Genomic DNA, 144,179 nt, shown 5'->3' on the forward strand with positions numbered 1-144,179 from the left:
TGTAATATCACATTTCTCCAGTTCAGTCAGATTGTAAGTCGAAGCCTTATTTGTCCAAAAAATGTCCCATTGTCCCAGAGGCCATTTATCCGACAGCTTGGTAAGTCTTGGTCGAAAGAGTAGGTAGAATCTCAGTTGACCGAGATTTTCTTTAGTTAAGTACAACCCTATCTTTCTGACTTACGTGGCTTCAGTTATGAGCTGTCAGTGGGAGGTTCCCCTATGTAGAAAGCACGGTCAAAAATGTGTTGTTTGGTAGGTACTGCTTTGACCAAATAAGTCAATTGAAAAACTAAAGATATTTTACTCAAGGGATACTCAACTTGCTTTGCTTGGGGGACACTTTTGCAAAATGACAAGAGGCCAAGGGCCAGTTGCAGCAGCCACATACGTTTCTAGGATTTTAGGACATATCTAGAATTTTTGGACGTTTCTAGGATTTTACCACATTTCTAGGATTTTGGAGCATTTTTAGGATTGTAGGATGTTTTTAGGACATTTTTACAACAGGATTTTGAGACATTTCATGTATGTTAGGACATTTCTAGGATTTTAGAACATTTCTAGGATTTCAGGATACTTCTAAGATTTTAGGATGTTTCATATATATTTAGCACATTCATTTTAGGACATTTGGAACATTTCTAGGATTTTGGATGTTTCTTGGATTTTTGGACGTTCCTAGGCTTTTAGGACATTTCTAGGATTTTAGATGTTTCTATGATTTTAGGATGTGTCTCAGATTTTACATTTCTTGGATTTTGGGACCTTTGGAACATTTTAAGGGTTTAGGACATTTCTGGGATATTAGGTCATTAAGTGCTTGGCTTGGAACTCTGTCAGGTGGCTGGGTGGGATCCTCCACTGGCACTTTCTTTGATAAGATTGATTTGCCCTTTTTTGATGCTGTTTCGTGCACTTTGGCAACTTATCTATACTAAAAGTACAAAACGATTCATGGTGTGAAACACTATTTTTATTTGGGAATTAGAAAATGTTTTGGGGGCTACTCAGCACCCCATTGGGAGCTAGATTAGGCCCACAGGCTATAAGTTGATTATCACTGCTGTACACCAACTTCCTATCAAAAATGAGTTTTAATTTCAGTTTGACTTTAGGCTCTACAGCACATCCTCAGTTGCACTTTGTAAAAAAAAAAAAAAAGAGGAAACTCAGAAATTCAAGATATGTCTGCACATACTTTCAAGGGCGAGTGTAGGATAGGATGAGCAGTTGCTTTGATCTTTATCAGAAAATGTATGCAATTTGCCATCCTGCTCGGTGCCAAACGTTGAAACATTCAGCATGCGCTGGTGCTACAGTATGTAAATAGAGGTTTATTTAATCTGGGAGCTAATGGCTGGCTGAGAGGCTGGGGAGGCTGTGGTTGTACACTTAATGGAAAACCTGCACTGCTTTGTGCTGTGGTAATGGGAGGAGATTATCTTGCAATGCAGAAGCACTGGATGAATGCTCCTCCAAAACTTGGCTGAGCCCTCTCCCTCCTTCCCACCAATCTCTCTTTCTCTCATTTTAGATGTTTATTATTTATCATATACTCATGAGCAATGTCAGTGCTTTAATCAAGTTAACACTGAGGCTGAGGGATGTATGGCAGGCCGATGGATTTTTGGTTTGATTACGCATTTTCTTTTTCTTTTAGACATACCCTTATTTGTCATTGTGGTAGGTTTTGTGATTTTTGTTTTTGCAAACATTGTAGTAAATAATACTTTGGAATCCACCTGCCTCCATCTTCATCATCAAACGTCACTCTTCTGGCATGATTCACATCCTTTTCTTTCTTTGGATGTCGCTGAGTGTTATTTATTTTTGTCAGCTCATGGGCAATGCCACTGTGTTAAATATCCATCTGACAGGCTGCCTAATGTTTACCCCTGAGAAAGATCGATACCGCAGCGCCATTGTCCAGACTTCATTCTTCAAGCACAATTGATTGCGTTTCCTCCTCAGAACCGGTCTGGACACATTTAACCAGACAGATCCATGTGGTTTGGTGTCGCTGTGATCGGAAAACGGTGTCAAATTAAAGCCTCGTGCCTGTTGGATGGACTTATTCATCCTCGCTCACAGCATCGGCTATGCGGTTATGATGTTGTCACCTTTCCTTTCAGTTAATACTGAGTGTGTGAGTCATCTGAGGAACATCATCACTGTTTGAGTCACTTTTCAACTTGATGGATGAATAAATTTGTTAAGGTTTTGTTTAGAGGAAAGAGAAGACTGTGCCTTCTCAGAGCTGTTCTTATTTGGGGAATACATTGAAAATGACTCAATACTTTGACATTGGTTCTCAGTTTTCTTAATTTTTTAAAAATCTAGGCGAAAATGTCTGGAAAAAAACAAAGAAAAAAGGCTAAGGAAAAATTATTTTTATTATTAGTATCATAATTACATTTTTGAAATGTTGCAAAATGGAAAGTTTTTGGTGGCTCAAACATTGCGTGGAAACTGAAACTAACTGAAGGAATCTGCATTTATGAAGAAAAAGGACTTTGGAGCAAAGGCTTTTATTTTAGTATAAAAGGGCTGTCGGAGAAATGGGCTTTCAGTCCTTATAGGACATTTTTTGTACTGACAGGACTGCAGAATTTCGCCCGTCAAAACAACACCATGGCATTGTAAAAAACTAATATTTTTTATAGTGCTTCAACACGTGTTAAGGTTCAGTGGATTTGCAGTAGCCTCTCTCCAAAGTGCAACTGCAAAGTACAAAGTGCAGTCAAACACATCTTCGGAATTCCAAAATCCAAAGAATTGCATTTCAAGTCATGTTAAAATGTGGTTTCGCAAAAGTCACATATTATGTCTTTTATTACGTCTTGCTGTCCAGACATTCAAAATTAATCTGGAAATGCCAAAAAGATGGATTTCAGCTGGCAGTCTGAACAAACAAACAAACAAACTAACAGAAAAAAAGAAGTAATATCTGTATGGCTATTGTAGATTTGGGGCTGTAGCCAGGATTCCTAATTTACAGAAAGCCTCTAAATATTTTTGTTATTTTGATTTTTAATTTCTCATGCCTCAGCCCCAGCGATAGCCTTGGCCAAAGGCAATGTGTTATTGGAGTTGTTTGTCCGTCACTCTGTCCAATTCTTGTGAGTGCAGTATCTTTAGAACAACTCGAGGTAATTTCTCCAAATGTGGCACAAATGTCCACTTGGGCTCAAGGATGAGCTGATTAGAATTTGGTGATCAAAGGTCAAGGTCACTGTGACCTTGCATCTGTCTCATTTTCACCAAGAAAATCTCAAGAAAGCCTTGAAAGAGGCTCCACTTGCACTGAGGGATGAACTGATTAGAATCTTGTGGTCAAAGGTCACTGTGACCTAAAAAAAAGTTGGGTTTTTTTTGGGCCAAAACGTATGACAAAATTTCACACAAATATGTAATAGGATAAAATGATGAGGTAATGACACTTTATATCCAGAAGGTCAAAGGTCAGCTTCACTGTGACATCATGTTTTCTGGCCATTATTCAACACTGTAACTCAGGACCCGAAGTGGAAATTTGGTTAGGTACCCTTGGATGCCCACCTTGAAACTGTGCTGATTGTTTAGATCTTCGTGCTGCTGGGTTGAAAATGTGTTCATCCACAGTTTGTCAGAAAATACAGTTACTACCCTCTTCTAAATTCCATGGACATAAACTGCAACTTGATTGATTGATGGAGGTACATAACTGTGAGGCGGTAATTCTAGTCAACATGTTGAAGCATCTGCGGGCAAAATACGTAACCCCAAATTACTCCTGATGGCTATTCCATAAGTCTGTGTATGAATGTAAGACTTAATAGCAGGTGGCACCTTGAAGAGTAGCCTCGGCCACCAGTGCATGACTGTGTGTGTGAATGGGTAAATGTTAGTTGTAGTGTGAGAATGGTATAAAATGACTACAAAAGTGAAGTGCAAGTCCATGTTCCATCCAGCTAAAGTCTAACTAAAATAACTGTCTTAGTTGCTGTTTTCCCTTTTGTTAGTGCCAAATGACACAAGTCTTTGCCAGTTTGTTTCCATACAAAAGATCCCAAATCTGTTTAAAAGCTCTAACCACACTGCAGGGTATAAAAATCTGGTGGAGGAATACTGATTTAGTTTGTTGGCTCAGTCTGAAAACACAGGAATCAGCCCAAAACCTCTGAATTCCCAGACAGACATGACCTAAGCGACTGACCCTGGCAAGAACCCACTAAGAGTAATTTTTTTTTTTTTAATTTTGTTTAACCAGCCCTGCAAAATACATCAGAAAACACTAATTCTGAGTAAATCGGCCATGACCTAAACGTGTTGAGACTGCAGTAAGAGCACTCGATGTGTCTCCTGGGTGCCCAGCCACATGGAGAGCGGCTAAGAGTTTTGGTGGTCAGCAGGTCAGCTGTGAGCACTCTGCAGATGTCTGATAACTGCTGCTTCTGCTGCTGCTGCTGCTGCTGCTGCTGCTGTGGATAGAGTGATTCCTCACCTATGCACTGTTGCACATGCATGCGTTTCTCGTTTCTATCAAAGGGATGAGCAGCTCTTCGGAAACCAACATCATGAAGACCATCAGAGGAGTCTGTCGTCTTCCGACAAGAGCACTTCTGCATTAATATCAAGCCACTCAAAGCGTTTAGCCCATGTCTAAAGCGCCTATTTATAGTGGAATAGTTTGGCATCGGTAGGCTGAGCTTTCATTTATTTCATTTCAACTCATTTAGCCCTCGTGTTCTTTTTGCAAATTAATGAATATACAGTGTAATGGTCTGTTAACGCAATATTGATGAGGTGATGCAGATAGTAATGAGAAGCCCAACGTAAATCAAAGTGTTTACAAATGGACGAGCACGTGCATCCATATGTACTCACCCCACTTCTTCCTCCAGCTGACCATTAATTTAATTGACCCGGCTTGTTGTTGTTCATCTGTTACTTATCAGCCGTGGAAAATCACATAGCTCTCAATTAGAGCTCTGATTGGTTTCCAACCAGCAATATGTCATTGAAATGTTATGTTGTCCTGTTTTTTTACTCTCAGGGACATGCTGTATTCAAAGAGCTTTCCTGCTGTTCTGCACAGGAAGGGGAAGGGAATGTATTTTCAATTCAATTTTTCTTTCACCTTTTTCATTTTGATGTCTATTTCTAATCCTTTGAACTCTTTTTTTCAGCTTTGTTCTCCTTTTCCTTTCAAAATTCAAATGTTATCCTGTAAACCTGTGTGTTTTTGTTTCTAGCTTTATTTCGTCATTGTTATTAATTACAAACCCAATTTTTACTTAGGGGAAAAATTATAATATTAATTGCAAAATCTGCTATTTTTCCCCTATCAGACATTATTTTATTGTTCTTTTTTAATCACCAAGAAACCCATCTGCTGAGAAAAGTTGTATTCATGTAGATGTTTCTTGACATGCAACACCCACTGTTGCAGAACAAGTACACCTCCCCATAGCAACTGCACTCCCCATTGGCACTGTCCCCCCAGGTGGACAATGCACAACGTCACACCGAAATAACTGCTCAGAAGTGGTCTTAGGAACATAACAAGGAGCTGAAGGAGTCAGTCTTTCCTTCAAATTCTCAGGATCCCAACCCAGTCGAGCATCCGTGGGACGTGCCGGTACCCCACCTAGCAACCCACAAGACTCAGAGGATCCATCGCCAACGTCCTGGTGCCAGAAACCACAAGGCACCCCCAGCGGGCCTGTGTCCGTGCTTCGACAGGTTAGAGGCGCCACTGTGGATCGAACTTGGCTCTGACCTGTCGAGGCATGGAAACAGGACCTCTGGGATTCTGGCACTTCCCTCAAATGCATGCTCAGATTGGGATCTGGGGAATTTGGAGGCCAGGTCGACTCCTTGAGCTCTTTGTCATGCTCCTTGGGCCATTCCTTCAACTGAGAAGTGTTGCTGGAGTTTCTACGCCTTTGATTCAGCTCCCTTCTCCATGCACCTCAGCAGAAGGGAAAGTTGCTCCAGAAACAGTTTTTGTGTTGTGTTGTCATGGTGCATTGTCCTGCACCATGCTGAGGAACCACTGCCATTGAGGAGGTGTATGGGAGGTGCATGTCTGGTGGTGTCCACATGCATGCCAGGACCGGAAAACATTATAACAAGATCATCATTGTTATTCACTTGTTGTGGCTGATAGGTGTGCACCAGTTGAAGATAGAAATGTTACAGCTGAGAAAAAAAAATCCAAACAGAAGTGATGCCCTTCTGTTGCAGACTGAAACCTGTTATCAGTTCATGATCAAGTTTTTAAGCAATTCTTGTCAAAAAAGGAGGAAAAGTCATGAAGTTTCAAGATCTACACTTCTCTAATTCATCCATTTCATCCACATTCTTGTGTCCACCAGTAAATTACTGCATTGTCACGCTGCAAAGGTCCTCCGTTATTTATGTATTGTTGTCTTTGATTCATTTTATTACTGTGGCAGGTGTCAGCCGTTACTGTGAGGGCAGCTACATTTGGATGCATGCAAACAAAGCGCACACGCGCATGCTCTCTCTCTCTCTCTCTCTCACACACACACACACACACACACACACACACACACACACACACACACACACACGCCTGCCTGGCTGATATTGGCCATAGTCATAGCCAACACAAAGTAATCTGACGGTGTATTTTGTTCAGCTCAGTCAACACGTTGAATTTAATTTCCTCTCTGTGTCCTTCAGCTGGTGGATTTTTTTTAAAATTTCATCCCAGGGCAACATTTCCTTTTGTGTGCTTTCAGTGTTTTCAAACTCATCTTCCTCTCCGTCTATTATACATATACTTTTTCCCGGGTTTCCTTAAATCTCCCCACTGCTGAGAAAGTGAGTGACAGCACTATAAGCACAGTCTGCAAACGACTGATGGGGATTTTAACCAGATACGTCACAACTCCAGGGGAAGGCGAAGAGGGAGGGACGGAGGAGAGGAGAGGAGGAGAGCAAACGAACAGAGACAGGGAGAGAATGAGAGAGAGAGAGAGAGAGAGAGAGAGAGAGAGTACAGAGGGATATATTGACTCAAAGCTGGTCTGCCTGCTCCTCAGTGTGTGAGAGACAGAGGACGTGAGAGCAAGCGAGATGGAGTACTGGCACAGATGAAGACTGTCCCTGGGTACGTGTTTGTGCTTTGCTATATTTGTGTCTGAGTGTGTGCACGTGTGCTCGTATGTGCGTGTGTCTCTGTGTACGGAGGTTAGGCGCAATTGACTTTGTGAGCAACATGCTGCAACTGCTCATTTGAATGTGGGCACCCAGGCAATGAATTTGGGTATTGTTACATAAGAAGCTATTGCAGTGACTGAATGAGTGGAGGTATTGAAGATGGGACAAGGCAGTTTGGGGTCTTTATATGTGTGTGTGTGTGTGTATGGTCTTACATGTGTGTGTCAGAGAGAGTCTGCTTAAGTGCTGTAACTTAGTAAAGTGAGGAGGGAGCGATGTGCTTGAGAAAATGCGAGTTTACAACTGAGTTAAGTCTTGTTCTGTGTGGATGCGGACAGTGCGTTGGCTGATTAGCAGACGCTTTAGTGTGTGAGTACATCCACACATATGTCAGTGCGTGTCAGAAGGTGAGACTATGATTTATGTCGCACTAGAGGTGCATTATCATGTCAACAAAGTGAAAGAAAAACCTCATTATTTTCACCCACACTGAGGAGGAATCACCTCAGTGCCTCTCTTGACGTCTACATACAGCTGAGGCAGTTTAAACATGGGGACAAATTTTATTCTTTTTGGCAACATGCATGCTGTAAATCTCAACAAACGAGATATGAAAAAGTGAAAGCCGACGGATTTGTCAGCATTTGTGCGCTACCAAAGAGGGCTTGATGTTAACTAGAGCTGAAATAGTGAATTCATTCATTGATTGACAGATACTCTAAATGTTTGATGAGCTATTGATATTTCAAGTCATTTTTCAACAAAATAAAAATCATTCTCTATTCCCAGCCTCTCAAATGTAAAGCCCTGGTTAACTTTTGTTCCCTGTGTATACGGACTTGCGTTGGCTATTAACAAATCAAACAATGTACAATCAGTACATCGACATATATGTGAATGTATGTCAGAAGGAGAGACACTATGTTTTATGCAGCACTAGAGGTGCATTGTAGTAATACTGATGTCAACAAAGTCAAAGAAAAGCCTCATTATTTTCACCCAAGCTGAGGAGGAATCACCTACATACACCACAAAACAGTCTCAACATAAAGGCAAATTCTAATCTTTTGGCAACATGCATGCTGTACATGTCAACATACGAGTTATGAAAAAGTGAAAGCTGACTGGTTTATCAGCATTTGTGAGCTACTAAAGAGGGCTTGACTTAACTGGAACCAAAACAGTGAATTTATTATTCGATGGGCAGAAACTCAATGTAAATTTGTGATGAGCTATTGATATTTCAAGTCATTTTTTAAGCAAAATCACTCTCTGTTCCCACATTCTCAAATATGAAGCCCTAGTTAAGGTTTGTTCCTTGTTGATATGGACTTGCATTGGCTTTCTAAAAAAAAGCTTCAGTGTGTTCAGTATATCGACACGTGAATATGTGTCAGAGGGAGACACTCTATGTTTTATGGTGCATTAGATGTGTGTTATAGTAATACTAATGTGCATTAAGTTAAACAAAAACCAACATTTTTCACCCACACTGAGAAAGAATCTCCTCAGTGCCTGTCGTGACGTTGGCATCTACATACACATGAGGCAATTTCAGTGCAAGGGCAGATTCTTATCTATTGACAGCATGCATTCGGTATATGTCATCAAACAAGATAAACACATCATTAAAAAGGTCAATGTAATTGGCATTTGTCAGCTATGGAGGAGGGCTGAAACTTAACCAGAGCTGAAAGTGAATTCGTTAGTTGTTTGGCAGTAACTGAATCTTAATATTTGATGCACTATTGATATTTCAAGTCATTTTTCAAGTAAAATGCCAATCATTTCTGTGCTCCCAGCTTCTTAAATGTAAAGCCCCATTGTCAAGTCTTGCTCCATGTGGATGTGGACTATGCACTAGCTACGCTTGAGGAGGAATCACCTCAGTACGTCTTGACTTTGGCATCTACATACAACTGAGGCAATGTAAAGGCAGATTTTAATCTATTGGTAAGTCGCGTGATGTATTTATTAACATACAGTGGGACATATTAGACAAATACATCATGAGAAAGGGAAAATTTGACTGGTTTAACAGCATTTGTGCAGCATTTGTGGACCTTAACTAGAGCAGAAACAGTGTCGATACGCAGAAAATGAATCTTAATTTTTGATGAGCTATTGATATTTCAAGTCATTTTTCAAGCAAAATGCCAATCATTCTCTGTTTGCAGCTTCTCAATTGTTTTAGTTTTTGTTCCTTGTGGTTGTGGACGGTGCTTTGGCTGATCAACAAAAGCTTTAGTGTGTTTACTATATCATGACAATGTGTCACAAGGAGAGACTATATATTTTATGATGCACTTGAGGTGCATTACAGTAATACTGATAAGTCAAAGGAATTACCTCAGTTTCTGTATTGACTCTGGCATCTGCATACAGTTTATGGTAATTCCAATATAAAGGCAGATTCCAATATATTTGCAACATGCATATGGTTTATGTCAACATACAAGAGGACATACAAGGTAAACACATAATGAAAAAGGGAAACCATACTGGCTTAACAGCATTTGTCAGCTGCAAAAGAGGGTTGGACGCTAACTAGAGCTCAAACACTGAATTAATTAGTCAATTGGCAGAAAATAAATCTTAATTTTTGATGAGCTCTTGATATTTCAAGTCTTTTTTCAAGCAAAATGCAAATTTCTGTTTGCTACCTCTCAAATGTGAAGATTTGCTGCTTGTCTCTGTTTTATATGATAATAAATGGAGTCTCTGAATTTTTGGATCATCAGTCAGATAAAACAAGCATTTGGGAAACTTGTGCCAGGCATTTTTCACTTTTTAAAATTTTTTTTTTTAACATGTTATCACAAAGAATCAGTTAATTGAAAAGAGATGAGAAATAGAGATGAATTAATTTAAATTGAAAACAGCAGGCAGCAGTTGCAGCCCCATGAGTCAACACTTTGATGTGAGAGTTTTCAAGGCAACACTAGACAAATAACAGTGAGCCAAACAGGCTGCTCATGTGCATTCACACAACAGATGCATCAGTCAGAAACCAAGAGAGCAATACCGGGGTGGGGGGGGGGGTAGACTTGAAAATCACGATAACACAGACATAAAGGGGCAGATGTCAGAAGTTGACAGTAAAAAGCAATATGATGGATGCATGCATCCTCAAATGACCTGACTCATATGTATGTTTAAAAAAAAATATGTATGGTAAAAAAAAAAAACACAGGTACATTTTTGGTACCTAGTTCTTTTAGTCTTCACTGGTCTAATCTGGGACAGCACCACTAAACAAAGGAATCAGTTTGAAGTCTGTGATCACAGAAAGTAAACCTGCTCTTGAAATAATAAAAGACGCGGTGGCTCTGTGGGAAGAGAAAACATGTCTTCTGTCTCGCTTAATCACCGTGAGGAAAATAGGAAATGATAGCGTTTTGGCTCAACGAGGTCGGAGTTTTGGCAACAGTTATTACGCTTCATTTGGTGACAAATACGTTAAGGACTGCGAAAGGCTTCAAATAGTATTATGTAAATATTGCTCAGGGGACTCACAGATGAGAGAGAGAGAGAAAGAGAGAGAGAGGAGTGAAAGAGCGAGATAAGGAAGGATTAGAGTGAAGTGCAGATACACAAGTGACATCACTTGTTCATACTTTACAGCACTACATTTGAATATTAATTCAGAGCGCAGACTCGGTGTGTTGACACAATGTGTGAATCACACTTGAGGTGCCACAGGTTCTGGCAGATTCTATTTTAGCTTTTGAAAAATCAGGTTTGCATCAATGGATGGAAAAAGAAACAGTTTTCATCAGGATTTCATAGGTGTTCTGTGGTTTTTAACATATTGACAAAGTTAAATAGATTAAGACACTTAAGCCTTACATTGCCTGTTCAAGATGGGAATACTGTGCCGTTATGCCGCTTCGCCGTTGTGTATAAAAAGTAAGAGGAATGGGAGGACAGAGTTGTCACATCTTTAAGCCGGCAACGGAGGTTTTAATAGCGCCGAAACAGTCAGTATGTTTACATGCACAGTTAAGTTGAGCTATGGTCATAGCTTGATTAGGACATTTAACTGGACTTCTGTTCTAGTCCCAGTATACAAGCACCAGGGAAAAATAGATCTATTGACAGAAGTATGTCCGACAACTCCATGGTAGGTGGAGATATGCCCCCTTTCAGCTAGTAGCTATTGGTCCTTCTTTCAGTTGACCTATGATGTCACATACCAGACAAGTTAGCAAGCTGCAAACAGGTTGCATGTCAAACGGTGACAACATGTAAAACCTTTCAGCGCTGCACATTTCATAAGTGCACTATGCTTTAATTTGGATGTTGATGTTGTCTTGTTTTCTTCCTTTCTTCTTCTTCTTTTGAAGCTTTATTCTACGAATTTATGCAGTTTGACTTCCAGGTCAAAGCACAGTGCAGAGACTATGGAGCATGTGCAGAATGCCTAGACCAGTTCAGGTTTGGTATTTCAGGCGATTTGAAAAAGCCATATTTCAGAAAACTGCAATGGAAACACTTTTGGGCTTATATAAGTCACATGATTCTATGGCTATGTGCTTGTTAGTAGGAACTGGCTCCCTCATGATGCAGCAGGAGCTACAAGAGCTGTTATTGCATCACATAACTCTTCAAAAGTTGAGCGGATCATCCAGAAGTTTTGAAGCCATGATTCCTCTGTAAAACCGTGGACTATCACTTACCAGAAATCCCTGATACATGGCCACTCCCACGTATAAGGGGCTTGCCTTTCCGTCATCGGTCCCATAACACGCCTACATCGCCTTTGATTTGAAATAATGACAGCTAGTGAGGTGGCTGCAAGAGAAATAAAGCTGCTAATGTTGACATCCATCACCATGCTTCTTGGAATGTTATCGCCAGAGGAGAAGTCGCATAACATCACTCAATGGAAACGCAGTCATCTTGCGATTGTGTTTTATCAACATTTTGAAAATATTGCTTAAGTTTTGCTTAAATCTGTAAGGAAACCCACCTTCAGTTGAAGGGGGGCGCTGTTGTGTTAAAGTCATGCCTCTTTTGCTTCTGCGATGCTGGCATGCTGTCTGTAATCACAGATTGGGAAGGCATGATGCTGTCATTGTTTGGTTCTGTGTAAAAATGCAAAGGAGGCATGAAGAAGGAACTTAGTAGCAAACTTATTGTGCGATCTCTGTGTAAAAGGGCTTTAGAGGAGGGTGTAACTGTAATTCTGTTTTCTCTCTTTCATTACTTCGTCCTCTTTGCTATGATCTCAGCTGTTCTTCTCTCCATCTTTCTCACCTCGTGACACTTCTTTCTCTCTTCATTTTCAGTCCTGTTCGACAGTCCACATGAGCGTCTCCAAACCCCCGCCGCCCCCCTCCACCTCCCACCTGGCTATCCCCCCATCCTCCACCTCCACCCCTTCCTCGTCCGCCTCCTCCCCCTCGGCGACGCCCCACTCTGCCGGCCCACCCCCTCCCTCGCCGGTCAAGATCTCTATGCAGGAGCACTTTGCCATCAATGTGTGCCCAGGCCCCATCCTCCCCATCCCACAGATCTCAGACTTCTTCCCACGTTTCCACGACTACCCCTGCACGCCACCGCCCCCGAGGGAGAAGAAGATCCTTAAAGAGGAGACTTTCAACGGGGAGACGGGCGGAGGATACAAGGATGGGGAGAGGAGGGGGGACAATGACGGAGACAGGGAGGAGGCTGTGGACTCGGATGATGATGACAGTGAGTTTAGTGGTGCAAAAGTTTCGTGCATGTGTTTATCCATGTGAAAATTACACGGCAAAAACAAACACTTCCAAGTCTCTGGAGAGGAATCTTTTCTCCAGCATTTTCTTCAGACATGTGCTCGTGGAGTAATTGTGGAGTCAAGCATTTTTCCAGGAGTGTCTGTCACTCCCACTTTGTTTGACACAGCGGCTCCAATGATTTATTAGACAATGTAGCGATAGTGGAACTCAGCCTGCAAAGTTTCGGCTCGTTCCCAAACAGTAATCAAACAAGACAGATCAATTCATATTAGGCAGCATCATGGTTTTAAGAGGCCATCTGCTACAAATATGACTCAGAGCTTTTGAGTGTGTGTGTGTGTGTGTGTGTGTGTGTGTGTGTGTGTGTGTGTGTGTGTGTGTGTGTGTGTGTGTGTGTGTGTGTGTGTGTCCGTGTCCCTTTACCAGCAGTAATTGCCATGCTTTGTGTTGTTTTCAGCCTACCTGGGAACGCTGGAGTTCACCCTGCTCTTTGATCAAGAGAACAACTGTCTTCATTGTACTATTCACAAAGCAAAGGTACGCACGATATCAGTATCTTCCTCATATAAACAGGATTCTGTCTGTCTGTCTGTGTGTGGTTGCATAATTCCCCTTGATGTCCCAATGAAAACCATTTTCCTGTAATGCTTTTTGCACAAGACTGCTCTCTCAAGCTTTTAAAAGTGTTCACCACACACCCTCAGCAGCTTGTCAATTCCACACTGTATCATCTCATGGCACTGTGAAATGTTAAGAGAATGTCGCTCTGCCATATTCCGTTTGGCCATCGTACAAGGACACATGCCTTTTATTACATATTGTGTACTGTCATGTGATGTTAATTATGTAAATCTCACTCACAACGGTTCCCTTGAGGACAACACACAGGAGTCAAGGATGGTAGGAAACAGTGGCATGGAAAGAAACAGCCAGGAGCACTGTGGAGATGTAGCTACAGTAGAGGAGGTCTGTCACATCCGCTGTCTTTTTCTGACCCTGTCAGTTGTGTGAAGTGTTGGAGGGCATGATGACGTCACCTTTGACACTACAGTATGCGTGTGTGTGTGTCTGCTTACGTCCACAGGGACTGAAAGCCATGGACTCCAATGGACTGGCTGATCCATACGTCAAGCTCCATCTTCTCCCCGGGGCTAGCAAGGTCACTGCGCCAACCTCACCTCCATGGCAATTAACACAACATGCTACCACACTGGGCAGGTCTCAGGCACTGACACCAAAGTCCCACATCACACAGAAGCTTTAGACTATGGATGTGAGATTCGCTTATTTTGTTTTCAATAGGTGGACACTCATTAATTGGTAACTAACAGGTCAATTTTTAAGGAAAACAAGATGAAATACAAAATGTCCGTTCCTTTTGTCTGGAGCTCCATTGAGAGCTTTAGCGCCACAGTTCAAAACACTATCCATTTAGAGTTGGTGAAATTTTATATATATTTATTTATATATATATATATATTTGAAGTGAAATATGTTAACTGCTAGGCAGCCCTGTGGTTGAAAGCAGGCACTTATCTGGGGACAGCTCTAGCGAGGCCAACAAATACAGGGACTGTCTCCAGAAACAGGGATATCTGGTTCCCCTACACTAGTCCCTCGGCCGCTCTGCACCCAGTCGGGTGGGAGCTAATGTTAGTGAGCAGCAGCACTCATTTGGTAGTCAGCTGATCACACCTTCCCAGTGACAGGACACATTGCTGCGGGAACATTATGGCCACCCTCCTGTCTCCCCCAGGTCGACCCGGTGAGTAAGCGGCTTCGTTATGAATGCAAAACCCCTTGAGCATCGTTAACTATGTTAGCACCACTAGTGCTGACACTGCTACTGACACTGCAGAGCTAACAGTAATAACAGTCAACAAAGCTGAAGGGGTTTTGCTCAAAATTGAGCTGCTTACTTACGGGGGTCAACTGGTGGTAGACTGGAGGGTGGCCACAATGTGGGCACTGTCCTGATCCAACACTGCTGTTAATGGCAACCAAATGGGCCACGCTGCCATTGAGCTAGCTCCTATCACACTCAGGTTGGATGCTGTGCAGTAAACTGAAGATTATCAAAATGAACCTTTAGTTTTAACTGTAACAAGTCAAAAATGGTCTTTGCTGGTAACCGCTTAACCTGCAGTTTGTTGTTATATGCGACCAAATGGTTCATGTCGCTAGCTAGCTAGCTCTTACCAGACTAGAGGTAGTGGAGTGTAATGCAGTAAACTGCAGAGCAAAAAAATTAACTAATAGACCAATATGTGCGGCTGGTCAACAATATTCCCTGAAAAAAGGCAACATTTTTACCCATTTTCCAACTAGAAAAACTAGATATGACTCAGACATGTTGATTCAGACAAAGGTAAAAACACTGAAAAGACTCTTGACAAAAAAAACAAAAAACGTGGCTGTGGGTTAAATTAATGTGTCGTCTCGAGCCGTTGAGCGGAGAGCATTTCGGTTGGTTACCGCCTAATGTGGCTCATCTGACGCTCCGCTTTATGGAGCACAAACACGTTCAGGTCTGCTGCACCGCTCTTGTCTTGTTTTCGGCTCAAGCAGCAGGGAAGATAAGGCTCGCCCCAACAGTGACAGCACATTGCAACCTGTTGTCGGCCATTTTGGCTCAAGGTTGACACAAAATGAGGTTATGATAAGTACAGGGGGGGATGGTAAGCCAAGATAGGTTGAAACGAGGAGAGCGTCTGAGGTCTAAGGTGCTAACAATAACAACGTCTGGAGGGATTTTTTGTCCTCCAGCCTGCCTGTGTGTGTCTTCTCCTGCATTGTTATCGCTCTCCTTTCCCTACTTTCCGCCCCTATCTCTGTCTCTATCTCACTATCTGCCTGTGACCCTCTTTGACCTTGAAATACCAACAGTGTGCAGAGAGAAGGGAGACAACTGAGAGGGAGAAAAGGGGGGAAGAGAGGGAGAGAGTGGAGAAAAAGGAAGGAGGGAGAGACAGATGAGGGGAGAAGAGCAGCAGGTGGTTGTCATGGAAACAGGGAGGATTGTTACACGGCTCACGTCAACAGGCGAGTGTTGATGGGGGGGCGGGTTGAGGTGGTGATGGGTGGGGGGGGGGGGGCAGCAGAGAAAGCGTCAATGAGTAGGTAAGTACCCATGAACAGCATTTGTTAAATACCCACCAGACGGGGGCCCACATCACCGGAAAAGTGGTAGCATGCACGTGCAGAAGTGACACACACCTCGTTCAGACTCAGCGTTCAGATATTGCAGTGAGTAATCCACAAGACAAAAATGTGTCTGCGAAAGAATTGAGTTGTCAAAATAGTGAGAGCAGAGGCGCACGTTTCCTCTGGCCACGCGCCTTTCCCCACCTCTCTCGCCCTCCTCCAGCTCACGCTCTCTGACCAGTCCAACACACACTGCAACACATGCGGCACATGACCTTGCAGACACATGCTAAGGCTTTAGTCACAGTCACCCAGAGAAACTGCCTTCATCCGTCCCTCCTTCTCTATCACCCCCCCTCAGTCTCACACAAACATGTATAAGGACAGTGCAGGAGACTCTGTGTTGCTCATTTAATCTTCCCATTCCTAGTTAAGGTGCATGGAAAATTCACACACAGACTTAATCCACAGCTCTGGGAAGCTGGGATTGAGAGAGAAGGAGTGAAAAAAAGCAGAAAGATCCACACAGGCAGATGGAGAGAAAGACGGGAGAGTGTGATGGACAGATGGAGGGCTAGAGATAAAACATTTAGAAACAGATGCAAAAGCGCCAGTGTAGAGGGAAAACGCAGTCAGGGAGTGACAGAGGGCAGGCACAGGGAACTGGTGTTTAAGTGTTTGTAGATGCATGCAGTCAGAAAACCAACCCGATTCAGTCAATCAGGAGCGACGATTCTTTGCGAATTTTTGTCGCTGGCACACATATAGCTGTGCAACACCGCTGCAAGACGTGACTCTGCCCGGTGAAACATCTCCTCCTGTGCATTAATGAATCAAACAAACAACATGAATTGGAAGACACTTGTTCCCTTCATGGTGCTGGCTCTGGAGGGGGTGACTCTTGGAGATAAAGCCAAAAGTTTCCAGCTGAAAATGGAGAATGAAAAGGGGGACAGTGACGGGAGGAGAGGGAGTGAGGGGAAGGCAGAACAATGGGATATGGGGACAAAAACAGAGCAGGAGAGAGAAGATGGAAGAGAGGGCTCAGCATCTGGCCCTGAGGCGTTAGCAAGAGGCTGACTGTGGCAGAAAGGAAAAAAGAGAGACGAACGAAGATGAGGTGTTTATCTGCAAAGCTTCAGACATGAGCAAAAGTGTTTGGAGAGAATAGTCTACACACTTTCTCTTCCAGCCGAGGGCACGTATAGATAATTAAATGTGCATAAACATCAGTGGTTCAAGATCTTTTACTTGAATATGAATAGCAGTACCATAATTTCAAGAAAATATACTCAGCCTATTCTCGTTTCAAAGTCATCATATACTGATGATTTAGCAGTGCTTTCGGAGCAACCCACCTTTCACATCCGCGTGATGCGCATGATCTGCTGCCGTTTGGAACCTGTCACGTCTGCTTGATATGCCCTCTGGACAGCTGAGAAGGCGGCTGGACACAATCGTCTGCAGTGTTACAATGTGCCACCGGAGGGCACCTGCCCCGGCAGCATGATACACAAACAGTCAGAGTCAGTTGAGAATGTGGCCAAATGGAACCTGTCGTGTCTGCATAATACACCGCTGGTCGGCGTTGGGTTGAAACGCTGTCTGTATCGACGTAAGAGCATGAAGGTCCCCATAGGGTGGCCAAGAGGGGTGGTGGATAGATCGAACAAATCCCTGACTTTCATGTGGGGGCCTGGTGCTTGATTTCCATCTGAATGTGATGTGTTTTTCTACATCTAAGCATTTGCTTTTTTTTCTAAACCTAAACGTCTGTGCCAGCATGTGTGTTTGTTGATGTCCCGGTGTTGGTTGCCATGTGCTTGTGTTGTCCAAATGTAGCCATTTGCACTATAATCCCACTGTGTGCATTTGTTGCCATCTCAGTGTCAACAGCTGATGCAGAAGGACATCTAGAATGTAATATGGAACTGTTAAGCAGCAGTATGTTATGACTTGGGATGAGAACCTGTTGAATACTGTGATACAGATTAAAGTTACTTTAGGAAAGGTATCACAGTATTGATACCAAAGAAGAGTCAAATGAAAAGTATTTGATATGCAAGGATGCACTATGACTCAGTCTGTGTTGGTACTGACGCATTACAATGAATACAGCATTTCATAACTTGTAGAGATGGAAATATTTCCAACTAATTTACGTACTGTTGGAATATTTTAAATATGGGGCTGTAGATGCTCCATATTTCTGTTATTGTCAACAAATCCCATAAAAAGACCAAAATCAACAATTTGTTAGTCCTTCTCTCAGTACTCTTAGACTTCTCCGTGCAGAGCTTTGGCACTCAGCCTGGAGCTAAAGTGTTCCTACTGAAGATGCAAATCTTTGAAAATGGGTCACAAATACATAATTTCAAATAAATAACTCCCTAAAAGCCTGGCACAGTCATTTAGATCAAGCGTTACTCAAGCAGGAGTGAGGCTGCAGTCACAGCTAATCTGGCATTGCGGCAGAAATGCCACTTCTTCCGTTCATAGGAATGGTTGTGGCTGCAGTGGTGGGGCAGTTTGGGAGGACTAAAACATAACAGCAGTGGGCTGAAGCAAAAAGCCAAAATAGATTGAACTTTTTGAGAAACTTTCGTTGTCCCGCTACAGTTGCCAATCACATAACCGGTGATAGGACTGGAAAGACATCTGCAGTCCACAGCAACAATTAATACTTTCACTTTCCATCATTAAATATTTAATTGAGTAAAAGAAATTAAGTGTGTTTGAACAGTTAGATGTCACTAAATCCAGTAAGACCTTTTTTTTAAAGATTAGTTTTAGGGATTTTGCTTATACTTGATAGGACAGATATCAATATGAACGGGGGAGAGAGAGGGGATGACATGCAAAAAAGGGCAGAGACTGGAATCAAACCAGCAGCCGCTGTGGCAAGGACTCTTCCTCCGCACGTGGGGTGCACACTCTACCTTACTGAAATACTGGGCGCCCCAATCCAGCCAGATAAATACGTAGTTGCTGAGATGGGGAGATGGCTTTCACCCTACACTCCCTCAAAAATGGGTCATTTAGGTGACACTCCCGCATATTCCGTCTCAGTGCGGGGTATTGGAGTATTTTTTAGTGGCGGTTTAATATACATTAAGTATTTATCAGGACAGTCTATTGACTGGAAATAAAGCAATGCCTGTGGCTCATTGATCTGTTTTTAAAGATTTAACACATGTAGGTTGGTTTAGTGGTAATGAGCCTGTGAGAATAGATGTATTATATCGTCTGTAGCTCAGAAGGGAGCTCTAAAATCTGCAAAATAAAGTTGACCCTCATGACTGTCTTTAATACACCGAGCAGCCACTATGAAGGGTGGTGCCTTTGGGTCTAACTGATGCTCCTACAGTTTCCATGCCGCAGTAAATGACGTGCAGTGGGACTTGCTGAACAAGTTAGCTTTTTGTATTTGGATGATGTTCTGACAGCAGTGCCTGCTGGAGAAACAACTGTTTGTCCAAGTAAAGAAGTGTCAGTTCTGTGTGTCTTAGGTGTCATTCCTGGGGTTCATTGTCACCGCAGGAAACATCCAGATGGACCCTTCAAGGTCAAGGCAGTCATGGCATTATTCCTTATTAGTTCGTTTAACAGAGGCCATGCATAACAGTACCATTGAACCAGAGGTGGCTATATTATCTGTGGCCCCTGGCCTGTCTCTTTCACCTATAAACAGCTGCAGTGCTTCCTAAGGTCCGCCACTTCCTGTTGCCTTCACTGTCAGGCACCACCCAAAGTCCTGGTCAGTTTGGAGGAGTATGGTCCTGCTGGCTTTTGACTTGGGACATTTTGGGGCCCTGATTTAGAAGTTTTACCTGGCTGCCTCCACCCACTTCCTCATCAGCCTACTGGCATATATACCAGCCCACAGCTTCCTGCCATTTTCTCTCTCTGCTTGAGTTTTGGCTGTTATAGCCACCCCTTTTTGGACACCTGCTCATTGGCCTGATACCCTGTTTGGCTAATCTCCCCTGTCTGCCTGGTTCTGAGTTTGCTTGTTTCAACCTTGAGAATACTTGAACTTCATATTTTACAGTACTGATCATTTGGTTTCAGACCTTTTTTTTTTTTTTTTTACAGGAAGTGCAATACTAAATCACTGGAGGCACTTTTAATAGATTTATTCACAATAATGGATCTTTATGGTGACGTTAGTGGTCAGGAAATATTGGTCATATTAAACTTATACAGCAGGCCTAATGCTGTCAATTCTTAGTTTTCCAGTCATACCCAATTTATGCAGTTTAAGACAGGACAGGGACCCCAGTATGCAGAAATATTTAAATACACTTTTTTGATAATGGCAATGCCACTAGCATGGTTGTTTAATATTATACTCATGTCTTCACTTCGAAATGGAGCCTATTTCACAATACCTGCAGAGCTGAGAATATCAGATGGTATGTTGAAATGTCTTTCAATGATTAACAATACATTTATTTAACATGTTTATGCATATAAAGTGTTGATAGTGATATAAGTCAGAAAGTAAATTGTTGTACAGGATTCCATTTAAGGGCCGACCATAGACCCTTTCATGGGCCCCCTTTAGCCCTGGGCCTGGTCATGTGTAACCTTTCACCCCCCTGACGGTGGACCTGTCTATGGCACAGAGTAATAAGCTACTTTATATTAAGCCTTTGCTGAAAAGATTATGTTATTATGATGACTTAGGTGTTGGTTTTGGTCTTTCATTGATCATTTTTCACAATTAGAAAAAAATAGTATATTACCATATTTATCTCTAGTGTATTGCATATTATACTCTCACTACAGATGTTTTAAATCTAAATCTGCAGAGTCACCATCATCTGCAGCTGTGAATTAAATTTAGTGGAGCAGAAGTAAGGTTGCATAAAATTGAAACACTCAAGTAAAACAGAAGCACCTCAATTCTACTTACAGCACTTAAGTAAATTCTTCCTACCACTGAAAGCCTCTCCTGAAGCTCAAAACAACCAATTAGTTCTGCCTTTGGCTCTATAAGGTCTTATTAACCCACATTTTTTGACAAGAATGTGTCTAAAAATTCATCATTACAGGTTTGGCTAGTGTGGATTAATGTACTTAGGGAGTCAGTAAAAATGCATTTTATTTGGATGCACTCCCAATTCCTGGAAGGCTTTATAAACATTAAAATACATACAAAAGAAAATCCAAAATAAAAACTTAAACAAGACAAACACGTCCTGAAGGCAGTGGTGGGGAATGAGGCAGCAAGTGGCTGCTAACTTTATTTATGGATGGTGAAGCTATTAAGGGCTCGTGGGCATTTCCTCTCCTGGAAAGCTTGAATTTTTCATGCCGACTGTGTTGTGCAGCTTAATTGGCTGCTGTGTTGTGTTGTGTTTCAGACAGGGTGCTTGTTTTTGGAGGTCTTATCATGTCGGGGAGGAGACAGACGGACAGGTGAGACGAGGGAAGCCTTGCGTCCTCTCGCTCTCCTCTGCAAAGTAGGCAGCAGATGTCTGCGATTTCCTGAGGGACAGAGATAAATGATGTTTCTACACTCTTTCTCTCCTTCCTTCTTGATCTTTTGGTGTCACTGGTTTTTTTTCCTTTTCATGATCTTTTATTCTCTTTTCTCTCATCCTGATCTGATTTTGCTCCCTCACCTTTAAAACATTTCTTCTTTTGATCCTTCCCTTCCCATGATTTTTATGCCTCCATGCTGGTGATAGAGGAGTGGAGGCATTATGTTTTTGGGTTATACTTATGTCCGTCTGGCCCATTCTTATGAATACGATATCTCAAGAATGTCTTTAGAAAGTTTCTTTAAATTAAGCACAAATATTCCATTGGACTCACGTATAAACGTATTAGACTTTAGTGGTCATAGGTCCATGGTCAAGGTCCCTGTAATCCCGTCTGTCTCATTCTTGTGAATGCAATATCTTAAGAAAGACTTGAGGGATTTTTTCAGATTTTGCACAAACATCCACGTGGAGACGAGTATGAATTTACTAGATTTTGGTGGTCATAGGTCAGCGGTCAAGATCTCTGTAACCTCATCTGTCTCATACTTGAACGCAGTATCTTAAGAAAACCTCTGAGGGATTTTTTTCTTTTCAAATTCAAACGTTTGAATAGACTCAGGGACGAGCTGATTAGATTTTAGTGGTCAAAGGTCAAGGTCACGTTAACCTTGCATTTGTCTCATTCTCGTGAAAGCGATATCTTAAAATATCTTGAGGGAATTTCTTTAAACTTGACACAAACATTCAATTGGATGATACAGTGGGCTGATTAGAATTTGGTGTTCAAAAGTCAAGGTCACTATGACCTTGCAGCCGTCTCATTTACGTGAAGACAATATATGAAGATGGCCTTGAGGGATTGTCCTCAAATTTTGCACAGAAGTTCACTTGGACCCCATGATAAACTAACTGATTAGAATCTGGTCAAAGGTCAAGGTCATGGTGAACTCATAAAGCATGTTTTTGGCCATAAGTCAAGAATTAAAATGCTCAAATTTTACTTAAATGTGTCATAGGATATAATAGTAAAGGTCTGACGTTTATATCCAAGAGGTCAAAGGTCAGCAGTGACATCCTAATGTTCTGCAAAAACACTTTTCTGGCCATAACTCAGCATCATATCTCAGAACCATTTGCTCGGATACTGAATTACTGACATTAATCTTGGGTGTCCACCTTTAACCCTTTGAAACCTAAACAAATTGTCTTGATTTCTTCCAAGAACATGGTAAAAGGGCCATTAGCAACTTAAGAAGAAATGACCTAAAAGTTAGTAAAATAAATAAATAATTAAAATTAAAATGTACGTAAAGTAAAATAAAAGGTACAAGAAAATTAACAAAAAATAGGTGTAATAATAATATTAATAATAGTAATAGTAAAATAAAATAAAAAGTCTAAAATAATTCTAAATATAGAATTATGATCATTACAAATGTGTTTTGCTTTTTTAAAAATGTTTTAAATAACTTCACAAATCTGATTTCTTGTAATTTGCACAACACTTCTTGACAAGTTGCTCATTGCCTTTTTTTCTTGTTTTTAAAAGGAAAGAATATAAATTTGCTCTTTTGAAGGATTAAATATTTGTTAGGGTGTCAGAAATGGTTTCAAAGGGTTAAACTGTGCTAATTGTATAGAAGATGTGTGTGAAGCACCTGTTCTTGCAGAAATGGATATAAACTGTAAGTGCAAGTAAGACTGCATGTCTAGTCTTTTCATATTTCTTCTTTGTCTTCTCAGGCAAACAAGCTACGCACAAAAACCCTGAAGAACACGCTAAACCCAGTGTGGAATGAAACGCTGGTGTATCACGGCATCACGGCCGCAGACATGACCACCAAAACGCTCAGGTAGGTGCTCCTCTCTGAATCTTCCTCTGACCGCCAATTAGCAGTTTTCCCCAGACAGAGAGCCAAATGACCAGTTTATTATGTGGAGAATGAAGATCCATGCTTTCCAATTCTCCCGTGAACTGCCAACAGCCATCTCTGCTTCCCAGTGGGCTTTTCCAGGTAATTCATTATTTCAGCCGGGCGGCGCCAGCCAACTGTTCTACTTGCTGTTGCTGCGGTAACCGCTCAGGTGTTGGCTGAGTCTCCTCCCCCTTCCTTTCCTACTGTGCGCTCCATATGGAGTGATTGAGGTCAAGCGTAGCCATCTTGGCCCAAAAAGTCTGATACACCCGTGTCACACCGCATGTGTAAGTGGATTCAGAGACGGTTTTGTTTGTTCAGTGCGTACAATCAGTGTCAGTTTGCTCAGCAGATTCATAATAGGGTCGGATGGTATTGTTTATCCTGAGGAAACACGAGCTCACACATGCACGACTCCCGTCTGCGCCACACACACAAATGCGAGCAGTCAGGTGTGTTCTCATCCTCGTGTGTGTGTATGTCAAGGGCAATCACTGGCAGGAAAGAACATGCATGGCCCCTCCCCTGTACGTAGGAAACAAATAACACACGTCCTTGAGCTTTTACAAACACACACATTCGGGAATAACATTTACTCTCCCTCCCTAAACACACACTCACAGCGAATGAGGAGTCACCCCTCAAACTAGAGGAAACCCACCTGACCTCTGTTCAAGGACATAGCCCACAGACACAAAGCAGCATGGGGGCTCTGGGATGCCAAAACGAGGAAGAGGAGGCAGAGTGTGACCAGTGTCAAGCGAGAGATGAATAGAGAGAGAGAGGTGACTGCCAAGATCAACAAAAAGAGCAGGAGGAAAAGCGTGAATGATGTCAAGTGACAGATAAGGTGGTGTGGAAGGCGAAACGAGGGAGGCCAAGACTGAGGAAGATGAAAGAATGGCGGGATGGAGAGAATCCATGGCTCTATAGAAAGCGAGAAATTGGCTCACAGAGATGGGTAGAGTGATGAATGAGAAAATTCACTTAGCTTGAGAAAAGAGGGTGAGTGATGGGGAGGAGTTTTTACTCAAAGGGGAGCCCAAAAAAACGAAAGAATGAGGACAGTAAAAAATCCGTGAGACAGCAAACGAGCAGGAGTGAATGAAACGCTGTCTGACAGCGAGGAACGCGGGGACAGCACGCGACAGACAGAGAAAGATAAAGAGAGGAAGAAAATCTGCTCAAACTCTCAGTGGATGTGTTCAGGCGCCAGCATGATACCTCAGCCAACAGACAGACTTTGTTCTCATTACTCCGCAGAAGGCAGCGAACAGTCAGAGAAAAGAGAAGCAGAGAGGGATCCCCGGAGAGATGTTTACTCACCGGGTTGTGCCCACACTGCCGGTCCCAGCAGGGCGCCAAGGCGGGGATGCTGTACTCTTTGATACCTGTGCTCTGTGCACTGCTGAGCGGCAGGACTCTGTCCAGACTCAGCCTCTCCGTAGACCTGCCTGAAGACGTGGACGGTACAAAGTTTACAGTTGAACTGAGCCACACTGCAGTCAGAGCAAACCCATTCAATTACAGCATAATGTGTTTCTAAGTGAGAACAGTGATTATTTCTAAGCTGTGTTTTAATTCAGGTTTAATTGTAATCTTTGCCTGCACTCCTGGTAGGTTTGGTAACACCTGTGGCTTTGTGACTTTTTGAGCAGCTAGTTTGTCAGAAATACAAATTCCATTTATGCAGAAAAAGACAATAATCATACTTAAATATTATTTATGCTCAACAGTAGATATGTTTACAGGGATGGAAGGAGCCTTCCCTCCTACTCTACATTTGTTCATTTGTATTTTTGCATGTTTTCTGAAAGCTTAAAGATATCGACAAATGGAGCAGTACCACCAGAGCTTGTCGGGACAGTTTAGTGTAGTTCAGGCGAGATACAACAGTAGGAGAGGACTCAGAAATTTAAAAAAGGAATAAATCAATAAATCAATAATATAGTGAAAAGAATTTTCTGTCTACATGTAGCAATTTAGCCCTGCGATAGTCTGGCGACCTGTCCAGGATGTACCCCGCCTCTCGCCCAATGACAGCTGGGATAGGCTCCAGCCCTCCCGTGACCCTTACGAGGACAAGCCGTGCCAGACAATGAATGAATGAATGAATGTAGCAATTTATTCCATGGCCTCACAGACCACCGCCGTCAACAACACTGCCGTTGAAAGGTGCATTATTTGAACCTCCTCCACCTTCACCTCCTTTGTTATTGTCTGGAAGTTTTGACACGCTCTCTAGTGCCAACAGGTGGATGCATCTATGTCAGTCAAGTAAAGACAGCATGGAAGTATGTGGCATTTTCAACCATCGATATGAAGGGATTTCATTACCATACATAAATGGAGTATGAATGAGCCTTAAGCTGTTTACATGGCTAATTACAACGAACATCCCACTAATACCCCTGCTTACATGTAGCCATGCATTACCGTGTGCTAACATGGCATTTGTCATGTCAAAATATAGAAAACTGGAGCTGGAGCAACCTTTTCCCATTTTGCTTTATTGCATCAAAATCGGATTTTGCACTTCTAGAAGTTTCCACCAGTTGCACACTTGTTTGACTGTGCAAACAAACCCTCCCTCTTTCATTCTTTCAACCACCTTCTTAAAAATGTCTGAGTTGCACAATTTTCGTATATTCAAAAGCCTGTGAACATCCAAGTCTTTCATAATGATTAAAAAGTAGATATATGTCTTCTTCCAACCAGAAATGTGGGTTTTTTGGGGGGGCACAGCCTTGCAAAGTATTTGCTAAGAAGTCTGTGTACAATGCACAGAGCTGACCATAAACAGAAAAGAGACCATGTGTAGCAAATTGTAGTAAAAACCCCAAATGTGACATATTCTGGATGTGCTATATAACTGTCTAAAGCTATAACTGTCTATATAAAAGTCTAAATACCACTAACCCTTTGAAACCTAATAATTTGATTGGTTTGATTCCTTTCAAGGAAATCAGAAGGCAAAGAGTAACTTTACAAGAAATGACCCAAAATATTGCCAAGTATCAAGAAAATAACATTAAAAGAACAAAAAAACATGAAACAAATGAAACAAGAAAATGGGCAGAAAAAGTGCCTAAAATGATTAATTTATTTTTTTTCCTTTTATAACATAATTTTAAATACATCATTAAAATAATTATATATACCCTTTTCCGTTACTTTTGAAATGGATTTATTTATTTCTCTTCTTCCTCAAGTCATTTTTCTTGTCACCTTTTGCCTTTTTTTTTCAATTTTCAGGACATTTCTTGCCAAGTTGCTCATTGCCTTTTTTTCATGTTTTCAAAATACATCAAACCAATTTGATGGTTTCAAGGGTTTAAATGCTTGTGAAAGGCATCTGAATGCAACACAAGAAAACTGATGTCAATCCAGGTTTCAAAGGGTTAAAACCTGAATAATGTCAGCATATCCCATTTCTTAATCAGAAAAGCTAAATTCTTAAAAAGACCTCATTTGGTATATCTAAATGAAACATGCTGTTAACACGATCTGTATCACAATCAGCATATGGTCATATTCACAATAATAGTGGAATATTAGTGTGCATGCAAATTCAGTCATTGTGAGGCAGCAGTACTTGAGATGCTTGGTTTGCATTGGCAGTGACTTAAAAGAGTGAACAGTGAGGCTATTGTTGTGCTAGATTTTACACATGCATTGTTCCCTGAGAATCCTTTGTACTTAGGTAGACAACCTAAATCCACCCTGGAAATGGTGGACTCCGTCACTACCAATAACAACAACGATATAGAGCAGTAAATACTGCATCAAAATACATAAACAGGCTAGTGCATAGAACTGCAGACCATAAATAGCATCAAAAAAGGGGGTTTGATGTCATCAAAGTCTTTTTATGAGTCTTTAAGCAGTTACTTACCGTTTGGTTCCTCAGCCCACATCAGAGACCATGATAAAAGCTTGAGTGTGGCCAAAAACTTTTGAGTCATTAAAAGATTCTTTGGCGTCAAGTCCATTCTACTGCACCATTCTTTGTCCTGAAGGATAAATGCTGTAAAAAGATTTATGCAGTGTGTAAAGTGGAGGGAGAGCACTGGTGTTTCTGCATTTATTTATTTATTACGCCATTCATTCACTCATTTGCAGTTACAATGATTATATAAAGCCATTATGCCGAAGTAAAATGCACTTAAATAAAAATGGATGGCTAAATAGAGGCTGGTTATGAAATGGCTTGGAGAAAGGAAAATCTCTCAAAGTTGTAACAGCATTCTTTTTGTTATATTCTGTGTTCAAGTATTCCTTAGTGTGCAGAATGTATCTCTAGGGGCCACTGGAGGTCTAGTCTGTTATTAAGAATGAATCAGCTGAGTAAACTAATAACTACTGTCCTCAATTCAGACTTCACGGTTGGCCTCATACCAGCTAATCCTTCAATTGGTGCAGGAAGGCTGCCGGAGGTGCTCCAGTCTTGAGTGAAAAATCAAGCCAAGTGGAAGTTATTTAGTCTGTTCTTGAGTCGTAAAGCACTATTGTCTCATTTGAACGAAAGTTCTCACTGATATCCAGTAAAAATATGGGCTTTTTTTAATGCTGATATTGAGAGAAATTTCTAGAGAATATCAACAACGTGAGAAAGTGAGCCGAGAACGAGCAGATTTATCGGTCAGCTTTGAAGTGTTTAGTTGAGACAGATTGAGTTGCTCTGAGGATTGTTTTTTTTGGCGAGGCCGACATGATTTTGAGATAAGGTCCAGTTTCTCTATCAGCCACTTCAGTCTGCCTCCGCCTTTGGGCAAATTTCAAATGATTTAGTACGGCAGTGACAACGATAATGTTGCGCCTCAATCCCTCCCCTCATTTAAATGACTCAACGCTTTAACAGCGCCTTTTAAAAGATGCACAGAAAAACTGAGGTGAATTGTACACTCATGACTTTGGGGAGAATCTCAGCTTTAAGACTTCTTTTGGCTTTAATCACTAAAACGATTATCTGTGTGTGTGTGTGTGTGTGTGTGTGTGTGTGTGTGCGTGTGTGCGTGTGTGCGTGTGTGTGTGTGCGTGTGCGTGTGTTAAAAGACTACCATCATGATGTCAGTGCCAGGTCTAGTCTCTCCCCCTCAATTTCTTCCCTCTATCGCTCCCTCCCTCTGTCAGGTTTCGTAATAGACTCGCACTGTCCCCGGCTGTGGCGAGATAGGGACAAATATAGGACTTGATTTGGTGTTGGATTGAGGGTGAGGCTGAGATTGGCTACTGGATGCCTCAGGTGAGACGTATAGTCGGGTACTGATATGGTCAGGAAGAAGGAAAAAAAAATCTCTGATTAGCTGTTAGATGTCTCGATAAGAATGATGGTTTTGGTTGGGGTTGCTTTCTTTTTGCAGTGCTTGTGGCAATGTCTGTCTGTCCATCAGTTCACATCATGTCCGGCCTGTCTTATCTCATCAACTATTGGATGGATTGCTGTAAAATATTTTGCATACATTCATTGTCCCAAGATAATGAATTCTGCCAGCTTTGGTGATCCTATTTTTTTTTTCTTCAGCGCTGCCGTGAGGTTTACATCTCTAATTAGGATTGGAAATATTGGATGCAGCCATAGAATGTCCGACAGACCCCCCCCCCCCCCTCTAATATTGATCTAGTGCTCATTTATCCAACATTTTGATTTATACCAAAACATACTAATGGCTTATTCGGCAAGCCGATTTAATCAGCCAATTTTATCTGCCATAATAATTGTTATTGGCAAAAAGTAGGCCGATGGACACCATTAACACTTTTATTTTTCCTAATAAAGTGCAGAGAACATGTCTCAGTTATACTTAGAAATAATGTCCCCTATTTATTCAGTGGAGGGCAGTCCGACTCCCAATGTTAGCATTTAGTGCAAGGCACTGCTGTGCGTTCTACAGCCTCGCAACGCTGCATGATGGTAGTCTCTAAAGTGCATGGTGCAAGTGCATTTAGAGTGTGTTCAGTGTTACTGTTGTTAGTTAACTGGTGAGCCTGCAGCTGACACACCGTAACTCACAAGGCAGATTCGGCAAATTGGAGAGCTAGTGGTTTCTGCTAAGAGTAATGTAGTAATCAGTAATGTCACTGCAGCAAATGTAGAGGGACATTTAAGAAGCAAAACTAAAAATAGTACTTATGAACTTGTAAGAGGAAACAGAACAAAACTTTTAACTTCATGAATCAACACAGTCTCTCTTCATGGGAAGTGGGACAGCAGCTCTGCTCTGCTCTGCTCTCTGCTACGTTCACACTTTAGAGAATGTATTATTTAATTTAGCCACTAGCCATTCGTGCGTCACTATGTGTGTCACAGGCAGAGTGTACAATTGTTGTGACCCCGTCTATGAAGGCGCATCTTTAGCCTCCTGCAGAATGTAAGATTTTTGCAATCTTAAAAGCTTAGTGCAAGATAGTCTGTGTGACATGGATCTTAATAAACTTGGGTAAGACATCAAGTTTGGTGTATGCAGACTGTGCGATGACATCACCTACTGAATCCAGATAAGACCTACGTCCAGCAGCGCCAATACACAAGAACGAAACGCCGTCAGCGTGCATCATTCATCTACGCCGCTGTAGTGGTGGCCAACTTGGCATGCCAATTTTGCAACAATAGCTCGGCTTAAGTATTAGCATCTACCAGCATTTAGCATTCACCTGCAGAGTCGTGCTGATCAGTGCATCATTTCATGCTGCATGTCTAGTGGTATGTTAGACATACCAATAGACATGCAGCATGAGGGGCAGGTGTGGGCTATTGCTGAGAACATCTGGACAAATTGACCTTGGGTCAATCCTGGTTAAGACAGAGCCAAGAAAATGCAAATAAGTTTTCACTTCCCACAACGATGACGATGACCACCCTAGAACCTCTTTCGCTGTGCGAATTTGGACCCCCATTTAAGAGACATGACCAAAGATATCGCCACGTTTCCGTCATGATGGTCATTTTTCATCTAAGACAGCCCAAAATTTCACAGTGTATATCGGGCTTAACTATCTGAATAACTCGCCCTTTAACTTGCAGGCAAATTCAGTGCCAATCTCACTGTAGATCAGATTTTTGTTGGTCAGTGACATTTTCTGATGCCTCAAAATAGCAATACACTTGCAATGCACATGACTACACCTAATTTTTAGACCTACTTGCCCATGGGCATAAGGATGGGCATTGCTACCAAACAGTGTGTGAGCTGGCCATGAAAATGACAACTGCGTCAGTCTGAAACTAGTAATGAGAGTTTCTCTGCAGTCTGTGGCGCTTTGTGCAGGTGTAACATGGGCTCCTTAATCTTGTATGAAGTAATCACATGATTGGTATTCAGCAGAAGGCTCTTTCGAGTCTTAAAAAAAATGTTATCTGATATTGACGTTGGGTTTGTGTCTCATATCTAGTATATCTAGTATATCTAGTATGCATTGCTGGGATTTCCCCCATATCAGTCTAGAGTATAATTTTAACTAGCCATGCAATATATTTTTTAAAATATTAATGTCTTAAATATTTTACTGTAACATGCAAATTGACTTGAACTGTTCAATTACTATTTAGGAACATGAGGTGATTGCCAAATGTCGGAGACAGAGTTAAGCCTTTAATCACACAAATCCTTAAAACATGGAATACGAAGCAATATGGCATAACAAAGCGGGATTATTTATTTATATTTTAAATACCAATGAGCTCCACATTACATGGCTGTGATCCTAATGAAAAAAATATTTCTACTTGTTCGAGACCATTAAGGAAATAACATTCACAAGTACAGACACCATGCAGTGTTAAAACACCCTGATAATCTAATGTAACTCATGAGGCGGATTTTGTCACCGACACCACGCTAAATTTGGCACCGCAGGTTGAACAGATTCCACGAGCATCTGTTTGGGTTTTAGAGGAGGTCTACAGGCGGAGAGTTGTGGGAGAGGGTGCGAAGAAAACGGATGGAGCGTTTGCACTGATGAAGCCAAAAAGTTTTGGGCGGAACTGGTGTCACATTTCAACAGCAACCTTGGTCTCATCACAAGACACCCTGCATGTATGACAGAGCAAAGGCATATAAATCATCTGACAGCAGTGGTCATGAGTCAGAGTTATTCTGAAGCTCCTGCTAGTGATACTCATCCGTTATGACTAAAAGGCTGGAACCAGCATGTCAAATGTCCAAATGTCAGGGGGACAGGAAGAGAACAGGAAGAGGGGGAAGGTGTGTGTGTGCGTGTGTGTAGGGAGCCAGAGAGAAAGGTTGAGAATAGAGAGTGAGGAGCGAGAAAGAAATCAAGAGCAGTGACAGTCCATCTGGGAATATGTGAGCACAGAGGGAATATTGTAGCAGGTGATGGGCTGTGAAGACTGTACTGTAGCTGATGGAATTTTCACCCTCCATCAAACAGCAGCATCAGTTTAAATAAGTGCGCTCTGTGGAGGAAATCATTTTACAGAACTATAGCTATAGACAAAATACTGATACAGTTGTCTCTTTATAAATTTAGAATGCAACCGAAGAGAGATTCATGCATGGCTGTCAACTTCTGTTTTTCTTTGGGTATTAGAGTACATCTTCAGAAAACCCTGAAACTACAATATGTATAACCAACAAAGTCTCAGAAATTTGAAAAAAAGTGACACAACCTCTTAGCAAAGCATGATGTGGTGGTGGACATGAAATGGGATAAAAATACATGCTGGCAACATAAAAACAATGCCAGTGCAAAGTTTATTACAAGTGGTCGCAGTTTGAAACACTTGGTTAACTTGGATAACATTCTGAGATGGATGCAGTCTGGTTAGGTTTGTGAAAGCCTTTTTTGCATTTGCTAAAGTTTAGAGAACAAAAAAATACATATGGTATTGCATATGTATGAAGTATTATTATGGTTATATTTAAGAAAAGACTGGTTTCGATTAAATAACTATACAGGAAGTGAGTGACATAAACATACTTTTCATCGTTATGTACCTGCATAACACCTTGCTTCCACACAGTTTTTGTTTGTGTCTGTATTTCCATATAGTACATAGTATATGGAGTACGACCCTAAAATTTAACGCCATGACATGCATCTCTTTACAGATGGATAGAAACGCCACAGCAGAAATGGCAGAAAAGTTAATTTTAGGTGTTTTCATTGCTGTTCAATCTTGTGGAATACATGTATGGAGCAGCACAGAGACAAAAACAGGACCAATGATTCATGGCAACAAATTAGCTTGGAGGTTGGCCCATCAGGTGTATAGCCAGTTTTGAAAGGTATATGAGTAGTATATGCTACTAATGTTAGGTAGCAAAACATGCAGATGAACATTTCACTCAGAAAAAAATGTATACATGAAGCTGTGTAGAGTGCCGGGATGTTTTTCTGAAGGCTGATGTTGAAGTTTGCGTGGCCCTGTTTCCCATCAATAAGCCTATGGGATTTTTCCATTGGATTTTGGATTATTGCCAAAAATAAACTTTGTGGAAAACAAATATTTATGATATTCACACGTTTTGTTCAGCTAGATCATTTCATGAATGAACATTACTTTAAGGATTTTTGAAGCCTAAATGCAGTTGCAAGAAGCACAAAGCTAATGTTAGGCTATAAACAAACTACCACCACTACGAGATAGTAAATCCATGTTCAGCACAGTACGGCTCAGCCACTTGATAGCAGCTGTCTTTTTAAAACACATAAAAGCTTCAAAGTTCTGAGTGGGGTATTTACTGATGTATCTTATGTAATGGAACAAAATGTGAAAGTCTTCTCAGCTTGTGTTAAACTCAGACCTTATTTCAGGCTTCTAACCAAAAACCCATTGACTTAGAGACAAGGGAAAGGGAGGTGCTGAAATGCAAACTCATTTCCAGGTTTTAGGATGCATTCCTGGAGTACTCTATTACATTTATCAATCTGTTAGCTAATTTGTTCTAATACCAACGTCCTGTGGCATAGTGCATATGGTCTGTCCGAAATTTGCTATAAAAGTCTACTCGAGGCAAATCACAGACTGGAAAAAAAAGTCCTTGTCCTTGACTTTCTCTTTTTTTTCACTTATTTCATGTGTCCACCATGATAAAAGATACTCTTTAACTTTGCATTTACATTGTTTTGGGGTTGCTAGCATGTAATTTTAACACGTTTTGCGCACCACCACATAATGCGCTAAGAGCTTGTGTTGAATTCATTTTCTTGTTTCCAGACCAACCAGGCTGGTATAACACAGTGTGCATGCAAATGAATTGATAGCAGTCATTTTAATTGGTTTTACCTTTAAACAAAACAAAATCAATGTCCTCTCAACTGATTACCTGCTTCAAACAATCTCTGCCCTCTTACATGCTTCAATTACAACACATTAGTGTCTGCTGGAACAACAGCAGAGATTGAAAGCCTTTGGAAACCTTCTCTCTCTCCTCAGCAGTCACACAACTTCTCATCATTCACGAGGCCGCTCACGTGAAACCACCGGGAACCCGTCTTCTGTTGCAGATGGAGGAGCTGATTGATTGTTCAGATGCACTTTGGATATATTTGGCACAGTCTACGCTCGCTTCACAATAATGAGTGGAGCTGAGCGGCAGCGGGGGTTCATCTGTAACTTTTCAGTGACTCACCTGCTTCTCTCCTCTGTATCTCTGCATTTGTATGCGCGTCTGCGTGCAAACAGGCTGTGCGTGTGTGACATGGACAGACTCGGACGAAATGAATTCATCGGCGAGGTGAGAGTGGCTCTGAAGAAGCTGAAAGAGGGCGAGAACAAGCGCTACAATATGGGCCTGGAGAGAATTGCACAGGTAGGCACATTATGTGCATGTGTGCTTGCACATACATACAAAATGGGTTTCTGTGGACATATATATCAAGATGGGTCCTATTTCTATTGAGCATGTTTGCCTGGGGGCTATCAGTCATCAATTCAAAATGCATTCTAATGTGTAATAGATATGCACCTGGAGGCTCTGTAGGCTATAACCATGATGTCTCTCTTTCTCATTTCAGAATAAAGAAGCTAACAATCAAACGGTGGAGCAGGGAGCAGTCGTGGCAGAGGAGGAGGTAAAACTATCATCAGCGTTATCATCACTGATCTTATTATTACCGCCTTCAACCAAACACGGCTCACTGTAATTTCCTATTACTCCTATATCTGATACATTTTCTTATCTTTTAAGCAATTGTAATTTATTTTCTATTTTCACCTCCTTTAAAGGAAAAAACGTTTAATTAGGCATCTTTAATCAGTATTTGTGTCTGAGGCATGAAGTCTAATAGACTTGTGTGAAGGGAAACTACTCACATGACTACATACAGCAACATGTTGTAAATTACACCAAGGCTGCCGCTCCAGTGTTTTCCTCCTCTGGTGGTCCCTATCTCATTGCTCTTCATGATTTTAGAGACAGAGGCTAATAGCTTTTGGTCTCTGATTAGACTCAGTTTATGGTTCAGGCTGGAGATTAGAAGGAGAAAGGAGCAATGTAGTTTTGCTGGCCTTAGATAAAGCCTTTAATTACAAGCTTTAATTTGAATGCTCCTGTTGCCCATACAACTAAAACACTATATCCTAGGAAGTGAAAATGTTGTAGCAGTTCACAATTATTTTAATCCAATTTTAGTTGTCTATAGCCGCTGCCAGAGGCATTATGTTTTTGGGTTGTCCGTCCGTTCATATGTATGGACGTACATTCGTCCATACATCTGTCCGTACATCCCATTGTCATGAATGCATATCCCAAGAACACCTTGAGGGAATTTCTTCAAATGTGTCATATACTATCACTTTGATTCAATGATAAGCTGATTCCATTTTGGTGGTCAAAGGTCAAAGACACTGTCACTGTAACTTTGTCTTTCTCATTCTTGTGAATGTGATATCCCAAAAATACCCTGACAACATTTTTCAGCTTTTGCAAAAACATTTACTACTCATTGGTGAACTATAGAGATTTTGGTGCTCAAAGGTCAAGGTCACTGTGACCTTGTGTCCATCTCATTCTCTTGAACCTGATCTCTCAGAAATGCCCTGAGTTATGGCATTTTACACAAATGTCTAATAGGATAAAATGATGAAGTGATGACATTTTATGGACAAAAGGTCAAAGCTCAACTTCACCATCAGAATGTTCTTCAAAAAGACTTATTGGCGTTACTCAAAGACATAACTCTAACTAGATCTGAGGAGATCTACAAGCGGAGAGTTGTGGGACAGAGTGAGAAGAAATACTGAATCAGTGACATTAATTAAGGTCTTGAGGGAATTTACCTCAAATTCAAATCCAAAATCCAATGAATTGATTGGAATTTTGTGGCGAAGGTCACTGTGAGATCACAAACATGTTTTTGCTCATAACTCCTAAGAATTCATCTGCTTATTGTGAAAATGTGTTTACACAAATCTCTAATAGAATAAAATGATTTAGTTATGTCATGACATAAGGTCAAGGGTCAACTTTACTTTGACATCATAGTGTTCTGCCCAAAACACCTTTCTGGACATTACTCAAAGTCATAACTCGGGAACAGAAGGGGAGACATTTGGTCACTGAATTGGTAACACTAATCTTCGGTGTGTCCACTTTGAAACTGTGCTGATCATACAGATCTTCTGTGCTGCCAGGGGAAGATGTGCGTAAAGCATCCATGTTCTCACAGACATGGATGTTAACTGTAAGTGTAACTTGACTAGTGCATGGAGGCATACAATTGTGAGACGGCAATTCCAGTTTATGATGCTTTGAGTGAAAAGTGTTCTGAGAAACTTTATTGACCCTGCTGCAGGATTTCCCACTGTGTGCTCACTGAAGAGGGAAATGTCAGGTTGAAAACAGGTGCTGTGTCTGACACCGTTGTTTTCTGTGTCCCCCAGCGCGGCCGCATCCTGGTGTCACTGTGCTATAACACAGAGAAGGGCTGCCTGCTGGTTGGGATCATACGCTGTGCCCATCTGGCTGCCATGGACTCCAACGGTTACTCTGACCCCTTCGTCAAAATGTAAGTCATGTCTGATATTTATGAACAAACCTGATATCCAACAAGTTCAGCTATTCTGCATTTGCAGTTTAGAGTGGTGTGCTGTTCTTGTAGTACAGTGAAAAGTCCAGGTGTGTAGGTTTATTTCTACCTTGCATTTTTCTCACAGAGTAAATGTCTCTGTGAAACTATATGCTGTGCACTCGCCACCTGATATTATATATTATAGACATTCAGGCAATAATTTTTAGATTAATTAATTGAAACGCTTCTCTCTGAACTAAAAGTACACAAAAAAGTCACCTGGAATAGCTGTATCAGCTCCCTGTATTGGGATCAAAATTGTTTTGCATGAGGACTAGTTTTTCCTGAATCTCAACAGCGCAGGCAGAGAGTGAAAAGTTGCACAACTAATAGTCACAATGGCCACATTTATGGGAAACATGCTGGTTTGAAATAAGCCAGAATTTTTATGAGAGCAGTCATTGTGGAATTTTTAGACATGATCATGAGTTTATTCGCTCAGGTGTGTGTTTTTGGGTTGAATGTGTGTGTGGGTGTCATTTTTATGCCTTCGCACTGGCAACAGCCATGGCCAGAGGCATTATGTTATGGGGTTGTTTGTCTGTCTATTCCATTTTTGTGAACACAGTATCTCAAGAATGGCTTGAGGGCATTTCTCCATATTTGGCACAAAGATCCACTTGGACTCAGTAATGAACTGATGTGATTTTAATGGTGAAGGTCAACATTAGGACACCTTTAGGACCATTAGGATGGTGAAGGTCACTGAAACCTTTTCTGTAATTTCTTTAAATTTGGCGCAAACTTCCACTTAGACTTAAGAAGAACTGCTTAGAATCAGGTGGTCAAACGTCAAAGTGATTGTGAGCTTGCATCCATCTCATTCTCATAAACACAATATCTAAAAAAAACCCGAAGGATTTTCATCAAATTTGGCATAAATATCCACTGTGGCTCAACAATGAACCGATAAGAACATTGTGGTCAAAGGTTACTGTGACGTCTTGCGCCCGTCTCATTCTCATGAACGTGAAATCTTAAGAGGGCCTTGAGGGAATTTACCTCAAATTTTCTACAAAGGTCCAATGAACTTACTAGAATTTAGTGGTCGAAGGTCAAGGTCACTCTGAGCTCACAAGAACGTTTAGGTCAAAACTTAAGAATTCATCTGCTCATTATGACAAAATTTCACACAAATGTATAATGGAATAAAATTATTTCGTTATGTTATAACATATCCGAAAAGTCAAAGGTCAACATCACTGTGGCATCATGGTGTTCTGCAAAAACACTTTTCCAGCCACTACACCATATCTCAGGGACAGAAGGGAAGTTATTTGGTCAGAGGCTGAATTAGTGACACTAATCTTGGGTGTCCACCTTGAAACAGTGCTGATTGTAGAGATCTCCTGTGCTGCCGGGGGGAAGATGTATGGAAAGCATCCACTTTACCACAGACATGGATGGAAACTATAAATTCAACTTGAGTGGTTCGTTGAGGCATTTCTAGTTCTTGATATTGTTTGATATATATTTGGAATGTGCGTACCATTATATGTGGCTATGACCACCAGAACAGCTTCAATGCTCCTTGGCATTGATTCTTCCAGCCTGTAGAACTGTTCACCCTTCTTCCAAAAGATGTTCCCTCATTCTGTGTTTTGATAATGGTGGTGGAGAGCACTGTCTAACACATCAGTCCATAATCTCCCATAGGCGTTTAATCAGGTGGAGACCTGGTGAGTTCGAAGGCCATAAGTATGATTCACATTATTCTCGTACTCATCAAACTGTTCAGTGACCTTTCTAGCCCTATTAATGAGGGAATTGTCATCCTGGAGGAGACCACTCCCATCAGGATAGAAATGTTTCATCAAAGGATAAAGGTGATCCCTTAGACCAACTTTGTATTGATTTGCAGTGACCCTTCTCTCTAAGGGGACAAGTGGAACCAAACCACGCAAGCAAATTGCCCCCCACAGCATAACAGAGACGCTTTAGTCACTGTTCCTTTTGAAGTAATTGAAGGGTTTTCCTTTTAATTTGTCACCCATCTTTTATGTCTTCACCATTAGCTGCCATCTGGGGATACTGTGCTGAGAAATGTTGGCAGTGAACATGTTGTCAATTTTGCGGCATATGACTGAGGGAGGTGTTAATCAGATTTTAAAACAGCTTCATTTTGGAAGTAATTGACAAGGTTTTACACGGCACAATAAAATGTGCTACACTTGTAGAAGTCTGTAGATTTTCACCTGTATCTTGGAAGAGCGTACCTCTTCGTAGCTGCCACTCAGCACCTAGTCTTTTTTCCAGATCCAAAACACAGAAAACACCACCAACTTCAATAATGGCTCAAACACAGAGAAAATAGAGAAGCTGCTTGCAGTTGGAAAAACTCTGACTGTAGTATGCCACTGCCAATATAATTTCACAAACAGCCAGAAAAATGTTTCTCCCAGACACATAATACCTTTTTTTGTTTGTTTTCTGGGGAGTTTCTAGAGGCGTTTTATCCCCAACCACTACTTCTTTTTATGCCTCTGTGCCAGCAATAGCTGTAACAGGAGGTATTATGTATTTGGGTTGAATGCCTGTCTTTCCCATTATTGTTGACACAATACAATATCTCAAAAACACCTTGAGAGAATTTCTTTCAGTTTGGCAAATTCAAGGTCATTTTGACCTTGTCTGGATCATTCACTGAGGGATTTCTTTCAAATTTGGCAAAAACATTCAAAGATAAACTGATTAGAACTTGTTGATCAAAAGTCAAGGTCAGTGTGACCTTGCATCTGTCTCATTCTCGTGAATGCAATATTTCTATTACACCTTAAAGGTTTATTTTTTTCAAATTGAAATTGAAAACTGACTGAGCATTCCTTTGCCAGTTTAATTTCACAAATAGCCAGAAAAATGTTTCTCCAACGAAATAATACGCTTTTGTTTGCTTTCTGATGAGCTTTATCCACAACCACATCTTTTTTTTTCAACTATGTGCAACTCCTACATTTCCTTTGTGCATTGCGATGTGAGACAGTCTTGTACATTAACAGCACACTCCTGCATAATGCCTTTTTGAGTATATGTAATTTTGACACTTGTCCTCTGTGAATACACCACATACTCCAAACCTGGGTAGAATTAGATGGTATTATGAACACAGCTGAGGTTAGAGGGCTCTGAGAGTGCTTATAGAACCAGAGTTACAGAACATAACCCGACAGGATGGAGTGGGCGAAGCCAGATGCCCTGCTGTGACACCAGCTTGGCATAAAACCCACAGACCAAATGTAAAGGCACTATAAGCCTGTCTGGCCTTAAACATTAAAACTCCATCTCAGTGAGTCGATGGAGAATATAACCATGACAATCTCTAAGACACATGATAAAGGTGTCTGATTGGCCAGCTGCCTGTAATGCCACTGAGAGCCGTAAAATGTCACATCCAGCCAGCAGAGACAGCAGTCCCAATCACACTGCAGGATAAAGGTTAGATGTGGATTACTCAAACAATGTGTCAGCTAGTCACAATTGAACTAGTCAATCGACAGAAACTTAGTCAGCAATAATTCAGATAATTGATGAATATTTTTAGTCATCTATTAGGCTTGGGCAGTATGTAATGTAACATACCTTCCTGAAATTTCACTAGAGCATTCTCACACCTATTTTTCTTAACTCTTTGAAACCTAAGCAAATTGGCTTGATTTTCTATGAAAAACATAAGGCGGCACTTAGCAACTTAAGAAATAGTCCAAAAATCAGCAAGATATGAGTAAAAAGTCAGGCCTACAAGAAATAACTTTAATAAGTGATACCTGAAAATAAACCTAGAACTGAAAATTTAAATATATACACACATAAAAAGAAAATTACTTGAAAATAGAATAAAAGGAAAGTAAAATCCAAAAACAAGACAATTTCCTGAAAGAAAAGTTAAAAATTTAATTATAAAAAATCTGTTCCATTTTCTGTAACATATTTCTAAAAATATAATCTGTACACGACTTGTCCCTAGTTTTTTGAGAATTTTCCTATTTTCGTCTTATTTCTTTTTGTGGAACACTTCTTGTCAACTTGATCATTGCCTTTTCCTCCATATTTGCTAAAAGAATCTAACCAGTTTGTTAGATGTCAAAACCATGCCATTATTCCCCGCAGTCTCTCTCTACTGTTGCTTGCTGCCAGCTGTTTACAGTCCTGTAACTACTCCCTCCACCACTTAGTGTCACTATGTATCACTACATACAATTAGTTCAATGAAAAGAGAAGCACCTATCCTGTCCTAATATTTTGTTGTTTTATCATTGTTGTATATTTAAGGTGACCTTGAGTGTCCTGAATGGTGCCCATAAATAAAATATATCATTATTTATGACTGTATTGAAAAACATACCATTGGGATTTCTAAAACCCTGGTATACCGCAATACCATAATACCCCCAAAGCCTACACCTGATATCATTTATGAAACAATCAAGCCAGGCATTTATTAGTTCCAGCTTCTTCAATGTGAGCGTTGTGCTTCTTTTCTCAAATTTTATATCATTGTAAATGAGACATCTTTAGAGTTTTGACTGTTGGTCAGTTAAAAAAAAAGCAATTTAAAGACATCACCTTCAGCTTGAGAAAAAGGTGATTTTTTCAATTTTTAGACTAAACAATTAATCAATCAATTAAAAAAAAACTTAATTTAATGGCTAATTAAAACAGTTGTTAGTTGTGGGCCTAGTCCTATTTTCCCATTCATACTCTGCTACCATCTGTCAGACTGAGTGTCTTTTAAACACAGAGGCGAGGAAAGGCAAAGCGTCCGACACTGCACACCTGAGCCAACATGCCTGTAAGGCATGGATGGTGACAGATAAAAACCCACACAGCTCCATCTCTGATCTGCCTGGTTCACTTAAATACCAACAGTGCAGGAAGTGAGAGATCTCCCACACAGAACAACCAATCCTGCAGCCAACGCCACCTCCAGTGGTGGGAGGCTTCAAGGCAGGTGGAGCTTCAGGTTACTGAATTTGTTAAATAAGTTTTAATGGCTCTAAAGTAGCATTTAGTTTCTTCAGTGAATCCAAAATAATGCGACTGTAATACAGTTAGTGAAGGTTTAACAATCGGTAAGCTATTTCTCACTTGCTTTTGACCCATTTGACCATGAGAGTGTTTGTTTATGGCCTGAGGATGGTGGTAAAAGATGCTGAAAAAGAGATGGATAGCTTAAAGTCCTCCTGATCCTTTGTGTGCTTTCTGTAGATTTAATGCTGAGACATGCTTCTGCTGGGGTCATATACAGTAAGCGAATGTGCACAGGATAGAATATATACCTGGCCTCAATGCCTGGTTTGGTGGCACAGTCCTTGTTAGACAAGCAGTGATGTCTCTTTAAAAAGGAGATGCATTTTTTGCACTACTACCGCTGAAAAAACAGTGAAGGGTTGCTAAGAAACCCACACATTGGATGGCTAAGACACTGCTGGAAACACAGCAATGACTCCCTAAATCACAACCATTTTTGTTTTCATGGGTCGCTGACAGTGGTCTGCATCTTGGCAGGTGTCTCCTTTGGTGTCGTGCCATCCGCCTTCCCTCCCCTCCACCTCCAGACGATAAAGTCAGCTCCAGTGTTGAGGTCATTACTTAAAAACATAATATGTTACACATCACTCATAACTTTGACAAAGAGTAATGAATTACTCCCTGTAGAAAGTAATTTTTTTCATTACTTATGCGTTACTGTGCAATTTTACCTGAGATTTATTGTCACATAATTGCCAGTTAACAGTATAACGTTAAACCTTACATACACCCAAACATGACAAAATACAGATCAGCAAAATTAAGACAGTACTGCAGTGGGCTGCCTCAAAATCAAACTATATAAACATATAAAAGAGTGTTGTCCTTCTCAAAGCTGAATAGTACAAATACGAAGGGCCTCAAATAATATTTTAATAGGCCTCAATAAAATAATGTAAGAGACTGACTTTCCTAATAGCGGGAATCGTTTTGTGTTGGTCAAAGTGTAGCTGCTGAATTTTGAACACTTGAAGCTGTTCTGTAGCTCTATTGTCTAGGAAGGTGAACAAGGCGTTAAAGTAATCAAAGCAGGAGGATATAAGAGCATGTGATATTTTTCTGTGTTGCTGAAGGACAGAAGTGATCTTATTTTGGAGATATTCCTGGTAAAAACAAGACTGGACTACTTTTTACATGTTGCTCCAGGCTCAAGTTACTATCCATAATGACACACAGTTTTTGGTTTTTTTTTGTAATAACTGATGTTATGTAATGAATGAGTGGGCCTAGAAGTGGCTGAAGTTGATTTGAAACGTGTTCAGGGCCACTGATTAGTAATGATAGATTGTTCAGTTACTATAATGTGATAACCGACTTAAGAAAAGTGACACGTTACTTTACTGGATTAGAGATGAATATAACATAATTACAGAAATGTCTTACACCTAGCACTAGTCAGCTCACGTATGTAACTTATTACCACGTATTCGTGGTTTGTATAAACATACAATGCCAACATTTTTTTTCTAGTGACTGGTCTGACATTTTTCTTGTCTGTTTTCAACCAACGTTCTTAGAGGAAATGTGATGAACCAGTAAGCTTGTTTGACATGCACAGTGGCACGGCTCATTGTTCAAAAGCTTGAAGATGTGCACTTCAGCTCCTCTGTGAGCCACAGCTACCTACTTACTTACTTATGTCTAACACACTTAGAGTATACGCCGTCAACAGGAGACCTCGAGAGTCCTTGCTTGTTAGCATTTGTTTCTATCTAACACCAGCTGTTTCCCAGCCTCTTGATGGAGATCCCATCACCAGGTGTTTTTTAGTCAGCCTTTTCCCCTGCAACCTACACTTACCCATAACACCCTTCTCTGTGTAAATCTCTTTACGAATTCCCATGTATTAACACAGAACTGTATGTCCAGCTTTACACAGAGAACTCACTGACATAATGCACACTCAATGTTGAGTTTGTCCACCCAAAAAAAAACCCAGAGTATGAGTCCTTTCTCTAAATGCCAAAAAACGGCATTTGTTTACTATGAAGTGACAAAGCCATTCAGCATAAGAAGTACGCCTTGTCCCTCAAGCATAGAGGCGGTAGTGTGATGTTGTCATGGAGTCACAAAGCCCACGGAGCGAGGTTGAGGTTGATTGGTCGGACAAAAAAACATCAGACAATTCACACAAGAGAACGCTGTTCATATCGACAGTTGACAATGGTTTCTTTAACCATGACTGCGATTGCTCCACAATCTTAATTATTGTGACCATGATGACAATAAGGTCCCCTAACCGAAACAGAGTAATCATTTTAACTTCAACCATGATTTTCTGAGAATTTTTCCTGTTTGTTTTTGGATTTTACTTTTCTTCTTTTGCTTGTTAATTGCTAATTGCTTGCTAATTTATGGCTGATTTTTCTTGTCTTCATGTTTTTGAAAGAAATTCAACCGATTTTCTCAGGTTTCAAAGGGTTATTTGTACCCAAATCTCTGAACCTAAACAAAGTTATATTTGTGCGTTAACATAATCAAACCTTATCCATAGCAGTGCCAGATCAGAAAACATCTTTAGGTGTTATTCTAGAGGGCCTTGATAGACAACATGTGTAGCTTGGAGGACTTGTTATAGATGGAAGACGGGAGGCAAAGGGAGACAAGTCTGATCTGAATAAAAGAGACAGCTTCAATTATTGTATTGGAAAACATTTGTATCTGGTAGTGTTTTTCAGTCGGTTGTATAAGTGGGGAATATTGAGCAAAACTTTTTTAACACCCAGTCACAGTATTGGAATTTTGAAAGTCTTTCTGTAGGGAGATGAGAGAGAAAAAAAACAGAGGAAGCTCACGTCTTGCTCAGACACACACTCACACACACACACATATACATGGGTGTTTTTCTTGTCTCTACAAGGTATCGATTTGTTCCTCTACCTTTAAAATGACGCCTTGTGCTTTATCAGTCTACTTTGATGCACAATGTTTTCCACAAAATTACGTATGCACCCAGAGTCTCTAGCTCTTCCTGTCACTCTTTTGTTCTTCCCGACTGTGTTGCGTTTTATTCCTTGTTGTTGCGTCTCCCTCACCTTGTTCTGCATCCTTCCACCGGATGTTTCTTCCCGTACGGACTCTTTTAGTTTACATGATTTGGTTAAGCCACTGCTCTGATCTGATTCCTATTTCTGGCACTAAAGTTGTTTGGATTTTCCATTTGTCTGCCTGCCAACGTTTGCTTTTGTTCTCTTTGTAACGGGGACTCTGTATCCATCACAAAGAGCTGAGTTTACCCCGGTTCAGCAGTTGGTCTGCAGTGTATATGCTACTCTTTTAATGCATCCTTTTGTGATTTCAGACCCAACCTAATTAAGGCTCTGAAGTTATAGTGAAGTTAACTTTAAACAACAACAAAAAAAATAGCAAAGAACAGGCGGTGAATGTATTGCTGGCATAGGTGAATTCCGTCTCTAGAGTACACGGAGCAATTAAGTCGACATAAGAGTAAGGAATTAATTTGCTTAGTGAGCTTTCTGGGCGTACTTCGCTGTCAGAGCGCTGATGTCCTGCAGCTGTAACACCAGCAATCCTCTTGAGGAATCTGTAAGTAAAGCTGATCTTGATGCCAGTTCTCCCCTGATCCATTCTCTACGTACACGTGCATGTGGGTGCGTGCATTTGTCCAGAGGGCTTTTCCAATGCTTCTTCTCTCTCAATCAGCCTTTAGAAGCTATTCAAGTGACACAAGGTCAGAGTTATCGCACAGCTAATTTGTCTTCCATTTAAAAGGACAAATTAGCATTTGAAGGCTAAATGAGTTTACATCCTGCAGAAGGACCGTCCTCTCTTTCTGCTCTTCACACATTACCTAAAATGTTTAAAAGAATAAATTATTCTGTCAGGGAAAAAAAGACATGTGAAGGCAGAAAAAAGTGCAAAACATGTCAGATATTTCCTGCTGACCAAGCACACTGCCAGGCTTCACAGTTCTGTTTCCTCTCACTTTTTCCCTCTGAACGCTCGTGTGAAGTGAAAATGCAGCAGGCATATATTTAGCTCCTCTTTCCAATTGTCACTCATGTTTCTATCACTTTTTTTTTTTTTTTTTTTGCATCTCAGTGTCATAACTTTGGTCCCCATTTTCAGCACCAGCTCCCTCTCCCCCATGTCTCCCTGTCACTGGCTTATTTTTGTTGTTTTCTCTCTCTCATTCACAAAGATGCTCTCGCTCTCCTGCTCGTTTCTCCCTGACAGAAACTTGCTGTCAGAATGGCTTTACGTATCAAATGCTTACTTGTCAAGCTGTCATGTAATTAAGTCATGAGGGTCCAATATCATAAAGGCCAAAGACAGACGAGAGATGAAAAATGGTACTCATTAAATACAGCCAAGTCTGCAGAAGAAAAATGTTGGCATTGTGTGTCTCTGCAAACCATGAATAGGCAACACTAGTACGTTTCATAAGTATCATATCTGAAGTCAGGTAAGTTAGTAGGAGCTAACTTGGTCATCTGAGGTGGAGGGGATGGTGGATGGCATGACACCTATGCAAGACGCCTGCCAAGCTGCTGACAACTGTTTGAGACCAATAAACAAGAAAAGCGGTTGTGTTTTAGTGATGCATCACTCGTTACATGCATTTTTTGGGTGTGTTTAGGCAACCTGTTGCTGCCTTAAAAGCTACTTTTTTCACACCAATGTGGGTGTTTTTAAGCAAGTAGCTGCTTTGTGAAAAACAGATTTATAGACACCAAATGTGGGTGTTTTCTAGTGACCCATTACTGTTTTAAAAATGTTTATTTTGGCCCCAATGCTGATTTCTTTTAGCAGCCTGTCACATTTTTACAAGTGGTTTTACAGGCACCAAAGGTGGGTGTTTTTTTAGCGACCCATAGCTGTTTTATAAGCAGCTTTTTTGGCACCAATTTGCGTGTTTTTAAGGCATCCACTGCTGTTGGGAAAGGGGCTTTGTAAGCATCAATGTAGGTGTTTTAAGTAGCCCTCTATTGTTTAAAAAGCAGATTTATAGACACCAAATGTGAGTATTTTTTAGCAACCTGCTGCTGTTGAGAAAACCAGTTCTGGCTAAAAAATAGCTTTTTTGGCATCAGTATGGATGTTTTTTAGCAACCTGTTACTAGACAGGTTTCCATTACAGATTTGTGCAAAACTTAGCTGTTATTATTTCTAATTCAAGGCAACGTAGGCTTGTTATGTAAGCGATAAGGGAAAGGCAAGCCCCTTATACTGTAAATGGGAGCGGCCACATACGAGGGATTTCTGGGAGGTGATAGTCCACGATTTCACAGAGGAATTGTGGATACAAAACTTCCTGATGATCCGCTGAACTTTTGAAGAGTTATGCAATACAATAACCTTTTGTAGTTCCTGTCATTAAGCACATAGCCATAGCATCCTGAGACCTACAGAAGCCAAAAAAGGGTTTCCATTGCAGTTTTGCCTAATATGGCTTTTTCATATTACCTGAAATACCAATCGTGAGTGGATTTTCAAAATCGGTGTGTTTCTGTTGGGTTTATTTTGTATTTGCAATTTCAATTTGTGCAATTTGAGGGTTTAAGGAAACCTGCATAGTGTTTTACAAGCTGCTTTTTAGAAACCAAACGTGTGGTTTTTTTATAGTGACCGGTCACTTTTTTACACCCAGCAGGTATTGTGCCCAAAACTGGTCATTTTTTTATCGAGATATTGCTATATTTCCTGCTAGGATTTTAAGCCAAAATATGATCTTTTCCTAACCTAAAACCTAACCACTGTGTTGCTGAAACGTAAAGAAGTCCAAAGCATAAACATATCAGCCACATAATAATGTACAAGTTAAATGTATCTGTGGTTTGCAGAATCGCTCAACATTATTTCTGGTGATTGGGTTTACCAAATTTGTCCTTTTTTGGGAGGGGGTTATTGCCTTTAATTAACAGGACAATGTGGGTGTGAAAGGGAGCAAGAGAGAGGGGGAGACATGCAGCAAAGGGCCAAGGCCGGATTCGAACCTGCGGCCGCTACGGTTAGGATGTAGCCTCTTTACATGGGGCGTCGCGCTTTCCAATTATGATGTAGATTTTTTTTAATATCACAGCTTATTTTCAACCCTGTCCTGTCACATGACTGGGTCTAATTTATTTGCACATATAACAGCACAAAAAGAAATGCAAAAATCCAGTTAAAAGAACAGGACAAAATGAGGTCAAAATGCCAATGCCCTATATAGTTGCCCCATTAGATTCAGCAAAGAAACTGAATTAAAGTATATAGTAGCATAAAATGGGGGTTTCATACTTAAAAGAAGTTTACAGGATTTTAGCATGTTTTTGGGATTTTAGCGCATTTCTAGAATTTTAGGATGGGATTGTAGAATGTATCCAGGACTCCATCACATTTCTAGAATTTAGGACATTAGTGTCATAGTTAGTACCTCTGTCAGGGGGTGTGGAGGATCCTTCACTGGCACTTTTTTTTTGGTAAATAAGCTCTGTTTTGATGCTGTTTTATGCACTCTGGAACCTTATGTATACTAAAAGTACAAAAACAATTCCCAGTGTGAAACACTTTTTGTGAATTAGAAAATGGTCCGGGAGCCACTCTGCGTCCTTTCGGGGGCCAGATTTGGCCCATTAATTGCTAGTTGAGTATCACCGGAGTATTCAAGTTTAATGAGTGAGCTAATGACTGTTGCATGAAGTGGTACCATGAAGACAGCAAAGTTACAGGAGGTGAAAACAAACTCATTAACACCTGCAGCACATATTTAACACATCTGGTATCCCCTGCAAAACACACTACAGCTGTGGCAGATTCTTTAAAGCTGCTTTTGTGCTGCTGCATGAGATTTGCTATGTCTTTATGTTTCTGTTATTTTATCCACCCTTTATATGTCCTTCTTAAGAGTTGTCCTTACTTGACACGCATACTGTTCCCCGTGAGAGGAACAAAATAGTTTTATGGAACAGTATTTAAACATGATCATCATTATAGAGAGGAGCAGCTGTCAGTCCCCATTAACCTCATCAGTCTGTGGAGTTTTATGACACATGGCTAAAAGAGAAAAAATAAAGTGCATTGCACAGAAACATATGGTGAGTCAGTTTACTGTATTTTGCTATGAACGACCTAGTTTTCAAAGAAACAGTCAACAAAAACTGAGAGGATAATCCCTCCTATCTCTATGGGCCAGCCTTCCATGTTATAAATTATTCCTCACATTGAATTTTCTACGGTAATTTGGGCATAGTTTGGGTTTTTTTTTTTTATTTCTGCTATCATTATTATGAATGTTGCTGTCAAATGATGTTTTGTTACTCTGGAAATTGGAATCCCCCGTGTGAGTGGCCTCGGAGCTGTGTGTAAAATGTGATTTGGCACAGCGACTCAGACTGAGATGTCCCCCGGGCTCTCACCTCACCCTCTCACATACTGCCGGTCAAATAGAGGCTTTGTTTGGCCGCCGCTCTCAGTGGATTTCTTTCTCTCTTCTCATTTCTCCTCTTGTGAAGGCAGTCAGAGCACTGTAGAAGCATCAGGTATTTTAATGCTGATTAGCTCGTGCAGAAAATGACCTTTTAAAATACAATAAAGGCCCAACAGAGCTTGTGACTAGTGACAAGAAGCTGTTTGGTTACATGTCATTAACTGAACAGCACTATAATTGAATGGGTATACATTCGGTTTATCAGTATGTACAAAACACTTACTGGAGTGGTCTGCTGTATCTGTCCCTCTAGAGGGAATTAAAAAACAAAAGTCACTCTTTTACCTCCAACTATAGGTGCACAGAGATGTCTTTATCTGTCTCTGAGTATCTGTATCTCTGCAACTCACAAAATGATTTGTCTCTGTATCAGTATTCAAATAGAAGACCTAAAGTGTGTGTGGTTTATACTGGAAGTCACATTAAATTGGACAAATGTTGTATGCTCTCACCTAATATTCCTTGGCAATGAAATTGATGTGCCCTCAGCCAAAAAACAGTATGTAAAGATGTGTCTCCACTTCCTCCCACTGTACAAAAATGAAGCCAAAGCATCCCGATACGGCCGCTGCCATCGTGTGCTGGTGACATCATTTGAAACCAGTCTACACAGTAACACGTTTTTATTCACAAATCTGCACTTATCTTCTTTTTCTTCAAGCCTTAACACATTTTTTAACTCTCTAAAAATCATTAAAAAGCAATCAGAATTTAATGTTATTATAGCATTACACTACTGAATCTGCCCTTATTTTATTGCATGTATTCATTTTTTTTTAATCATTTACTGGTCTTATCCCTTTTTTTCTAAGATTTGATTGTAGCTTGTATTTACGCTGTTTTACACTTTTGTTTTGATAAATAGAACAGGAAACACTTAATAATTAATAATTAAAAATGATGAATCACTCAGTAGCGACATGAAAAGGTTGGTAGTCTCACACATTCAAAAACTATGTAAAGCAGGCCTTGGACAAGAAGAATAGCAGTCAACAACATGAAAAAAGTATGCAGACTGTAGCTCCCTTATGTGCAATTTATGGACGCACACACAAGAGTACAAATTGTCACACAAGGGAGCTACATTGTTTGGACTTTTTTTTGTAATAATAATAATAACAATGATAGATAGATACGTACATACATACTATGTGCATCCCTGCCTGAAGAGAGACCTGGGCCTACCTTTGACAACTTTAAAAACTACTTTTGAGTCTTTTAAAGCTTAACTTTTCAAACACTATTACTAAATACAACTTTATATGCAGAAATTGTAATTTATTTATTTTGTTTTTAAACTGATTTCTCAAATGCACACATATGGGCAATTTAAAGTAGCCAGTTAACCTAAAAAGTATGTCTTTGGACGTGTGGGAGGAAACCGGCGCACCCATGGAAAACCCACAAGGGTATGGGGGAGAGAGATGATAGGAGGTATGGGGTAGTCAGTTTAGGGGGCTGTTGCTCTTCCACTTCTCAGGTTTTCATAGCCCTAGAAAGTGCCCTTTTTTTCATATGGAGGGCGTCTTTTTAGTCTCTGAGAGGTTCTGTTCAGTAACTCGAGCCGTCTCCAGGGGTTCAAATGTTTGTCCATTGGGGTCAGACTCTTGTTTGGACTGTTCAACCTCTGTTTGGAGCGCCTCATCAGAAACTTCAAATGTCTCCAGGGGCTCAAGAGTTGATCCATTTGGGACATAATCCTGTTCTGATGGTTCCCCCTCTGTTAGAAGCACCTCTTCAGAGACCTCAGCTGTCTCCAAGAGTTGGAGAGTAGCTCCATTGGGGAGAGGGAGAGGCTCCTCCTGATGCCATTTTTGTTGTTATGTGGGGATGTTTGCCACAAGCAATTCATTACAATATACAGTATATGTACTTGAACTTGAACCTACAACTACCATTGTGCTGTATAGCACCGGACCAATAAATGCTCCCAGTGGAAAACATTTTTAGTGAGAAATAGGTGATACAGCAACAATCTCGGTTTATATTTTGATCAGGGCTGCCTAGTGCATTGTGTAGCTCCACGAAATGTGATTGGCTCATGATGTTCGCGGGCGAGGCTTGGCAAATGGTCATCTGAGCATCAAGACTTTTAGTGTAAATCCAGTCTTAGTTATGTAGAAAACCAAAATTTGTGTAGCAGTAAATTATTATTGTTTCTTGTATTCAGATTTATTTTGCACACTCTTGGCTTTTTAAGCTCCCTGCACCAGCTGTTGGCAGTTGCTGTTGACATCTGGAGAAATTGACCTTCAGCCAATCTTGGTCAAGACAGAGCCAAGAAAATGCAACTAAGTTATGACTTACATTTAAATGTCTCTGTGCATCTTTTAGTCTTTAACATAAGGAGGCCTGAAGTCACAATTGTTACTTTAGCCAAATAATTTCATATCACGTAAAATGACATTTTCATCACTGACATTGTAAATGTCTCATCTTTGTGTCACCACTTTGCTTTTTTATCAATTCATCCTCCTCCTCCTCCTCCTCCATCACCTCCTCCTTTTCCCTTCCCACCTCCATCTCTCCATCCTTCACTCTCGCTCTGATTCCGGCTCTGCGGTGACAACCCCGAGCCCATCTCATGCATCAGCTGTCAGGCCAGGATTCGTCACTGGCAGAGTGAGAGCTGAAAGAGTGAGATATCTCACCGCCTGAACATCTTGACTTGGAATTTATGCTGATGATGACTCCCATTACCCTCCAGCGATCCTTCTGTTGCCTCTTCGCTGGAGCGTACAGTCCTTCGACGTTGGCGTGATTACGATCTTGCTGTGGTCTTCTGTCTCTCTCTGTGTCTCTTTCACTCTCTCGCTGTCCCCGCCTTTGTTCAGAAGACTTCTGGGTCACAATTATCTCAGAGAGAGATTTTGCAAACTTTCAGTCTCCCTTTGTTTCTGCCATTCAGCAAAGTTCACTGTCACAGCAGGGCCAAAGAATAAAGGGACGGATTAATTGCTTTGATCTCAGCAGTAATGGTTGTTCTGGCCTCCTCTGAGAGGTAAAATAAATTTCAGGATTTCTTCTGTAAAAACCTTTATTTACAGTTACCCCTTCATCCTACGCTGTTCAGAAATAAAAAGAAAAATATATAAGATAATAAGAATATAAAACTAAAGCCAGCAGTCGGTTATCTTAGCTTAGCAAAATGCCTAGAAAAGGAGGGAAACAGCTAGTCTGGGTGTAAACTACCAACCAACACCTCTAAATCTCACAATGACTTTTTTTTTAGTCTGTACAAAACCCAAACTATAAGTCCAGCTGTTGATGTTTCCAGTTTTTATGCTAAGCTAAGTGGCTTCTGTTTTCATTCTTACCGTATTCAGACTGTTAATCCTCAAATCAGCCAACTTCACAAAATGTCAAACTATTCCCTTAAAGGGATGCTTTTCAACCAGCTTTTTTGCCAGTAAAAATGAAAAAAAGCAACAAAAAACAAAACGCATCATCTTAAAGAATTTCACTGGCTCTGGGGCTTTTGTTTGAACTACGGATTGAACTTACTTACTTACTAGAAGGGGATTTAGAGAGAGCCACACCTTTCTTTTTTTCTCTCTCTCTTGCTCTCACAAGCTAAGACCTTTTGTCAAACAGCAGAACTAGGCATGGATTATCCAATACAAAGAAAGACCCTGTTACTGTATTGCCCCTTTTTCTCACAAAATGTCTTGCCAGTCTACAGAAACATACTTTTGTGCACTGTTAAGTTGTACTGTGAGAGTTTGTGATTGGAAAGTTGGCATCATACTGTTTCTTATGTTGTGTAAACAGAGGCTGAATAAAACAGATCAAAAGCTAAAACAGAGCTGATTCTGTTGCTGTATCACCTTTTTCTCCTGTTTTGAGACACATATTTTGGTGTACTGTTTAGCTGTACTATGAGACTGTTTTTCACCAGCTGTCCATCATGGTTTTTTCAGACAGGAAGCTTGGATTATCTTAACCCCCCACCGGGAGCATTTTTTGGTCCGGTTCTGCACAGCACAATTTGGTAGTTGTAGGTTCAGGTTCAAGTATATATATATTATAATGAAATGCTTGTGGCACACATCCCCACATAACAAAAAAAAAACATTACCCACAATACACAGTACATACAATCTAGAAGAAACAATTTGCCATGCATATGGATGCATCAACTGTTCAGCAACCTAACTGCCTGAGGAAAGAGGCTATTACTGAGACAGGTGGTGTGTGATTTGATGCTCCGGTAACTATTTTTTCTTTTGATTGTAGATGTGGGGACAGCATGAGTGTCCTTAGTAATGTTTTGTACTTACCTTTTGCAACATGTGGTCTAAGTGTCATGAAGTTGTTCAAGTTTTGTGCCATTGATTTTTTTTCTGTTTTCCAATATTATAGGGGCAAAATCGAAAGTCACAGTCTTTTCTATTTGTTTTCCCTGGTCATGTAGCACCAGTTTCAAAAATATTTGTTTCTTTTTATTGCAGAGACATCCGGATTTTATGAAAAAAACATCCTTCCAGCAGTTCAAGCTATTTGTCATGCTGAGGCTGGACATGACTTGAAGAGCGTGCAGTGTCCCCGATGTTTTTATGTCCTTTTTATCTTTTGCTCTCTTTTTTTCTTTTTTTTCCTCAGCATATTGCAGCCAGATATGGGGAAAAAGTCCAAGTATAAGACTTCAGTGAAGAAAAAGACTCTCAACCCCGAGTTCAATGAGGTACAACTTGTCTCATGCTCTGCAAATAACCACAGTACACCTGGCTGCTTCTTTCTACGCTGAACTCAAGATGATGTTCTGTAGTGTATCAGCGGTTTGGATGAGCATTGCAATTAAGCATACCTTTTTAAACATACTTCAAATCTGACATGCCTTCCTTGAATGTGTTTTCGCCATCAGTCTTCAAGTTTTTACTGAATATGCACGCAATTATGAATTCCTTTCGACTCTCGTGTTAATGACTCACTGATAGAAATATGCTTTTGTGTGTGCCACCTGCACAGGAGTTTTCATACGAAGTAACCCTGGACCAGCTGGCGAAGAAAACCCTGGAGATCTCTGTGTGGGACTACGACTTGGGAATGAGCAACGACTTCATAGGTAGGCTGAGAAAAAAAGCTGATGCGTGGAGGGGGAGGGGGGGGGGGGGGGGGGCTGCAGCAGTGAAGTAGATGACTGTACAAGAGTGTTAAAATGAAAGCGACGCAATTGCGGAAATCATAAAAACCAGGCCGAGCGTGGGTGGAGAGAAAAGTAAAAATGCGGAGATGAGGAGTAATTATGTGGCTCGAGGAGAACGATTTACGCGGGCCAAGGAGAGTTTGAGTGGAAAAGGAAATGGAGATGCTTTAGAAAATCAAAAAGGATCCCGGTCTTTCGTGGACTTGGCACATCAGATCACTTGCTCCTTCGTCAGACTGCTTAAAAGCTTTGGCATGGCCTGATGTGTATATCACGGCAATGGAACACATGGGAGCTTAGGGAGTGATGGGGAAGTAGTGGGGAGGCACAGTCAGAATGGATTACCACCCTGTGAGCTCGGAGGCCTTCAGATCAAAGCGTTTTACTCTGTCTAATGTGTGTGTGTGTGTGTGTGTGTGTGTGTGTGTGTGTGTGTGTGTATGTTTGTGCACACATGAGTGTGATGCCGTGGGTGGGTGGGGAGGTTGATGGGAGACACCCAGTGTTAAGATAAGACCAGTGAGTTATTAGCCTTGCTGGCAGTAAAGGCCATCATTCTAACACATAGCCTCAGATAACGGCCATTCCCCTGACCATTATCATTACAGGTCTAGCTATATCGCTGTGCCAGTTATGTTAATTGGGGCTGTGAGAAAAATGACACAGAGACAAAGAAGAATGGAGAAAAGGAGTTGATAAAGAGGCAGGAGAACATAATCCTGGAGCACTTGTGAAAGAGTGAGAGCAATAACAGGCAGGCTAATAGGCTTAGCAGAAGATATAGAGGATGTCACCTGGTAAAAGGTGAGATCTCACAGATACATGGAGGAAGAAATGAAACAATGAGAGAATAAATCTGAGGGCGAACGTACACAAGAAAACAGGCAATAAATCATGTGGATAACTTGTTGGAAAGATCGATACGCAAGGAGGGATGGGAAATTTCATCTTTGCTATGAATCATACAGTATATCAACCTGTGATTTTGAGTGAGCCATGTTGTGTCCATTTCACGCTGCCAAACATTACAAAAAACGTGATACAAATGTTTAAGAAACGTCAGTGGCAATAGGTAGGCTTCTATTAACCCTTGGATTGTGCAAACTGAAATTGCAAATCTAAAATATGCCTGATGGAAAAAAAACTACCATTTATTACAAAAAAGGTTTTTATGCTCGCACGAGGTGGTATTTCATGTGATTCAAAAAGGCCATATTTTGAAAAACTGCAATAGAAACACTTCTTTTCATGTTTATAGGTCACATGATGCTATGGCTATGTGCTTGTCAGTAGGAGCTGGCTCCCTTGGGCATGATGTGTTATTGCAACTCTTCAAAAGTCGAGCAGAACATCCAGAAGTTCTGAATCCATATTTCCTCTGTGAAATCGTGGACTATCATCTCCCAGAAATCCCTCATACATGGCCACTCCCATGTATAAGGGGCTTGCCTTTCCATTATTGCTCACGCAACACGCCTGCGTCGCCTTCAATTGGACATAAAGACGACTGTTGCCAGAAATAAAGAAAGAAAGAAAGAAAGAAATAAAACTGCTAATGTTTTGAACACCGAGCACCATTCTTCTTGGCGTGTTATCGCCAGAGGAGAAGTCGCATAACATCCGTTAAGGAAAATGCACTAATCTCGCAATTGTGTTTTATCAATATATATTTTGAAAATATTGCTTAAGTTTTGTACAAATCTGTACTGGAAACCTGCCTACTGTAGATGTAGATATAAAACTCAGGGTCTGTTGGCACATGTTCAAGTTCAAATCAAGTCTTAAGAATCTGTTAGTAATTGATCTGATTTCCAAATCAGTTTGTGCCAATGAGCAGATGAGGTATGGGCCATAATGTGACTGATTCACATTAAATACATTAAAAACCCACACATCCTCCATCCTTTTTTTAGCACAGAGTAGATCTAAAACATTCGATGATTCTCCTGTTAGCCATTACACTCCAAAACCCTGGACCAGCCTGCCAGAGGATCTGAGAGGAGCTGAAAATATTAATACTAAAAAAGCCTATCTTTTTATTCTGGCTTTTATGTAGTATCTTATTATCACACTTTTATTTATTAAAATCTATTTTTGCTTATTTTTGCTTCTTATGTTGCATTTGTTTCTTCAATCAAACTGTGAAACACTTTGGACTGCATTCTATTTGTTTGAAAGGTGCCATATCCATAAAATTTGATGAATTGGAAAGTGTTAATACGTGTTCAGAATGGCCACACTTGGAGGGAGAGGAGTGGATTGTAATATTTCACACCACTGTGGTTGATGATGCGCACATTCAGACAGATTCACTTCAAAGGCACTTATGGTGCTGCACGCAACTGCTGGTGTTGCACATGTAAAATGTAACAGAAGTAGTTGTTTTTGCTAAATTTTAAAAGGCGTTATACCCCTTTAGTACCAAAATTAGCACAAGCGTGTGGATTTTCCAAACGTGAAAATATAGACAATAGACTGTATTTCCACTGCCAGTGAACACACCGCTGCAGCACATGCTTTTTTTGTGCCGTGGGAATGAGGCTTTAGAGTGAAAAATGAAAATCCTACATCCTTTCTCACCTATGTACACCTGGCTTATTGTTTGGCACAGTGGGGATGCTTGTTGTACTGTTGGTTTTGGAAAGTTGCTAAAACCGTCGGACACAATTATTAATGATCGGACAAGCGTTCGGTTTGAAGCATTTGCCTTCTGGTCTACAGTTCTGCTGGATATTTAGTTCACACGCTCCTGTGTATCTGCTGGTTGGGTGGAATGAGGTAGATGTGCAGCAGAGGGCAATGTGAGGGGTAAAAATAAGCAGACAGAGAACAGGGTCGAACTGCACACCTGCTCGCTCGCCTGAGTGTCAGCCTCGCCCTCGTCTGCGCCATCTCCTCCGGCTGTGGATCCTCATCCCTCTTCTGTCCCCCAACGCATGTCAGGATGGCTGACCGTTTGTCACTCGCAGCCTGCAGGCTCAGAGAACACTCCATCGATCTCCGTTCGGAGGTGGTGGGAGTGTTGTGGGGGCGGAGGTGACCAAGTGCTGCGCGTGATCATCCTATCGAAACTCTGTCAACAGGTTTCGAACTCCTCCCCGAGTCGTGTGTGAAAGGAAAGGGAGACGCAGGATAGGAAACACTTAAAGGCTGCTCCTCTCCTCCCAGAAGCAGCGTCTCGAGGCAGCATTTAATGCCGAGCTCAGATGAGTCGCAGATCAACAATTGAGCCTTGTTTGCTCGCGGCCATCATTTTCCAAGGCGCTGTTAGAAGGCAGCATTGCCAAAATACCGTGTTTAAAACTTCACGCTCCATTAACAGTGCAATCATAGCCAAGGGAATGGCTTTGTAATAACCTCGGTGTGACAACTGCCTGCATCTCTGTGCCTCACAGTCTGCCTCTCTACTAACGCCTCCGTCACCTCTGCTCACTTTCACCTGACTCATTTCCTGCTTCTCTGCATATTTATTTCCCCCCCATCCTCTCTCAATAAATCTTTGGTTATCTAAATCTCTCTGTCTCGTAATTCCCCGCTGGAGGCCTATTTCTCTTTCTCCCCGCCTGGAGGAATTTGTCTTAAATATCTGTTTACGTCCTTCTTTTTTCTCATATCTGTCCGCCAGTTAAATAATAATATTCTTTATTGGCATGAATTTTGATGTAGGCGACATTATTGCCAAAGCTCAATTACATTATTGAATATTCGATTTTCACAAGAAAACAAAATGTGTAAGTTTGTCCCCTGATTTGTTATTTTCTAATGCCGCCACTTGTGGAAAGAAGCTACATTTACTCAAGAACTGCAAAACAATTTTGAGGTACATACTTTATCATTGACATTTTATGCCACTGTGTATTTCTTCTTGATTACATTTCTGAGGGAAATATTGTGCTTTTTATCTTGCAGCTATAATTACTAGCTGCTTTTCAGGATAAGATTTCACTTAAGAACATACGCTTATAAAATAAAATTAGAAAGAATCTTGTTGAGGCTCCTTGTCACATTTTAGATGTCTTTGAGTTGTAAACAGTTACATCAAAGAGTGATTACTCACTGAACGTCTCATACGCTGCCATTTAAAGCGTCATGATGACAGTATATCAAAAAATAATGTCATTTCTCTGGTGAACCTGCAGAGAATTATCACCTGAATCTGCAGAGGAATAAAGTACCTTTTTACTCTTTCTTTAGTTGTCTGATGGCATCTTCGCCATTTTGGCATTGGCTTTTACCACTCTCATGATGTTTTTGGTAAAAACACTCTTAAAACCTGCTGTGCACTTCGTGCTCAGCAAGCAGCAGATGGACACAGTTAGAGACTTGCTGGTTAACATAGTGGAGCATTTAGCTGCTAAAGAGATATTTTCCTCAGGAGCTGGAGGAGACCTAAACTGGAGCTAAAAGAGAGCGGTGGCCAGATTCACAACTCTGAGTGAACTTCCAATTGTGTAAACAAACTGCTGACCAGTTCAGTGTCAGAAGGCAGGTTTCCATTAACCTTCACATTGCGCAAATTGAAATTGTGATTATAAGATACGCCTGATGGAAACATGTCCATTTTTAAAAAAAAAAAAACACCCCTTTATCACAATTTTGCTAAATTTTTTTAGACCCTTGCATGTTAGGCTATTCGAAAAAGCCATATATCACAAAACTGCAATGGAAACACTTTTTTGACTTTAATCAGTCACATGATTCTATGGCTATGTGCTTGTCAGTTGGAACTGGCTCCCTCATGATGCAGCAGGAGCTACAAGAGCTGTTATTGCATCACATTACTCTTCAAAAGTTGAGCAGATCACCCAGAAGTTTTGAAGCCATAATTCCTCTGTGAAACCGTGGACTATCAGCTCCCAGAAATCCCTCATACATGGCCGCTCCCACGTCGATTGGAATTAATGGCGGCTAGTGTGGTGGCTGCAATATAACATCCATCACCATGCTTCTTGTAATGTTATCGCCAGAGGAGAAGTTGCATATCATCAATCATATCGCTTAAGTTTTGTGCAAATCTGTAATGGAAAGCCGCCTAGTGTTGTGTTCCAACCCAATCACCAAAAAAAATGTTAGTATTGTACGTTTCCACAAAACTTGGGTATGTAACATTTGCACATTATTATGTAGCAGATACACTGTAGCTTTATGTTTCTGTTCTGTATGTTTTTCAAAGGCTGTGTTTAACATGTGGTTAGATTTAGTCACAAGAAACACTTGGTTATTGTTATGAAAACACTGTGTTTTGGCTTAAAATACCCAGTTTAGGGGCACGATCTTGGCAGGAAAAGAGCAATATCTCCATAACAAAAACAACCTGCTTAACATGCCTAAAAAGCAGCTGGAAACACAGAGACGGGGCGCTAAAAAAGGACTTCTTTGGAACCTAAAAGTCATTTTTCTGTTCATTGGTTTCATACAATGCTCTGATACTTGGCAGGCATCTCACTTAGGTGTCAGATTTACAATTTCTTACTCTTTGAGGCCCAAAAGTCTACTATTTTATAGAAAAAGACTTTTAGTTGCTGAGCTTGTAAAGGAAAGCAGTTACCGGAATAGTAACTTTACCCTGCAGGATTCCCACCAAAGGGACGTGCATGCACAGCTTCATTTGCGGAGCAGTCAGTAGGAACCCCTTTTTCTCTGAAATGACCTGTGATTGGCAGAAGGTTCTCATCATGGGCTAGATTTTCTGATGCTTAAAAAAAAGAGCCAAGTGGAGGTGCGGCAGTCTTGTGTTCTCTCTGACCATTTAAATTACAATATACTTATAGTTTAAAAAATCTGCAGAAGTTTTACTTGTAATGGAATCTTTTTAAATTTTCATCTTTGTACTCTTACAAAAGCGAAGAATCTGAGCGTTTCATCCACCTCTGCTTTATCTTTTCTGATGCTCTCCTTTCCTCACCAACCAAAATGTTTCCTATTACCTCCTGATTCTTCTTCTCTGTTTCTGTGTCTGCCTCTGTGCTTTCAGGCGGGGTGGAGCTGGGCATCAATGCGAGCGGACAGAGACTCAGACACTGGTTCGACTGTCTCAAAAACAAAGGGAAGAAAGTGGAGTATTGGCATACGCTCACACAGCAAGGAGCCCCGAGCAGTGACAAACCGGACTAGATTACACCAGACATTCATGCACACACACACACACACACACACACACACACACACACACACATACACACACACTGGAAAATGGTTGATAGCAGAGACCAAGTAAAGCAGTGATAAGAGCAAAGGATAAAACATGCAATAATAATAATAATATTAAAAAAAAGATCATATAACGCCAACAATTACTGCACCAAGTATTAGTATATGATATTCATACTAATATTAGTGGTGGTAATAGGGTGTAATCTGAATACTTTTTTTTTGGAAAGGTGAACCAAATTGTGACGATGTCCTCATTAAAGTGTTGACGTAACAAAACAATACTCACAAAAATTGTGCTCTAGACCTTAATGTATTGTGGAAGTCGCTCATATTCTGTCATTCAAATTTACACCTGATGAAGAGATTTGAGATTAATGTACTCAAAATCCATTCAGTAAAAGGCGCCAAAAGTATGTGCACGCTAGTGACTCATAATGTGGTATGTAGTTAGAGGAGCGGGAATGTGACGAGAGGGTGATTCTTTACTGAGGAGTTTCTGTTTTAGTGGTTGTTGATCTGATGCAAAACAACACACCGTATTATAAAGCACAAAAACAATCCATTTGGTGGATTTGTACCTTTACCGTTTCAGTGTTCTTGTTCTTCTGTCTTTCATTGTCTTTAAGTCACAGTAGCTTTCTATACACCTTCATTCAGGAAATTAACATCTGTGTGTGTGTGTGTGTGTGTGTGTGTGTGTGTGTGTGTGTGTTTGTGTGTGTTTGTGTGTGCGTCTGCATGAGGGCTATGAGAATATGAGTGCCTACATTTTCTGTCTGTGCAGTGTGTGTGTGTGTGTGTGTGTGTGTGTGTGTGTGTGTGTGTGTGTGTGTATACACATCTGTATTCATATCACGCTTCATTCAAAATGTCTCCATCCAAGTTTAGAAGCACAGAGCGTGGTGTGAAGAAATAATAACAAAGGACAAGAAAGACACAAGAGAGAAATCCACCGAAGCTGCCGCCGCCACCTCCAGCCTCAGTGGTGTGAGCGCTCCTGGCCATAGACAAGCTGTCAATCATGTGTGCCAGACCCTTTGCCATCACTCTCTCCCATTGCCAAACAGTCACAGAGCAACTTCAAGAACGAAATTCATCTTGATGCGTAACCTCTGACCGCTCTTTTTGGCTTTTCCGATGAAAAGATGAAGGGATATCGCCTTTTGGAAGTGCAGTTTATGCCTTTGCTTCACTGCAGCATTAGATTTCAACCGGATCCGAGCAGGTTTACCTCAGCGACTCCAATTCTGCTCCAACAGAGTCACAGATGATGCAATATTTTCTCCCTGCACGGCAATATCACAGTTATAATGCATTAATTTGAAATTTGATTTGATTTGTTATCAGATTCTTGAGAATAGGGTCCCCAAAAAGCTTTGAAAATGTCCCAACTATGTACACTCTGAGACACTGTTCTCCAGAGGATCTAAGGAGTAACGTAAAAGAAAATTGGGTGAAATCCACATTAATCATTAGAGGGAGCCATTGCTGTGATCAATGCTGGATTCATCCCATTACTCCTGACCTATTAAATATCAGGTCTGTAGTGACATATATATCATCCTCTGGACTGGAGACACTGGGAATACTTTGTCATGTCTGTGACACAGGATTGCCTGCTGAGATAAACCGTGCAGTTGGAAGAAATACTCCCACCACCCATAACTTTAAAGGGATACTTCACATCTTTTGAAGTGGGGTTGTATGGGATACTAATCCATAGGCAGTGTATTACATACAGTAGATGTCAGTCAGCAGGCCCCCACAAGCAGGATAGAGTTTGACACAGAAGCTAAGAAATGTACTACTGTGGATGGGGGCCACAACAAAACCCTTTTTTACCAACCTAAAAAAACACTATATGTAGAATATTTTCACTGCTTTATCTTACCACCAGGCAGCACTTTTTGATGAGAAACAGAAGGCTCGGGTTGAGCCAAAAACTCAGATTTAAAAAATATCCAGTATGGATAATGTACTCTTTACAGGTATCATTTGAGAAAAATGTGTCAGTATCCGTAGTTGTGATTAAGGAAAATTCTCATGATGGTAGCTGTGTTCAATGTCTAACACGTGTAATCAGAAATTGTCTGAAGCTCAATTCTGAGATTGTTCTGCAAATTGTTTTCTAATCAATAGTAAGTGTGGAAACTTCTGATCAACCAAGTTTAAGCATCAATTTCCTTCCTTCCATTTCCTGCTTAAAACCCCACCCACTTCCTGTTCTGCTCATTCTGAGTATATAGACACAGATAATTTAGTTGGCTGAACAGATAACGGTTTCCTCGCTCATTCATACTGAAACTGTTATATTACCCTCTTTAAAACCAGACTCCATTGAGAAAAACAGTAATTTAACATCAGTAAAGACAGGAGCTGCTGGTCTACCGCTGCCTTGCACAGTTATTTTGTTTGTCTTATTTTGTGACTTTGGTGTTTAAAAGGGTTATTCGGATTCACCAAAGTCACAAAATAGCAAGCTAATTAACTGATTGAAGCAGCAGTAGACCAGTAGCGCCTGTGTTCAGGAAACCAAAATTACTGATTTTCTCAATGGAGTCTGGTGGCTTTGGCGAGAACATAAATGGGGAACTGAAGCTATTAACGGCTTTCCTGAAAATCTAGGCCATCTGATATAAAGGTAGAGTGGTGAAAATACTTTCAATATAGCATACACTTGACCACCACACTGGACCCCATCCACAGCAGTTCATTGCTTAGCTTTCGTGTCAGTACTCTTGCCACTTCTCCAAACTGGAGGTGTGCTGACGGATATTAGCTGTATGTAATACACTGACTATGAATAAGTGTCCATTATAAACCCAGTTTAAAATATCTGAACTATCCCTTTAACCTCAGGAGGTCAAATGGGTTATTACCCTGCATGCATAACAACACAGGACAGTAAATTATCGCATGCCAGGATCCAAAATATTTAAAATCTATGCCAAATCATTTACTGTCTAAATGTCTGCCAGGATATCAAATGTTCTCCCTGGTTCATCTCTCAGTACAGCTCTGGCCATACACCGGTTGACAAAAGCACACCCACAGTCGGTCAGTGGCCTCCGGGAGTTTCTCTAACTGTTGAATCGATCCGGCTGCTCATATTCTTGGTGTCCTTCAACAACCTTGTGAATGTCTCGTCGACTGCAAAAAAAAAAAAAAAAAGATCCTTTAGTGGTGAATTAGGTTTAGAATAAAAAGGGCTTGGGCATTATCGAAGCTTGGAACTAAACCATGTGTTGTAACAGTGAGCCTGAACACATTTTAAGTTCAAATACTTTAAGGACAGGGTTGGGCAAGGTTTATTCTATGCACATCAGAACTCCCAGCACGTCAGCAGTGAGATAATCAAACCAAAACAACAACATAATGTTATCCAGGCATCAAAGATGCATTTTCTGGGAATACTCAGTCCTTTGATTGGGGCTCGGCTGGGTGACAGTGATCTAATAGAGTTCACATTTCAGGCCGGATGGTTGCTTATTCCTCTTCTCTGGATCTGTTGGTTTTGTTTACAGTCACCGAATTTTCCGACTCTTGTCTATTGACCCGGCTTTGCTTCTGTAATCATTTTCTTTGCAATACAGCTGCATGTTTTAGCAATCACTATCAGCGTGTATAATAGAGTGCAACCATAGCTGCTCGTTCTGAATGCTGATGTGTTTACAGTCGACGCCATCAGTGTGTATTTGTTTGTGAATACGATGATTCAGGGTATTTTTTGCTCAGTTGCTGTGCTTTTACCAAGCAAGCTGTTGCTTTAATGAGACAAAACCTTTACTGTCACAGATTTTTGACACTTGGTCTTCCTTAAAAATTGATATCAGTGGTAATGATGCAGGAGGGCAGGGGCGAATGAGATGGGGAATTCACTACTGCAGTCCCTGTGTATTCACTGTCAATGTCAATCACACAGTATGGCTGCCATCCTGTGGTGGGTTTGTGTAACTACTTCGCAAAATAAATTGAAGTCGTTTCAGTGCTTGTCTGTCATCCTTTGAATGATCCAAGCTGTGCCTCATTATTCAAAAACATGACACAGAGGCATGAGGCGTAGATAGATGATATATAGATAGATAGATACAAGAGTCAATAATTATTAGAACAATTTTAATTATTAATATTGTTTTCTGGACATTTTTATCTATTACTTTTATCATGATTATGAAATTTAGCACAAAATAATTAAAAAAAGGTAAAAAAAAGGTAAAGAAAGAAAGAATGATTTATAGTTAAATTGCCAAATTTTTTAAATAATTTTAATGATGAATATTGTTTTCTGGACTTTATTCCTATTACTTTTATAATAATTATTTATTTATTTAAAATTGATTTAAAAGCATGTGAAAAGTGTGAACGCAGCACAAGAAAACTGATAGCGTTTTGCGTTTCAGAGGGCTCAAACTAGTTTATTAATCATCATCTTTGGAGACAATCCAGGCCTGGGTACATGTATCTGCTCACTTTATCACTAAAAACAAAACTGACACTGAATTGATATCATGTTATCAATGTAAGATAATTCATTGTATTTCCATTCTACCAGGCAGACTTTGTTTCTTTCTTGCCCTTTTGCCCATCTGTTCCTCCTCCACTCCCTCTCTCCCTGTCTCTCTGTCTCATGGGTCGGTCACTCGGCCAATGAAGAGTGGCACATTGGCCTGGTCGCTCCACAGCAGCATGATGAAAGGCCGCAGGGCAGAGAAGGAATTAAAGGAGCGAGAGAACGACATGGTGGTGACGGCGCCAGCCTCAACTCCATGTTCGGTCAGTGCGAGGAAGGCTCTGTGTCTGGCATCGTCCAGAACCACCCTGTCCTCAGAGTAGAGACCGCACAGGTTTGGGTGCTCGAAGAGTGACGACAGTCCTGGTATAGAGAGGCAGGGAGGAAAGCAAAATAAATGGATCAGAGAGGAAGATAAAGGAGCACAATGCTTATTTAACAAATGGGACTAACTAGTTGTTAGATAAAATAAAACGCAAGCTAAAAGCATCAGTGATATTTTAATGAGCCAAATGAGTGATGGACAATTGAACAAACCTAATTTCTTAATGAGTAGGTTCATGTCTGGCTCGACATCCAGCTTGATTTGGGGCAGAGTGACCTCGATTTGCTGAGGAGAGACTGTTTTCATTTGTTCAATCATTTGACGCACAGCTGTGTCCGTCATCCTCTCCTCCACCTGCTGCAGGTCACTCACTTTGTTGGAGCGAGGCAGCAGGATGTAAAGACTGCTGTCACCTGAGAGAGCAAACCTCGCCACCTGTTGGCAAAACAAAAGATCCAGGTGTTACTGTGTGGCAGGGATCTTCAAAGTCTAACACTGTGGGCCCTCCTTATATAACATTTAGACAAGTACAGACCCCCAACCTGTCTCCTGTTAGCTTAATGTAAAAAAAAAAAAATTAATAGTAATGTAACATAAAAAATATATAAAAAAGTATAAAAAAATATATAAAAAAGTGATCTCTCCTGTTATTATAGTTCTGTCTTGGGGGTGAGGGATGTATTAAAGAAAGTCTGGATACGGCATTGTTGGTGGGGCCTCGTTTATTTCTATGAGAGCTGCTCATTGGCGCATGAAACAAAAAAAAAAAAAAAACCCTTTTCCGGGTATAAAATACCTGGATCTACATGCCCATGATGCATGCACACAAGAGACTTACAGCAGCCATGCACGCCCAAGTGTGCCTGAGCAGATAACTTCCACCAGCAGAGCGACTGCCTTTAGGTTTAGTGCTTCGCTGTCTTGAATGGAGGTCAAAAAAATTTAATTTCTTTTTTAAACTTTCCAAATGTTATTGAACGGAATGACTTAAATCTAGATAGTGAAATGGGGGGGATGTGGGGGGGGGTGACACTCACAAAAAAACTTGGTTGGATACTGTGTAAACTAGTGAGCGATGGCTGTTCCTTACCTGTGCCATTAGCTCAACCACATACGTCATAGCCGCCCTGTATTTCTGGTGATATAGGACTGGTACCGTCACCATATCACCATCCAGTTTTGTGAAAAGTCCTTTCCGGGGTTTCATTTCATACTTGATCTTCCACTGACCTGAGGCACACACACACACACACACAGTTTATTAGTCCACAATTTCCACCTGCACTTATACAATTGTGCACACACACTTTACTGACCACTAAAGGAGACAGCGTTGAGCAGCATCATCTGAGTACTGGGGGATACAGAGTCAATCAAATGTTGGATCTTGTTGTTGGTCTTATTTGCCACCCAGCTGTTGATCATAAGTGTGTTTTCCTCGCTGGTTTCCAGCAGCCTGGTGGGCTTCGCTTCATAAAACTGGATGGACTGGTTGGTAAAGGACTCACTCAGATTCATATCTGAGGAAGAGAACAGAGAAACCATGATAAGCTGCACAGACAGAGATCCTTTTATATGCTCAGAATCTTCATGTCTATCTCTTTGACTGCTCAGGAGCTACGCTGTGAGCTCCACTCAGGGATAGTTATACTCTGTGGGTTATAGTAGATCTGAGAGGCCATCTGTAGAGAGCCAGCCAGCTTCTCTCTCAGCTTCTTCATCTGGAGGTGAACACAGTGGAAGTCATGAGGCACGTAGACGGCCGTCTCAATGGCTTTTCGGGTGTTATCCCTCGCACCTGAAAGTGACAGGATGAAGAACAGACAGTACCTATATTGATAAATATAGACCTAATGTACTTTAGAGAGCTGTCAAAAGCTGCAAGGTATGTCTGACATTTAATGTAAGTACAGAAAAACTCCTGTGACATTTCAAAGTGAAAAACATTTTTACGTAACTTTCAGTTTATATAAAAGTTCATCTTCCTACATGTTCGCAGGTAAAAGGGGGGCTGATGTTGCTTTTTAGACCAATGCATCTTTGTGGTTTTTCTATATATTTTTTATTGTTAACAAAACCCATGAAAAGGTAAAAAACTTCCATGCATTGATCTGACCCCCCAGTACTTCTCTTTGTCTTTCTGTGACTATCAGCTTTCAGCCCATTTTCCCCATTAAAGGTAGACCTATAATAACCCAATTCTGCAAACTATGGATACATTACTGTGTACTTTCCATGCATACTAATACTAAGTAGTTTACATGACTGATGAAGATAAATATTCTTTAAACTTCTACTATTTACATGCAGTTGTTCAGACTCAGATAAACATGCCCTAACATGACGTTTACGTTGTCAAAACATAGAAAGGTGCAACAGCTGGAGCAAATTAACTTTTTTCTTCTTTTTATCAAAATTGTTTTTGTGTTTTTGTTCATTTTTCAGAGTTTCTTGCTGATGATAGACTTGTTTGACCTTACAAACACAGCGCCCCCTTTCATTCCTTCGACCATGTTCTGGACAAGGTCAGCGTTACAATATTTGCACATATCCAAAAACCTTTTGATATCCAAGTCTTTCAAAATGTTTAAAAGCAGGTTTTTTCTTCTTCTGACCAGAAATTTGGGCCGCAGCGTTGCAAATTGTTTGTGAGTTGGTTAACGCATAGAGCTGACCATTAACAGGCAAGAGGCCGTGTGTTGCAAAGTGAGGCAAAACCCAGTTTGAGAACATACTGTATATTCTGAATATGCTTTATGTATACATGTCCAGGTAATGCTGTTAAAACCCGAATAATATCGGCATATCACACAAGTCTTAATTGGAAAATGTTAAATTTGGAAAAATCCTTCTTTGGAATATTAAAACGAAATATGCTGTTTACATGATGAGTATCAAATTCGGAATATTGTCATATTTGGAATAACAGTGGATATTAGCGTGCATGTAAACATAGACATTGTGGCTCATTGGTGTATTCTTAAAAGTGCTGTGCCACAGCAATAGAACGCTGTGGCACAGAGTATATTAGATTTTTTACACTCGGGCAAAATTTCAAGTTGGTGTTGGTGTTGGTCTTTTTTTCATCCAATACTAGATAAGTTTGTTTGTTTTTTTAACTTGTGCTTTTCTTATCATACCTAACAACAAATGAAACAGTGCCCCACTGATACTGATAGGGGAGAAGAGCAAGTTGCTTGAGGGTTGTAATTCTCTGAGGAAAGAATAGAGCTTCATGGAAAACTCTGTGATGGACTCCTGCAATATCAGTTCCCCTGTGCGACTGCTCTCGTCCTGGCAGGTCTCCCATGCTGTTGTGTAGCCAATGCACGAATGAGGAATGGCGGTAGGAGCAACTGAAAGAGAGTCAGACAGTAAAAAATGTCTTTAAATGTAGTACCTACTTTTTATTGAAAAATACCTTATTTTGCATAAACTGGGAGGTAATATATAGAAAAGGTTACCAAACGTACGTTCCACAATGATATTTATGGAGCTCAGTATCACCCCATCAGCAGATTCACACTGGTAAGCTCCAGTATCTTCCAACACAGTGTTTTCGATGTTAATGGTCTGATCATGGTCGTTTGGATAAATCAGCTTCACTCTGTTACTTGTTGACTCATCTTCAGTATTTAGCTGTGTCCTCGTGCCATCAGTTTTCACTTTGAACCAAAGTGCGTTGGCCGTGACTTGGCTGGACATTGGGAACTGGCACTGGAGGCGAGCGATGGAGCCTTGGATTACCTTCATAGTATAACTGATGGATGCTACAGAAAGATGCGCAAACAATTTTGTTGAATATAATTATGTATATCCATTCTACAATTCAAAATGCTCCAGATGTATCTATGATAAAACAGTAGAGAAAGTGAAAATAAACGTGCATATATGGCCCTGTTTACACCTGGTATTAACATGCATTTTAGTTGATCCGATTACAAGTAAACAGCGATAAACAACCACCAAAACGCATTATGATCCAATCAGTCAAATCACTTGTTGAGGTGTTCTTGGACACAGCTGATGAACATATTCTTTGTAGTGTAAACATTGATGTGTCCTGATGTGTCCCCGACAAGGACTACATCATCAGCGCAGGGTGCTAATTTGCGAATCCTAGGGTGGCGAAGGAATCCCCAGCCTTACTGATTGACTTACCCTGACATTCCTAACGTAACCCTAACCAGTTCCATTCATCTTGCCTAAACCTAATGAATCCAACCAACAAAGGCAATGATCCAATCAAAGGGGAAGGGGCGAGTCTCTCCTTTGTTGTCTTTTCGTGCGCAAATTTATGTGCAGGATGCAGGATCTATAACTTACCCATTTTATGTCTAGCTGAAGAAAGTGTTGCGTGACCATCCATTGTTTTCCCTATGAGGGAGACTTATTGAAATCTGCAGATAGTGACATCTCCGGCTGTACTGACACAACCGCTAACTTGCCTAACAAGCACGCTACAGAGCAGCCAGCAAAAGTGTGGACGTGATAACTGAGCATGGGACAGTAATGAAATCTGAACAAGAGTGGTCAGTTGAGGATTCCTTATAGGCACTGGAATGAACGACAATATGTCTTTACCATCCATTTTTATTCGGATCACTAAAATGTATGTTAATACAAACTGTAAACAGGCTTAATGTTGCTCACCAAGCACTTCAATGGTGTACGTCCTTGTCATCTCCATACTGTCGTCCTCTATCGTACACGTGTACTCGCCCTGGTTTGCGGCAGTAACCGAGGATATAGAGAGAAGCATGCCACCCTGTTTAATTCTTGGCAAGCCAGGCGACTGAGCACTGAGATCTTCACCTAAATTTTAAAATAAAGATTGAACTGAAATATATATAACGGTGTACCTTTATAATATAGTGAGAATAGTTAGTCCCTTCAGGATTTCGCAATGTTGCAATCGCAATTAATACAAATTTTACTCAGAATTTACTCAGTCACCATGACTTCTGCACAACCTTGCAATTTTGTCAAATCATCACAGCTTTACAGCAAATTTGACCATATGAAACAAATAAAATCTCATTTCATTATAGATCTGAGCGCAGCATAGTGATTCACTCAGCCCCTCTTTCTCTGTTTATCACAGGACTGGAGCTCTGTGCCTGGGACAGGGTCACACACACAGTGACAGGGCTAACTGTTAGCATCACACAACTGATGTTACCCAATGGTTAGTTACTTGTTTAAGATGTGTGAGATTAATGGCTCTGTGTCCAAGCAGCCAAATGTGATGAGATCACATTGTTCTGTATTAGCTTGTGATAGTTGGGCAGAGAGAGCAGGAGGAGAGCCTCTTACGAGAACGGCCGTCCAGCAATTAGTGAAATCGGTGGCGATCAGTTGTTGCTGTCCTCTACCTGCCCCTAGCATATGGATTCTAATGCTGTGCTAACACTGAAGGCTCATACTAAAAAGCTCTAAAACTGAAACAGCATCACAACTATTTTTTTTGCAATTTTTACTTGCTCTTGCAATTTCTTTGACAAAACGCTTATAACATGCAACAACATGCATTGCAATGTTATCGTAAAAACTGCTGTAAAATCAGACATTTAGAATCGCAACAAACAGAGCAAAACAGCCTGCGATCTCCTGAAGGAACCGAATAGTGGTGGTAGTAACAGAAATAAAATAAGACCATTAAATTTCCAGGTGATGGCTTCTCCGATGTAGCCATTTTGAAATGACAGACAGGGAAGCTCCAGAGTGGAACCAGATATCACCCGCACAAGTGTGCATGACGAGAGCTACACAGAAACACAGTGTTAAATTTTTGAGTGAAAACTGCAAAATTCATGAGTCAAGATAGTTAGTGTTTAAAGAGTAACTAAACCCTCCACTTTGAATGCCCCTGGAATGTGAAACAAAATGGACAGGGAGGGGAGGGGAGCTGAGACACGCCCAGTCACCCAACTGTGCCGCCTCTTGATCTGCAGCACCTCCCTGCCCCCCGCATACATACAGGGCAGCGAGGAGGTGATAATAGGGGGGCTCAATTGATGATGAAAGCAAGCTGCCAGGATCAGCCAACAGCAAATTTCAATTGCAATAGCCAGGTTTCAACCTTTAGAGGGCAGTCACTATGAATATTTATTACACAATATGTAGAATATTAATACTTTGCACTCAAATGTCAAGAGTTGGACCTAAATCAATCAACAACACTGTAATGTACTCATACATATTGCTATTCAACTGAAAAAAAGTGGTTTGGGGGTTTAGTTACTCTTTGAGCACTTTAGTCAACTAGTACAATAATGATAAATGGAAGATGTTGGTAAACATTCTGACTTGGCTATGAAGAGCTACATTTTTCATGTAAGTTTACCTCAACATTGAGCAGCAGCAAGAGGAAGAGTACGGCCTGTAGTTTCATCTGGAGCAGAGGAAACAGCAAGAGGAGTAAAATGCAGTTGGCAAGTTGATAGAGTTGTTTTGCAAGTCACGATTTCAAAATGAATGTGGCAGCAAGCCGGAAAAAAAGATCAATAATGTGGTGCAATCTGTGAACCTGAGTGATGTTGCCCACTGCTAAAACTTTAAAAAAATGTGATCATCTCGCTTCCACTTGCAACAAATACTGACTTGTTATAAATTAATCCCATAAAAGTATAAAGTGTAGTTTTATTGGTAAATAATACATAATTATCTGCATATAATATTGCTTCAGTTCAGAGATTAATCAACCAAAAAGACAGAAAAACATGAAATAACTCACACCTCTTGAATTCCAAATCAGCAGCTTTTCACAGTAATGTTCCTGCCACACCCGCTCACCTCCTGTGACTGTCTGCTCCTCCAAACTGACACCAACAAACACCAATCTGTCATTGTTGGTTTAGAGATGTTTGTTTGCATAATGCAGGTCTTCTGACTTGCTGGAAATCACATGATTTCACATGTTGGCAACAGAAACCAAGTGGGATGATTTATATTCCTGTTTTTATTTTGTCTTCATTCTGTTTAGTTTTGCATTGCAAAGACATATTATCTTACTGCTGTATGACATTAGTCCATTTTTTAAAAAAAATCATGACTAATAACTGCTGAATCTTGTGCAATGTAGTAATGAGAAGTTAAGGGTAGATAATCAGTTTCACTCTTGCTCATTTTTAATCTGCATATTTACCTGGAGTGTTTACATAATTTGATTTTGCTGAAGGTCATATTGGGTGTCACAGACAGGGATAGAAGGCGAACACAAGTTTGTGCTAATTGGCAAAAAAACAGTGTTGCTGTGGACAACAATCATAACATGTATCAGTTAAGTGCAAAAAAGATAGAGGCGGTGTTTTTAGTGGATTCATTAAGTTAATTAGTATATTATTAAATGCAGTTTTTTATTTATTACGTCAGTGAGAATCAGCCGGGTCATGATGCCCAGCTGCAGGTACTTTACCCAATTAAATTAAGTATATTTGTTAGAGTGGAAATTAAAAAAGTTTTTTCTTTAAGTTATCATTAGGAATTAAATATTTATTGCACAATTTAATAACTATAGAATAATTAGCATTTAGATTGGTTTCCTTTAAGCCTCGCTCTCACTATGCAATTCCGTCTGCCCCTGAGCATGATCTGCTGGGCGCATTTTACAGCATTAAGTTCATCAACCACTGCAAAACCAAAACAAGAAGAGGAGAATACTTTTTTCTGGTAGCTACCCCCAGTTACAGCAGTCAGTCACTTTCCTTCAACATTTTGGGCAACTTTACACATCTAAGAGGGAAATATTTGCTCTATAATTTCTATCAAAATAAAAACTGTAAATTCGGTTTTAAAAGATCTTAATAAAGCCTTTATAATACCAACCAACATAAAAGCCATCCGCATTCCCATCCCCATTCTCACCAATTTAAGGTTTAAACTCATGTTACTTTGGGCTGTTTTATGTTGATTTTACCCCTTAAGACTCCTCATACCATAAGCAAACTAATTCAAAATGTTTAAACTCTAAAATAATCCAAACTATAACAACAGCATATAAAGTGGATGAGTTTGATCCATACATTTATTTAGCTGATTCATAGTATTCACTTAATAGACAAGTACACTGCTACTGCTATATACTGCTAATATTCAGCAATAACGTCACAGCCTAACAGTTGTTTTGATGGCTATTAACACTTAACACTGAACTTAGCTGTCAATCAGAGCTGAGACAATGAGTTGATTAATCAATTAGCCAACTGATTTATAATAATAATAATAATAATAATAATAATAATAATAATAATGGCAACTATTGTGATCATTGTTGTTCATGGTTCCAGCTTGTCACATTTGTGTTTTTGTTGCACTTCCTTTTAATTAGCCTGTTTTAATCATTTTAATTAATTTAAATTGATTAACTTAATTTAAAAATAATTCTGAGGTTTGGACTATTGTCTGGACAAAATGAGAACTGTGAAAATGTCACTATTTTCTGAAATTTCCCAAACACAACCATCCGTCAAATCTCTCTCTCTCTCTCTCTCTCTCTCTCTCTCTCTCTATATATAAGTTAAAACTTAACTACACATTTATGCTTTTGTGAAGATAATGTTCCTGTTATTTTATTTTAAGTGTTTGTATTTTCTCTACTACTGAAATCGAATCGAGTGTCGATCGACAAACCGACACTCGATTAAGTTGGCTGGCTCCCGGAGAGATCTTTGGGCGTTATCAGACGTAAGCAATCGAGAGCCGGGTGCTAAACAGAAAAGGAAGACACTCGAAACTTTTACAAAACCCTTTTTCTTGCTCAAGAACCAAAGCAAGGGCGGCAGGACGGCTTCATAGAGCATTAGTGCACATTATACAAGTATGTGACCCGTGTGTTCACCGTGTGGAGTGGAGTTGAGCCTCCCCGGAGAAGAAAAGATTAACTTGAGACAGTAAGTTTTCCTCCTGGTCATCTGACCGAGTAGCGGAAAGAGCACAAACAATGGCAGCGACCAACAACAACCACAGTTAACGTTAGCCGCTAACTTTGGTTCAGTCCGCGTCGAGGCAGCACTGAAGCTAGTTTCTGACTTCATGGCGAACTGTTATTTTCGCTGTTTAACTTTGTACAAAGTGGTGAAGTTAATTACATAGGGAGATAATAAGGAGCTACGGACTATTTTTTTAATGCGTAGAGGAATGCGCACGCGTACTTTAAATGTTTAAAGAGAAATACTCAAGTTGACAGTAGCATGAAATACACCCTAAATGTAAATAAAAGTTCATAAAGTAAACTTTATAGCCGCACAGCTCTAGCACTGTTGTCCTTGCACTGGAGGCAATGAATGTTCCTGCTGAAATAAATCATAAAATATTTCTCAAAGCTTTGAGTAACGCTGATCTTTATTCTGAACCCACAGTGAGCATCAGTCTACACGACCACACGGTGTAAGAGGCAGTCACCATGGCAACGCAGTTTAGTATCGATGATGCCTTTGTGTTGGAGGGAGATGAGGAGGGAGCTGTGTCTGATGGAGAGACAGACGGATGGAAGGGCAGAGACAAGGACAGAGAAGGAGGAGAGATGACATTTGGTCCTCTTTCTTTCTCTAAACCTCAAACTCATCCCTCGCATGATGCTGCAGGCTCCCCTGATCACAGTAACCTGAAGTATCAGGTACACACACACACACACACACACACACTCTCTCCCACTGTGTGTAGAAAGTGTATAGATGTGTATATCAGGGCCCTCGAATTTGAAATAACCTGCCTGAGAAGATAAGGCTCACAGAATCAGTGACTTATTTTAAATCATTTCTTAAAACCCATTTTTTATAGACTTGCTTTTATGTGATGTTGTCTTTTTATTCGTCTTATTAAATTGTGTTTCTCTTTATTTGTTTTACCTATCTTATTCACAATTTATTTGTTGATTTAAGTTTTTGTTTTTTTGTTGCTCTTTTGCTTTTGTCGGTTTTGGTCTAGTTTTTTGAATAATTTTATACTGACGTTATGCGTCCTACATCTTGCATTATTTGTCCTTTTGTTTTCATCTTATCCTAACTCTTCCCGCGTTTCTTCTTGCTTGTGCTCACTAGGACTGTTTGCCTTTCTTTTGTTGTATGGCCTTCTATATTTCTATGTCTGCTTTTGCGAGTTATTATATTATTATAATAAGTTGTTAACTTGAGACTGAACCTTCTTTATCACATGCTGCTGTTGTTAGAATCTGGAAAATGAAGATGCCTTGGGAAGCAATGGCAACTCCTCTTTCAATAACTTCTTCAAAATCAGGTGGGTCCTACAGGGTCGAGCTCGTGATGTGACTTTGCCTGCATTGAGCTTTGAGTGGGAGATAAAGTGTGTTTGTGTTCTCTCCACAGCGACCCTGCCACTCTGTCTTACTGCAGCTCCCAGTGGTCCTTCAGCACCTTGAGCTCTGTCACACATCTTTCTGCACACTGCTGCGGGTCAGTTCAAACACACACACACACACACACACACACACACACACACAGACAGGCATCACACTCACAACAATAAACACAGTTACTTAAAAAACTGTTCAAAACAGGTGGGTGTCTCATCCGCTGGTGAAGAAAAACAGAAGAGTTGTTCTCGCTTCATTCCTTCTCCTCATCACTGGAGTTGGTAAGTTGTTTTTTTTTATGTTGTATTTTAATCATTTATATGACATAGTAATACTGGAGTTACTAAAACATAAGAAAAAAATAATGAAATAAAATTATATTTGTTAACATAAATATTAGTTAATTCGATATATACATAATTAATGCCATTTTTAACTTTCTTTTTTTTCCTTTTAAAAAAAAAACAAAACTTGATTTCAGGTCATTTTCTAGCAAAGTTTTTAGTAATTTCTCATTGCCACCTTCCCATGATTGAAAAAAATTGAAGAAAAATAAACAAGACAATTTGCTCAGATTTCAAGGGGTTAACTGCTTTTGTACATTTCATTCCAGTAAATATAATTTATTGATAACTTACAAATTTGAGTCAGACGATATATTAAAGGAGTTTATAACTCATTAAATACAAAATATCCAACCATATATATTTTTTTCTGTCTTAAAGTCTTACCTAAAATAGTATTACATTCATTTTATTTTTGTCTTCTGCTCCTGTTTTTATCATATTTTCCTTGGTTTAACCCCACGATTACCTGAGGATAAATGTATGACCATAATGGCTCTTTAAAGGGATAGTTCAGATTTTTTTTCTAGATTTGCCTGAGGTACTTACTAATACTCAGTGTACTACCTACTGTTGATGTCTGTCAGTCTGACATGGAAGCACAGCAATCTACTGCTGCAGATGGGAGTCAGCACTAAAATGTATTTTGAGAGAATTTTTACTGCGTTACCTTAATGTCAGACAGCTGTTTCCATGGGAATATGAAGCCGTTATATCACTCTCTTCAAAGCCAGACTCCATAGAGAAAAACAGTGATTTAACATCACAAGCATAGATGGGAAACTGAAGCAGCTACTTCCCTGTCCAAACACACTGTGTGAAGGATAGGTAAGGCAGTGAAAATACTCTCCGATAGTGTACACTAGAGCTCGACAGATTATAGGCCTGGTCGATTATCGGGGCCAATATTTGGCATTTTACCGATTATCTGTATCCATGTTTTATTTAAACGATTGCTGATAAAATTAATTAATGAAAAAGTGCAAAGAAATTGGCAGCATGGGAAGAACTTTTAAATTGTAAAACCTCAGGGAGCTAATTTTTTTATTTAGGTTTTTTTATTTACATTTTCACTGAACTTTATTCAAAAAGTTGTTGGGAACTCGCTGTATTTAATACTGAAAGGCTTAGTTTTTATTAAACATTTGTTTAAGACATTTAAACGAATTTTTGTGTTGGAGTTTGTTATATTCCAAATTCTAAATATTGACAGAAAGATTTTCATGTTTATTGTAAATGCATATTTGTTCCAAAAATCGGTTATCAGTCTCATTAAGTACAAATCAGTATTGATATCAGTCCTGAAAAACCAATATCGGTCGCCCCCAGTGTACATTCAACTGATAGAGTTTTTTTTTTTTGGTGGAACTATTTTTAGGTGGCTAAAACATGATTTGTTGCCGGCCCCCATTCACAGCAGCCCATTGCTTTAGTGTCTGTGTTGGACTCCAGCCTGCTTCTCCAAACTTGGTACATGCCGACTGACATCTATCTGACATCTGACATATTTAATACACTGACATGTATAATATACTGAATAATGATAAGTACCCCATATAACCCATCCTTAAAAAACCCTGAACTATCCCTTTAAGATCAGCTGCTGGAAATGAAATGTAGATAGCACAGGAATTAAATGTATCAACCTTTAGTCTTTGATAAAGTAGATAAAATGAAATTTAAATGACAAAAAATAATATTCAGCCAGCACAGAAACTTTAGCACGACAAAAGAGCGCTTCATATGAAAAGGCACACCTGCTCCATTATTTGAACATCATTTTAACGTGCTGTGAAAAGCTCAGACCAGATGGTTTGTTCAGTGTTGTGTCAGCCACTGACATGCTTGGCACACTGAACTTTGTCCCCTTGTTTATCCTCTCTCTATGGCAGATTTTTGCCAGTTATCAAAGTTGATGGGGAAAAAGGTCCTAGATACACAGAATATATATTTATGCTCTAGGTTGTCAGCCCACCTTACTGGTGTACTTTTGTATTGTTTTCTTTTAGCTCTCATTTTCACGGGTGTCGTCATACAGCTGAATCCAAATGCAGGTAAGGAAAAGAAGCCATCGAGTGAACCTTGATGGTTTTGATGTTGGTAAATGACACATTGAATCTGTTAAACCAGATGAAAGAAACCTGTAGATAGTTGTATAAAGGCAGGAGAGCAGCGATATACAAACTCCACATAAAAGAAACTGCCAACAAATGAACAGATCAGGAACACAGTGACAGCTGAAACCCAAATACAAACTCACAATACTCACAAACAAATCAAATGAAACAATTTTAAAACAAATTGAACTACCAATTACAAAATGGAACAAAGAAAAAATGTGTTTCATCTTCTTGGTGAAACTGTTGTGACTAGAGTCTTTGAATGTGTTGTCTGGCGGCCCACAAAGAAAGCTCGGCAGCTGTGTGTGTAATTTTGTCTGTACACCATCACACACACACACACACACACACACACACACACAGAGGTGAAGAAGCACCAGTCTTTCAAGGCCAAAGTCCTTTTGATGATAAAGAGCAGTGTTTCTCAATCCAGCATGGATCTGTCCTGCTCATAGCTCTGCTTTTACTACAGAGCTGGAAAACAAAAACCTGTGGGGCTGTTGGGCATGAAGTGTTCATACTGCGACAGTTTTATGTGTACTGTAACAACAAACTATACAAGTAATATTACTTTCCAGTTGCCAATGAAAACCCTAGACAGTAAAGTTGTAGTTTGTACCAAAGTTAGGAGCGCATGATTCAGCGTTTCTCCTAGATTTACTGGTGCGGGGGGGTGGGAGTGGGGGCTGGATAAGGATGATCCTGTAGCTCCTACCAACCAAAAGCGAAAACGTACATAATTCCACATTCACTTTCTGTGTATTGCATCATTATCATTATATTATTTATTAAGTCCAGTCTTGTAGAGGCAGGAGAAGGATCGAGGATCCCGTGGTGAGTCTTGTCACCACTGATGCTAGTTTCATGTTCACCTGCGTCTAAAGAATGCATATATTTTTGCCTGCTTTTCCAGCAGTTGGGGTCGACATCTCTCCATTAGTGATTTATTTGTTGAGACACTGTGATTGTTAACCTTGCAGAACTAGTAAATTCAATGTTTTGCGAGAGAGATATAAAAATGAGAAAAAAATATGTACAAAGGTACATGCCCTGTTGAAGAGCATGAGTTGAAATGCGCAGGCGTCAAGCCCATTTATCGAAGCCTTTTTTTTTTTTTTTCAAAACAGTGTGGCTTGGAGTGTTTTGGTTCTAACTTATTGACATTAACATGTCTAAACTCTCCCTCCTTTTTTGGTCATTTTTGTCCTTGAATCCAAAAGGCACCTTTTTGTGAAACCCACATATGTGAAGTTGCACTCCTCAGACAAACTGTTTTGTAGACAAAATTTAAAATATTAATTAGGGTAATTGTAAAACCTTTGCACGGAGCCAGGCTATTTCCTCGGTCTTTTTTGTGCTAAGTTAAGCTAACAGTCTCATGGCTGCCACTCGTTATTTATCACACACACGGCAGAAGTATTGATCTTCTCAGTCAGCTCCTAGGGAGAAAGCAAATAAGCACATATCCCAAAATGTTGAGCTCTCTGAATGTGTGGTTGCACTGATAAATGCTTGAACAAATGAATTTGTCCTTTCAGGTGTTTCGAGTGCTATTTTCTTTGTACCTGGGTTTCTTCTCTTCATCCCTGGAGGTAAACTGATCCTCTGTTTGCTTGCACTCTTCTTTTACTCTCACGTTTATTTGGTATTAACATCATTCCCTGTACTTCCTCCAGTGTACCATGTGATTTACATCAGCTGTGCGGTCAGCGGAAAAAGAGGCTTCAAACTGTTCTACCTACCTTATTTTGAAAAATGACATTTCATGAGACACTACATTTCCACTACATCTCTTTGTGTGCCATCGTAAAATGAATTTATATTTTGTCACTTTTAACTCAAAAAATGTATTGTCACATTTGTTGTTTTTTCTTGTCATTGTGATGACCACTACTAATTCAGCCACTCAGTGCCTCCACTGCCTTTCCACTACATGAACTGACGACGCTGTGTGTGTGCACCAGAAAGAAGGAGATTGGTCTTGCCTGTGTTTTCCATGTTGTGTGAATAATGACTGTGAAATTACAATAAAACTTTTTTTGTATATTTTAAGATTTGTCTGTTGAGGTAGTTTTTCCAAACAGTGGCAAAGTGCTATATGGCTGTAGCCTGGGGAGAGGACTCAGACTGGCTAACATTACCTACAAATTGCAGTAATGTTTTAAAGAAAGCATTTTAATGTAATGTTCAAAGAATGTTTCAAAGATGTTTATCATTTAAAATAATGTTCAATTAAGGTTTAATGCTGACTGAGACGTAACATTGTAGCTGCAACATTCAGAGGATGCTTTGGTGATGTTGAGAGGTGACAGATCATAGAATGTTCTTCTATAAAACGTTCCCACTATGTTACAAGAGAACAAAGGAAGAGCGTTTTTGTAAACAACATTCAGAAAATGTTTTTGAGGACTGAGATTACAATCCTTTTTTTAGATGAAAATGTAATGTAATGTTTATTTACATTTAATTTTTTTTATGTTTATAGAGAATGTTGAATGAACTTAAACAATCTGTGATTAGGTTTGTGTGTAACTGCTTAAAAGTACAACAAACTTAATGTCACGCTCACCTTTTGAGCTGCTAAGCTTGCTTTTACCATAATCACAACCATTTCTTATCCTGCGTATGCTCTTTTCAAACAAATTAGTGCCTTCACCAATTACTCGTTATTTGGGGTCTTTATTTGGATTGACTTTACAGAGAGTGGTTACAGGGGTTTTAATAGTAAATCAGTGGCTACTTCAAAACAGCGATTAATATAACCATTTTGCTGCACACCATCCAGGCAATCAGAAACAAACATGCACCAGACTACTGCCAAAAGCTGTTTGTTGTAGCTGCTGGTTCTCTAATCACTTACCAGTGGTGCCTCTGAGGAGATTTTCATAGTGGTGGCCAGATGTTTCCACTGAAAATCAAAAACAATAACTGATTGTCAGGAATTTGCTCATGCTATATAGGCTTGCTAAAAGCTGACAGTATGAGAGTTAAGGAATCATATACTGGTTTTTGGTAAATATTACTAATTGTCTGATGTGCAGATACAGTTAGCATTTTGAATCCCGCAGCAACCATATGGTAATGTCTTACGTATCTCCACATGTTAAAAACAATATACAAAGTATATTGACAAGACGGAAGGTAATATTCTAAGAAAAAAAACTCTATATATCTGAGATTTTTTAATGTGCAATAACAGCCACACACCACAGACTCTTTTTGTGCAATAATACTTAAACATTTACACTTATATTTATTAACGCATTTGCATTGTTAAGTTTGTACTGATTGTATTCTTGCTAATCCTAGACTATTGTTTTAGTCATCTTAGACTATTGTTTTATTTCATTGTATTTATTTGTCCTTTCAGCTGGTTTTATATTTTAGTGTCCTATTTTATTGTTGATTTAGCAGAACCTCAGTACTTAATTTCATTCCCTCTCACGAACCTCATATTTTGGAATGACAATTAACCATCTTGAATTTTAAATTAATGTCACAGATTTGCCTTGGAAAAAAAGTGGGATATTTTCTAAGTTTGTAAAGTCACAAATATTTCAGAAAATAAGTTGTACATTTTCAGAGTTTATTGAGTTGCAGATTTGTGAGAAGGCAAGTAAGAATATTTGTTTGTTTGTTTTTTTTTTGGTCAAAAAACCATATCACTTTACTTTGGATCAACTTCATCACACAGACGCTGCCTGCCGTGTATTATGCCTGCTGCGGACAAATTTATCAAATTATTATACTTTGCAGTTGGATTTAGCAATAAAGAAATACTCCTGATTATAATCCAAAATCTCCAGATTATTATCAGCATCTGGACTTTGAAGAGTCATTGTCAGCAGTACTTCCTTTGTGCTAGCTTAAAATGAGCCCACCACAGCCTCTTAAAGACAGTAATAAAGTCCCCCAATAATTTTTTCACTAGGTATGTCCAGTGTGTGTGGGCGTGTGTGTGTGTGTGTGTTGGTGCCTGGCACCTCGGCTTTAGAATAAATTAGTATAAAATCATATTTATGAAAATATGGAGCTCAAATCCTTGATACAAGGGATTGTATTCCTTTAATTCAAAATCGGGACACAAAACTCACTCACATATTTATTTTTGTTCAGATCTTTTGATGAAACCCTTTCAGTTATACTGCAGACGTTTCTCGTGCAGCCTTACTCTGAGACTCATATTACTAATATTCTATACAGTCATGTCTCTAAAACACTATCCAGTTTTTACTTACATTTTAAGTGTCAGTCTTTCTTCTTTCTTTATTTATTTAGTTATCCAGTTTTTATATCCAGTTTTTATGTTGTAAATGGTGATCTTTTTTCTATTTTTTTTGCATTTGCTGAAATTTTCCTATTATTAAATCAAACAAATGTGAAGCTTTCAACAGATAATTAGCATAACTTTTTACTGAAAAATCTTGGCTTTGCTTTTCAAGGCCAAAATAAATAACTTATTTGGGCAGCACTTTTAACAAGCTTTTACCTGACACATCAGCAATAATATAGATCTATAAATTTTACATATATATATATATATATATATATATATATATATATATATATATAATATATATTATTATATTTGAAAAAAAACATTGCCTAAAACATGGAAAGCCCAAAGAAATTAGTCATTCATATTTTACCATTGTTTGTACCTTCAGCTTGAACCCAAGGTAAACATTTTATTTTTTGAGAAATTTTCTGATGACTCGGTGGTTGTTGGGTGTATAAGAGAAGGAGAGGAGGGGGAGTACAGGTCTCTGGTGGACAACTTTGTGGAGTGGTCTGAACATAATCACCTGAGGCTGAATGTTAACAAGACCAGAGAGATGGTGATCGACTTCAGGAAGAAGAGGACGTCGTCACAACCTTTACAGATCCGGGGGGAGACTGTGGAGGAGGTGGAGGCCTACAAATATCTGGGTGTAGTGATCAATAACAGACTGGACTGGAAATCTAACACTGACGCTGTGTACAAGAAGGGGATGAGCAGACTCTACTTCCTGAGGAAGCTACAATCCTTCAACGTGTGCAGCAAGATGTTGGAGATCTTCTACCAGTCTGTTGTCTCCAGTGCCATCTTCTTCGCTGCTGTTTGTTGGGGTAGCAGCATCAGAGCCAGTGACACCAACAGACTTAATAAAATCATTAAGAAAGCTGGCTCTGTGGTGGGTTTTAGGCTGGAGACCGTGGAGACTGTGGTGGAGAGGAGGACACTTAAAAAACTGCTCGCCATCATGAACAATGCTGAGCACCCCCTCCACCGCACACTGGAGCGACAGCGGAGCACCTTCTCCAACAGACTGATTCAGCTTCGCTGTTGAAAGGACAGATACAGGAAATCTTTCCTGCCACAAGCCATCCACCTGTACAATAACTCACCTCTGTCTGCTCTTTAAACTCTGGTCTTAGCTCCATGTCACTCTACACTGCTGACGTTATTTTTATTTATTCAGATACTGTTCCGCACTTTACACATGTATATATGTATATATGTATAGTTTCTTAGTTTTTTTTTTAAAGCGTATTCCTTATATTCTATTAATAATGTGTGCTCTTTATTCTCTTGTTCTTACTGCATGGCGCTGCTACACCCCAATTTCTCAGTTTTGAGATCAATAAAGTATATCTATCTATCTATCTATTTTTGCAGGAAAAAAGTCTATTCCTTCTATTCCTTCAAGATAGAGAATCCATAGAAACACTAGTTATTCCCTCATCTCTGTAAAAACTCTGAATTAAAGTTACATGGGCTACCAATTTTAGACATTATACAGTAGCTCCCACACATCTATGATGCATTTATGATGATGACGCAGTTTGCTCTTATTTTGCCAACTTTTAGAACAGTGTAGGTGTTAAGGCTGTAACTGACTGACTTCTCACACCCACTCAATGTTTATCATTCTCCCTAAATGCAACCATTTTTCTGCCAGTAATTATCCTTCATTTGGTCTAATAATTAACAATATAGTAACCTCCTAGAGTGCATTGTTTACATCATGCAAATCAATACTGCAGCTGGTTGAGATAGACTGAAATAATTGTGCACAGTATTTTAGCAGATCAGCGTGGATTTTGTTTGTAAAAATGGAATATGCAAAGTTAAATCACTACAGCTGTTAGCCAGAATAATAATTCCCTCTATAATATATTGTAGTAGCATTAAATGAAATTACATTACTGAAGGGACTGTATTTTACACTCTCTGAAGCCACAAATATTTTTCCTTGAAGATGACAAAAAGCCTTGTCATGCATGCTGGTTAGCCAGTGTGTATGTTTATGGATTTAAAATGAGACATGTAGAATAAAGCCATTTTAAAAAAAATGAAATATCACTATTTTAGGCTTGGATTTGGTTATGTATATTTCTGATGGAAGTGTTTGTCCTACATACTTTCTTCATTGGCTGGCGGAAATGTGAAAATCCATTGATAACCTCTGTTTTTACAGTTTTTGGCTGTGATATATGGTGTTAATTTGGTGTTTTGTCTGTAAAATAAATTCAAAGAAACAGCTGTTTAAAGTTATATGCCCCTCCCCCGAGACGAAATAAAAACAAGTTTCTCCAATATTTAAAAAAATATCAACATGCCTTACCCTTTTTGCACCAGCCCCTACCCTCATAAATAACGAGCAGTCCCTTAGGTAAGTACAAGTAAAAAATCTTAAGTACTGTGATAACTGACTAATATGTTGTATTTGCAATGAACTGAGAGCATAGATCATCTTGATATACAGTCTATGGTTGAGATTTAATTCGTTATGCATCTTTTTATAAGATAAGTATTTTATATTTTGTATCTATTATTTAAAAAAAAAAAACAGCGCAGTCCACCGCGTTTCCTGTAATAACAGTTCCGCAACCTGCGTCTGGAGGGCGCTCTGAGGCCTACAGCGACTCCTCAATAGACGACTGACTTCGGCAAACATCGTCATCATTCGTGAACTGAGACTCGGTTAAGAATGGAGGAGGAGGCACGCAAGCTTTTCGAGGAAGGAATAAGAAAGAAATTGATCAGTCCTGGTAAAGGAGAGCTATCGACCTTTCCCAATGGAACCAAGGTAAAACTACAGTGTGTTTATTGCCGGTACCAGTTGACTCCAGTCCTCTGAATCAGTTGAAACAAACGCGACGAAGCACGTTAGCTAATGCTATCACTAGCTAATACACTAGACTGTCAGCTCGGTTAATGTTAACAGCAAACGAATTACGCGAATATACGAACGCCGCTGACAAGCTTTGTGACTGTTGCTGTATTGTTGGTGATGAAACGTTAGATTATTTAGGTTTGGCGTTATTTTTTTAGCCGTGTTACATCTTTTTGCTTTATTTTTTTCATCTGATAGAAATCTAGGGGCGGGACAGGATGCCGTGTGTTTACGCAAGGTGATTGGTTTGTGAAGCACGTCAATCATTTTTCTGCTGTTGTGATTGGTTAAATTATGACGGAGAGGGGGGTGTTCCAGAAAGCAGGTTATGTGAAGACTCGTGAGTATGTTAACCCTGAGACGAGGGGAACTACGTTTCAGAAAGAGAGTTAAGACAAACTCTTGAGTCACTCACCATGTTAACTGACTCTGTGAACATAATCTGCTCGCTGGCAGGTTTTCTGTAAGAAACACCGAGTTTCTACCTGTCTCCTCCCACCTGAAGAAAGCTGTCAGACACGGATTGTCCGTATTTTTGCAATCCGACAGGGAGAGGATTTTCAGATCTCGATTGGATGTGCTCTCATTCCTCGATGAATATTTGTTATAATCGCACAGTTGGCTGATTAAAAATAAAATGTCAATTTTTTTTATAATTGGTATTTTATTGAATTGTCAACAATTAGTCTACAAATCAATGTCTCCATTGAGTCTACTTTTAATCTACCTTTCTACTTTTAAATTATAAAATAAATTTATTAAAACAATGAAATAAAACAAAACTCCAATAATAAATTAAATTTAAAAAAGCATCCAAAAAGCTAAAATGCTATCATACAATAAAAGACAGTAAACAAAATCAATAATCACATATCATGTAGCGAAATAAAAGTATCATCCCCACATTTGTATGGGGGGGTTTTACATTTGGGGTTTTAATGACTACATGTTAAAATAGCCACTGAATGAATATTTACTTTGTTAAACATCAAATATGAATAAAACTAAAGTGAGGTCAGCCTACAATCATGGCTGAGTGAAATATGCCTTACCTTTATGAATGATGTTTTTATATTTCATTTTCAGTTGCTTCCAAATGCGTTTTCCCCCTGTGGGATTGCACCTAAATGAAAATCAGAATTTATTCATCCACGACGCAATGATTTTGATAAAGTGCAGTTAATGTTAAGTCAGTAGACACATGCATTCAAACTTACACCTTGACACAAATGACACAGGCAGCGATTTTCTCTCATGATGTTACTTTTCTTTCTAAATATGGGCTCATATTTGCCGTAGGCAGCATGAGGACCTCTAGTTCCAATGGGGTAAAGTAGCTAGGTTTCTTTTTTTCAGCGGTTGCCATGGTGAATGAAGGCTCCAGTGGTTATGACTTTTTATTGAGGTTGTGCGCGTGTTGAGCCCAGGATGAACATACTCAGAGTTTATTGAACTAATTGAGATCAGCCATTCTAGAACCGAACACTCAGAGTTCAGGGTCAGACCTCCTCTCTGGACTAACCCCCAGGCCTGTCAGAAAAGCACAGATTGCTCTTGTTTTTAGTAAATAAGATGTCATGTTTACTTAATACAGCTATTACACAACAATTTAACACTTTCAGACCTGTCATTATAATATCTGTTTTTTTATATCTTTGTATTTTACTCGATGAAATTGTCATTATTTACACAATCGTCGAGGTTTCACATCCAAAGGACTCAACACAGCCAGCCAGTACATGTCACTCAATAAAAAAACTTCTGTGCACTATAATATGAAACATTTGTCCATAAAACTAAAAAAAAGAAGAGATAATTAGAACTTGAATTTTGTCATATTTCATTAGAAAAAACCCCAACTATGAACCATTTTAAAGGAAGAAAAGCTGAATTAAGAACATTGTACACACAAGTTTGGCTTTAGACATTTCTAGCTTCTTCACTTCAGGAGTTATGCTCATTTTTTGGGCACTGTCTATGAGCGTTTTTTTTTTTTTTTACTGGAAGTGGTAAGATGATGTGAACAGCAGAAACAGAGTTTTAATGAAATTTCAAACAATATACTTTGAACAGTATTACTGAAACTGTGAAAATATAAACTTTTAAAATAGATACACAATTGAACTGTTTGCAGTGTTCAGTGTTTCAAGTTTTTGTCCTCTCTGTTTTTACTAGGTGGTTTTCCATTACCGCACCAGCCTGTTGGATGGCACAGTGCTGGATGACTCCAGAACCATGGGTGGCCACAGCAAACCCATGGAGCTCATCTTGGGCAAGAAGTTTAAACTAGCTGCGTGGGAGAGGGTGGTCACCACCATGAAACAAGGCGAAGTTGCAGAATTTGCCTGTGACACTAAGGTGAGTGAGCGGCTACTGAGGAGTCATTGGCTGTCTTGTTTTTTCTTTGCCATTGACCTTTTGTGTTCCCCTCTCAGCACACAGCACTGTACCCGCTCGTGTCTCAGTCCCTGAGAAACATCAGTGCCGGTAAAGACCCCCTGGAAGGACAGAGGCATTGCTGCGGCATCGCCCAGATCCACTCCCACCACTCTCTAGGACACAAGGACCTGGATCAGCTTCAGGCCAGTCCACAGCCTCTTGTGTTTACCATCGAGCTGCTGGAGGTGAGTTTTTCAAATACCCCAAATCAAAATAAACACCCCTGTTTTGTTTTTTTTCCCTATAATTTTGATATGTCCCCTTCATAAAATCGACGGTCAAAACATATTTCTTTTTTTTACCGCAAAATACAGCTAAAAATCATGATATTGTTAATATAATGGCTCACTCGTTACTCTATAGGCAAAAAGTGCCAAATAAAACCACTCTGAGAAATAAGGTACAAGATAGATTAATTAGTCATTTTTTAGACTACGTTTTAAAAAATGACTAATAAATACATGCTTGTTCATATGTAGTTTTTTACCTATCGTTTTGATTTAGTTCAAATTTGCAATAATAGTGCCTTGGTATCTGCCCTACACCTCAAAGCAACATATACATCAAAATATGCAATGATTATAAAACTAGAGTTTTTTAAATATGATATTGTCATAGGATGACATTTCACACTGACACCTTGGTACTAGGAAGTTGCTTTTACTTTAACATATGATGGTATGTGGGCTGTTCAGACAGGCACGTTTATAAAGACTGTCCAAAAACTGTCCAAAAACAACAAAGGTGGTGCAGTAAGGCAAAATGTGTGAACTGAGAGACAAACCTAATTTTCTGTTAATATACAAATACGCAAAAACAAACTTTGTGTGTCAATGTCAATTGTAGTACTGAAGGTGTTTCTGATACAGAGTGCCCAAGGGATAATGCTTTTCTATTGGCCAGCTAGGATGCTAACATCGTCCTGGTTTCCTCTTCAAAAAACATTTAGGATTTTTCCATTGGAAACAAATGTTTGTGATGCTTACATGTTTTGTTCAGCAAGATAATCTTCACAAATGAACAGCACTTTCATGATTTTTGAAGCCTAGATACAATTTCCAGAAGTCAAAAGCTGATCAGGCTGTAAACAAACTACACTACAGTCACGCCGCCACCACTGCGAGGCTGTAAAGCCGTGTTCAGCATGATGACCGTCTGTAATCTCATTTTGCCACTTGTTAATAACCAAAGCTCACAGTGGGGTATTTACTAATGTTTCTTATGTTGTAGAACAAGGGTTCAGGCTTGTACCCAAAAAACGGTTAAAAAAGCCCACTGACTTGGAGAGGAGGGAACCTGAGGTGCTGAAATTCTAACAGATTTCTGGGTTTTAGGAGTCATTCGTGGGGTTCTCTATTGACCTACATGAGAGTGACACCATTTTGGAAATGCATCTTTATATAATGCAGTCCAATCTGACAGACAGCTGAAAACCTGTATAGCACAGTCCAAGCCAAATAAAAATCCATAATGCCCCCTAAGAGGGGATTGATTGTAAGGGAATTGCCATGAATTGCATTATATTGTGGATGCATCTAAAAAAATCTAAATGTTATATGTATTCGCCACAAAGAGCGAAGCACAGCTACAGTTTAACTCTCCTGCAGTGTGAGCTTCAGCTGCTGCTGATCCTTAGTCTCTTTCTTCGCTCAGGTTTTGCCTCCAGGATCCTTCCAGCTCGATGTGTGGGCTATGACCGACGAAGAGAAACTCCAGCTCGTGCCTCAGATCCACGAGGAAGGCAACGTGCTTTTCAAGCAGGGTCAAATTCAGGAAGCCACAGAGAAATATTACAATGGCATCGCCTGCCTCAAAAATCTACAGATGAAGGTTAAAACACAGATGAATACAAGAGCATACAGATCCGGTCCAGTTTTTTTTTAAGTATCTATTTTCTTTAGTATGAACACTTGAATTTGTATTAAAATGAATTTTCCAACTCCTCTTTGGGACTTTGTCTCCCTTTCAGGAGCACCCTGGAGATGAAGCATGGGTGAAGTTGGACCATATGGTCACACCACTGCTCCTCAACTACTGCCAGTGCAAGCTGCTCCAGGGCCAGTACTACGAAGTCATCGAACACTGCTCGTCCCTAGTCTTCAAGTATGAAGGTACGGCAGAAAAGAAAGAATTCTGTTGCTGCTTCAGTTTGTATTTATTTGTCATTTCAAAGAGGGAGCAGTCTATTTGGGATTAGTATAGATTTTTAAAAAAAAGTGTACTCTTGTAATTGTGATTTAGATGACAATAATTATACTTCAGTAGTTAAATGCACAGCTTAAATTGAAAAACTGTCAAGTGTGCCATGACTAACAACCATATTTTTAACGTAATTTAGTTTCCATTATGCAAAAATAAATAGAGCAGCATTAGAGATCTGCCTCTATTATTGCATATGGTTGTTGTCAAAAGTTAACATATCCTTGTAAAGAACATGTACATATGTCACACAGCAGTCTTTAGTTTCCGATATTTGCTATAAGTCTTATTTTTCTGTGATGGAATGACTAGAGTGCATATGACCTCTTCACACACACACACACACACACACACACACACACACACACACACACACTTTTATCAGTTTATTTTGGCTTTTCTGAAAATGTGACCAAATGTGCTGGGTCAAAACAAAAACATACAACAATATCACATGTCTCTTTACTTTTTTGCTAAACATCCAACTGTTCAGCCAGGTCCTTCAAAATAAAAGCACCATGGGTCCTGCTTTGATTTATTTAATTAGAAGAGTACTTTTTTAAATTTCACTGTTAAGTTACTTCCTTAAAACCGTATTTTATTAAATGTTATTATAACAGTGGTGTATTCAACTATATTATATGACAGTAGCTACTTAATTTAATTAATTTCATTCAGTATTTTGTATTTTAGTGGTAAACATTAGTTTAAAGGACATTTAAAAATATCAAGATATATAGTGTGATACAGCCTGAAGATGTTGCATTTTTATTTAATGATAATAATAGCAATACATTTTATTTATAGAGCGCTTTTCTGGAAACTTAAAGACACTTTACATTTTAAAGCCCAGCCCTATCTCCAATTATTCCATCTCAGAAAAATAGCGGTTGTGGAAATAATTGGAAACTCTAGACTGCCATGACATACATGTTCTTTACAAGTGTAGATAAACCAACTGTTCCAAATCTGGTGGATTATTTTATTAATTAAATTTACTTACTTTATCCATCCTCGCAGCTTATGTTTCTAATATCATTTTTTCCACATAAAACAACAAGGTTTTATCAGGGTTTCTGAGTCTTCCACACAGGTGGTCTGTAATATAGTGGCTAAACTTTGTGTGTGGCCAATAGACTTGCAACACCTGCAGTGTTAGGCCCCAATTACACCAACACACGTCGCTACAGGTGCAGCTGCTTCAAAAACACCTCAGCAAAGCAGCTTGGTGGGTCTGCGGCACAGGGCTGCGTGGGGAACCTGGCAATCAAATGTAATTAACGAGAAAACACACCCAAAGTAAGCTCCTGTTACCTCCCCTGTGGCCCCCTTCACACAACTCGTTGCATGCATGCTGAGAAGTATTTGAACAATGGGGCGACCTTCATCGTAATGAAAACTGACTAATGACTGGCTAATGTCAACCTTGTGTCTGTATTCCACATTATCCCAGTGTTCCTACCACATCTTTATCTTTTTGTGTAAAACTCTGCATCTCGCTCGATTTGTTGATCGATTTGACTAGCGGGACGACTCCACTCCTTGCACTGAAAGGCAGAGAATATTTGAATTTTTACGTGTTTGAAAACCGATCAAAAAAAACTTGATATAGCACGATACCACAGATACCACTTTATACTGCAGTTTAAAGTCTCTTTCTGTCACAGAGATGAGGAAATACAAAGATGTTTCTTTTACCTCAACTTCCTTGCTTCCCTTTCAAAACAAAAGCTACCTGTCTGTGTCTCTGTGGACAGAATGCCATCAGTTGCTGATACAATGCATTTTATTTTGAAACATGTACAGGATGGGGTTGTCGGCTGTGCATGAGCTTGTATAACTTCATAAATGAGAGGAATTTGTGCTTATAAATATGAAAATACAGCACTCATATCAGCAGGCAGCGATATGCCTTAAGGCCCAGTTAAAGCTGGTCTAATTTGATGCAGAAAGAATATACTAGTTACAATGATTTCTGTTAGAAAAGTTATAGTGTTATTGAAATTGCACTAATTTTACTGTAAGATGTTTTGTTGGACTGCTGGATTTGAGGTTTTGTTGCTGTAACAAAGAGTAACTGTTTTGTTACTTCTCCTAAAAGTGACCTGAATTTTACATTGTTTTATTTATTTTGCTGTTCGATTGCTAAATGTAGATTGCACTACATTCCTTTTACTTGAGTGGAACAAGCTCTTGCATTGATTTTATTTTGGAGAGACTTTACATCAGACTGTAAAACACAGATTACCAGTTAAGACTGGGCTATTTTTTGTTAAGGAATAATGCCCTGAAGTGTATGACAAGTTTCAAAATGTTATTTTCAGTAATTTTTTGTTATATTTATTGAGTAATAAAAAAATAATAGTTAGATCATTTAAAAAAATAATCGATAGATTAATTGATAAAAAAAATAATCCTTAGGTGCAGCCCTAGATATCTGCATGACAGGTGTGCTATCAAAAGAAAACACTGTCCTAGATCCTTCTTTAAATTTCATAAACTATGGTGTCACAGCTTGTTGTCTGAGCCCTTTCTGTAAGTGCAGTGGTTTGTTGGCCATGTTAAGTTGTGCATAAGTATGTTTGTTGAGCCCAACTTGCATTTAAGTGCATATGGAGAATTTGTATTGATGTATTTTGTCCCCGTGCTGACAGACAACGTGAAGGCCTTCTACAAGCGGGCTAAGGCCCACGCTGCAGTGTGGAATGAGGTCGAGGCACGGGCGGACTTCAACAAGGTGTTGGAACTGGACCCCTCTCTGGGACCGTCTGTTGCCAAGGAGCTGAAGGCCATGGAGGAGAGGATCCGCATCAAAGAGAAGGAGGAAAAGGGTCGTTACAAAGGCCTTTTCAACTACAATGCACCACCAGCCACTGCCACTACGGTCAGTCCACTCTGAGTTTTTTTCCTTTTAATTGCAACTATTTAAGCTTATTTCAGGGTTTGGGGGGTCATGAAAAACCTGGAAAAGTCATGGAATTTGCAAATATCAATTTCCAGGCCTGGAAAAGTTTTGGAAAATTAAATATACCTTGAAATTTTTGGAAAAGTCATGGAACTTTGTTTCACAATTCTGTATAATAACACATGATGTGTTAAGCACCACTGGACATTTATAAAAAAAAAAATCAAATGTTACTGGCTGTAGTGTTTTAGTGATTTAAACATGCCTTCCAAATGCATGTTTTATTTAAACAATTACAAATCACAATTTTTTTAGAAAAAAAAAAAAAACCTCACCAAAAAAAAAGCCAACATTTTGTCTATAAAAAAAACTTAGGGGTTTTTGGGGGGGGGGGGGGTCCTTAGAAAATTTTTAAAGATAAAAGAAGAAAATCTCCAAAATGTTAAAAGGAAAACATGGTGGTAAAATATATCCAGAATATTGCCATTTACAGTTGTATATCCCTTCCAGAAAGCCAAAATAAAAAATAAGCTTAAAAAATTATCTGACAGGCTGCCCCCTTTATGCACTACCCTGTCCCTCATAAATAACAAACAGTCCCTTAGTAATCTACTTGTGCTCTGATTTCATAATTTTTCAAAAAATAATAAATTTGATTTTAAAGAATTATTATGAGTAATGAAAAAGAACTGATTGGTCGTTTCAGAGAATGTATGGTCTTTAAAATTTGCTTCAAAGTCATGAAAAAGTCTTGGAAAGTTACTGGATAAAATGTGCATGGCCCCTGTTTTTCGTTAGAACATAATGAATTAGAAACTTACAGAAGTATCTGCTCTTCCTCCTCACAGGGTTGAATCTCACAGCGGTTCGGAATAAGAGGATGCCTGTGAATTTCAAGATGGAGGAGAAACAGTAGATGCTGCTGGTGTTGTAGTTTTTTATCCTGCCACCCTCTGCCCTCTATGGTACCCGCACACACACACACACACACACACACACACACACACACACACACACACACACACACACACACACACACTCACACTCACACTGTCAGCTCCAACACACAAAGTCACATATATATAACTGAGGTGTGACTCATTCCTGCCTCCTCTAAACTCCCTCTCTCTAAAGGTCAGTCTCACTCTTTGATTAGGACATGCTGCTGACATTATCGGCTTGACTTTAATGAAAGTGTAAGATCCCACAGAAACCATCCTGTAAGGTATGTATCGGCCAACGGCATCAATATCTCATGGTTTTCGATCTTAGGAAACTCATAGCTTGTTGGTCAATTACTTGCTCACAGTAATGAGCTACGTTACCTTTAGCAACATTTCTCACAGGATTTGTTGCAGAGAGATTTTGCTTCTTTTTTTTGATTTAATGATGAATTCATCAGCTGTTGGTGGAAAGTCATTGTATGGCAACCTATATAACAAACAGCAAGTCGCCACAGTATTAGAAACATGTAGCCTCAGCAGTTTATGTTGTCTTGCTTTCTGTAAAATATACAGAACTGTTGGATAATCCTTAAATTATTTGGCCCAATGCATTCCAGATAGAAATGCTCTCCTCTCTGAAAACCAAGGAATACTTTTTTTTTTTTGCACAATGGGACATAATGTACTCGTATACACACCTCTGCCTTGCACCACAAGAGCCCCCCTTCTACCTTGGTCACAGCGGAAGCACTGGAATAAGCAGGAGTCCATTATCTCCTGGTAGATGCGACTGGGAAACCGAGCCGTCTGTGACAATCATTAGAAAACACACATGGACTTGTGTTATATTTGCTTTCTCCTATGTACTTATTTCACATATGTAAGAAATACAACATTATGTTGTTTTTGTCAAGCGATGTACTCAGCAAAGCCCTCACGATCTCCTTCACCTCGCTTAGTAAGAGCCACTCATCACTCTTCATGTGAAGCAGCAGGTCATTAACCTGCCTGAAGTGAGATGCTGTTGAGGTTGTGATTATGTAACTGAAAATAAATGTGTGTATATCCTCGGTTTTGCATTTTCTTTAACCCGCACACTCATTTCAGTCAAATTTGTACAGTTTTGACATTCAACAGCAGTAAACACCCTAAAAGCCATTCTTTTTGCCTGAAATTTATTGACATTCCAAAGTGTACCAAAATGTGCAATTATTTAAATACATTACAGTAAATTTCATACTTTTTGTACGTTGAGGTTACTCCAGGGCTGTTAGACACATATATCAAATGAAATGATACTTTTAGGAAATCTTGAAACTGAAACTCTCCATGCCGTGTCAGTGATTTTATGCTTCTGCGCCAGCAATAGCAGAGCCGAGAGGCATTATGTTCTCTTGTTTTCCTGTCCATCCATTTGTACGTCGCTCACAAAAACATCATATGTAGTGCACTGTCAAAAAGGTCATAGTATATTACATTGTCTAAAGTGTCACAAAAATGTCCTAATATTGTATGTTGTCAAAAATGTCACAGAAACATTGTATTGTATGTCTTCAAAAATGTCACATCATAGTGTAGTTGACTGTCAAAAATGTCATCATATAGTTTGACCTTAAAAAAAGTCATAGTATGTATCTTCAAAAATGTCACAAAAACATAATTTTATACTATGTTGTGTGAAAATGTCCCAAAAAAGCCCAAAGTACAGCATGTCTTTAAAAAAATGTCATAGTATAGTACATCATCAAAAAAGTCACAAAAGTTTAATCATATTGTATGACCTTAAGAAGCGTATATCAAGTATAGTATATAGTATATCTAATATAGTATATCTTCAAAAAAGGTGTATGTCCTTAAAAAAATGTCACACAAAGGTCATAGGATACTATGTCATCAAAAATGTCACAAAAACATAGTATAGTATGCCATTAAAAATGACACAAAAAGGTCATAGCATACTATGTCTTCAAAAATATTGTTTTGTTGTATGTCGTTAAAAAAGGTCATACTATTGTATGTCGTCAAAAACGTCACGAGAAAGTCATACTTTAGTATGATGTCAAAATGTCACAAAGAGCTCAGTGTAGTTTGTTGTCAAAAATGTCATAGTATAGTGTAAAGTCACAAATAGCAAACAAGTAGTGTAGTATGTCATCAAAAATATCAGAGTATGATACCACACAGTATGATATATGGTTAAAAAAAGTCCTAGTATGTCGTCCAAAATCACTTCAAAAAAGTCGATGCTACAGTATGGCTGAAAATGACACATTATAGCTGGTAAAGATGCGTCATATTGTACAAAGTTGAAAAAAAGACGAATGAGGCCAAAAAGGTCATAATTTAGCATGTTGAAAAAATGCCCCAAAATGCCATAGTATAATATGTCGAAAAATGTCAAATTTTGGCATGTCATGAAAATGGCTGAAAATGTCAAATTATAGCTTGTAGAGAGTCATCATGCAAAACAAAGTGGGGAAAAAAAGGCCAAAAGAGGCCCAAAACATCTTAGTTTAACATGTTTTTAAAAAATGGCTTAAAACGCCATAGTATAGTATGTAAAAAAATGTCAAATTTTGACATGTCATGAAAATGGCTAAAAATGACATATTATAGCTTCTCGAGACGTGTCATAGTACACACAGTCGAAAAAATGGCCAGTGAGGCCAAAAACGTCATAATTTAGCGTATTGAAAAAATGTCCGAAAACGCCATAGAATAGTATGTCGGAAACGTCAAATTTTGACATGTCATGAAAATGGCTGAAATAGCATATTATAACTTGTAGAGACGTGTCATCATTTACAAAGTCGAAAAAAAGGTTGATGAGGCCAAAAACGTCATAATTTAGCATGTTGAAAAAATGGCTGAAAGCGACATAGTATCGTATGTCGAAAAATGTCAAATTTTGACATGTCATAAAAATGGCTTAAAACGACATATCAAAGCTTGTAGACGCGTATCATAGTATACAAAGTGGAAACAAAGACTAAAAAAGGCCAAAAACATCATAATTTAACGTGTTGAAAAAACTGGCGGAAAGCGGCATAGTATAGTATGTCGAAAAATATCAAATTTTGACATGTTATAAAAATGGCTGAAAATGACTTATTAAAGCTTGTATACACGCATCATACTATACAAAGTGGAAACAAAGACTAAAAAAGGCCAAAGACATCAGAATTTAACGTATTGAAAAGATTGTCGACAACGCCATAGTATAGTGTGTCGAAAAATATCAAATTTTGACATGTCATGAAAATGGCCAAAAATGACATATTATAGCTTGTAGACACGCGTCACAGTATCCAAAGTGGAAACAAAGACCAAAAATGGCCAAAAACATCAGACTTTAACATGTTGAAAAAATGGCAGAAAACGCCATAGTATAGTATGTTGAAAAATATCAAATTTTGACATGTCATGAAAATGGCCTAAAACGACATATTATAGCTTGTAGAGACGTGTGATAGTATACAAAGTGGAAACAAAGACTAAAAAGGGCCAAAAACATAATAATTTAATGTGTTGAAAAAATTGGCGAAAACGTCATAGTATAGTATGTCGAAAAATATCATATTTTGACATGTCATGAAAATGGCTGAAATAGCATATTATAACTTGTAGAGACGTGTCATCGTTTACAAAGTCGAAAAAAAGGTCGATGGGGCCAAAAACGTCATAATTTGGCATGTTGAAAGAATGGCCGAAAACGACATAGTATAGTATGTCGAAAAATATCAAATTTTGACATCATGAAATTGGCTGAAAATGTCATATTATAGTGTGGAGAGATGCGTGATAGTATACAAAGTGGAAACAAAGACTAAACAAGGCCAAAAACGTCATAATTTAGCATGTTGAAAGAATGGCCGAAAGCGACATAGTATCGTATGTCGAAAAATATCAAATTTTGACATGTTATAAAAATGGCTGAAAATGACTTATTGAAGCTTGTATACACGCATCATACTATACAAAGTGGAAACAAAGACTAAAAAAGGCCAAAGACATCAGAATTTAACGTATTGAAAAGATTGTCGAAAAGGCCATAGTATAGTATGTTGAAAAAAAATATCAAATTTTGACAAGTCATGAAAATGGCCAAAAACAGCATATTTTAGCTTGTAGAGAAGCGTGATAGTGTACAAAGTGGAAAGAAAGAGTAAAAAAGGCCAAAAACATCAAAATTTAATATGTTGAAAAAATTGTTGAAACCGCCATAGTATAGTATGTCGAAAAATATCAAATTTTGACGTTATAAAAATGGCTTAAAATGACTTATTAAAGCTTGTATACACGCATCACAGTATCCAAAGTGGAAACAAAGACTAAAAAAGGCCCAAAACATCAGAATTTAACATGTTGAAAAAATTGGCAAAAACGTCATAGTATAGTATGTCGAAAAATGTCAAATTTTGACGTCATGAAAATGGCCAAAAACGACATATTATAGCTTGTAGAGACGTGTGATAGTATACAAAGTGGAAACAAAGACTAAAAAAGGCCAAAAACATCAGAATTGAACATGTTGAAAAAATTGTCGAATCCGCCATAGTATAGTTTGTCGAAAAATATCAAATTTTGACATGTCGTAAAAATGGCTTAAAACTACATATTAGAGCTTGTAGAGACGTGTGATGGTATAGAAAGTGGAAACAAAGAGTAAAAAAGGCTAAAAACATCAGAATTTAACGTGTTGAAAAAATTGGCGAAAACATCATAGTATAGTATGTCAAAAAAATATCAAATTTTGACATGTCATGAAAATGGCCAAAAACGACATACTATAGCTTGTAAAGTCACGTCATAGTATACAAAGTGGAAACAAAGACTAAAAAGGGCCAAAAACATCAGAATTTAACATGTTGAAAAAAACTGTCGACAACGCCATAGTATAGTATGTCGAAAAATGTCAAATTTTGACGTCATGAAAATGGCCAAAAACGACATATTATAGCTTGTAGAGAAGCGTGATAGTGTACAAAGTGGAAACAAAGAGTAAAAAAGGCCAAAAACATCAAAATTTAACATGTTGAAAAAATTGTTGAAACCGCCATAGCATAGTATGTCGAAAAATATCAAATTTTGACATGTTATAAAAATGGCTTGAAATGACTTATTAAAGCTTGTATACACACATCACAGTATCCAAAGTGGAAACAAAGACTAAAAAAGGCCCAAAACATCAGAATTTAACATGTTGAAAAAATTGTCAAAACCGCCATAGTATAGTATGTCGAAAAATGTCAAATTTTGACATGTCATGAAAATGGCCAAAAACGACATATTATAGCTTGTAAAGTCACGTCATAGTATACAAAGTGGAACTAAAGACCAAAAAAGGCCAAAAACATCATAATATCACGTATTGAGAAAACTGTTGACAACGCCATAGTATAGTATGTCGAAAAATGTCAAATTTTGACGTCATGAAAATGGCCAAAAACGACATATTATAGCTTGTAGAGAAGCGTGATAGTGTACAAAGTGGAAACAAAGAGTAAAAAAGGCCAAAAACATCAAAATTTAACATGTTGAAAAAAACTGTCGACAACGCCATAGTATAGTATGTCGAAAAATATCAAATTTTGACGTTATAAAAATGGCTTAAAATGACTTATTAAAGCTTGTATACACGCATCACAGTATCCAAAGTGGAAACAAAGACTAAAAAAAGGCCCAAAACATCAGAATTTAACATGTTGAAAAAATTGTCAAAAACCGCCATAGTATAGTATGTCGAAAAATGTCAAATTTTGACATGTCATGAAAATGGCCAAAAACGACATACTATAGCTTGTAAAGTCACGTCATAGTATACAAAGTGGAAACAAAGACTAAAAAGGGCCAAAAACATCAGAATTTAACATGTTGAAAAAATTGTCAAAACCGCCATAGTGTAGTATGTTGAAAAATGTCAAATTTTGACTTGTTATAAAAATGGCTTAAAATGACTTATTAGAGCTTGTATACACGCATCACAGTATCCAAAGTGGAAACAAAGACTAAAAAAGGCCCAAAACATCAGAATTTAACATGTTGAAAAAATTGTCAAAACCGCCATAGTATAGTATGTTGAAAAATGTCAAATTTTGACATGTCATAAAAATGGCCAAAAACGACATAATATAGCTTGTAGAGATGCGTCATAGTATATAAAGTGGAACTAAAGACCAAAAAAGGCCAAAAACATCATAATATCACGTATTGAAAAAACTGTTGACAACGCCATAGTATAGTTTGTTGCAAAATATCAAATTTTGACGTCATGAAAATGGCTAAAAATGTCATATTATAGCTTGGAGAGATGCGTCATAGTATATAAAGTGGAACTAAAGACCAAAAAAGGCCAAAAACATCATAATATCACGTATTGAAAAAACTGTTGACAACGCCATAGTATAGTTTGTTGCAAAATATCAAATTTTGATGTCATGAAAATGGCCAAAAACAACATATTAGAGCTTGTAGAGACGTGTGATGGTATAGAAAGTGGAAACAAAGAGTAAAAAAGGCTAAAAACATCATAATTTAACGTGTTGAAAAAATTGGCGAAAACGTCATAGTATAGTATGTCAAAAAATATCAAATTTTGACATGTCATAAAAATGGCTAAAAATGTCATATTATAGCTTGGAGAGATGCGTCATAGTGTACAAAGTGGAACTAAAGACCAAAAAGGCCAAAAACATCATAATATCACGTATTGAAAAAACTGTCGACAACGCCATAGTATGTCGAAAAATATCAAATTTTGACATATCGTAAAAATGGCTTAAAACGACATATTATAGCTTGTAGAGACGTGTGATAGTATACAAAGTGGAAACAAAGACTAAAAAGGGCCAAAAACATCAAAATTTAACATGTTGAAAAAATTGTCAAAACCGCCATAGTATAGTATGTCGAAAAATGTCAAATTTTGACATGTCATGAAAATGGCCAAAAACGACATATTATAGCTTGTAAAGTCACGTCATAGTATACAAAGTGGAAACAAAGACTAAAAAGGGCCAAAAACATCATAATATCACGTATTGAAAAAACTGTTGACAACGCCATAGTATAGTATGTCGAAAAATGTCAGATTTTGACATGTCATAAAAATGGCTTAAAAGGACATATCAAAGCTTGTAGACATGTATCATAGTATCCAAAGTGGAAGCAAAGACTAAAAACGGGCCAAAAACATCAGAATTTAACATGTTGAAAAAACTGTCGACAACGCCATAGTATAGTATGTCGAAAAATATCAAATTTTGACATGTTATAAAAATGGCTTAAAATGACTTATTAAAGCTTGTATACACGCATCACAGTATCCAAAGTGGAAACAAAGACTAAAAAAAGGCCCAAAACATCAAAATTTAACATGTTGAAAAAATTGTCAAAACCGCCATAGTATAGTATGTTGAAAAATGTCAAATTTTGACATGTCATGAAAATGGCCAAAAACGACATACTATAGCTTGTAAAGTCACGTCATAGTATACAAAGTGGAAACAAAGACTAAAAAGGGCCAAAAACATCAGAATTTAACATGTTGAAAAAACTGTCGACAACGCCATAGTATAGTATGTCGAAAAATGTCAAATTTTGACGTCATGAAAATGGCCAAAAACGACATATTATAGCTTGTAGAGAAGCGTGATAGTGTACAAAGTGGAAACAAAGAGTAAAAAAGGCCAAAAACATCAAAATTTAACATGTTGAAAAAACTGTCGACAACGCCATAGTATAGTATGTCGAAAAATATCAAATTTTGACGTTATAAAAATGGCTTAAAATGACTTATTAAAGCTTGTATACACGCATCACAGTATCCAAAGTGGAAACAAAGACTAAAAAAAGGCCCAAAACATCAGAATTTAACATGTTGAAAAAATTGTCAAAACCGCCATAGTATAGTATGTCGAAAAATGTCAAATTTTGACATGTCATGAAAATGGCCAAAAACGACATACTATAGCTTGTAAAGTCACGTCATAGTATACAAAGTGGAAACAAAGACTAAAAAGGGCCAAAAACATCAGAATTTAACATGTTGAAAAAATTGTCAAAACCGCCATAGTGTAGTATGTTGAAAAATGTCAAATTTTGACTTGTTATAAAAATGGCTTAAAATGACTTATTAGAGCTTGTATACACGCATCACAGTATCCAAAGTGGAAACAAAGACTAAAAAAGGCCCAAAACATCAGAATTTAACATGTTGAAAAAATTGTCAACGCCATAGTATAGTATGTCGAAAAATGTCAAAGTTTGACATGTCATAAAAATGGCTTAAAACGACATATCAAAGCTTGTAGACACGTATCATAGCATACAAAGTGGTAACAACGACTAAAAAAGGCCAAAAACATCGTAATTTAGTGTGTTGAAGAAATTGTTCGAAAGCGCCATAGTATAGCATGTCGAAAAAAGTCAAATTTTGACATGTCATGAAAATGGCCAAAAACGACATATTATCGCTTGTAGACACGTGTCACAGTATACAAAGTGGAAACAAAGACTAAAAAAGGCCAAAAACATCATAATATCACGTATTGAAAAAACTGTTGACAAAGCCATAGTATAGTTTGTCGCAAAATATCAAATTTTGACGTCATGAAAATGGCCAAAAACAACATATTAGAGCTTGTAGAGACGTGTGATGGTATAGAACGTGGAAACAAAGAGTAAAAAAGGCTAAAAACATCATAATTTAACATGTTGAAAAAATTGGCGAAAACGTCATAGTATAGTATGTCAAAAAATATGAAATTTTGACATGTTATAAAAATGGCTTAAAATGACTTATTAAAGCTTGTATACACGCATCACAGTATCCAAAGTGGAAACAAAGACTAAAAAGGGCCAAAAACATCAGAATTTAACTTGTTGAAAAAATTGTCAAAACCGCCATAGTATAGTATGTCGAAAAATATAAAATTTTGACATGTCATGAAAATGGCCAAAAACGACATATTATAGCTTGTAGAGAAGCGTGATAGTGTACAAAGGGGAAACAAAGAGTAAAAAAGGCCAAAAACATCAAAATTTAACATGTTGAAAAAATTGTTGACAACGCCATAGTATGTCGAAAAATGTCAAAGTTTGACATGTCATGAAAATGGCTAAAAATGTCATATTATAGCTTGGAGAGATGCGTCATAGTATACAAAGTGGAACTAAAGACCAAAAAAGGCCAAAAACATCATAATTTAGCGTTTCGAAAAAATTGGCCGAAAGCGCCGTATGTCGAAAAATATAAAATTTTGACATGTCATGAAAATGGCTAAAAACGAAATATTATAGCTTGTAGAGAAGCGTGATAGTGTACAAAGTGGAAACAAAGACTAAAAAGGCAAAAACATCATAATTTAACATGTTGAAAAAATTGGCGAAAACGTCATAGTATAGTATGTTGAAAAATGTCAAATTTTGACATGTCATGAAAATGGCCAAAAACGACATATTATAGCTTGTAGAGAAGCGTGATAGTGTACAAAGTGGAAACAAAGAGTAAAAAAGGCCAAAAAAACATCAAAATTTAACATGCTGAAAAAATTGTTGAAACCGCCATAGTATAGTATGTCGAAAAATATAAAATTTTGACATGTCATGAAAATGGCTAAAAACGAACATATTATAGCTTGTAGACACGCATCATAGTATACAAAGTGGAAACAACGACTAAAAAAGGCCAAAAACATCATAATTTAGCGTTTCGAAAAATTGGCCGAAAGCGCCATAGTATAGTATGTCGAAAAATGTCAAATTTTGACATGTCATGAAAATGGCCAAAAAATATTATAGCTTGTAGAGAAGCGTGATAGTGTACAAAGTGGAAACAAAGACTAAAAAGGGGCAAAAAACATCATAATTTAACATGTTGAAAAAATTGGCGAAAACGTCATAGTATAGTATGTTGAAAAATGTCAAATTTTGACATGTCATGAAAATGGCCAAAAACGACATATTATAGCTTGTAGAGAAGCGTGATAGTGTACAAAGTGGAAACAAAGAGTAAAAAAGGCCAAAACATCAAAATTTAACATGCTGAAAAAATTGTTGAAACCGCCATAGTATAGTATGTCGAAAAATATAAAATTTTGACATGTCATGAAAATGGCTAAAAAACGACATATTATAGCTTGTAGACACGCATCATAGTATACAAAGTGGAAACAACGACTAAAAAAGGCCAAAAACATCATAATTTAGCGTTTCGAAAAAATTGGCCGAAAGCGCCCATAGTATAGTATGTCGAAAAATGTCAAATTTTGACATGTCATGAAAATGGCCAAAAACGACATATTATAGCTTGTAGAGAAGCGTGATAGTGTACAAAGTGGAAACAAAGACTAAAAAGGGGCAAAAACATCATAATTTAACATGTTGAAAAAATTGGCGAAAACGTCATAGTATAGTATGTCGAAAAATATCAAATTTTGACGTTATAAAAATGGCTTAAAAAACGACATATCAAAGCTTGTAGACACGTATCATAGTATACAAAGTGGAAACAAAGACTAAAAAGGGGCAAAAACATCATAATTTAACATGTTGAAAAAATTGGCGAAAACGTCATAGTATAGTATGTCGAAAAATAACAAATTTTGACATGTTATAAAAATGGCTTAAAATGACTTATTAAAGCTTGTATACACGCATCACAGTATCCAAAGTGGAAACAAAGACTAAAAAGGGCCAAAAACATCAGAATTTAACTTGTTGAAAAAAATTGTCAAAACCGCCATAGTATAGTATGTCGAAAAATATAAAATTTTGACATGTCATGAAAATGGCCAAAAACGACATATTATAGCTTGTAGAGAAGCGTGATAGTGTACAAAGGGAAACAAAGAGTAAAAAAGGCCAAAAACATCAAAATTTAACATGTTGAAAAAATTGTTGACAACGCCATAGTATGTCGAAAAATGTCAAAGTTTGACATGTCATGAAAATGGCTAAAAATGTCATATTATAGCTTGGAGAGATGCGTCATAGTATACAAAGTGGAACTAAAGACCAAAAAAGGCCAAAAACATCATAATTTAGCGTTTCGAAAAAATTGGCCGAAAGCGCCGTATGTCGAAAAATATAAAATTTTGACATGTCATGAAAATGGCTAAAAACAACATATTATAGCTTGTAGACACGCATCATAGTATACAAAGTGGAAACAACGACTAAAAAAGGCCAAAAACATCATAATTTAGCGTGTTGAAAAAAATGGCCGAAAGCGCCATAGTATAGTATGTTGAAAAATATCAAATTTTGACATGTTAGAAAAATGGCTTAAAACGACATATCAAAGCTTGTAGACACGTATCATAGCATACAAAGTGGAAACAAAGAGTAAAAAAAAGGCAAAAAAACATGATAATTTAACATATTGAAAAAATTGTCGAAAATGCCATAGTATAGTATGTCGAAAAAAAAATGTCAAATTTTGACATGTCATGAAAATGGCCCAAAAAACGAAATATTATAGCTTGTAGAGAAGCGTGATAGTGTACAAAGTGGAAACAAAGACTAAAAAGGGGCAAAAACATCATAATTTAACATGTTGAAAAAATTGGCGAAAACGTCATAGTATAGTATGTTGAAAAATGTCAAATTTTGACATGTCATGAAAATGGCCAAAAACGACATATTATAGCTTGTAGAGAAGCGTGATAGTGTACAAAGTGGAAACAAAGAGTAAAAAAGGCCAAAAACATCAAAATTTTTAATGCTGAAAAAATTGTTGAAACCGCCATAGTATAGTATGTCGAAAAAATATAAAATTTTGACATGTCATGAAAATGGCTAAAAACGACATATTATAGCTTGTAGACACGCATCATAGTATACAAAGTGGAAACAACGACTAAAAAAGGCCAAAAACATCATAATTTAGCGTTTCGAAAAAATTGGCCGAAAGCGCCATAGTATAGTATGTCGAAAAATGTCAAATTTTGACATGTCATGAAAATGGCCAAAAACGACATATTATAGCTTGTAGAGAAGCGTGATAGTGTACAAAGTGGAAACAAAGACTAAAAAGGGGCAAAAACATCATAATTTAACATGTTGAAAAAATTGGCGAAAACGTCATAGTATAGTATGTCGAAAAATATCAAATTTTGACGTTATAAAAATGGCTTAAAACGACATATCAAAGCTTGTAGACACGTATCATAGTATACAAAGTGGAAACAAAGACTAAAAAGGGGCAAAAACATCATAATTTAACATGTTGAAAAAATTGGCGAAAACGTCATAGTATAGTATGTCGAAAAATAACAAATTTTGACGTTATAAAAATGGCTTAAAATGACATATCAAAGCTTGTAGACACGTGTCATAGTATACAAAGTGGAAACAAAGACTAAAAAAGGCCAAAAACATCAGAATTTAGCGTGTTGAAAAAATGGCCGAAAGCGCCATAGTATAGTATGTTGAAAAATATCAAATTTTGACATGTTAGAAAAATGGCTTAAAACGACATATCAAAGCTTGTAGACACGTATCATAGCATACAAAGTGGAAACAAAGAGTAAAAAAGGCAAAAAAACATGATAATTTAACATATTGAAAAAATTGTCGAAAATGCCATAGTATAGTATGTCGAAAAATATCACATTTTGACATGTCATGAAAATGGCTAAAAATGTCATATTATAGCCTGGAGAGATGCGTCATAGTATACAAAGTGGAAACAAAGAGTAAGAAAGGCCAAAAAAATCAAAATTTAACATGTTGAAAAAATTTGTTGAAACCGCCATAGTATAGTATGTTGAAAAATATCAACTTTTGATGTCATGAAAATGGCCAAAAACAACATATTAGAGCTTGTAGAGACGTGTGATAGTATAGAAAGTGGAAACAAAGAGTAAAAAAGGCTAAAAACATCATAATTTAACGTGTTGAAAAATTGGCGAAAACGTCATAGTATAGTATGTCAAAAAATATCAAATTTTGACATGTCATGAAAATGGCCAAAAACGACATATTATAGCTTGTAAAGTCACGTCATAGTATACAAAGTGGAAACAAAGAGTAAAAAAGGCCAAAAACATCAGAATTTAACATGTTGAAAAAATTGTCGTAACCGCCATAGTATAGTATGTCGAAAAATGTCAAAGTTTGACATGTCATAAAAATGGCTTAAAACGACATATCAAAGCTTGTAGACACGTATCATAGCATACAAAGTGGTAACAACGACTAAAAAAGGCCAAAAACATCATAATTTAGCGTGTTGAAGAAATTGTTCGAAAGCGCCATAGTATAGTATGTCGAAAAATGTCAAATTTTGACATGTCATGAAAATGGCCAAAAACAACATATTATCGCTTGTAGACACGTGTCACAGTATACAAAGTGGAAACAAAGACTAAGAAAGGGCCAAAAACATCATAATTCAGCATGTTGAAAAATGGCCGAAAGCGCCATAGTATAGTATGTCGAAAAATGTCAAATTTTGACATGTTATGAAAAGGGCTGAAAATGACTTTTTAAAGCTTGTATACACGCATCACAGTATCCAAAGTGGAAACAAAGACTAAAAAAGGCTGGAAACATCATAATTTAACATTTCAAAAAAAATGGTCGAAAACACCATAGTATAGTATGTCAAAAAATGGCACATTTTGACATGTCATGAAAATGGCTGAAAACAACATATTATAGCTTGTCATAATATACAATTCGAAAAAAAAAGGTCAGTGAGGCCAAAAACGTCATGATTTAGCATGTTGAAAAAATGTAAACAAAGTGGAAAAAAAGGTCAAAAGAGGCCAAAAACATCTTAGTTTAACATGTTTTTAAAAAAATGGCCGAAAACGTCATAGTATAGTATGTCCAAAACGTCATATTTTGGCATGTCATAAAAATGGCTGAAAATGACATATTATTGCTTGTAGAGACGTGTCATAGTATACAAAGTCCAAAAAAGAGGAGAAAAAGGTCCAAATTTGCAAGTTTAAAAAATGGCCGAAAATGCCATAGTATAGTATTTCGAAAAATTTCAAATTTTGACATGTCGTGAATATAGCTGAAAAAAACATATTATAGCTCGTAGAGACACGTCATAGTAGACAAACTGGAAACAACAACTAAAAAAGGCTGAAAAAATCTTAATTTAGCATGTCGAAAAAATGGCCGAAAACACCATAGTATAGCATGTTGAAAATTTTTGAATTTTGACATGTCATAAAAATGTCTTAAAACAACATATTGTAGCTTGTAGAGACTCATCATTGTAAACAACATGGAAAAAAAGGTCAGTGAGGCCAAAAATGTCTTACTTTAACATGTTTTTAACAAATGGCTGAAAACGCCATAGTATTAGTAGTGTGTCCAAAATGTCAAATTTTTACATGTCATTAAAATGGCTGAAAATAACATATCATAGCTTGTAGAGATGCATCATAGTATACAAAATGGAAACAAAGACCATAAAACATCATAATTAAGCATGGCAAAAAAATGGCATAAAACTCAACAGCATAGTATATCGTAAAACCTGCAATTCTGACTTGTCATAAAAATGGTTGAAAATGACATATTATAGCTTGTAGTGATGTGTCATATCATACAATGGGGAAAGAAAGGCCAAAAAGGACCAAAAAGCTCATTATGTAGCATGTTGAAAGCAACATAGGATATTATGTTGAAAAATGTCAAAATATGACATGTTAAAAAAGGGCTGACAACAACATAGAACAGCATGTCGAGACAAAAACATCATAATATAGCATGTTAAAAAACTGTCTGTAAACGACATAGTATAGTATGTATAAATCAAACAATTAAATCCCCAGTCCTTGTCCAAAAATCATAAAACTTCATAGTATACTATGTCGTCCAAAAGGCACAAAAAATGCACAAATAATGACATAGTAGTATGTGGTCCAAAAATCATAAAAAATCATAAAAAAAACAACATAGTATAGTGTGTTATCCAAAAAACAACATAATTTAGTAGTCCAAAAATCACAAAAAACACAGTTATAATACATTTTATTAATAACTTGCTTTTCACAGTACTCTTCTCTTGGTGAACAGACAAAAAGTCAATTAGTCAGTAAAACATACAGAATCAATTAAAACAAGATCAGTAAAAGAGCAACAGACAAGCATGACGTGGATAAATCAAATATTCAAATCCCACCTCAAGACCCACCTTTTTGAATCTGCTTTTTAAGTGTTGAGGTCAGTGCAGTCTTGGAGGGGTTTGGGGGGTGAGTTCCAGAGGGTGGAACAGCGGAGGTTCTGTCCTGATAGGGTTGTAGAGGAGGTTGTCATCCGATGAGCAGAGGTAACAGGACGGAGTGTTTGAGTGGAGCAGGTCAGCGAGGTATGGGGGGGGGGGGTATGGACAGCTTAGTATATCGTATGTCGTTCAGAAATCATAGTATGTCATCCAAAATTTAAAAAAAAACAAGATAGTACGGTAGGTAGTCCAAAAATCACAATAAACAACATAGTAAGGTATGCGGTCCAAAAATCATGAAAAACTACATAGTATAATATGTAATATGAGGTCCCAGAATCAAAAAAAAAATACATATTATAGTATGTCTTCCAAAAATAAAAAAAAAACCGACATAAAAAACAACATAGTATAGTATCCATCCATCCATTCATTTTCATCCAAGGCTGGGTCGTTGGGGCAACAGGCGAAGCAGAGCACACCAGGCGCCCCTCTCTCCAGCAATGCTTTCTATTTCCTCCTGGGGGACCCCAGGGCGAGGCGCCCAGGAGGAATCCTAATCAGATGCCCAAACTATCTTAACTGGCCCCTTTCGACGTGGAGGAGCTCCTCCCGGATGTCCAAGCTCCTCCTGGATGTCCGAGCTCCTCACCCTATCTCTAGGGCTGAGCCCAGCCAACCGCCAGAGGAAGCTGATCTTGGCCGCTTGTGTCTGCAATCTCATTCTTTTGGTCACTACCCAGAGCTCATGATCAAAGGTGATGATTGGAACATAGATGGACTAGTAAATCCATCTTCACCACGACAGTCCAATGCAACTCCTGCATCACTGTGGATGCCGCACCAAACCGTTTTTACCATTTCACCCTCCGTTCTACCCTCACCCGTGAACACGGCCCATCCATCCATCCATCCATCCATCCATTTTCTTCCGCTTATCCGGAGTCGGGTTGCGGGGGCAGCAGCCAAAGCAGGGAAGCCCAGACTTCCCTCTCCCGGCCACTTAGTCCAGCTCTTACCGGGGGACCCTGAGGTGTTCCCAGGCCAGCTGTGAGACATAGTCTCTCCAGCGTGTCCTAGGTCTTCCCTGGGGCCTCCTACTGGTGGGACGTGCCCTGAACACCTCACCAGGGAGGCGTCCTGAAGGCATCCTAATTAGATGCCCAAGCCACCTCATCTGGCTCTTTTCAATTTGGAGGAGCAGCGGTTCTACTCCGAGCCCCTCCCGGATGACCGAGCTTCTCACCCTATCTCTAAGAGAGAGCCCAGCCACCCTACGGAGGAAGCTCGTTTCAGCCGCTTGTACCCGTGATCTTGTTCTTTCGGTCACTACCGAAAGCTCGTGACCATAGGTGAGGGTAGGAACGAAGATCGACCGGTAAATCGAAAGCTTTGCCTTTCGACTCAGCTCCCTCTTCACCACGACAGATCGGTGCAGAGTCCGCATTACTGCAGATGCTGCACCGATCCGCCTGTCGATCTCCCGCTCCATCCTTCCCTCACTTGTGAACAAGACCCCTAGGTACTTAAATTCCTCCACTTGGGGCAAGATCTCGTCCCCGATCTGGAGGGGGCACTCCACCCTTTTCGGGCTGAGAACCAAGGCCTCGGATTTGGAGGTGCTAATTCTCATCCCGGCAGCTTCACACTCGGCTGTGAACCAATCCAGTGAGAGCTGGAGGTCACGGCCTGATGAAGCCAATGAAGCCAACAGGGACCACATCATCTGCAAAGTGCAGAGACCCAATCCTGAGGTCACCAAACCAGACCCCTTCAACACCCTGGCTGCACCTAGAAATTCTGTCCATAAAAGTTATGAACAGAATCGGTGACAAAGGGCAGCCCTGGCGGAGTCCAACCCTCACCAGAAACGAGTTCGACTTACTGCCGGCAATGTGGACCAAGCTCTGGCACCGGTCATACAGGGAACGGACAGCCGGTATTAGGGGGTCCGAAACCCCATATTCCCGGAGAACCCCCCACAAGACTCCCTGAGGAACACGGTCGAATGCCTTCTCCAAGTCCACAAAGCACATGTGGACTGGTTTGGCAAACTCCCATGCACCCTCAAGGATCCTGCCAAGGGTCCAGAGCTGGTCCACAGTTCCACGACCGGGGCAAAAACCGCATTGCTCCTCCTGAATCCGGGGTTCGACTCCCCCTGTAGTTGGAACACACCCTCCGTTCCCCCTTAAAAGAGGGACCACCACCCCAGTCTGCCAGTCCAGGGGCCCTGCCACCGAGGAGCTTTTTGACCACCTCAGCAATCTCAGCCCCAGAAATGGAGGAGCCCACCCCCGTGTCCCCCAGCCCTGCTTCCTCACCGGAAGGCGTGTCGGTGGGATTGAGGAGGTCTTCGAAGTATTCCTTCCACCAATCCACAATGTCCCGAATCGAGGTCAGCAGCGCCCCGTCCCCACCAGACACAGTTTTGACAGAGCACTGCTTCCCCCTCCTGAGACACCGGATGGTGGTCCAGAACTTCTTCGAAGCCGTCCCGAAGTCGTTCTCCATGGCCTCACCGAACTCCTCCCACGGCCAGGTTTTCGCCTCAGCGACCGCTGTAGCTGCATTCCGCTTGGCCTGTAGGTACCTGTCTGCTGCCGCCAGAGTCCCACAGGCCAAGAAGGCCTGATAGGACTCCTTCTTCAGCCTGACGGCATCCATTACCGCCAGTGTTCACCAACGGGTTTGGGTGTTGCTGCCCAGACAGGCACCAACCACCTTACAGCCACAGCACCGGTTGGCCGCCTTAGCAATGGAGGCACAGATAATGGCCCACTCAGACTCAATGTCCCCCGCCTCCCCCTGGACGTGGTTGAAGCTCTCCCGGAGGTGGGAGTTGTAGCTCCTTCTGACGGGAGACTCTGCCAGATGACCGGCGTCCTCCCCCACCATCGGAGCCAACTCACCACCAGGTGGTGATCGGTTGACAGCTCCGCCCCTCTCTTCACCTGAGTGTCCAAGACATATGGCCGCAAGTCCAACGATACGACTACAAAGTCGATCATCGAACTGCAGCCTACGGTGTCCTGATGCCAAGTGCGCATATGGACACCCTTATGCATAAACATGGTGTTCGTTATGGACAATCTGTGGCGAGCACAGAAGTCCAATAACAAAACACCACTCTGGTTCAGATCGGGGGGGCCATTCCTCCTGATCACGCCCCTCCAGGTCTCACTGTTGCTACCAACGTGAGCATTGACGTCCCCCAGCAAAACGAGCAAGTCCCCAGAAAAAGCACTCTCCAGCATCCCCTCAAAGGACTCCAAAAAGGGTGGATACTCTGAGCTGCTCTTTGGACCATAGGTACAGACAACAGTCAGGATCTGTCCCCCCACCCGAAGGTGGAGGGAGGCTACCTTCCCATTCACCGGGGTAAACTCCAACATACAGGCACCGAGCCGGGGGGCAATAAGTATCGCCACCCCTGCCCGCCGCCTCTCAGCAGTGGCAACTCCAGAGTGGAAGAGAGTCCAACCCCCTCTTGAGACGACTGGTTCTGGAGCCCATGCTGTGTGTCGAGGTGAGACCGACTATATCTAGTTGGAACTTCTCAACTTCACGCACCAGCTCAGGCTCCTTCCCCACCAGAGAGGTGACATTCCACGTCCCAAGAGCTAGCTTCTGCAGCCGAGGATCGGACCATGGGCAGGAGGTCCCACGTTGCCTCTTCGGGCTGTGCCCAGCCGGGCCCCATGCGTAAAGGCCCGGCCACTAGGCGCTCGCCATCGAGCCCCATCCCCAGGCCTGGCTCCAGGTGGGGGCCCCCGTGACCCTCAGCCGGGCGAGGGAAATTCTCTGAAAAGTATCTCTGAACAAGGCCCAGAGATACTTAAACTCTTTCACTTGGGGCAGCAACTCACTCCCCACCCAGATGGAACAGTCCACCGTTTTCTGGCAGAGAACCACTGGCAGAGAACTGCTGACTCGCATCCGCTTCACACTTGGCTGCAAACTGCCCCAGTGCATGCTGTAGCCAACAAAACCACATTGTCTGCAAAAAGCAGAGACGCAATTCTGATGTCCCCAAACCGGACCCCTTCTTCGCCCTGGCTGTGCTTTGAGAGCCTGTCCATGAAAATCACAAATAAGATCAGAGACAAGGGACAACCCTGGTGGAGGCCAACACCAACTGGGAGCGTGTTTGACTTCACGGCAAGCATGGGGACACAGCTCTCACTTTGGTGATACAGGAACCAAATGGCTTGCAGAAGCAAACCCGGTAACCTGTACTCCCGCAGTAACCCCCACAGGACTCCCCAAGGGACGTGGTTGTAGGCCCTCTCCAAGCCCACAAAGCACATGTAGACTGGATGAGCAAACTCCCACGACCCCTCCAGCAGCCTAGCAAGGGTGAAGAGCTGATCCACTGTTCCATAGCCCGGACGGAACCCGCATTGTTCCTCCTGAATCCGAGGTCTGACAATCGGACGGAGCCTCCTTTCCAACACCCTGGAGTAGACTTTCCCTGGGAGGCTGAGTAGTGTGATACCCCAATAATTGGAGCACACCTTCCAGTCCCCCTTTTTGAAAATGGGAACCACCACCCTGGTCTGCCACTCCACAGGCACCGTAGCTGACTTCCACATGACACTAAACACGCGTGTCAGCCAAGACAGCCCTACAATGTCCAGAGCCTTCAGCATCTCAGGGCGAATCTCAACCAAACTAGGTGCCTTGCCACCGAGGAGCTTTTTGACTACCTCAGCAACCTCTGCCAGGGATATGGATGAAGGTTCCCCCAAGTCTTCAGACTCTGCCACCTCCACGGAGAACGTGAAGGCAGGGTTCAGGAGTTCCTCAAAGTGTTCCTTTCGACGTTCGACAATATCCGTAGTCCAGGAGTTTTTGTTTTGGCGACCTTCTCCACTGCAGCCCTTCTGGTCAACCAGTACCTGCGTGCTGTTTCCGGAGCCCCCCGGACCAACAAAGCCCGGAAGGCCTCCTTCTCTCAGCTTGACGGCCTCCTTTACCGCTCGTGTCCACCAGCGGATCCTTCAGTTGCTGCCACGACAAGCACCGATGACCTTCTGACCAGAGCTTCTAGCGGCTGCCTCGACAACGGAGGTTTTGAACAAGGACTACTCAGGTTTCATGTCCCCAACCTCCCCTGGGATGCATAAAAAGTTACTCTGGAGGCATGAGTTGAAGATCTCGCAGACAGGAGCCTCCGCCAGACATTCCCAGTTCAGGCTAAGAGGGGATCAGATGAGGGATGTGGGTACCCCGCCCAGTATGGGGTCACCAGGACCCCACCCTGGAGCCAGATCTGGGGAGGGAGCTTGCTGGCGAGCGTCTGGTGGTTCAGCCCGAAGAAATCACATAGCCGCCACCCCACCCCATTGTCCCTAACCACTTGTCTTTGCAAGGGTCACGGGGGGGCTGGAGCCAATCCCAGCTGTCATTGGGCACAAGGTGGGGCACACCCTGGACAGGTCGCCAGACTATTGCAGGGCCGACACAGAAAGACAACATTTCGCGCCCACAGTCACAAATCAAAAGCAAGGCAGTGAAATCAAAGCAAGGCAGTTTGGCTGGGGCACCAGGCCCCCAAAAAACTAAATCCGCCTCTGATAAAAACAGAAGTAATGGAGAGCAGCTGGACAAGAGACGAGCAATGTGGTGTCATATTTATAAAGAATTCCATCTACCGTCTGACTTTTGAACCTCCAACCTCCAACCAACATGCTTTAAAAAGTCACATAAAGTGGAGGATCTAAGCTTTCCACTGATATCACATATGCCCTGTTCAGACATCCAGATGCTCCGCAGTGAAAGTGGTTACATCATCAATTTCTGCACATTGATTCACCAGGGAAACCCACGTTTGAAACAGGAAAATGGTGAAAAAACAGTCAACTGTCTAACTCCACAAATAAGTACTATACAGTAAAGGGTCTTTGTGACATGTTTTCAACAATCAAAAAACAAAAAAAACAAATCTCTGAATTCACTTGACAAGGACTTTAAGTGAATCGCTTTGCACGACTCTCAGATTTAATTAAATGTTAAAATTCAAGAATATAAATGTGTAATGTGCCACACTGACTATGCCCGCTGCTCAAACTCAGATATATTTGTTGACCAAAGTGACTTTGATGTTGTTTTTTGTATTTTATAGGAAACTGTGCGACTTTTCCAAAACTGAGGAAACCACAGGCGCTATGACCCGATGCGATGGTAAGATTTAAGGAAAAAAGCTGAATGCACTGTGCTGAATGGGATCAAAAATGTCTATCAGCCACAATATCTGTGTTGTGTTAACACCACAGAGCAGTACTAATTCTACTACTTGTGTTTTCAGCTGCTGGAAGCAAGGAGAGCTGTATTGGCCAAAGAAGAAATGGATATTTGGAGAGGAATCACAATAGACATAATATCAGATGAAGACGACGGCGCAGCTGACGGGGAAGCTGCGGATTGTGAGGCCACCATCCTTTAGAAGCCAGGAGCTCTCTGAACTATGTGCTGTTCTTCAGGAGACTGCAGGGAAACCCAAATATGTTGCAACACACCACAAAAGGCTATTTATTGGGCCACCCTCAGTCAGACCGGCACCGACTGCATACGACCCTGAAGCAGCAAAGACACATTTCAAGCATCTCATGTAATAAGAACGACTCTGCTCTGTTGCTTTTTTTTTTTGTTCTTTTGTTTTTTTAAATTAAGCTTTACTATTTTCAATATGTTCCTGGCACGTTTCTGACAATTTCCAGCACAGGCGAACTATCCACAGTAAACGGACATTAACTGCCAGGATGAGGGGCATTTGTGGACATTTGCGGGTGTTTACGGGTCCGATAATCTGGCTTGTCATGCAGTGTAGTATATTATATTGTCAAAAATATCACAAAAAACAATAGTACTGTCTGTCCTTAAAAATATCACAAAAACATCATAGCATACTGTGTCATTACAAACGTCACAATAGTAGTTAGTAGTAGATAGTTCGACTGTCATTATATATATAGTTTGCCGTCAAAAATGTTTCAAAAATGCCATAGTATATGATGTGTTTTTTGTTAAAAACATCATAGTATAGTATGTTGCCAAACAAGGTTCAAAAAGGTCGTAGTGTATTATGCCATTATAGACATCACAAAAACCTAAAAAATGTCACGGATAGCTCAGCAAGTATTTCGTTTAAAACGTCACAATAATACTGCAGTATGGTATGCAGTTAAAAATCATATGGTATAGTACGTTTTCAAACATGTCACCAAAATCTTCAAATTCACAAAAATTGTGACAAAAACATCATAGTATAGCATGTCTTTAAAATTGTCACAAAAAATGTCACAGTATAGCATGTTTTTAAATAAACTTCATGGTATAATATTTTGTCAAAAATGTCACAATGACATACTACAGTATGGCGTTAAAATCCCATCATAGTATAGTATATTGTCAAAACATGACAAAAACATCACCGTATTGTATCACAAATATCACAGAAACATTGTAGTATTGTATGAGGTTAAAAAAAACACATAGTACATTGTTAAAAATTTCACAAAAACCTCATAGTTTAGTATGTCATCAAACATCACAAAAAATGTATAGTATAGTATGCTTTGGAAATGTGACACATCATACTAGAGTATCAGCAAAAATGTTTAAAAACATAGTATCGCATGTCATTGAAAATATCATCAAAACAATGTAGTATGAGACTAAAAATTGTAATAGTAAAGTATGTCTTCAAACATATCTAAAAAATGTCATTATAGTATGTAGTTCACAATTTTGAGGTGAAAGTACAGTGTATCATTAAAAAAAATCAACATCATACCTCTTTTTATATATATAGATAGTTATATATATTTATATTTATATAGTGATAGTATGATGTCAAAATGGACATAAAAAGGTCATAGTATGTGGTCAAAATTATCACAAATTTCAAAATAGTATATCATCAAATGTACGAAGTTAAAAAACATGAAATTGTCCAAAAATGTCACAAGATTGTTGTAGTTTAGTATGCTGTCAAACATAGTGTAGTATAGTATGTCCATTCTTTTGGAAAATTGATAGTATAGTTTGCCAATTTCTTTTGACAAGTCAGTATGTCATAAAAATGCAAAAAGGAAAATGCAGACATAGTATACTACGTCAAAAAACATCAGATGAAGTCACAGTATAAGTTCTCATAAAAATCAGACAAAATTATTGTATAGTAGGTCACAAAAAAGACATAGTATAGTATGAGATGAATCTGGAGTTGACTTCTCTCATATTTTCTTGACCAGAAAATTGAAAATATATGAGAATTTTAAGAATGTTGCTGCATGAGGCCCAATGTGTTCATAAGTATAGGGGGGAAGAACAGACAGCCACAGTTTCATAAAAATAATTCCAATTTCAAAAACAACCTATCGATTGTGTTTCACAAAAAAGAAAAAAAAAACAGGCATTCAAGGTTTTTTCCTTTTATTTAATTAAGATATACATACAGAACTGCAAAAATCTGGTTTACAAAATTTTCATACTAACAAACTGACTTGAGATGTACAGCGTTGTTGGGATTGAGAAACATCTAGTGAGTGTTTGCACTACAAAATATGATAAACAGAGTAAGGGTGGGTAGAAATGGGGTATATTCAAGATGCTAAGATTAAAAAAAAAATCAGTGGTTGCAGAGTTATGTTCAGAATAGAAACTTTAGCAGCGGGAACATTTCATCACTAAAAAAACCCAACTTTCTTGGTCAATTTCCATTATTAAACAAATAATACTTTTAACATTCCTGTCTATTTTACTACGGTTTTAAACCACAGCTTAATTTAAAAACTGGCTGAAATTCCCCACACTCTTGTTTGAAAAGTGATACAAAAATGCATTTTGCATACACCCCGGAGTCCACAGAAAGTTTGTGATTAACAAAATTGGTGTGGTAGAATGCAGGGAGCAGTGGAGACAAGAAGGACAAAATGCACCTATAAAAAGCAGTGAAGGAAAGGTGGGAGAGGAAGGGGAAAAAAGGTTGTAAAACAGACCATGGTTGATGAGGACAGGCTTCTACAAGGAAAGAGTGAGGAGTGAAGGGAGCTGTTGAAAAGGTTATGTGCGGGCGCTTCTCTCCGTCTCTGCAAGACACTCCCTGACCAGTGCACGGGCATGGATTATACCTGGACAAGATAGACACAGAGAGCAGGGAGGCATTCAAATCAACAGTTTGACATTAATAAGATAAACTGCTGAAATGATTGGCAGCAATTTCCGAGTCTACCTCATCTAAAAAAATGCTAATGTGTCCAAGTCAGCAATTATTAGATAACAAAAGGGCTGCCCCTAACCAAGAAAACTGCAGGTCAGGTAGAGGGAACATTGGGCTGAGCCGTCTGTCTGCCTGTTAAATTAACGCCACTGCTGTAACCGAGCTTTCTAATGCATGAGGTTCTATTTCATTCACGCCCGTCTCTTAATGCTTCATATCTGCGTTACTATCCATTAGAATTTGAAAAATGCAGCAAAAAAGGAGCAGCACAATAATCACCTCCTCATTGCGCCAGAAACTGTGAACTGCGTTCTAACGTGTTGATGAGGATTCTGAGTCATCCAGGTCTTGGTATCGATAAGTGCTGTTTCATCGGCAACTGCTGAAGCTTCTTCAGTTCTAACCAACTGGAAGGGAGTGCAGGTGTTAAACTCTGTGTAGGTGTGTGCTACGGAGTCATCAAGGCCACATGTGCGTCCCAAAGCGAACCGGACCCAAACCGGATCTGTGAGTCGTTGGGGTAGATGAGTCCAAGTGTGAATGGGTGTTGATCCTTCTGGGAAGGGAACTCAGGACCGCATTATAAGTGGGTGATAGGTAGTGTCGTAGGCCTCCTGCTCTGTTCAAAGATGGTCGTTCCAGTTTGACAAAGATGGCTTTGCCTCTTTCAATCCGTCTGTCTTCTCTGGCCAAAAAGGGCAAACTATCTCCTCTGACATCTTCACTGCGGTTGACAAAAACATCAAGTTCATGCGGGAAGATGTCAGAGGAGACAGTCTGCCCTGTTTGGACTGTGCAGTGCATACTGTAGAGGATAGAGGCCTAACATCTAAGTGTACAGAACACCCACTCACACAGACCTGTACTTGCTGTTTGACTCACCACCTGCTGGAGCACAGGTTGTGGGTTATCAGAACCCAAAACCATCAAGCTGAGACTGTGCCATCAAAAACAGACGGAAAGGTGAAGGAACAGAAGCACATCAGCGGAGCACTCAAAACCTGTGGCTACCCCAACTGGACTTTGATCAAAAACTCTAAAAGATCCAGAGCACGCAGAGAGGAAGCGAGGGAATTACTGAACAACATTGTCCTGAGAAACTCAGGATGATCTCCAATAAACACCACATCCAGGTTCACTTCAAACACAGCAACACACTAAGACAGAAGCTTGTCCACCCCAAGGACAAAACAGCCAGAAATGAGTAGAGTAATTTGGTTTATGCAGTGCAGTGCAGGCAGGATTGCAAACACTTACATAGGGGAAACTAAACAACCCCTCCATAAGCGAATGGCACATCACAGGAGAGCCAATTCCTCAGGTCAATACTTTGCTGTCCACTTTCATCTGAAGGAGAAAGGACATTCCTTCGAGGACAGTGATGTAAACATCCTAGCCAGAGAAGACAGATGGTTTGAAAGAGGCAAAGCCATCTTTGTCAAACTGGAACGGCCATCTTTGAACAGAGCAGGAGGCCTACGACACTACCTATCACCCACTTACATGAACACCCGTAGCACACACCTACCAGGTTTTAACGCCTTCACTCCCCTCCAGTTGGTTAGAACTGAAGAAGCTTCTTAAATGAGAGGCGAAATGTCTTCAAGAACCTGAAACTAGTCCAGCTGCCAATGAAACAGCACTTGCACTTGGAAACTGTGTTCTAACGTAACAGTCTGTTAACTGTTGTGTGTGTTGACAATGGCTTCACTTCCTCACTGTTTGCTGTCCACATATTCCACAGCGGTATATATACAAGTATTTGTATATATCTGTTAAAAGTATTAATAAGGTTAACAGTGTTTCCCTCAAATACTATAATTTTCAAAGAATTTTAGCCAAAAAAAGGTCTTTCTCTGAAGGGATCCTGTCTGGAATGTTTTCAGTCACTCAGACTAACAATTGGAGCCTGTCAGTTGACAAAACAAGCACTTTCAATGGATGGTGCATGACTGCCAGCAGGGATTATATTGCAGCTTGTTTTACTGTTGTCAGCTGCAGCACTTTCACCAAAAAAATGCTGTTCCCTTCAATCACTTAGACACAAAAACACTGGTAAAGGGTACAGGTTGAAAAATGCAGAAAAAAAGGTTATCTTTAAGCATTTTTATTGAACCAAATATTTCACGTTGTTTGGGATCAGATAGATCCCAGGCATGTCTAATTCCCCGTTCAACCGCTCTAATAAATACATAAAACCCCAACAGCAGAAATCTGAATAGAAAACTGATTCCCAACAAACTCAACACCAGGTTTAAAATGACTAACTCATATTTTACAACCGTGAAGTAAAAACATTTTACAATAACAATCTAATTCTACACAAAATAAATCCTGTGTCAGACCTACCCTCAGACTTACTCTCACTCTACCATATTGTATGTCAGGTGAAACATACCTCTCTTTAGCCTCTCCATAGCGCTCTTGCTCCCGGCGTATGTGGGCCTGATCTCACGGCTCATCTCCTCAATGACTGACAGAAGCTCACTGTAGGTGGACCCTTGAGACACTTTGACGGGCTGTTTGAGCAGAAAAAAAAAGATCTATCAAGACTTGTCACAGCTGGAAATTCACATTACAAGTAGGGATGGGCGATATATGTAATATACTCGAGGTATCTTGGCTCATTCCACGTGCGCAAACATCGAGTATAAATTGTCAGGTCATTTTAAAAAGCCACAGGCGTTTCAGTTCTCTCTCTCTCTCACACAGACACAAACAAAAAGCAGGGCTTTTGCAGAGCTCCACACCGGCTCCAATGGAGCACTACTGTGATCTGCAGACACTATTACTATATGAACTGGAGAGCTGTAAGTTTGTTGCCTGCTCACAGTGAATGAATCCTCACGGTTAAAGGTGCCGCTGTATCTGTTTAAGTGTCTGTTACCGTTAACATCCAACTGTTGACTGGAATCTTTAAGTCCACAGCAAAAACTTTATTTAATTATTATAATACGTCTTAAAATTTCATTCTAAAAGTACTTTATCAAACTTCCTTGGAACCGTATTTTATGAAATATTATATTAAACAAAAGTAGTGTATTTAACTTTGTTATATGAGAATTGCTACTTTATTGTAACTGCAGTTCATTCAATAATTTTGAAAAATAGAAGTTAACATCCGTTTAAAGGACATCTAAACAGATTGAGAAATGACGTATCGCGGTATAGTCTTAAAATATTGCAATATTATTTTAAAGCCATATCGCCCAACCCCAATCACAAGTAAAGACAAAGAACAAAGGAAAATGTAGACTCTAGCTAATATTTTATAGCATGATGTTAAATAGAAGAAAGCACATGGTATCTATGGTATTAAAATAATAAATTAAAATTACACAAAGCAGAATTGCAACGTGACTAAAATAATTATTTTAACACTGATGACATTCAGTTGTCTACCAGATATACCCTAAACTGCTCCTGTCTAAGCTCTTCAACATAAAAATACTTTCACAGCTGTAATGAAGTCAATTTCTCCATTTCACTGTTTCAATAACCCTACAAAAATGTAAAATAATTTTTAAAAAAGTTATAAAAATGTATTTGCATGCCCTTTGCTATCTCAACACTCCCATGTAGATAACATGCCTGCAGCTGCCTTGCAGTTACAGCTTTCCTGAGCTGTCAATATTTACTGTACTCCATGAATACAGAGAGACGAACTCTCAGCAGACTCTCTCCTCCATATTGTTGCATATCTGAATGTTGTCCTTCAGTTCAACTGGTGAATGTCTCTTCTTTTTGCTTTTGTTATTGGGTACACAAGTACAAAAGTCCCTCATAACATCAACATTCAATTCAAGTTTCAAATTAAGAGCCAAATCGTACTAATGATCACATTTCAAATAACAGCCTGGAGTGTGCTCAGCTTGCTCCGGGCTTGGAATACATTTGCACAAACAAGTAAAACAAGTATGGAGTTTTTTGACATTACAGATTCATTTACATTGCAGGTATCATAGTGCTGCAGCCCTAGAGAGTTTATGTAGAGGCTGACGAAGCCCTTCAATCAAGTACAAGCTCTACCCTGCGGCCTGCACCGGCACTCAAAACACACATCAGTAAGAGCGCTTATGGTTTGATTCCTGGTTCACTTGTATGTATGCATGAATGTATGCATTTGATCTTATCAAAAGTCAAAGTATGCAGACATACCTGAACAAAGCCCATAGAGGGTGGGCCGAAGTCACTAAAAGCCGGTCTAAAGTTGGATGACGAGGGCAGGGATGGAGAGGGCACAGAGGAGCCTGGAGAGAGGAAAACTGATTTAACACATAGCAGCTGGAAATTGAAAGACAAAAATAATGACAAGAAACGTATGTTCTAAAACACTTTTTCTCAGCAAGGTCTAAGTAATAATTCACTGTAAGGGCCCCCGATACACTAGAGCCAAGTTCAGTATTTTTCCACTCAATAACTCTGAGTGCTTTATCACTTGTAAACCATGAAAACTTAGTTAAGGCGGAGTCTGTTGGTTGAATCATTGTTAAGTTTAAAGGATAACTTCTTTTTCAACCTGGACCCTATTTTCCAATGTATGTATCTAAAGCCTAGTATACACTGTGTGATTTTGGGCTGTCTCTGAAAAAAGGAACATGGGGATATCTTTGGTTGCGTCAGAAATTTGGGATGACCGTCTCACTGTGCGACTGCTGTTACGAGCTACATCAACTAACCAAACAACAGAAATGCAGCATGAAATGACGCACTTGTCAGCACCACACTGCTAAATGCTAGTAGATGCTAATACTCACTTAAGAGTTTTCGCTGAAAAATCTGCATGCCAAGTTGGCTTCTTTTCCACACTCTCCTCCTCCTCCTCTTCAGACTTTCTCCAACACATATAAATGCCACTATAGTGAGGGCTCGATTTGTTTGTTTACATTTTGCTCTCAATCACTACAGCGGCGTAGATGGATGACTGATTCTCACTGATCACTGATGACATTTTATTCTATAGGATACTGATGTTGATGGACTTTGGTCTCAGTCTGTGATTCAGCAGGTGATGTTATCACATAGTCTGCAAACATCCAACTTTATGCCATACGCAAGTTTATTAAGATCCTGTGGAGCTGCACTGAACTTATGAGACTGCAAATCTCACAGTCTGAAGGAGGCGTTAGAGACTCATGTGATCAACAATTTCTGAAACTGGTCCTGTATTGAGCGAGAGGGCAGCAGTCGCGCTACACACCACAGTGCAAGTATATGGTGCAACTGAACACTGTCACTGTATCACAATTAAAAGTATTTATTTTGTCATAGGCAGGCTCAGAATGGGTCTTATTTACCAATCGTGTGTACGTACAACTCTGCGCTTAAACCACACCTACCAGCAACGTCTAAGTAGAAATCTGGGATTCATCAATATTTTCTTGCCTGAATTTGTTCAAACTCTGCGAACAAATTTAGAACTACCTGAGACCACACGTGGACACAAATTATGAAAGCCTGGCTGTCTGAGATGATGTAAACACACATCTTATAACTGCATAACATATTTAAACACTGATTATTTAAAAATGCCTTAACAGACAGTATTTAAAACGGTTCATTTACTCATGCATTGGTGAAATATAAAGTAACTATAAAATTGACACCCTTTCATCCTCATCTATCATGAAAGAATTCAACTGTGAAGTTTTATGATGATAGTTTCTATTTTACAGAAATTGCGCCTATTTTCCTTTGTGGCCAACTGGTTAATCAGTGGCCTATTGATGACATGCAGGGTATATAAATGATTCTGATTTACCTTCAAGCAGGCCTTAAAATGTAATATCTAACCCTGCTGGATGATGTTAGGGGCAGAAACCGGCAGCTACGCTACAAACCTGGGACACATGCCATGTTTTTTGCACATATATATTGTTTTTAATGGAGATGCGCGCTCATAAGCCACGCCAACGCCATTGTGACTTGCCCCCAGAGCGTCAATTCTTCAGGGCTCAACAGCTTCACACACATATGCAAAGGGTTCGAATTACACAGTGGCTTTCCGGGGCGCCTCATTTTACGGTATGCACCACTAAAACATGTCACATGCATAAAGTGTGCAGAAGTGCGCACACAAAAATAGGGTTACTGAGAAAAAATTTCTACTAATACCACTGTAAGCAGTTAACACTGCCAGTAACATTTCCTCTCTCTCTCTCTCTCTCTGTGTGCTTTCTGTCGGATGATGAGGAGATCAGGTGACTACGTAAATGTAGGAATCTGAGAGCAGCACCACTCAACGCACAGATGGCTGCAGCAGGCATAGACACAGAAGTTCAAGAGTGGAGACAGATGTTCAGAAATGGAATAAAATGAGTGAATAAACATACAGCATTAACATATTACTTCTATTATTTATTAGGAACCTTTATGTGCAGAAAATGTATAACCTATAACACAAATGTGAACATTTTTTTAGAGCTCCTCCTAAATGTCTCAAGGGAGGCTTTCAGGGGATCTGAGCTCACCTTAGCCTCCCCGTAATTCCAACCACACGTTGGATACGCGCGTCAGCCAGCAAGGTGAGGAATGTTTGCACCTGCTCGAGCAACCACGACGTGATCTTTCTGGTTACCATTTCGGGAAAGAAAAAAAAATGATACAAACTGCTGCCGCTACAATAGCTTGGCTGTTTGCACTGTTCAGGGTATTACGTGCGTGCCGCACATTGATGACGCAATGATGTAGTGACAATTCTGTCTGACCAATCAGTGGTCTGCAGTGTTTCACGTCATTTTTTAGTACCTCATAGTACCCGGTCGGCTTTTTTCGGAACCCAGGAGAGCAGGTACCAAAAAAAGTGGCACAAGGTACTTTTTCCTAATGGAAAACCAAAAAAGGCAAGTAGAGTAGAGCCAGTATCATGTAATGAAAACGCGCCATTAAAACCTTAATATGTGCATACAAAAAAACTCATCGCTTTCTCCATTAAAGATTTGGGCAAATAAATTTCTTTATACAGAAAAATGGAGGTGTGACAGTCTGCTGACTGCAGACGGTGGGCATGCACCTGTAAATTTAGAATGCTTCTGTGATACAAACAAAATCAGCTGGTGTGCATGTTTAGTGAATATGACTATGATTTGCGGGCAAACTTATTTTATGCAAATTTCTACGCACATATTTGTAAATAAAGAGTCACTTTACCTTTGGCTTGATTTGCTCTACAATTGTCTTATCAAGGGAATTTTGTTGAAATTTTTCAATACGACACTTGTTGCAGGAAGACAACAGTGGAAGCGTGAGATAGTACAGATAAATTGATTTTAGTATTAACTAATAGATTTTCAATGTCATGGATGATTATTTACCTGATTTCAACATTGTGGAACATTTTGAATTCAATATATTGTATTTATTTGTGTGTATACATATGAAGAGTGCTCACTAATTAAAGATAAAAAAAAAAAGCTACTTATAATAACAATCATTCTATTTGTCTGTAGCAGAATTGAATGGAGATACAGTGACGGTGTCCCACTGCTAGAGCTGTGACTGTAGCTGCTTCACCGCAATACCGCTGGATTAAGCTCATTACCGTCATCACCAAATTTCTTTTTTGCCGGTGAAAGTTAAAGGAATGCATATGGTGTGTGGTATGAAACATAAACATAGTAATCATTGTGTAATTATTAGCATCTTTTACTTTCTTCCATATGAGGAAGAAACAAAACTTCTTCACAGTTTCTCCTTTAGCTTTTCATGTGCAGGAAGCAGGGACAGTTCATCAGGCTAATAGGGGATTACTTTCTTGTGTGTCTCTTTTATCTCTCTTATGTAGTATTTATAAACAAAGAGAGAAACTCCAGCACACTGTCCCACTTACTGCTGTTATATTTATTGAACTAATAAAATGATGTTTTGGTCTAACAGACCTTCATCAGGTATATCTGACATACCTGATGAAGGTAATTGTCATTCACATCAGTCATTTAGACACACAGGAAAATAGGGCCCAGGTTGTAAATACCAAAGTTATCCTTTAACTGTTATTACAGCATGATGATGATTATGTAATGTTGCTATGGTTTCCTGCTATCTAATATTGGCTAGACTACTATTGATAAACAATCGTAATTTCAGTGCTGAGCAAAACAACATCCCACGGCTATGGAGGGAAATGGTTTCTATCTATAACACAGAAAATGCAACTGGCCAGTAATTGCATGTCCAAGATAAGCTTTGTGTGGTGTCATTACCTGGAGGTGTGTGGTTGGAGCCAGATGGCGCAGGAGCAATAGGTTTGTAACTCATGGCGATTTCAGCAGGCAGCTCCCCGTACGACGCGCCACTTCCTTCGGTCCCGTCAACCCGGTGCTTATACAGCTTTACTGGTGGTGATGAGCTCCTAAGAGCTGATGCATAGAAAACAAGCACACGCACACACACACACACAGAGAGAAAAACAAAACAGAAGATACTATCATATTTATATTCATCCTCAGAATAATGATAGAAACTAGGGGTTGCCAAAGCAATGAATGTTTCATTTCAGAGGTAGGTAACATTCAAACACATTGGCTCAATTTTCCCTAAAACCTTAGCAATTTGTATTGGTGTAGGATGTATTCAGTTCCTTTGCTTGGGTTAAAGTACTAATACCACACTGTGAAAACACTGTTACAAGTAAAAGTCTAGCATTGACTATGTTACTCTAATAAAATAAGTACACGTGAGCAGAAAAATGGACTTTAAGTATGAAAAGTACCAAATATAGATTTTTTTCCCCAATAGTTATCAAAGCAGTTGCCAAATAATTCTCTGTCAACTGGTTAATTGATGAATCTACTAATCCTGTAAACTGTACTTGTATGAATGGGTTGATTAATTTGTAACATAACATTATAGTTTAGAAAGTATTCTAGTATTTTCTATGCGAAAATCTTAATTTGTAAAGTAACTAAAACTGAAGTGAAGTAAAATGAGGCTTGAGAGTTAACAGCAATGGCCAACCCCCTGATATAGTCTATTCCGTAGCCAATGACTTTTTGATTAGACAAGATTATATCTTTGCAATTATAAAGACGAGACAGATGTTAGCCACGGATAACCATTAACCACCTCCGACTTTCAATGAGGGCAGAATTAAACATCTTGTAGGCATCATATCTAATAACTAAGTTAGTTACATGTGGTTTTTACTTCATCAGTTTCGTGTGTCCGTGTGTACCAAAACCTTTCGGAACGAGGATTGTCTGAATGAAATCGGTCGGAGGGAACCGGGGCGAAGGAGAGCCAGAGGTGGCGAATTAAACAAAAGCTGACGTTAGCTCCAGAGGAAGGTGCCAAGCTAACTATTACTTGGTAATGTTAGCCAGATTAGCTAGCTGTCGCCGGTTAGCATAACAACAGAAGTGGGGCGAATGAAAGCAGTCCTAACGGAGCTCTGATATTGTACACACAGACGGAGAACGATGGAAAGGTTATCTACGCTTGTGACCATTGAAAAGACTCCAGGAGATCCAAATGGCTGGTATTTCATTACCTTTTTAAGAAGACTTGAATTCCTCTGTGGGGAAGCGCGACCTGTGTCTTCCTGTGTTTGTGAGTCTGCGCAGTAGAGAAACGTAGTGTACTACAGTTTTTTACTTTTAGAGCGATGTGATTGGATGATAACCTATGACGTCCTTACCGACGGCTGTGGATCATGCAGCGCCAGTGAACGGCGCTGGTACGCGCTGGTATCATGGACAGTTGATTTCCTTCCTTTTAAAAAAAAAATTCAACGATGTAGCATTAACGTTTAACAAGGAAGCGGCAAGTTATAAAATGTTATCAGTATATGTTTTTATGCTTTTATGGCTGTGGCAAAATTGTGTATTTTTGCTTAATTTTGGTATTTCCAACTCAGCTCCGACAATGAGTCTAATATACTCTGTGGAAACGTTTTTTGATTCGTTGTGTTTTTTACATATATACTGTAAAGTGCAAAAAAATGTGCCATTGAAACCCATTTAAACAAATTTAAACAATTTAAACAATTTTGATCCCAGAGCCATCAAAGCAAGAAATCACGCACTGTATTACTAGAATATCTATGTTCAATATCAATGTTGTATTCTTTTTTTTTTTTTCTTTTTTTTTGCTATTGTCTACCTGATTATGTCATTTTTGTCAAAATTGGCATACGGAGAAAATACATGATATTTCCACAAAGTGCACTATCACAATCAATGTTACTGCAAATAACTGATATATCCCAGGCTGTGATAATAAAAAAATGTACTTGCATGTAGTTTATTGAACAAAAAAAATCTTTTTTTTTAAAAAAAATCTAAAAACAAATTGGCATCATGACAAAAAGACAGACATTCAAAGGGTTAAGATTCTGAAATTAATGAATATTTGATATTTATGATTAGGACTGATGCCAGTAGAAAACAAAGTCTCATTGAAAGTAGTGTGTGCAGAGCGGTTTGAGTGTGAGTATTTCACACACTGCACAAAAAAAAACCCCACAATGACAAGACTGAATCTACCAACAACACATCAATAAACACATTGATTTTCAACTGAAAAAAAGTGGTTTGGGGGTTTAGTTACTCTAAAAATTGATCTATGTCTGCAAGATCATCTGTATTATTTAGAATTTGTCACGATATTATTGTAGCTTTTTTTTAATTGTTTTTTTTTTTTGTTTGCAGTCACATGTTGCATGTAAGAGTCTCCAGTTGTATATGCACCTAAGAAATGTTAACATAATAAATGAATCTGTTATAAACAAAGGAAAACTACTATGGTTTCTGTTGGTTTTTTTTTTTTTTTTTACAACACTTTGTCTTTCATTCACTGACTGACTCAGTGACAACACTGAGCTCAACAAGGTCTAAAGAAAAGTCTCCTATTTGTTTATTTCATGCCAGGTATCCACTTACTTGCATTTATGGCCCAAAGAGGCGATTTCCTCCTGTGCTGTGCATAATTTTTTAGTGTTCACTGAGGACTGAAAACCCTGTGCTGGATCAATAGAATTGTACAGACAGCCTTTTGTTTCTTTAATTACATTTAAAAACTGTCCCAACCCGATCTAACTGTGAATCACACTTTATTTTTGCTAGCTGGCAACTAATCAATTGGTGTAACTTAATGATGCCAGGTTTTCTTTTGTCCACCAGATCGTGAGCTTCCCTTCATCTTCCATTTAGGCTATCATTATATTTCATATCTTCAATAAGGGTGGCAGGTGTATGATAGAAAGGACTAGCTGCTTTTGACTGCCACCAAATGCAGATGTCTCATAATGAAATATTTTTTGTAATGAGATTTTCAGGCTGAAGGAACATCTCAGTAAAAGGAGTACAGCCTCACGTTCCTTGTCTGACCCCAGACAGTAACATGTACGGAACTGAACTACATTTTCTTTGTCCCCAAAATGCACCAAATAACAGACTGTGTATCATCCAGTACCTTGGCCTTTACAATGAAAGATTTCTTTCATATTTGCCACTGAAATGTTTCCATCTCCAGGCAAACACCTCATGTTTTTAGACATGGTAATAATGCTTTTATGCCTGGTTCTCAAATGTTTCACTACTCTTGTTTGTGTTATTTTATTCACCAATACTTTAACATGATTTTGTTAAAAAATGACTTAAGACAAAAACTGATTTGTTTTCATCATTTTCTGTTTTACCTTTCAAATGTTTCTGACATATACAATACTGAATTTTAGATCTGATACTACTAAGGCTACTTGTCTGTTTCTAAGCTACCGTCCTACACAGTGTAATTGCCGTGACCATTAATTACAGAGAAATCAAGCATGCTCAGTTATAGGCTCGAGCAGTGGCTTTTAAGCTGGAAGATACAGTGTTTAGGATTTTGCTCAGATACTTGAGCAGACATTCGCCTCAATTTCGATGTATTACAGACAGTATTTTGCTCAATTCATAGGTTCAGGCTGTTTAAAAGCTTTGAAAGCCTTCAAAAATGTGTCTCCATTAGAAACCAGAAAACAGTCATGACTCAGAGACAGAATATTTCACATTTCAAAGATTTCACTTTGAAGGTGGCAAGGTAAAAAAAACCTATTTGTTCTATTATTATTAACTATTTAGTAGTTGATCAAAAAGTACAGTAGGAGTAGTACTAGACGTATTAGTAGCAATAGTAGTAGCAGTAGTATTAGTTGTAGTCGCGGAAGTAGAAGAAGTAGCAGAACATCTATTAATACAGTACTTGAGAGGCATAAACATTTTGACATTTTAATGGTTTCTGTAGCTGAAGAGTGAGAGACAGAAAGAGAGAAACAGACACTGAGAGAGACAGAGACCGACAGAGAGAGAGACAGACACAGAGACAAAGAGAGACAGAGACAGACAGAGAAAGAGAAAGACAAAGAGAGACAGAGAGACATGTCCAACATGTCTTTGTGATTTGTGAAACCAACATGTTTGTGTGCCATTGACTGTTGCCATGGTAATTAATGGCCAACCTGTGGGAGTGAAGGGATGAGGGGCAGACAGCAGGTCAGAGGAGCCAGTCAAATTTTATTGAAATATTAGCTCTCAAACTCATCCTTTTTCTGCCCAAACCTTGGGTCCAAGTATCAAAATAAAAGATTCACCAGTGATAGGAGGTTCTTTTGAACACACAGATAACATTTTTGCCTTGAAAATGTTAGAAAATGTTTGCAAAATCACGAGAAAGAACCAAGTAGTATCAGCAGATTTCTTCTTTTATATATATATTTATTGAGTTTTTAACAGTTATATAAATAAAATAAATGAATAAATAAATAAATAAATAAATAAAGAAAGAAAGAAGAAAAAGAAAGAAAAAGAAAGAAAGAAAAACAACAATGCACAAATACTTGACTCACTTACACATTCAAGTTTATGCAGGTAATAAGTACAGGATTCACATTGTACAAGTATATGTGGGTGCATGTCTTTAAAGGAAGTGGAGAAGAGAAAAAAACTAAATAAAAAAATAAAAAAGGGGGAAAAGATAAGTAGACAACGTATAAATAAATAAATAAGTGAGAAACGTACATATAAAGAATAAGAATAAAAAATAAGATATTAATTAAAAAAACACGAATAATAATAATAATAATAATAACAGAAAGGAGAAAAAAAAGAGAAAGTTCTCAAATCTACGATACAAAGCCTGAGGGTAGTGGAAACATTCAAACCAATATACACCACAAAGGGTTCCTGTATTTTGTGAAAGATATCATCTTTGCAGTGTAGTCTACAGGTTAGATAGTCTAGTGAGACATATTCGAGTGTGACTCTCTGCCATTGTATTTTAGATGGAGCTTTATCTATAATCCAGTTCAGAAGTATACACTTTCTGGCACAAAAGTTTAATATTTTATAAAGTTTACTTTTATGTTTGTCAGTTATAAGAGTGTTAGATATACCAAGAAGTAATGACAAAGGACCACCATTTGTGTTGGCACACAGGATCATATTAATTTCTAGCTCTATGATCTGTCAGAATTGCTGAATTTTTCTGGAGGACCACAGGCAGCGCACGAGACTACCTGTTTCTGTTTTGCACTTGGAACATTGTGGGGATGCGTTGGGGTTATATTTACGATGCTGGGATGGAGAGATGTGGGCTCTGTGTAAAATCATAAGCTGGATGGCTCTCACTCTATTACATACACTTAATGTCTTTGCACTTCTCCATGCATCATTCCAACAGTCAACTGCAATTTTAGCACTGAGTTCTTTTTCTCATATGCCTTTTAAATATGAAGTGTTTGTTGTGTTATACTCTTTAAGTAAATTATGAAAAGAGCTGATAGAGCTGCTATGTTTTAAGAACAGCTGCCTCACACATTTTGAAATATTTTGACACTCAAGTATTGTGGTGTCCTTCCTAATAAAATCCCTTACCTGTAAGTACTGGAAAAATCCAGTTGTTGAAAACTGTATTTCCCCCTTAGATGAGTAAAAGACATCAAGATGAAGCCTTCTAGCAATTTATATAGATGAGATATTCCTTTTTTTGCCCAGCAACGAAAATTATTGTCTATTATTCCATGTGGGAAGTCAGGATTGTCGCATATTGGAGTAAAAACGGATATGGTTGTAGGTCTACCTTCCAGTTTTCCAACAACATACCGTGCCTTGACTGTGGAGGTTGTAATAGGTTGGTACAAGCTGACTTTAAAAGTCTAGACTTTTTAAGAAACAGCAGTTTTTTAAGGGGTATGTGGACATTGAGCTTTCTATATCAAACCAAAGGGATGAATTTTTATTGTGTACCCAGTCAGCCATTGGGCACTGAGCTGATATTTTCGAAAGTCTGGGAGGGTTGTTGTACAGCAGCGTTGTCCAGTTAACAAAATTTTCACTAAAATCAAATTTTTGTAATGCACAAAACAAATACAGCAGTTCTAAACGGTCAAATGCCTTCTCGGCATCAAGAAGAAGCACCAGACTGCTCAGAGACTGCTGTTTGATTGTGTTTAATAATCTGTGTATATTATTATTATTATTAATATTATCAATTGCGACATTTAATGAATCCGGTTTGATCGTCATTAATAAGACAAGATAATAAGCCTTCCAATTGTGTTGCAAGTATTTTAGAGAGGAGCTTCAGGTCTACATTCAGCAAGGAGATAGGCCTATAGGATGCACAGTCCTCAGGAGTTCAGGAGTATCAGCAGATTTCTAGGAAAATCTCTTTTCAATTTCTATGTGACTAAATATAGATTTTTTTGGAGTAATGGTAGTAGTAGAAGTAGTGGTTTGAATAGTAGAAGTAGTTCAATTAATTAACTTAAATTAAATTAGTGTTAAAAAACTAATTAAAACAGAAATGACCTGGAAAAGTGCTTAAAAAACTATAATAATTTTGTAACAATTTTTAAAAATGTTATAAAGACAATAATGAAATATAGTTTTTCTTTTTCATTTTCCACTAGATATTTTGCTTTGGTTGTCTAAATCTACTTATTTCCTGCAATTTGTGAAATACTTATTACAAGGTTACTTGTTGCCTTTTCCCCCATGTTTTAGAAAGTTTTTTTAAGTTTAAGTTTTTTTTTTAAAAAATTGCATCATTTAGCTCAAGGTTCAAAGGTTTAAACACTTGTGCCAGGCTGGAAGCAGCACAATCTGGTTTCAGCAGAAGAAGGTCAACTGAATTAAATCATTTTTCAGGCTGGAGAAACATTACAAAGTCTGACAAAGTTTTCTGGGCTGAGGACAACAAAAGGGCAGAGTACTGGTAAGAACACGTCTATTTGATGATTTGACTTGAACCACTTTACAGTTCTAGTCAGTGCCCAGTGCATGTTCTTTAACTGTTTATGATGCTATCTGGTGCTCAAATTAGGTATCCTTACTACAAAAGCACTATTGTCAAAATTTATCTTATAACAATTTTATTAAATATTCTAACCCATCAGAAAAATCTGATACTTAAAAGGTATAGGCAGACTCTTTTTCATCTCACTCATTCAGCACTTGAGTAATGGCTCAGTGAGTGGAACATCATCTGCCTGCTTGAGCAGTAACACCTTTTAGTCAGTAATGACAGTCTGTATTAATGGCAGGGCAGCAAGGTGATATAATTTGTCACAACTGGAGCCTGGACCTGACCTAACTGCACTTGAACAGGAAATGATTGAAAAGTATATCACTGCAGAGCTGTGACAGACAGAAAGGGGAAACATATATATATATTCTTGGTGTAAAAGGTATTTTTCTCTGCAACAAAGGAGAGGAATAAGACATTTATCACAATATTCAAAGTCCTCACGAAGAAAAGAGCTCTGGAAATTTTTTTAATAAAATATTGTCCTCTACCAAATGATTGAGATGTCCCTCCGTGGTAATGGTAAAACAGGAAGAAAAAAAATCAAAATCACAAATCATGTACTGTTACAATGCTTGTAAAATATTAGTAAAGCATTAAAAATCAATCTGTGAGTTAGTATTGCCAGTACTACCATTATTTCCACGTGTACACGGGTGAAAAAAATCATACTGATATATTTTTTCATCAAATATATAAGGTAATAATATTAAAAATATCAACAACAGTGAATATTCATCCTTTTTTATTTCATAAAAATAATTATTTATTATCCTAGCGTCATTACCTTTATCATTAAAGGCCAATTCAACGCTTTAGCAGAGGTTTTTTAAAAAAAATCTATTTGATTACATTTATATTTTTTGTTAAGGCTACATCAGTCTCTTCAGTAAGACCTGAAACTATGACATGTCAAAAAAATACGTGTACCAGGGTGCCTGGTAGCTCAGTTGGTGGAGCGGTGTCCCCTGTGCAGAGGTTATGTCTTCTCCGCAGCAACCGCAGATTCGAGTCCGGCCTCGGCCCTTTACCGCATGTTATCCCCTTTCTCTATCCCCCTTTCACGCTATGTCTGTCCTATAAAATAATGGCAATGAAAGCCCTTAAAATATCTTAAGAAAAAATATATATATATATGCATACTATTGATTTTTCTTTTACTAACTTTGTATAGGAGATGAACTGAAAAGGCAGACTATTTAAAGTCGCAGCGACATCTTCTTTCATTCATTTTCTTTTAGCAAAAAGTAGAGATAGCTCAATCAGGTTGAGTAGCAAAATGTGCTCAACCAAAGGGTTGAGCAGTGGAAACTTGTTTTCTAGATATTACATTTATATAGTAAACTGTTTCACATTTCAGTGGTTATAAGAATCCGACTGACAATACATCTCTAGGAGACATGATTGTTAAGAAAAATGAGACCAAGTAAAGCATGAGAGATGTGCTCTTATTTAAGGATGCTACACAGCAGGAGGAAGGAAGCATTTGCAAAATTATGTGAAAAAACCTGCCTTCATCTGTTGCTCCCCCTTTGGTTAATCCCCATAGTGATCAAGTAACAGCAGGAGACTTATCAGTATTCGACTGTAGTTCGAAAGATGCCAATACAGAAAAATAGTTTTGCAGAAAATTAACCATATAATTTATCATTTCACACAAATGAATGCATTACTAAAGCATAATTTTGAAAAAGAAAGGGTATTTTTTCCTCTTTTTCAATTAATTTAACACACAGCTTGTCTATTTACTGTAATATACACAGGCAGGCCTTCATTCAGGTCAAGGCTGACCCGACTTGAACGGAGCGCTGTTCTTCCACAAGCCCTCTTCTTGCTAATGTCCAGTCACAGGAGAAAAAAGTGGGCAAGATGTGATTGAGGCTCACTCAGCAATGGGAGATCAGTGACTGCTCTGCACACATCTTCACAGAGACATGGTTAACCCCTAATATCCCGGACCAAGCTATTGCACTGATGGGCAGACCTTATTCAGAGCCAACAGGACACAAGACACCGATACAAATTTAAAAAATGCACTGCAGGAATTGTATAATAACATCAGCAGCAACATGCCCAAGCAACTGGATGAAATTTTTCATAGTAGCTGCTGATTTTAATCAACTCATCCTTTAACTCCAAAGATGTAACAGGATCAAGGACAAATTGTAATTTCATTTTTTTTAAATTTGTTTAGAAAAATGACTAATAAATCTGAATCTAAAAACTTACTGTCACTGTTCAATCGGGCTGCAACTAATGATTTTCTTTGATAAACAATTAATTGGTCTATTATTTTTTTCGATTAAATCATTGAGTGCCAGCCCTATTATATAATGGGAAGTGACTTGTGCCAGCTTTTCTGGCCATTTTGAATCATGTTTCAAGACCCACAGAATATTTTGTACAAAGACTCAGAAAAGCTCAAATGAAAGAAGAAACTCTCTTTTTTTGTCATGGAAAAAAAGGTTTGTTTGCACCTTGTTCCATTCTTCATTTATCTGAAGTTGAACAGAGGCTTGGTTCTTCAAAAAGACCATTTTTTTCTGGAAAGCTGAGAAAAATACATTTTTGTGAAAGGGAGTCTGTCAAGCAAAACAGCGAGATCCATGAGAGTTTCCACCAGCGTCCGCTGGCGAAACTGGCCACTTGACCCTCTGCGTTTTTTGGGGGGCATTTTATGAATTGATGTAGCTTCGTTGCTGTAGTTTCGAATCACCTCCGTAGAGATCCCTCTGCTCTTTGATCCCGGCTACTCCACTTCATGTTTTGATCTACCATCTTTTGTACTACAACTACGAGTCCCAGCAGCCCCAAAATTACACACAGGGAGCATGAGAGCGCCCCCTTGTGCCAGCCGCCGAAAACACACTTTGACATATATATACGTCAATGGCACTCAATGAGTTAATCTTATTTAAAAAAAAATAAATAGAAACAATAATAAAATAAGCATTTTTCTCCCAATGAACTGTCAAAATAATTTCAAATTATAAATAATAAATAACTACAAATCTAATATAAACAATTCATAAACTAAATACTGACAGCTTTTACAACATACCATTACGTGTCCTTACGTTAAAACTGAGCATAACATTTTCTTTTTTTTCGCAACTTTCGCTTTCATTTTAGATGCTGCGCCATAACTGTCATGCCAGTGTGTCACTTCTGCATATTTTGCAGCTAACACACTTCCTTGTTTTGCATAACGAAAGGTACTCCCAAACTTCTGAAGTTTTCATACGAATCGTTTTCTCTGCCTCTGCCATGCCTCTTCAAAACACTGACGTAAACAGTCTCATGACAATTTCATTCGTTGCCAACACATTTGTTAATCGATTATAATTGATTTCATCAATTTGTTGTTGCAGCCCTACTGTTCAAGCTCCATACCTCCAGACAACAAAGCAATCACTTACGGGGACAGAAAGCATGGTTACCAGGAATCAGACGAAGCAGGCAGGATAGAGGAAGGCAGGGGCGACAACTGGAAATCAGTCCAGAATAAGGTGCTGGAGAGTCTAGCATGAGTAACGAAGAACCATCTGGCAATGAGCAATTTTGAGGCTGGGATATAATTTGACTGAGAGTAATAAGTAACAGGTGAACTGAGGTGTCTTGATGAGGTGGGCGTGGCTAGTGCTGGGGACCTGGAAAATTAAGGTGAAAGGAAAATTACTGACTGAGTGAGCATTGATCTTATGTAGTGGTATGTTTAATTAGTTTAATTGATGATTATAAATACTGGACCTTTTTTCCACAACATGGAAGCGGTTCTGTTTCCACTCCTGCACCTAATTTCAAACCTCGGAGCATTTTGACAAAAAATAAATTGGTTCAGAACCCCAAAAGTTGGTTCTCAGCAGGAACTAAAATAACACACATTGGGTTACCTCAAATCCATCATTTTTTACAGCTTCAGGCTGTGAGTGTCAAAATTTCATGACTAGAAAACCACTTATGTCCATAATTGGCCCTCAGAAATATTACCTTAACAGCCTGCTCTAATGGCAAACATGCTTTAATGATTTCTCTTGCTGTGCTGAAAACATGGACAGCAGGTACTTTTGTTCAATAAATTCACAAAAAAAAAATTCAGCATTGGCTGAAAGTGACTGAGGCGATCTGTTGCCAGCAAGAGAAAGTAGGTCTGCACTTATGACTACCAGTCCTTTATTGACATTTTTTCCCCTCAGTGGAGCAGGACCACATTTGGACACATCTTGTCATAACGGACCAACGCTTCAAGAAAACAATTACTATGCTATTGTGACTCACAGGTTGCCATTTTCCTTGGCACTTGCAAAGTTGTAATTAATGTGCCCAGGTCTGTTTCGTTGTATGTCATCGCATGCCTGTGTTTTGCTTACACAGAGTTTGAAAAATCATTTTATTACTAGATTTTCCAACAAGATTGACTGATTCTACAGTCATGATTTTTTCTTTATATATCTTTGACCAACATATAAAAAGGAGAATGGTAAAACCACCCTCCCTCCCACTTTTTTTTTTCTGTCACCAAGGTTGGACAAGTTAATTGCATTCAATTGCCCATTGAAAAAGTAATTACATGACTCTACTAATTACTCAGCAGCCAAACTCATGATTTTGTCGTTGTTGTCCACATCAGCTTCATCTAAGATGCATTTAAACAACTTTTTTTTTTTTTTTTTTTTTTTTAAATATGATGTTTTCGGGCTTTTAGCCTTTAATGGACAAGGACAGTTGAAGCATCAAAGGGGGGGAGAGAGAGAGGGCCAATTCGGAAATCAAACCCACGGCCACTACAGCAAGGATTTACATGTGATGCCCCCTCTACCAACTGAGCTACTGGGTGCCCCAACATCTCCAAACTCTAGCCACATTTTTTGGATGCAGAGTCACAGCCACATATTGTGAAGTATTTTTGTGCTTGCTTGGGAAGTTACTGGTGTGTCTGTATATATCTGCTCATCATTTATTTAGGCATGTGTCAAAAACTAATTGTTTTGATGTCCATCTATAGCCTCATTCCCACCGCACAAAAACCCTGCTATCGACTGCTAACATCTGGCTTTTTAATGCAATGGGAATGTGGAATTGGCATTCCCACCTGGGTCAAATGCCTCTGCAGTAGATACAGGTTTTTATTGCCTCCGGCGCTAAAACACTGATCCAGATACATCTGCACCAAGTTTGAAAGGGGACTTAACAAGTAAGAGATAAATAAAGAGAAGAAACCACTGAAAAGTTTTCAAAGACTTTTGTTCCGCCTGCTGTCTACCGTTTACCTGTTCTCCTGCCTGTCCGAGACGTCACATGGAAACATCAACAAGACAACATGAGCAAGCGCGCACTCGCGCACACACACACACACACACACACACACACACACACACACACACACACACACACACACACACACACACACGCATAGACACATGCCAGCTGACAGAAAGGCCGACTCGCTCTCCAGCGGTAAGTTCAGTGGCAGTGGGAATACAGCCATTTAGCAGGTTTACACATGTTTAATACCAATGTTGCTGGAGGTGGGCTTTTACGCACAGGTTTCGGTGACCTGATTTTGCGCTCAGGTGTAGTAGTTTGACCACCAGGTGTTGAAGAATAAGGAAACTTTTTGTTAATTTAAATAGGCGATGATTCGCTCTGGCAGACATATCTTAAACTCCTCCTGTAATATTAATTCTCTCACATCCTCAAAGGATTCAGCATTACACACCTGGCACCACTTATCAAATAGCATACTCTTTTTACGTGCAAACTAAAACATAACTTTGATTGGCAGTTTTATCACCATTCCCAGATTTTTGCCTATAGGCTTTAGGGACAAGTTCATACACTTGCAGCACAGTTTTCTTTAATGTTTCGTAGTCAAGACTCTGCTCACCCGGCAAACTTGCGCACACTTCCTAAGCGCTCGAAAGCTCTAAAATAGGAATCAACATCAGATTCATGAAACGGAGGAACTAAATTGATATGTTTCCTTAACTCAAACCCAGAAGTCGTGACAGTACTTTGATTAAGAGACACAGGGGTGGAGACAGTAGGGGTTCCTCTTCAAACTCCTGGAAAGAGATGCATGGCCTGCACCTCGAGCCTCTTGTTTTCTGTCTCAACCTCCTCTTTGTGGAGGGTTAAACGGAGATCCGCTGTAGACAGACCCAAGGGTCCATTTATACAGACTCCAGGTAGTGACTGTGCTGATGCTACCTTCCCTAGCACATCAGTCCACATTGTGCCACCTACCAAGGCTTTTCACTGACTTTTCCCTGACTGTTGGAATTTCCTCAGCATCTACGATAAATTTCCTATCATTTAATTTCCCTCTACATAATGAGACTTCGAGACTTACTTGGCTTGATTTTCATGCTGGCCCACTTGAGGTTCTTATTTACCTTCTCTAATAGCCTCTTTGTACATGGCACCGTTCTAGTTAATGGGGTCATGCCATCCATGTAAGCCCTAAAAAAACTTAACAGAACCAGAACAGGAAGTTAACTAAACTGAAGTTTAACCCTTACATTACCCAAAATAAACCCAAATAAACACAAACTCTCAAACAAAGGGAAGCGTGGTGTGACCTGTTGGGAGAGGGGAGAGATGGGGTTCCCCCTGCGCTGCAGCGATGTCATCGTGCTCCTTAAATAAGGGAAGACCTCCATCACAGCCTATCACCTGTCGAAGCGGGAGCTCGAGCCACCAATCAGCTCTGAGCAATGACGCACCTTAATCATTACACACGCAGGCACACAAAGTAGCAACACACACACACACACACACACACACACACACACACACACTCACACACACACATCCAACACAGCCATTCTACAACAAAATAATACAACAATAACATACATTACAACCTCAGTCATACCACCAGTGAAGACTGGGCTATTTTTTGTTGGGGAAAAACGCCCTGCAGTGTATACTCTGTCAGGATTTGAAAAAATATTGAAATATAAATGTTATATAAAAGTTTTAAAATGTCATTTTCGATATATTCGTTGTTATATTTATCAAGTAACAAAAAAATAGTTAGATCAATAAAAAAAATCTATAGATTAAGCAATTAAGCGAAAAACAATCGATAGATTAATCGATAAAAAAAATCATCGTTAGGTGCAGCCCTAAAACAATTACTTTGACATGGTCCACTTTATACCTCATGCTGCAAGAACAGCATCAACAAAATACTTTTCTCAAGGAGACATTCAGCTTGAATTATCAAGACCATCTACTTTCCACTGTGGATGACAAGTGAAGGGGTTAATTACAATAACCTACAGTACAAGCTTGTGATGTTTGCCTCCCACACAAACACTATGCCAGTGTTCACAGTATGCATGTATGACTCACAAGATGTGTGCCTGCAGATGTCCGCTTTATCACCACGGAGAGCTATGCTCACTTCATTTCATTGATCTTGTCGTACACATCAGGCTTTGGAACCTCAATAGTCATGGTGTTGTAGTTGGAGGAGGCTTGCATGTGCTGCTGCAAGATGATTTTTCTCTGCTTCTATGTGCAGGTTGGAAGTTAGCAGGGGTGCAAACTCATCAGGCTGAAAAAGGTGACAACGATGGCACAGGGGTGGGGGTAGGGCAGACTAGAAGAAGAAATACAAGAAACGAGCCGCTGTATTTGCAGTGGTGGAAACTAAGTACATTTGCTCAAGCACTGTACTTCACTACAAATGTGAGTTTTTTCATTCATGTATTTCACTTTATGCCACTTTCCTCATTTCTCCACCACATCTAAGTAGGACTGCAACAATAAATCAATAAAATCGATAATAATCGATTATTAAATGTGTTTAATAATAATTAAACACATAATAATAATAATTAAATTATTACATCACTCGCTGTGTTGCAGGACTGTTTATGTCAGATACAGACTGGAGAAGCTGGTGTTTTAAAGAGGCATGGCGGAGGCAGAGAGAACGTTTCGCATGAAACCTTCAAAAGTTTGGGAGCACTTCACCTTATGCAAAACAAATAAGTGTGTTCACTGCAAAATATGCAAAAGTGACACGGCATGGCACAGGAGCACGATGGTTATGACGCAGCATCTAAAACGAAAGCAGCCCGTTTCACACAGCGCGCAACAGAAGTACATGACTTTAGCCTTGTGGAACTGCAGCATGTTTCATGTTTGTGGTGTTCACACATGCAGCGTTGTTGCAATGTTGCTGCTGCGTCACGGCCCACAGATATTAGTACTGCATTTCCACATTTATATGCACAAATTCCTCTCATTTATGAAGTCGTGCAAACTCCTGCACAGCCGACAACACGGTCCTGTAAATGTTCAAAATAAAATGCCTTGTATCAGCAACTGACGTGATTCCAGAGATGCTGTCAGAGGGGTTTTGTTTTGAAAGGGAAGCAGGGAAGTTGGAGTAAAACAGACGTCTTTGTATTTCCTCATCTCTGGCCCCGGAGGGCGACTTTTAAACTGCAGTAAAAAGTTGTATTGAGTCAATATAATCATCAAAACACCATCCTCACTGTCTCTTTCTGCTGACAAACGTGTGCGTCATGTGTAGAAAAACAGCAAGCCAGCATTTCTCTATTATGTTGTAAAAGCTGTCAACATTTGGTTTTCGAATTGTTTCATATTTGATGTTGCAGTTATTTATTGTTAATAATTTAATATTATTTCGAAGCTCAATGATAATCTGTTTTTGAAAAAAAATAATTAACTCATTGAGAGCCATTGACGTATATACGACAAAGTGTGTTTTCGGCGGCTGGCACAAAGGGGTGCTCTCCAGTCCCTGTGTGTAATTTTTTTTTTTTTTTTTTAAAGATTTTTTTTTTTTTGGCATTTTAGCCTTTTATTAGACAGGACAGATCAACAGCGTGAAAGGGGGAGAGAGAGTGGGGACGACACGCAGCAAAGGGCCTTGAGCGGGAGGCCGCTGCGGCAATGGACACTGCCTTTATTCATGGGGGGCCTGCTTTATCCACTCAGCCACGGCCTGTGTGTAATTCTGGGGCTGCTAGGATTCGTAGTTGTAGTACAAAAGATGGTAGGTCAAAACATGAAGTGGAGTAGCCGGGATCAGAGAGCAGAGTGATCTGTACGGAGGTGATTATAAAATGCCCCCCCAAAAAACGGAGAAGGTCAACTGGCCAGTTTCGCCATTGGACGCTGGAAGAAACTCTCATGGATCTCATGCTCTTGACTGAGTGTCCTGCGGGGTCCAAAGAGTTTACTTTGAAAAAATGACAGTGTTCAAAGCAGGCCCGGTCGCCCAAATACGGCAGCTAGGAATAATGGAATAGGAATCCGGTTCTATTTTGTGGGTTTTCTCTCTCTGAACTGGGGCCATAATTTGTTGCATTGTGCTGTACTTTGCATATTTACACACATTTGTAATACAATTTTCAGATGTCTTTTATGTCATTGAAGGCAAAATTATAACATTCAAATCACTGTTTTGCTTGACAGACTCCCTTTCACAAAAATGCATTTTCTCAGCTTTCTAGGAAAAAAGTGGTATTTGGTCAGTAATTGCGCCAGCTACGGCTTCGGAGGTAGAGCAGGTTGTCTTCTAATTGGAAGGTTGGCAGTTTGATCCCTCCTCCCTTCCACATGTCAAAGTATGCTTGGGCAAGATACTACACTGCTTGCGATGGCTGTGTAAGTGTGTGTGATTGTTTACAAACTGAGTAGAAGGTGGCAGCTCGTACAGTAGCCTAAGCCCCCAGTGTGTGAATGTGCAGGCTGTTCTCATAAACCATACATTCTCCTACAGAAAGTAACACACCCAAATTTGTACATACAGTATTCTGCTCAACTATTTGAAACCTGAGCAAATTGGTTTGGATTTCTTTCTAAAACATGTGGGACAAGGCAATGAGCAACTTAATGAGAACAGGCCAAAATATTAGCAAGAAATTTGTACAACACGCAAAAAAAAATACCCGCAAAAAAATAAAATAAAAATTGAAAATGACCTGCAATTTTTTTTGGTAACATTATTTTGAATATATAATTAGACTGTGTAAGGTGGTCGGGAACACAAGGACAAGAGGAGCTCTTTGAGGCAGGTGAATTAAGAAAAGCTGGATGAGTTGCAATTGATATGTCCGTTACATCCAATAATCTGTTTGTATATGTCTTATTATACTTTATGTTGTGATTTTCAGATCTGTCTGCATTTAGAAGAGGAATATTTTGGTCTAAACCTCTCTCTTGGTTCCTCTCAAATTTATGATGTAGAGATGTCTTGTGAAGCGATCTGTCTAAACTTTTTTTCTTGCCTTTTAAAGGAAGAAGACTCCTCTGTAGCCTCAGGCGAGGGAAAGAGATGAGGGACAATGATGAGAAGTGAGTGGTTCAAAATGAAACTTATGAGTCAAGAACAAGATGAGGAAAACAGCCAATAAATGTAAGATGAAGACTATGTTCGATTCAGTGTGACTTCTGTCTTTAAATCTATCAGCTTTATCAAGACAATCATCTCACTTTCTCTTTTTCTTGATCAGGACTCGAGGCAAGGACTCTCTCTTGAAAATGGATTATTGATGGCTTCATTGAGAAAGTAGAGAAGGCTAATAACTTGTACAATGTAGCGGGAGAAAAGAATTGAAAAACATCTCCCAGCTAAGAGGAAGGAAACATGACATGTTCATGACAAGAACATTGGCTTTCACAGAACTCCATTAGTAGTCCCCATAGAAATTGTGAGATCTATTATTCATACCATCAGCTAAAGGTTTCATGTTTTCTATCTTATAGTGGAACACTGACAGTGTGACTGCTCATGGCGAGAGGTTTGAAATACAGGGCCCTTTAAAGGTACGGCAGGTATTATGTGTGCAGCACAGGAGACTAAAGTGACAATCTAAAACTATTTACTACACTGTAGGATGTATGATGAGAGATCCATCAGGTGGTAAAATTGGTGGTACAATGTAAACATGCTCTTCTGAGACTGATAAGAGTGTGTTGTTTGAGCTGTTAAGGGAAG

The 144,179-nt window shown here is 39.3% G+C and overlaps 5 protein-coding genes across 5 annotated transcripts; 3 read left to right on the top strand and 2 right to left on the bottom strand.

Moving 5' to 3' along the window:
• Positions 1-7,047: 7,047 nt before the first annotated feature.
• On the top strand, positions 7,048-60,935 carry doc2d (double C2-like domains, delta). Its single transcript, XM_042485351.1, has 11 exons — positions 7,048-7,123; positions 12,465-12,870; positions 13,354-13,433; positions 13,981-14,055; positions 23,276-23,385; positions 34,097-34,223; positions 34,429-34,485; positions 36,296-36,420; positions 53,543-53,624; positions 53,909-54,005; positions 60,061-60,935. Exons 2-11 carry the CDS (start codon positions 12,483-12,485, stop codon positions 60,198-60,200), a joined length of 1,281 nt encoding a protein of 426 aa, XP_042341285.1. The 5' UTR covers positions 7,048-7,123; positions 12,465-12,482; the 3' UTR covers positions 60,201-60,935.
• A 3,691-nt stretch (positions 60,936-64,626) lies between these two features.
• Positions 64,627-71,915, bottom strand: serping1 (serpin peptidase inhibitor, clade G (C1 inhibitor), member 1). The gene is made up of 11 exons (XM_042485773.1): positions 71,813-71,915; positions 71,421-71,468; positions 70,731-70,839; positions 69,728-69,889; positions 68,548-68,844; positions 68,215-68,430; positions 66,726-66,872; positions 66,391-66,594; positions 66,165-66,304; positions 65,287-65,509; positions 64,627-65,112 (listed from the first exon to the last, which is right to left on the bottom strand). Exons 2-11 carry the CDS (start codon positions 71,466-71,468, stop codon positions 64,865-64,867), a joined length of 1,794 nt encoding a protein of 597 aa, XP_042341707.1. The 5' UTR covers positions 71,813-71,915; the 3' UTR covers positions 64,627-64,864.
• Positions 71,916-73,770: 1,855 nt separating this feature from the next.
• tmem134 (transmembrane protein 134) lies at positions 73,771-79,902 on the top strand. Its single transcript, XM_042485473.1, has 8 exons — positions 73,771-73,965; positions 74,434-74,690; positions 75,243-75,310; positions 75,400-75,486; positions 75,591-75,667; positions 77,740-77,784; positions 79,389-79,442; positions 79,527-79,902. The coding sequence occupies exons 2-8, from the start codon at positions 74,478-74,480 to the stop codon at positions 79,607-79,609; spliced, it is 627 nt and encodes a 208-aa protein (XP_042341407.1). The 5' UTR covers positions 73,771-73,965; positions 74,434-74,477; the 3' UTR covers positions 79,610-79,902.
• A 4,911-nt stretch (positions 79,903-84,813) lies between these two features.
• Positions 84,814-94,567, top strand: LOC121942074 (aryl hydrocarbon receptor interacting protein). The gene is made up of 7 exons (XM_042485165.1): positions 84,814-84,923; positions 87,186-87,368; positions 87,446-87,634; positions 89,103-89,279; positions 89,419-89,560; positions 92,303-92,532; positions 93,402-94,567. The coding sequence occupies exons 1-7, from the start codon at positions 84,825-84,827 to the stop codon at positions 93,405-93,407; spliced, it is 1,026 nt and encodes a 341-aa protein (XP_042341099.1). The 5' UTR covers positions 84,814-84,824; the 3' UTR covers positions 93,408-94,567.
• A 22,542-nt stretch (positions 94,568-117,109) lies between these two features.
• On the bottom strand, positions 117,110-127,476 carry cdk2ap2 (cyclin-dependent kinase 2 associated protein 2). The gene is made up of 5 exons (XM_042485383.1): positions 127,401-127,476; positions 126,115-126,270; positions 122,072-122,163; positions 120,312-120,432; positions 117,110-117,824 (listed from the first exon to the last, which is right to left on the bottom strand). Exons 2-5 carry the CDS (start codon positions 126,167-126,169, stop codon positions 117,757-117,759), a joined length of 336 nt encoding a protein of 111 aa, XP_042341317.1. The 5' UTR covers positions 126,170-126,270; positions 127,401-127,476; the 3' UTR covers positions 117,110-117,756.
• Between the last annotated feature and the right edge of the window lie 16,703 nt (positions 127,477-144,179).

Source organism: Plectropomus leopardus, chromosome 4, assembly GCF_008729295.1.
Source record: "Plectropomus leopardus isolate mb chromosome 4, YSFRI_Pleo_2.0, whole genome shotgun sequence".
In the NCBI taxonomy this organism is placed as follows: domain Eukaryota; kingdom Metazoa; phylum Chordata; class Actinopteri; order Perciformes; family Serranidae; genus Plectropomus; species Plectropomus leopardus.

Bases quoted from the DNA above. Each gene is read 5' to 3' on its own strand.
- serping1 (XM_042485773.1), bottom strand. From the start codon at position 71,468: ATGAAACTACAGGCCGTACTCTTCCTCTTGCTGCTGCTCAATGTTGAG. The intron at 66,305-66,390 runs GTCAGTAAAGTG...TGTGTGCCTCAG, and splicing joins CAACGCTGTCTCCTTTAGTG to GTCAGTGGAAGATCAAGTAT. The intron at 65,510-66,164 runs GTAAGGAACAGC...TTTTGCCAACAG, and splicing joins TGGTTGAGCTAATGGCACAG to GTGGCGAGGTTTGCTCTCTC.
- doc2d (XM_042485351.1), top strand. From the start codon at position 12,483: ATGAGCGTCTCCAAACCCCCGCCGCCCCCCTCCACCTCCCACCTGGCT. The intron at 34,224-34,428 runs GTAGGCACATTA...TTCTCATTTCAG, and splicing joins GCCTGGAGAGAATTGCACAG to AATAAAGAAGCTAACAATCA. The intron at 36,421-53,542 runs GTAAGTCATGTC...TTTTTTCCTCAG, and splicing joins TCTGACCCCTTCGTCAAAAT to CATATTGCAGCCAGATATGG.
- cdk2ap2 (XM_042485383.1), bottom strand. From the start codon at position 126,169: ATGAGTTACAAACCTATTGCTCCTGCGCCATCTGGCTCCAACCACACA. The intron at 122,164-126,114 runs GTAATGACACCA...TCCTCTCTCCAG, and splicing joins CTCCAACCACACACCTCCAG to GCTCCTCTGTGCCCTCTCCA. The intron at 117,825-120,311 runs GTATGTTTCACC...TATCTTGTCCAG, and splicing joins TATGGAGAGGCTAAAGAGAG to GTATAATCCATGCCCGTGCA.
- tmem134 (XM_042485473.1), top strand. From the start codon at position 74,478: ATGGCAACGCAGTTTAGTATCGATGATGCCTTTGTGTTGGAGGGAGAT. The intron at 75,487-75,590 runs GTCAGTTCAAAC...TGTTCAAAACAG, and splicing joins CTTTCTGCACACTGCTGCGG to GTGGGTGTCTCATCCGCTGG. The intron at 75,668-77,739 runs GTAAGTTGTTTT...GTTTTCTTTTAG, and splicing joins TCTCCTCATCACTGGAGTTG to CTCTCATTTTCACGGGTGTC.
- LOC121942074 (XM_042485165.1), top strand. From the start codon at position 84,825: ATGGAGGAGGAGGCACGCAAGCTTTTCGAGGAAGGAATAAGAAAGAAA. The intron at 87,635-89,102 runs GTGAGTTTTTCA...TTCTTCGCTCAG, and splicing joins TTACCATCGAGCTGCTGGAG to GTTTTGCCTCCAGGATCCTT. The intron at 89,561-92,302 runs GTACGGCAGAAA...CCGTGCTGACAG, and splicing joins CCTAGTCTTCAAGTATGAAG to ACAACGTGAAGGCCTTCTAC.